This window comes from Phyllobates terribilis, unplaced genomic scaffold (genome assembly GCF_046119375.1).
Source record: "Phyllobates terribilis strain yellow unplaced genomic scaffold, ASM4611937v1 Scaffold_2__4_contigs__length_985480577, whole genome shotgun sequence".
Taxonomy (NCBI): domain Eukaryota; kingdom Metazoa; phylum Chordata; class Amphibia; order Anura; family Dendrobatidae; genus Phyllobates; species Phyllobates terribilis.
In genome coordinates, this window is record NW_027362762.1 from 510,559,918 (window position 1) to 510,704,096 (window position 144,179).

Below are 144,179 nucleotides of genomic sequence, written 5' to 3' on the forward strand. Positions count from 1 at the left end.
GCACTTACTGGGAAGGCCCGCCTAACCACAAACACGTGGACAGGTGAATGTGGCCAGGGACAGTACGGAGCCAGTCCACAGCTTTTTTTGATGAGAGTTGTATTTAACTCAGTGAAAGGACTGGCATAGAGGGAAACCATATCTACTCTGGGTGTCATTTCACCAGGTTCCGCCCATTGTCACACACGACCATGCCTGGCTGTATGTTCAGCGGTGAGAGCCACAGATCAGGCTGCTGTGTTACAGCTTTCAACAACTCTGCAGCGCTGGGCGGTTTGTCAATTAAGCATTAAGCATGTTATCTTCAGTACAGCCTGTTGCCGCTTGGCCAAGGCAGTGCTGCAGTGCTATCAGCATGTGACTGATGTGGTCATTTCGGAGATGGAGGAGGAGGTGCAGGAGCTGAACAATGTGATTACATTGAGGTTAAATTGGTGACACTGCTTTTTATACTAAAGAAAGATCCTATTGTTTTGTTTTTTTTAAGTTATTTTTTAAGATAAATGCATTCACCGGGAAATGTCATTTTAACATTTTAAAACCTTATCTGGCAATGTGGTGTGTGACACATCATCAGACACAACCTGTTTTATTTATGATGGAGGGACTATGAAAGTCATAAAGCCTATTTTTATAGGGCCATCAGATGGCCCTTACTATTCTTAAAAGGCCAGCAGTCAGCCCTCGCTATTGTTAGAGAGCCATCAGCCGGCTATGCTTTGTTGTTCCCGTTATTAACAAGTGGGTCTCCTATACTGTTATTGCGTATCCAGGGCTGCCAAAAATTTGAGTTTTTCCAACAAGATGTGCACTACCACATTATGGGTGTCAGGTCTGAGCATTCCTACATGAACAGTTTCTTGGAAAGTGGATTGGTCATCATGGGCCAGTTGAATGGCCACCAAAGTCTCCCGATCTGACCCTCTTAGACTTTTATCTTTGGGGTCATCTGAAGGCAATTGTCTATGCTGTGAAGATACGAGATGTGCAGCATCTGAAACAACGGAAAAGGAAGCCTGTTCTAGCATTTCTTCTGCGATGTTGCTATCAGTGTGTCAAGAGTGGGAGAAGAGGGTTGCATTGACAATCCAACACAATGGGCAGCACTTTGAACACATTTTATAAGTTGTCATAAACTTGTAAAAAATGCATGAAAGAATAAACTTACGTTAAAACCACGCACACCATTGTTTTTCTTATGAAATTCTCAATAAGTTTGATGTGTCACATGACCCTCTTCCCATTGAAAAAAATAAAGTTGGTTCCAAAATGGCCTACTTCAAAATGGCCGCCATGGTCACCACCCATTTGGAAAAGTTTTCCTCCTCCCATATACTAATGTGCCACAAACAGGAAGTTGATATCACCTACCATTCCAATTTTATTTAGGTGTATCCATATAAATGGCCCACCCTGTACTGTTTAAATGAAGACAAAAATGTGATATGTTCTTAAATTTTCGAAATAAAGTTTTTTTTCATGTTTGCTATAGCATTTAAGGTGCTCTTAATACCATCCTCACAAGTAGCATGATGAAATTGTATATAGAAGCAGACTATATAACATTTCTTAAAACTGTTCTCTTAAACACAAACTTTTTGTTCCTTATCTTTTGAGTGTATTCATGGTGTAGCCTTACTGCTATATATGAATAAAGTGGCCACTTATTTTGTTGCCGCTGTTTTTGCTAAATCTGTACACTGTAGGCATTAATCTGCAGCAGGTAAAGGGCACATATAATTGACGCTACACAAATCAGATTAAATTCTAAAACACCATCTGAAAAAGATTAAGCACAAACAAGAAAACAGTCCAGTCTCATAGGCCTACTACTGCATCATTACTGAAAAATTAAACAAAAAAATGAATGGCTTACAGATCTCAAAGTAAATAAAACTTTGTGGCAATAGCATCATCAAAAAGTGCTCCTCTGTTGAGTGTTGTTCTGATGAGTGGTTGCACCAAACCACTATATAGAATATGATATACAGTGGCATCAAAGCTTCATTATTGTGATTACTTTAAGAGGCACTAATCTACTTTTGGTTAAAACACTGATATCATGCATACTGTATGTAATTGGTTTTAATCCAAACAAGTTGGTGCTATTGCTAAATTTTTTCAAAACTAAACTAAACAGAATATAACACAGAGCAAAAATGGAACCCTCTTCTCAAGATCCTATTCACTCCACTAGAGCCTCGCCCAAAACAATCAATTCACCCTCCATTGAATACTAGATGAATACCACTCTCTGCTCTAGCCATTTTCTTGTGAGTCTTTCTCAAGCAGTCTCAAGTCTCATTCTTCAGAGCTCTGCTTCTCTTTTTTCAGAATCTGCTCTCATGGGTCTTAGTTCTCCCTATCCAGGTTCCGCTCTCAAGAGCAATAGTCACAATACCTTTCTTTAAGATTAGAAGAAACCTAAAGATACAGCCCATCAGTACAGATGTTATTGTTCTGTAATTGAGGGTAACAATCACTTTAAGTCAGCGCCACTTAAACCAAATGACTTCCTGATGTTATGTGCTCACCTGGTGAGGTGATTCATTAAGCCACAAATCAGGGTGAACATCATTGACCAAAGTCAATAGAACAGCAAGCAGGATATGATGGATTTAACATAGAACAGTGAGGGCTAGGACAGCAGGCAGACAAGTGGAGCAGGGAACACCAGAAGACAAAAAGCCAGAAGTGATGTACACAGGACTTGAAGATGTATATGACACGCCCCCTGGGCCGCGCGTGTGTGAGGATACCCGGAACCGGACCCGTTGCGGATGCTGGGGGTTGTAGTCCTCGTGTGGCGGGGACCCGGTCCTGTGGCTCAGGGTGATCAACTCAAATGGCAGTCTATTTATGTGGTTTTGATGACATTAAATGTCCGACTACGCCACCCGTGGATTGCGGTCAGGATGAACCGCCGCTGCAGGGCAGACCGCTGAGGCTGGTGTTGTGGATGCAGCAGAGTGTAATACAACTCCCCACGGGAGGAGTGTAGCCTCAGGGCAGTGTATGCGGAGGATGGGGTTGATGGTGCAGGAGTAGCAGTGACGAAACAGAGTCAGTGATGCAGTCCAGGGTCTTTACTCACAGTTCTTATTATCCAGACCACTTCTGCAGGTAACGGCTGCCCACGTCGTACTGTGCTCACCAGGTGAGGGGCTCGGCCGACTCCCAGGTAACTCCGGAGCGTTTCACAGGACCCCCTTTGTGTGTCCTTTCTCTGGCCTGTCATACCCCGTCAGTGACCTCGCTTCTGTCCAGCTGCCTCGGGCCTTCTCTTGGTAAACTTGGCGCCAGTTTCCCTGACCCTATATGGTGCCTTCCTAGCGGGTATAGCGAGGGGCTGCGCCACGTGAAATGTCACAGCCTCCGGTTTCTAGCTGAGGGTAGCTCCCCGCCTCCACTAGTTTCGGGGACCGGTCTCCCCCTTTGGCCTGACCCTTCTACGCAGGTAGACTCGCCCGTCCACACCCCTGGGGTCCCTTCGTTCCTTGTTCCTGAGGCCTCCTCCGCTCCTCTTCCTTCCTTCTCCTTCCTTCTGCTCCTCCAGGCTCTGGTCTCTCTCTTAGGCCTGCCTGCGGAGCAGAGCCCATGCAGAGGCTCTGCTCCCAGTCTTCTCCTCTTACTCAGAGCTGAACTGAACTGAACTCTCTTGAGCCAAGATGGTTCCCACCTTTTATACCTCCCTCTAGGTGCACCCAGGAACTGCTCTCTCCCTGATCCTGCACTACAGGGTTCCCCCTTCCTCGGTGTTCCCTCCCCCCACTCCAGCCAGGGACAGGGACTGTCGCGCTCTGCTTGGAGCATATCGGTCGCCCTGTCGCCCGGAAATGTGGTGTAATGCATGCAGGAGTCGGGGTCCTGATCCACACTCCATCCTTACCTGGAAGTGAGATATCGCACATCTGGATGAGATGCAATACCTCTGTAGCAACCGAGCCCTCGGGGTGCTACATATACTCTGTTCAGGACTAGCAGCAGTGTTTGAAGTATCAGCAAGTGCAGAGAAGAGTTCATTCTGCTTACAATAGGTGAAGGGTTAATTGTAGCTTTGAACCAGGAAGTAAAAGCAGTTTCTAAAAACAAACTGTAGTTTGTTCAGATGATTGAAAGCTGAGAGAGCTGGTGAGACACTGTACACAAACCCTACTTAATACTTAGACATTATAAATAATAAGGATAAACAGCAAACAGCCTGTGCGGCTTCAGCAGCTGCATGCGTGAAATACCGCAAACTACCTTCTGTCACTGGCAACCTCCATTGCCAATATCTTTCAAGCAGTCACTTGTCAACCTTGCCAGGTTCTCAAATGACAACTAGTAAAACAGCCAAATTGTTCACCTCTACATATTCAGTGATACTCTGTACAGCTCTCCGAAGGTTTTCAATCACGCCATCATCCCTTCCATCCCTTCAGCTTACTGACTATCTCCATGCACCTTCTGGGCATTTTCCATTCTTCATATCCCCACTATAGCTGGTGACCAAGAGCATCAATACTGCCACAGCAACCTATCACGGTGGCACTGCAAAGCATTGCAACTCACAATTAGGACAACCTGCAGTTAAGGACATGTATACAGTCAAATATACCCATATCTATAATTTACCTAACAGGTTGGGGTGTGTGGAACTCCACATAAGGCAGGTGCCAGATGAGTTAAATAGCAAACACTTGCCTCTAAGAGGAAAATGCAGATTACTGCTGTTTAACCCCTTAAATGTTGAGGTCAATCACTGACAGCCAAATTTAAGTCATATAATCTTGTTGGCATTTCAGATGATTGCCGGGTGCTGATGAATTGCCATAGCAGGTCGGTCCTTTAAGGCCTCAGTCACTGCCATCTTTGTACTCCTGTGAAGCCTAGCAACATGCGATACTGAAGTATTTCAGTATACACAACAAGCAATCAAATGGTCCCTTACGAAGACTAAAATCTAAAATGTAATCTAAAAAAATAAAGGTTTTAAAAGTATTAAAAATAAAAACACAAAAATTTGAATCACTCTGCCTCCCCCCAGTTAAACATGAACACATATAAATAAATATATTTGTAAATTTATTATTTAAGAAGACCTAACATTATTTAAGCCATATGGTGCAAAAAAAAATTTTCTCAGCTTCGCAAGATATCATCCGCAGTGCATGCGCACTGAGCTCAGACCCTGGCTACAGAGGAGACATGCACTGTTGACAACACTGCTGTAGTCAAAACACTAGGATTGAACAATGGCAGAGAGCCAATCAGTGGACCTATGGAGGGTGAGTAGTTACTGAGTTTGTCATTTTATGTAGTTTATACAGTTTGGAGCCCACCTACCTGAAAGTGAACAACCCCTTAAAGAAAAGTTGCATGGAAAACTATTGCTTCACAATTCACAGAAATCAAGATCCATTTATTCATTATCTTGAAAATTGCTGGCTTAGTTAACAGAAACATACGCAGTGTGAGAGAAAAAAAGTTTCACTGCCAGCAGCTGTCACAGGTGCGTCATGTGTAATAGACAGTTGCTCTGGATCTGGCTGTGGAAGGTCACTGCGCTTGGCATTACAGACGCCTTCTTAATCTTTCTTCCTTTTGGACCCAGCGGCGACCTCCCTCCTGCTGCTGATTGACACACCCTTGCCTGGGAGTTAAAAGCACTAAGTTTACTCCAGGGAATCGTGGGTGATAATTCTTACTACCTTTGTGCAGGCTTGGAGCACTAGCAGTCGGCTAGGTTCTTCTCTGGTGCCCTTGGAGGACAGTTGGCGTTTCTCTTCTGGGGTCAGAAAAACTCATGACTACAGCTGAGGTAGGCAGCACGAGCAGCTGAGCTTAGTGGTTGACTGCAACAGTGATGTTAGCTGTCAAAGTGATGTCATTGCTGCAGCCGAATCACTGAGACAAGAGCAGTTGTGGAGAGACAGAGCTGGTCCAGTGGATGGTGTGTACTACCTGACTTTGTTATTTTACATGAAAAGCAAGTGAAATCCCATATAATATATAGCTTTTTTTCTAAAAGTATCTAGAAACAATTATTTGTAGAGTTTCATCTAAGTTAAATGAACATTGTGGGTTAGACTAACTGCAGGAACATTCTACAATAGCTCTAGGTTCTGGTGGAATAACTGAGTCAATGAGGTGACAATAAACCAATCTGAAGCTTACTTTGAAGTTTAAGTACAATGTCTGATCCATTTCTTTTCCTAGCTTTTGAACATAGCATGAATATTGGCCGAATACAATGAGCTATAAGAGCTGTCAAGTGGACTTACAGATAATGTAGATGCACAGATAACAATGTGAACTAGAAATCTAATTTCATCTCATCTACAAGTATGTCTGGAGGTTGCTAAATGCCTTTCATATCATTTATTTTCATCAAGAAATTTGACCAAAGCTGGATTTACACTTAAAAAGTATGGCAAATCAAATAGTTCTAAAGATAAAACCAAAGAAATGAGCCAGAACATATATTGGTATAAGTGCAATGTATATGTACACATTCACACTGTGGCCACCAACAGACAAAACCTAGATAGAAACAAAATGAGCAAATATCCTGCAGTAAGTAAATAAATAAATAAATAGTAAATGTAAATAACATAGGGAGATCCATGTCCTTGTTTGTACAAAGTACAAAAAACTAAAACAAAACCAAATTAATGAGTCAGAACATGCATAAATGCAATGTGTAAGGTTTAATATTAGAAATAGGACTGCTCTGATTGGGTACACCTTGTTGCGGTGGGATGTCTTTTACCCTTTTTTGATCAAACCAGTGTTAACTGAGTACCCTATTTTTTACATTTACTGTTACTATCTATATATTTATAGCGCTGTATTTGCTCATTTTGTTTTTATTTTAAGTTTTTTCTGTTAGGTAGCCACAATGTAAACGTGTACTTACATATTGCACTTATACCAACACATGTTCTGGCTCATTTGTTTTGTTTTGTTTTAGTTTTTTGTACTTTGTACAAACAGGTGCATGGCTCCCCCCTTTTTGGACTGGGCATTTTGTCTATATATATACAGTATATATAGCTTTCAACGGGTAGGTGCCTGATCAGTTAGACCTGGATCCTGCTCTGCTCCCATCTACATTGAGGTCTGTTGAGACAGAGTGAGGTTTAATATTAAAGATAGTGACATCCCAAGTGGGTACATCTTGTCGCAGTGGGATGGGTTTTTCACTTTTTTGATCAAAGCAGTGTCATCTAAGCACCCTATGTTATTTACATTTAATATTACTATGTACTTAGTTGTAAACATAAGTAAAATATCAATGCCAAAAATGTAAATCTAAAATGCAACATGCGCAGTTTCCTCTGTTAAGTCCTGGAAGCTCTCCATGGCACAGTTAAGCTGAGGTTGTAACAGTCTCAGAATTTGCTTGAGGGGACAGCACATGCGCGGTTCCATGAATCTCTGAAGGAGCACTCTGCTGTGACTCACAGAAGAATGAGAGAGCACACAGCAATAGAAGACAGATTGCCGAAACAGCGCCTGATTAACCTAAGCCATTGGCACTACAGAAGGATGGTTGTAAATTAGGAGAGTAAATTAAATCTGGGGTGGGGTCATCATTAGGGGCAATTATAACTAAACAATTAGGGGTTTTAAAATTCTTATATTGGAACACTTTAATGAAAATTATTGGAGATTAGTATGAGACCTATTTAAAGGGAATCTGTTAACATGATTTCACAACCCAAACTATTCCAGCAACAGCTTTAAATGGCCAGTCGGTTCCTATGTTACTGACAAATCAGCATTTGAATTGATATGTAAATGTGGCTGTAGATTTGAAGCCTCTTTCACGCCAACTCTATTCCCCTACCAGCACCACCTCCTCCTGCTTGACTGAGAGCCCCTGTACCTGAAGTCACACAGTATAGAGACTGTCAGTCAAGCTGGAGGAGGTGGCATTGGATGGGGAACAGAGCTGGAGTGACAGAGGCGTCAGATCTACAGCCGCATGTGCATATCTATTCAAATGCTCATTTCTCAGTAATGGAGGACCAGACTGTCTAGGTAGAGCTATTGCTGGACTTGTCTTTGAAAGAGCTACATGCATATATAAATAGTTTTGAGGGTGAAATCCTACTGACAGATTCCCTTTAAGATATTGGGAATAACTCTTTAACAATTCAAGCAAAGTATTATAAAATAAAAGGCATTATTAATTACTTGACATGACACTCCAGAACTGACACATTAACAGGACCAAACATGAAAAATGAAGACTAGTGATGAGCGAGTACTAAAATGCTTGGGTGCTCGTTACTCAAATCGAGCACATTGGACAGCTTGGTTGCTCGACTCGAATAACAAGTATAATGGAAGTCAAAAGGAAACTTGGGGTCAGTAAAATTGCTGAAAAGGATGGAAAAAGTAGAATGGGAAGAGCATGGGGAAGATGCCTAGATACATATCTGACTCCAAGGTTGCTGTTGGGAACAATGTTATCAGAGTATTACTCCACTGTTACAAACTGACAATAAAACATACCAAACGAAAGAAAAAACTGATTTTACTGGAAAAATTTTTACCAAACATCCTTTCCTGTATAATGACTTGTATATACAGCAAAATTAAAAAGAGAAAAACCGACTCCTCCCCCCTTAGACTATGTTCACACTTAGCATATTGCTTCGCTTTTGCACTTTCTCATTGCTTTCAATGGTGAAAAAATGCTTTACGCCTTAGAGGTGATGGCCTTCCCTGCTACTAAAGTTTTGTCAGAGACGGTTTTTAGTGCCGCAGGGGCATAATAACTGCTGCAGGGGCACATCCGCCTGTCAACTGAAAATGCTGACAGGCTGACTCTTATCAAAATGAACAAGGCCTGGATTGGTCCAGATTTCTGAATCCCACGAATGAGTGCAGCAGAACATAAAACTAAATCAAATGTTCCTTTTTTTTCTGGTATATTCCCATGTACGCCCTCCCAAACCCAAAATGGTATACTATTCACGGTTCCTTCTTTTTCTTTTCCTCCTCCTCCTCTCATCCAAAACTATCCCTCCTCCAGCACCTCTACACTAAATGCAGCTAACTGCAGTATTAATAGGGAACAGAATAGATTTAACACTGATAAGGACTGATGATTTTAGGTTGCAGTAGCAAGGACTGTAAGGCTATAAACCCTGCCTATATGCCTCTAATGCATAATTATCCCTTCTCAAAAAGCTATACATACTCTAATTGGAGCTAACAGCGGTATTAATAGGGACTAGAATAGAATAGATGGAGCCCTGATAAGGATTTTTTTCAGCAATGCATGTAATGCACTATCCCTTCTCCACCAGCTTTCCCTACACTAAATAGTGCAGCTCACAGTGGTATTGAATACAATAGATGGAGCCCTGATAAGGATTTTTATCTTTAGCAGCATTTGAAATGCACTATCCCTTCTCCACCAGCTTTCCCTAAACTAAATAGTACAGCTCACAGTGGTATTGAATGCAATAGATGGAGCCCTGATAAGGACTGTTGGTTTTAGGTTTCTTCAGCAAGGCCTATAACACTCACTTTCCCTTCTACAGCGCCTGCAGTGACTCTCCCTACTCTGTTTCCGATGTTCAGTGTCGCGAGCATCGCGTCACCGGGTGACGGCATTAGTGATTGGCAATACTGTGATTGGCAGGCAAATCCCCGCATGTTTAATTGCTGAAACCATGCGGGCGGAGAATCGAGCATGGTGCACGAGTACCCGGATACTCGATTGAGTACCTAGTGTCCTAGTGTCTTGAGTACCAGGATGTTCAATCGAGTACCGAGCAGTACTGAGAATGCTCACCCATCACTATTGAAGATATTTGAACACATACGTGGAAAAGTTTTATATGTCTCAGCCATCAATATAGGAAAATATTATTTACATTTAGTGTAGACAAGCTATGACGTGCTTTACCCCAAGAGGTTTCTGATACTGCTGCAGCATTCAATAAGATTCTATGTGCTTCTTGACAAATGCCTTTGTAGGTTACGCATAATGGAAGAATTGCAACCAAAAAGCCACACCTTTGACAAGAAAACAAGGCCAAGGGACTCAACTATGCATAAAAATATAGTAAATGGAGTGCAGAAAAATGCAGCAGGTGTCCTGGAATGATGAGTCAAAATTTGAAAAATGTGAAATATTTGACAGCAACAGAAGGTAGTTTGTTTGCCGAAGGGCTGGAGAGCAGCACAATAATAAGTGTCTGTAGGCAAAAGTGAAGCATTGTGGAGGTTCCTTGCATGTTTGGTTGCATTTCAGCAAATGGAGTTAAGGATTTGGTTAGGATTAATGGTGTCCTCAATGTTGAGAGATACAGGCAGATTCTTATCCATCATTGCAATACCATTAGCTAGGCATCTGATTGCTTTCAAATTTATTCTGCAGCATGTCAACAACCCCAAACATATGGCCAATGTTATGAAGAACTATATTTAGTGCAGAAGATCAGTAGTTAGTTCTCCAAGATGTTTGGAACAACCTCCCAGCTGAGTTCCTTCAAAAACTGGGAGCAAGCGTACATAGAAATGTGATGTTTTGCTGCTGCTTTGAAGGCAAAGGGAAGTAACACCAAATGTTAATTTGATTTACACTTTTGTTAATTCACTTTGCATTTTGTTAACTGATAAAAATAAACTATTAACACTTCTATTTCTGAAAGCATTTTTACTTTACAGCAATATTTCCACACTTGCTTAAAACTATACATATACTGTACTATATTCCTGTAGATTTTTCTATGAGACCAGTTCACCTGCTAGTTTGGGCTATTGCTACTACTCCATCTCAAAGGTAGACTTAGGTTACATTTACATTATATTTATTAATTGACCTCAAGATAAGAATGATTGTCAAATGCGCTTGTAAAACACACAGTGGTTGTATATTTATGTATTCAAACCTTTAAATCTGCTCATGTTCACCTATATATCTGCAGGTGCGAGCAGCCCTGTCTGCATATGATTACATAAGAGTTAATTCACTCATTAGTGAATAGACCCTTGTCTGCTCTGTCTAATCAGTGTCCAGTCTTATGACTGACAAGTACAGACTCACCAGTTCATGTACACACGGGTAATATCCTGATAACACCTTGCTAATTGCATTTTATGCTTGATAAGGTAGAATTAAAGCTTTAACACACATCAGTATTAAGGGAGCAGGTCCCAAGTGGCCACCACATCCTAATCATCGTCAGTGTCTGATGGACTCCACATACAGGTAGCTGAAGCATGAAATTAAACCCTGGCATACATATCAGTTAACTTAACCCCTTTGTAGCAAAAGAGTTGGTGGTAGGTCCAATGGAGACAAATGGCACAGAAGGGCCTTTTCCTTCGTTCAGCTTAGATTTTATCGAATTCTAGTTGTCTAATAAGCAATTTATTGTAACCAATTCATAAATAAGCAATTATTCCCATTGTTTAGTATTTGCAACCAAATATATATACCAAACTCATTGTGCCACTTTCACAAGGAAAAGTCAGTGTGTTGACTTTTTTAAGGTGGCATCTCTCTATTTTTGCTATGGGGAGCCTATATGTCTGCAATCCCTGCAGTGAATAGTGGTATTTCTAGCCCCGGGCCTCTGTCCATTACCCTGATCGTTTCTCTCTACTGTCTTTGCTCTCGGTGCTTCTTTTTTCAGTTGAATCTGATTCCCAACAAGTGCTACTTATTGTTGTGGGATCTCAATGCTCATTAGCAGAAGGGAAAGATGGTTAAAGAAATATTGGTCTCTTACTCATAAGTGAGCAGGCATAGTTTGGGGCCCAAAGGACTACATAACACTTGATGGCAGATACTGTCTGGCTAGAACTCTACATAGGGACATTGTGTTACTAATACCAATGTATCTAGTACTATTTAGTGATAGGTCAGATGTATCAGTAAATCAACAGGAGCAAATTTTAGCAATATAGAGTAATAGAATGTCAGTGGAGAATAATTCCTTTTCGACTAATCTATAAAAAAAAATGTATCCAAAGGTTGCAAGACGTGATAAATATCTTGACAAGTCTGATTGGAGAAGAATTCACTTGGTGACAGGGTTTTATGTGGAGAAAAAAGGGTTAAAAAGTTAGGCCTTAATTCGTCAAGACAGAGGCTTTGGCCAGTTTTTATGAGTAGCCACAGGAGTAAGATGCACCAAACTTATTTTGAGGTGCATGCCTGTGCTCTTCTGTGTGCCAGCATAAGAAATATACTGCAGTCAGGGTCTGAAGAATATTTTTTTTGTCATTCTTCTGGCGCAAATTATGGCGAATTTGGCTGATTTGTCAGACATGCTGTAGAAATGCCAGAAGTAGAAAAATTTACAACATTTCAAACAGTTTTACGACAGAATTCTGTCCAAGACTGATGAATATGGAAATGTTGGAATTATTATCCTTTAGAGGCAATGCATTACATTCGATACTGCATACTTTCTGTAAGAAAACCCATTTATGCGAAATTGAAGGTATATGGAGGGAAATTAGAGTCCTACAGAAGTTGTATAAACTGCAAGTTGTAGGAACCATAATACAACTTATTACCTAAGGCCTTAAACTTTTAATGATACATTTGCAATAGCTTGGACACGGGTTGTTGTTAGATGTATTATGTCAGTAACTCATTCAATCTAAAAATGCATTAGCTTGACTCATAACTTTATCTGACAATCAGATGCGATTTTATTGACTGTTCAGCATACTTGCAAACTCTCCCAGAATATATAGGAGACTTCCAGAAAAGAGAAACCATAGTGTTTTCAACTGTGTTTTCATACTCCAGACTCCATGCTGGCTCCCTGCTACTTTGGTAGGACGCAGGTTATATTAGCCCTGTGGACTACGATAGGTTTGAAGTGTTGAAGGGCATCAGGCAGCAGGATATCACTTTATCGTGTCACCTGCATAGGGACATAGGCTACGGAGAGGAGGATGGGTGAAATTTTTTTATTGACACAAACAGGGCATGGAAGAACTATATGGAGGCACAAATTGGGGCGATAACGATGTGTGGGGGCAGTTTTAATGTATATGGACACAGAAGGCTCTATTACTGTGTGGAGGCACAAAGGGGCCACTGTTTCAACATCGGGGCACTGTCACTATGTAAGGTCCCAGAGAATGCAATATTAATGCATTATTAGTCTATGTGCACAGGGTCAGTAAACGCTGCGGATTGGACACAGCTCACTTGCGCTGCGTGCTAACTGCGGCATTCTACATTACAAGCAAATTGGATGGGATTTCAAGAAATCCCAAGCCCACTATGCGTCTCTGTGCACCCGCGGATCACCCGCGGAGAAGGACATGCGGCGAGTCTTCATAGGTCGCAGCATGTCAGTTTCTCTTGTGGAGTCCCTAGTCTCCTCAAGAGAAATTGGATCAATACTATGTATAGGATGCGGTGAATGGTTCAATGAACACATGCGGATTCACCTGCGTGCAGCGCTTTGGACGCAGCATAAAGTATACGATGTTCAAAGCGCTGACAGCACTTAGGCTTAGTGCCGACGATGCAGAAATGAAGCAGAAATTTTCCTGAGCATTTCTGCATCTCGTTGGCAGAAAACGCATGCGTTTTTTACATGCGTTTTTGACGCGTATTTGACGCATTTTTGCATGCGTATTTGCCATGCGTTTTTCCAATGCATTGTATAGGCAAATATGCATGCAGAAACGCACAAGAATTGGTCATGTCCGTATTTTTTCTGCGAGTAAAATCTGCGCAGAAAAATACGGACCATGTGCACAGAACTTGCAGAATGTCATAGGAAGTCATGGTATAAGGTATGCAATGCGTTTCTGGAGCGTTTACGTGCTGCAAATACGCACCAAAATACGCACCAAAAACGCATCGTGGGCACACAGCCTTAGTGTGCACATAGACTTAATGTGTAAAGGAGACAATATTATCGTGTCATAGCTCCCAACTGTCCTGTAACCAGTGGGATTGTCCCAATTTGTGGGTGCTATCCCGCTGTCCCTAGAGGTCAGGGCTGTGTGACAACTTCCACTTACTCTGTAGTATGCCTTTCTCCAGCGTCTTCATTGCTCCACAAGTCTTCCTCCTTGGGGGGGGGGAGGCAGGGCCGATAGCTCACTTCTCTGTTTGCATTCAATTAAATAAACAATTATTCTCTTTTCTTGAGATCTGATCTCACCAGGGTTCGAACCCCCAACATGCATCATTGTACAGTAGCAAAAGGTATGAGGCCACAGTCTACACTGACAAGTATGGATGGGAGAATCTTCCAAACTGGAATGTGAACTGTTTCCTCTTAAAATATAGGCAGATTGTACTGATACATAGAGATACATCTCTATACACTGTACAAGTACACTATATGTACCATTTAATGCACTTTTTACAAAAAAATAAATTAACATCACAAAACGGCAAATAACAAACATATTTGGTGTCCCTGTAACCCTAACAATCCAATCAACACAGTGATGTGTAAATAGCATAAAAAATGGTGTGATTGATATTTTTCTCCATTCAACCCATATAACAGTAATAAAAATGAAACATTGAGACCATGTTTACATGTAGCATAAATGCTTTGTTCTGCTGCTTTCTATCTGCATGTGTTCTTCTAGAGTCTGCACCACAGTGTCATAGAGGAAAATTAAAAGCCATAAGACATCTCCAAGGAGGGGATATGCACCCCCCCCCACGTTTAGCATATGGAGAAGAAGGAAAATGACCCATAACTGAAGAAGAGCTGACACTCCCACCTCCTTTCGAAGTCGGATTAATTATAGCTAGGGAGAGAGATACTAATTAAAACAACCTTGGAAGCAGAGACCTCCTGCCGTGGCAAGTGATTAAAACAGAATATCTGCTGGGGAAAAGACTTACTCTGAGCTAATAAAAAACAGTATTTGGATCTGTGTCATTTTTCAATCCTTGGAAGACATAGTTTGTAGTGGTCCTGTCCTTTTTCAAAATCAGAGTGCTTCCCTCAGCTAAGCTCTGAGCAATTTCCATGACATCAGGTTTAGTTATTCTCTTTCGTTAATCCTATTTATTTTATGTAATTGTATATATTGTATTGTTTGTTCCCATTTTGTATCATCTTGTATATTTTTTATAAACACTGCCTATCTTTCTAGATTAAATTTATAAAATTTATTAGCTCTGTTCCTCTTGCTCTGTTAACCGCACCCATGAAGCCATACGCTACATGTAACGAGTGTCCAATCGGCCTGTATAAACAATTGCTGGTGGCAGCTAGTAATTCTTTTGTTATTGTGGACCTGGCAGTGACCGTACCTGGAAAATATACATACGGTCAGGGCCGAAAGTGTTGGCACTCTTAAAATTGTTCCAGAAAATGAAGCATTTTTTTCCAAGAAAATTATTGCAATTAAAGAAGTTTTGTTATATACATTTTCCTTTGTGTGTATTGGAACAACACAAAAAAACAGAAAAAAAGGTAAATTGGACATAATTTCACACAAAACCCCAAAAATGGTCTGGACAAAATTGTTGGCACTCTCAACTTACTATTTGGTTGCACAGCCATTGGAATAAATAACTTCATTCAATCGCTTCCTATAACCATCAACAAGCTTCTTACACCTTTCAACTTGAAATTTGGATCACTCTTTTGCAAACTGCTCCAGGTCTCTCATATTTGATGGGTGCCTTCTCCCAACAGCAATTTTAAGATCTCTCCACAGGTATTCAATGGGATTGAGATCCGGACTCATTGCTGGCCACTTCAGAACTCTCCAGCGCTTTGTTTCCATCCATTTCTGGATGCTTCTTGAAGTATATCTCTTATCAAGGAAGAAGGTGACCAAACTCCAAATAACAATAAAAATACATATATTTTATACACGAAAAAGTAAAAAGCCATATATATGGCATAGAGTTTCAAATACAGTAATCAATGAGGTTCACAAGAAAAGCTCAAAGAGCAGAACAACACCAGGTAACTGGGATTAAGTAATCCCCAAAGTATGTACATACATATACTTGTCACATTGGTCATATACAGTGGGGAAATAAAGTATTTAGTCAGCCACCAATTGTGCAAGTTCTCCCATTAAAAAGATGAGAGAGGCCTGTAATTGACATCATAGGTAGACCTCAACTATGAGAGACAAAATGAGAAAACATATCCTGAAAATCACTTATTTGGAAAGAATTTTTTTTTTCATTTTGGTGGAAAATAAGTATTTGGTCAATTACAAAAGTTCATCTCAATACTTTGTTATATATCCTTTGTTGGCAATGATAGAGGTCAAACATTTTCTGTAAGTCTTCACAAGGTTGGCACACACTGTTGCTGGTATGTTGGCCCATTCCTCCATGCAGACCTCCTCTAGAGCAGTGATGTTTTGGGGCTGTCGCTAGGCAACACGGACTTTCAACTCCCTCCAAAGGTTTTCTATAGGGTTTAGATCTGGAGACTAGGCCACTCCAGGACCTTGAGATCCTTCTTACGAAGCCACTCCTTCGTTGCCCTGGGGGTGTGCTTGGGACCCAACCATATTTCATCTTTAATGCCCTTGCTGATGGAAGGATGTTTGCACACAAAATCTCACGATACATGGCCCCATTCATTCTTTCATGTACACGGATCAGTCGTCCTGGTCCCTTGGTAGAGAAAAAGCCCCAAAGCATGATGTTGCCAGCCCCATGCTTCACCTTAGGTATGATGTTCTTTGGATGCAACTCGGCATTCTTTCTCCTCCAAACATGACGAGTTGTGTTTCTACCAAACAGTTCTACTTTGGTTTCATCTGACCATATGACATACTCCCAATACTCTTCTGGATCATCCAAATGCTCTCTAGAAAACTTCAGATGGGCACAGACATGTAATGGCTTAAGCAGGGGGACACGTCTGGCGCTGCAGTATCTGAGTCCATGGCGGCGTAGTGTGTTAAAGATGGTAGCCTGTGTAATGTTGGTCCCAGTTCTCTGCAGGTCATTCACTAGGTCCCCCCCTGTGGTTCTGGAATTTTTGCTCACCATTTTTGAGATCATTTTGACCCCACGGGGTGAGATCTTGTGTGGAGCTCCAGACCGAGTGAGATTATCAGTAATCTTGTATGTCTTCCATTTTCTAATTATTGCTCCCACAGTTGATTTCTTCACACCAAGCTGCTTTCCTATTGCAGATTCAGTCTTCCCAGCCTGGTGCAGGGCTACAATTTTGTTTCTGGTGTCCTTTGACAGCTCTTTGATCTTCACCATAGTGGAGTTTGGAGTGTGACTGTTTGAGGTTGCGCACAGGTGTCTTTTATACTGATAACAAGTTCAAACAGGTGCCAGTACTACAGGTAATGAGTGGAGGACAGAGGAGCCTCTTAAAGAAGTTACAGGTCTGTGAGAGCCAGGAATCTTGCTTTTTTGTAGGTGACCAAATACTTATTTTCCATCAAAATTTGAAAAAACTGTCTTTCCAAATCAGGATTTGTTTTTTCATTTTGTCTCTCATAGTTGAGGTCTACCTATGATGTCAATTACAGGCCTCTCTCATCTTTTTAAGTGGGAGAACTTGCACAATTGGTGGCTGACTAAATAATTTTTTTCCCCACTGTACTATGCATAAAGTATGGTATGTATCAAAATGTCTCCCTATATGTGATGCCGTGTAGATTCTGCACCCATTTATTAATGTAAGTACGTATATTATATATAGTATATAACATTGAGTGGAGTTATAGCACATATCCACATAAATAATGGAGGCAGACAATAAAGTGCAGCGTGCAATCGTGTATCAGGGGATCGGTAAATTAAAAATGGATCTCCCCACAAACTAATGATATAGGTTTGAATGATGCTGCAGCTATGCATGTGACCAAAACAATACTGACCTGATTATTAAGAAACAAATCAGAGTGTTTTGCCCATGTTATCAAGTGTGTTCCAGCATGCCATGGGGTATTTCCATTGATATTTAGAGTTTGGTTGACTTCCTCCTTGATAAAAGATATATGTATTGTGGAGTCCTCTCCATTACTAATTTATTATACTAATGGTCCTGAAATTCTTTAGATTAATACTTCTTGAAGTATGTTTGGGGTCATTGTCTTGCTGGAAGACCCATGACCTAGGACGCAAACCCAACTTTCTGACACTGGGCACTACATTGCGACCCAAAATCCTTTGGTAATCTTTATATTTCATGATGCCTTGCACACAGTCAAGGCACCCAGTGCCAAAGGCTGCAACATAACCCCAAAACATTTATGAACATCATCATATTTGACACTAGGTACTGTGTTCTTGTCATGAGTGTGTCAGATGTAACAGACAGTCGCTCTGCATCTGACTGCAGAAGGTCACTGTGTTTGGCATTGCAGATGCCTTCTTAATCCTTCTGACTTTTGGACCCAGCGGCAACCTCCCTCCTGCTCTGATTGACACACCCTGGTCTGGGTGTTTATAAACTTTCAGTCTTCTTCAGGGTGTCGCCAGTGATATTCTCATTTTCCCTTGAGTCTTGGAGCTATAGCAGTCGGCTAGCTTCCTCTCTGGTGCCTTTGGAGGACGTTTGTTGTTATCTCTCTGGTGTCTGCCCAAGCTACGTTTTCCCCTCTTTGTTTGTCTCCCTTGTTGTCTTTAGTTTATAGTGGGGACTGACCAGTGCTCACCCCCCCTCCCTATCTAGGGCCTAGCTCTAGGGATATACAGGGCTTAGGTTTCCTGCTCAGCGATTGGTGTGTAAGCAATATAGGGACAGTAGGGAAGGCAGGGTGTTATTACACTGTGTGCAGAATTATTAGGCAAATGAGTATTTTGATCACATGATACTTTTTATACATGTTGTCCTACTCCAAGCTGCATAGGCTTGAGAGCCAACTACCAATTAAGCAAATCTGGTGAAGTGCATCTCTGTAAAGAGGAGGGGTGTTGACTAATGACATCAACACCCTATATAAGGTGTGCTTAATTATTAGGCAACTTCCTTTCCTTTGGCAAAATGGGTCAGAAGAGAGATTTGACGGGCTCTGAAAAGTCCAAAATTGTGAGATGTCTTGCAGAGGGATGCAGCAGTCTTGAAATTTCCAAGCTTTTGAAGCGTGATCACCGAACAATAAAGCGTTTCCTGGCAAATAGCCAACAGGGTCGCAAGAAGCGTGTTGGCCAAAAAAGGCGCAAAATAACTGCCCATGAATTGAGGAAAATCAAGCGTGAAGCTGCCAAGATGCCATTCGCCACCAGTTTTGCCATATTTCAGAGCTCCAACGTTACTGGAGTATCAAAAAGCACAAGGTCTGCGATGCTCAGGGACATGGCCAAGGTAAGGAAGGCTGAAAAACGACCACCTTTAAACAAGAAACATAAGATAAAACATCAAGAATGGGCCAAGAAATATCTTAAGACTGATTTTTCAAAGGTTTTATGGACTGATGAAATGAGAGTGACTCTTGATGGGCCAGATGGATGGGCCAGAGGCTGGATCAGTAAAGAAAGCTCCACTCCGACTCAGACGCCAGCAAGGTGGAGGTGGGGTACTGGTATGGGCTGGTACCATCAAAGATGAACTTGTGGGACCTTTTCAGGTTGAGGATCGAGTGAAGCTCAACTCCCAGACCTACTGCCAGTTCCTGAAAGACAACTTCTTCAAGCAGTGGTACAGGAAGAAGTCGGTATCGTTCAAGAAAAACATGATTTTCATGCAGGACAATGCTCCATCACATGCATCCAACTACTCCACAGCATGGCTGGCCAGTAAAGGTCTAAAAGAAGAAATAATAATTACATGGCCCCCTTGTTCACCTGATCTGAACCCAATAGAGAACCTGTGGTCCATCATAAAATGTGAGATCTACAGGGAGGGAAAATAGTACACCTCTCGGAACAGTGTCTGGGAAGCTGTGGTGGCTGCTGCACGCAATGTTGATCGAAAACAGATCAAGCAACTGACAGAATCTATGGATGTAAGGCTGTTGAGTGTCATCATAAAGAAAGTAGCTATATTGATCACTAATTTTTTTGGTTTTGGTTTTTCCATGTCAGAAATGTTTATTTCTAAATTTTGTGCACTGATATTGGTTTACCTGGTGAAAATAAACAAGTGAGATGGGATTATATTTGGTTTTTATTAAGTTGCCTAATAATTCTGCACAGTAATAGTTACCTGCACAAACAGATATCCTCCTAAGATAGCCAAATGTAAAAAAAAACACTCCAACTTCCCAAAATATTAAGCTTGGATATTTATGAGTCTTTTGGGTTGATTGAGAACATAGTTATTGATCAATAATAAAAATAATCCTCTAAAATACAACTTGCCTAATAATTCTCCACACAGTGTAGATCTACCTAGGGGTCTCCACTCCCCCTTTCAATAGTGTCTGGGCTTCCTTCCCCTCATTCCTTCGTGTTGCACTTAGTCTTTCCCATACTGTGTGTGACAGTTCTTTTCTTTGTAGGCCTCATTGCATTTTCAGTAAACAGTAGAAGGATGTTTTTTTCCTAAAAAGCTCTATCTGTTTATAAGATGGTTTCCCAAAATGGTTTTGGCTCTCTCACATGCATGCAGTCTAGCTTTTTTTACTGGATGCCCTAGTTGCATGGACTAATTTGCACTTGTCTTAAACCATGTTTTCCTGGAGAAAATTTTTTAAAGAATTTTCCTAATAAGTAAGAAAGTTTTTTGGTTTTTAATGTTCCTGGAGCTGGATATCCCTCTTTTTTCTGTAGCTTTTTTATGTCTGTGTCAGCAGTGGGTCTCCTGCCATAGCGTTTAATTTCATTCAAATGTCAACTGATATTTTGCACTGACACTGATGTACCCTGAGCCTTCAGGGCAGCTTGAATTTCTTTGGAACATGTCTGGGGTTGCTTATCCACCATCCGCACTGTCCTGTGTTGCAACATTTCAGCAATTTTTCTCTGCCATCCACTTCCACGGAGATTAGGTACAGTGCCATGGATTGTAAACTTCTTGATTATGTTACGCACAGTGAACAAAGGAACATCAAGAACTCTGGAGATGGAATTGTAACCTTGAGATTGTTGATATGTTTCATCAATTGTAGTTCTCAAGTCCTCAGACAGTTCTCTTCTCCTCTTTCTGTTCTCCATACTTAGTGTGACAAACACAGACACACAATGCAAAGAATGAGTCAACTTCTCTCCTTTTTATCTGGTTTCAGGAGTGATTTTCATATTTCTACTACCTGTTACTTGCCACAGGTGAGTATGAATGAGCATCATATGATTGAAACAAAGTTGTTTATCTACAATTTTGAAAAGGTGTCAACAATTTTTGGGGTTTTGTGTGAAATTATAACCAATTTGCATTGTTTTTCTCAGGTTTTTTTTGTGTTATTCCAATACACACAAAGGAAATAAACATGTGTATAACAAAATGTGTAATTGCAATAATTTTCTGGGACAAATACTAAATTTTCTGGAAAATTTCAAGGGTGCCAACACTTTCGGCAATGACTGTATATTCCATGCGTTGGAATTGGGGGTGTATATACCATATGCTCACTGTTAGTTCACCAATAACCAGCCTAGTAGTGGAAGCTGCCACGGCCTCTCCCATCACTCGTCAGGCAATTATGTAATAGTCTTGACAATTGGACGCAGCAGAGGTGCTTTCCCTTGATAACTGGTGGCAGTGTGGGGTGTGTATGATCTCTCCAGTGTCATCTGTGACAAAGTGTTTACAGTGGTGGGATCTGCATGAAACCACCCGGCTGTGTTATGTGTGACAAATCGGTGGCAAGTGGTGGGATATTACAAAGCATTAATGGCTGGATTGAGCAATCATCCCTGTCAATAAAAACTTGCATGGTCCCTGCGAGGATTCTGTGCATAGTTTTGAGGATCAGACTCAGTGTTTTATTGTTTACCTGGGATAATACTGTATGTGTAGCAGTTATACCCCTTCCTCCTCTTGTGTTTTTCTATTCTATCTTTTATTTGGCAAGTGACTGCTAAGATGGCAGCCACTTATAAAAAGCATGAGAAAGTTGTGCTGATCCGTTTGTGTGAGGAGCAAGGTCTTGATGGGTCAAACAAGATAAAAGAGATGCTAATCTCTGCCTTGGTGGAGGATGATGCCAGGCACCAACATGATGTGACACCAGAGCCCGGGACCAGTGGAACACCAGGATGCCCAGTCATGGATCCAGTTCCTGAACTGTCCAATTCAGAGTTAGCCAGCTGCAGCCACAGCTCTCAGCAGCTGGAGTTAGCCTGACTCGATAAGGAGCCATCCACCCTACTGAACAGTGAAGTCCAGTAATGTCAACCCCTTAAAACCTCATCCTGAGCCTTTTCCTGCCATGGACAAGGAAGTAGATATGGACACATTTTTGAGGGGGGGGGGTTGAAAAGGCCTGCAGACAATACCAGTTGCCTGATCAATTGGGTGTGATATTTAACCCTAGAGCTATGAGGCCAAGCTGTGGAGATGTTCACCTCTCTTCCTCGACAACATAATGGAGACTATGAGGCCATCAAAAAGACCCCGATAAGGAAATACCAGCTGACTTCTGAGGTGTACCCCAAAAAGTTTCGGACCCTCCAACGTGGACGTCACAACAGCTATGGTGATGTGGTGAAAGGACTCAGAACCAACTTTGAGCCGACCCCTACCCACCTCCGGCTGTGCTATGCGTAGCACACACTACTTAATAACAATCTTCTCTGATTATTGTGTTCTCGCTTCATTTTTTTATGCCTTTTCTCCTTTATTTCATGTGTTTTGGAGCAGATTTGAAGCAGCATTATTAATGCTTTTTTTAAAGTACAGAAAAGCTTTAATTCTATCCTGATTCCTTAACAATGCAGCATCATTTTTTTTACATGCGTTTTCTTTCAGGCGCCACATAGAAGCTTATAGAGAAAAAATGCACCAAATCCGCACAGTTCAGCAGCATCTTTAAATGCACCATGCACAGTTTTCATGAAATCACATCCACTTTTCATTGACATTATGAGTGTTCACATGTAACATAAATGCTGTGTTTCTTGTGCTGCATTTTTTGTACAGAAATTCTACTGTGTTTAACTGTCCAAGCAACTCAGATGTGATTCCATGAAATGAATTGCAATAAGATCAGTATTAGTATAATGGTTTTTGCTCATTATCCCAGTATGATGGTAATGGTAGCAGTCATAGTGTGATGGTATTACTTGTGTTTTGTTTAGTAAAAGTATTTATTCATACAATCTGTACTCAGAGAAATATATATATGTGTTATCTGTGTTTTTACACAGGATTGCAGGAGCCATCTTAAATTTATGGCCAAAGAGCAGGTATGTAAATGCAAAAAAGGAGTGGTCCACAATGGGATGTGGTTTGCTTACATACACAAACACACACACAAATTTGCTTCACGCGGCATTACTAAATCTCCATGATGGAATTTTTAAAAAGTTGGCAGGTGTGATTTTTTAATTAATTATTCTCACAAACTGAGCACTGTATACAGAAGGCAACCACTACGGCTTTCCAAAGTACTCAACTGGAGGGGTGTTGGGCACCCTACTTCATTATTACTGGTAGGATCCCAGGAACAGACAATCTACGGGTGCTGCTGTAATTATCCTGATCACATAAAGGGAATCTGTCACCAGGTTTTTAGCTATCTCATCTGAGAGTAGCATAATATAGGAAAAGAAACCCTTATTCCGACTATGTATCACTTAGTTTGCTGGCTACAGCAGTTGTGACACAATCAGAGTTTTTAGATTTAGCATGTTGCAAAGCTCAGAAAGCTATCCCCACCCACACCACTGCTGTCTCTGTACATTGTCTATTGAAAGTAAGCTGCTTGTCAGAGGAGGGGGCGTGTTCAGACTAGGGCTCACTGAAGCTGTAGTACAGGCAGTGAAAATCTCCTGGTGATAAAACATTCATTGTATCGAAACAACAGCACACGGCGTAATACATTAAACATCCCTAAAATCGGTATCTTAGTTCCTACTTCATACTGTCCTCAGATTACATAGCATTTTTACTGAAAGAGATTGTATTCTCTACACTTTGGGCACTTAAGGAACACATGGATCACTATAGACTGGTTGGAGATATTTTTATAGATCTGTAGAAACCATTTTTACTTAATTTATTACAATAAACTAGATGATTAAGAATGTAACATCCCTGGCGGCATGCTGGCAGGGCTTACCATCTCCCACAATGCAAGATCACCAACTTACCTACCAGTCCAGGCTGCGCACTATGCTCCTCTACTTGCTGTGTGCATGTCTCTTGTCTGCTGGCTTAGGGCGGCGGCGCTGGAACTTCCTGATTCTTAAAGTTATAGTGTGCACAGTCCTAATGCATCGCCAGCCTATTGCTGTGAGTCCCTGGATACTTAAACCACCTCCACCCAGTTGGAGGTGCCTGAGCAACACTTTCTTACAGTGTGTTCTGTGCAACTGTGAGTTGCCAGGTACTGTTCTGAATCTTGCCTGTTTCTGCCACCCAGGGGGCTGAGTATCCAGGCCCATACCTGTGTTCTGTATTTTTCATGTTCTGCCACCTGGGGGCTGAGTACCCAGGCCCGTTACCTGTATCTGTGACTTCTAGTCTGTTTCTGCCACCCTGAGGACTGAGTACCCAGGCCCGTACCTGTATCTTGTTCCTGTACCTTGTTCCTGTCTGAACTGTGTCCTAGCCAGTGACCTGTTTGTCTCTATGTCTGATACTTCCCTTTTCCTGCAATGTCTGAACCAATACCTAACTCCAATAGAGATGAGCGTTGTTCTACTCGAACTGTTCGCCAATCTCAAATTCGAGCTGTTTTGGGCGGTGTTTGAGCCGTTCGGCGAACACGAACAATTTGAGAAAAATTTGGCTGTTCGAGGTTATGTTCGATAACTGTTCGTGCACCAAAATCATAACTGGATTTTTTCTCAGTAATGATGAAAATTAATGTTAATACGCAGTTTGAGTGTACAGCGGGGTGGGGGGAGGGGCAGGGGATGGATCTCTGCAGGAACAATGAAGATCTCCATTTTTTTTTTCTCTTTCCCGCATTTACAGTGGGGAGGTGCAATCTGTCAGCCTATCAGCAGCGCACACACGGAGCGAAGTGCTTTTTTTCACACAAGCAAGGGCATGTGTCATTGACAGTGTATGTCACATGTCCTTGCCCTATAAGACCAAGCCATTTTCCCTGTCGCCACCATTTTCTCACTGCTGCAGCTGCGTGTCAGACGGCACCGCTGTTGCTGTGTGCGCTATACCTTGTTAATTTCAAGCCAATTTTCGCACAAATCTACAGATAGCTTGGGAGTAGGGAATAGTTGTGATTGCAGTCCTTTTAAGGACTAGGTTACAGCATTTCCTATGACTTTTATCAGGCAGGTCTGTGTTCTTAAATAGATAGGTTGTGGGAGTAAAGACTAATTGTAATTGGAGTCCTTTTCAGGACTAGGTTACATCAGTTCCTATCAGTTTTTGCCAGGCAGGTCTGTGCCAGTGCTGTGCAAGTTTTTTTCACAGCATTTGGCTGAATCTAGCAAAGCTAATCCTTTTTGGCCTATTGCAGAGTGTGTTAGTCAGTGGAGTAGCCTATCTGTGTTGCAAGATATACCACCTGTGTATAGAATACCAATTTTTTTTACTGCACCTAGTGAAGTAAAATCTTTTGGGCATAGCATCATTCTATTAGTCCATCTATACTGACCTCCATCAGGTTGCAAATTGAATATAATTTTTTTCTGCATCTAGCTCTGAAAAAATATTGGGCTTCTAGCTGTGTGTGGGACTTGTTGTATTAGTCCATCTATACTGACCTCCATCAGGTTGCAAACTGAATATATTTTTTTCTGCATCTACCACTGAAAAAATATTGGGCTTCTAGCTGTGTGTGGGACTTGTTCTAATAATCCATCTATACAGACCTCCATCAGTTTGCAAACTGAATATATTTTTTTCTGCATCTACCTCTGAAAAAATATTGGGCTTCTAGCTGTGTGTGGGACTTGTTGTATTAGTCCATCTATACTGACCTCCATCAGGTTGCAAACTGAATATATTTTTGTCTGCATCTAGCTCTGAAAAAATATTGGGCTTCTAGCTGTGTGTGGGACTTGTTCTATTAATCCATCTATACAGACCTCCATCAGGTTGCAAACTGAATATATTTTTTTCTGCATCTACCTCTGAAAAAATATGTGGCCTTCTAGCAGTGTGTGGGACTTTCTCTACTAGTCCATCTATACTGACCTCCATCAGGTTGCAAACTGAATATAATTTTTTTCTGCATCTAGCTCTGAAAAAATATTTGGCCTTCTAGCAGTGTGTGGGACTTTCTCTATTAGTCCATCTATACTGACCTCCATCAGGTTGCAAATTCAAAATAATTTTTTGTCTGCATCTAGCTCTGAAAAAATATTGGGCTTCTAGCTGTGTGTGGGACTTGTTGTATTAGTCCATCTATACTGACCTCCATCAGGTTGCAAATTAAAAATAATTTTTATCTGCATCTACAGTACCTCTGAAAAAATATTTGTGCTTCTAGCTGTGTGTGGGACTTGTTCTATTAGTCCATCTATACTGACCTCCATCAGGTTGCAAATTGAATATAATTTTGATCTGCATCTAGCTCTGAAAAAAATATTTGGCCTTCTAGCAGTGTGTGGGACTTTCTCTATTAGTCCATCTATACTGACCTCCATCAGGTTGCAAATTAAAAAGAATTTTTATCTGCATCTACCTCTGAAAAAATATTTGGGCTTCTAGCTGTGTGTGGGACTTGTTCTATTAATCCATCTATACAGACCTCCATCAGGTTGCAAACTGAATATATTTTATTCTGCATCTACCTCTGAAAAAATATTGGGCTTCTAGCTCTGTGTGGGACTTGTTGTATTAGTCCATCTATACTGACCTCCATCAGGTTGCAAACTGAATATATTTTTTTCTGCATCTACCTCTGAAAAAATATTGGGCTTCTAGCTGTGTGTGGGACTTGTTCTATTAATCCATCTATGCAGACCTCCATCAGGTTGCAAACTGAATATATTTTTTTCTGCATCTACCTCTGAAAAAATATGTGGCCTTCTAGCAGTGTGTGGGACTTTCTCTACTAGTCCATCTATACTGACCTCCATCAGGTTGCAAACTGAATATAATTTTTTTCTGCATCTAGCTCTGAAAAAATATTTGGCCTTCTAGCAGTGTGTGGGACTTTCTCTATTAGTCCATCTATACTGACCTCCATCAGGTTGCAAATTAAAAATAATTTTTTGTCTGCATCTAGCTCTGAAAAAATATTGGGCTTCTAGCTGTGAGTGCGACTTGTTGTATTAGTCCATCTATACTGACCTCCATCAGGTTGCAAATTAAAAATAATTTTTATCTGCATCTCCAGTACCTCTGAAAAAATATTTGGGCTTCTAGCTGTGTGTGGGACTTGTTCTATTAGTCCATCTATACTGACCTCCATCAGGTTGCAAATTGAATATAATATTTATCTGCATCTAGCTCTGAAAAAATATTTGGCCTTCTAGCAGTGTGTGGGACTTTCTCTATTAGTCCATCTATACTGACCTCCATCAGGTTGCAAATTAAAAATAATTTTTATCTGCATCTACCTCTGAAAAAATATTTGGGCTTCTAGCTGTGTGTGGGACTTGTTCTATTAATCCATCTATACAGACCTCCATCAGGTTGCAAACTGAATATATTTTTTTCTGCATCTACCTCTGAAAAAATATTGGGCTTCTAGCTCTGTGTGGGACTTGTTGCATTAGTCCATCTATACTGACCTCCATCAGGTTGCAAACTGAATATATTTTTTTCTGCATCTACCTCTGAAAAAATATGTGGCCTTCTAGCAGTGTGTGGGACTTTCTCTATTAGTCCATCTATACTGACCTCCATCAGGTTGCAAATTCAAAATAATTTTTTGTCTGCATCTAGCTCTGAAAAAATATTGGGCTTCTATCTGTGTGTGGGACTTGTTGTATTAGTCCATCTATACTGACCTCCATCAGGTTGCAAATTAAAAATAATTTTTATCTGCATCTACAGTACCTCTGAAAAAATATTTGGGCTTCAAGCTGTGTGTGGGACTTGTTCTATTAGTCCATCTATACTGACCTCCATCAGGTTGCAAATTGAATATAATTTTGATCTGCATCTAGCTCTGAAAAAATATTTGGCCTTCTAGCAGTGTGTGGGACTTTCTCTATTAGTCCATCTATACTGACCTCCATCAGGTTGCAAATTAAAAATAATTTTTATCTGCATCTACCTCTGAAAAAATATTTGGGCTTCTAGCAGTGTGTGGGACTCATTGTATTAGGCCATCTATACCAAGCTCCACCAGCTTTGAAATTAATAATAATTTTTAGCTGCATCTAGCCCTGAAAATAATTTTTCCCAATAGTGGTAGCAATAGAAATATGGGGCGCGCGCCTGGCTAACAAAAATATACGCTTCATAACACAAAACACCAGCCTAGCGCACTGCATTAATAAGATGGCATCATCCTCTCTCCCAGTGCTAGGCCTACTACGCAGGCTAGTATTCCTGTGCCTAAAACACAATTTATGGGTCCGCGCTAGCCACTATGCTGAGGGGTATAAAGCTGCTTCTAAAGCTTTATAACAATTCAATTGGCAGATTTTCACAGAGCTCTTCCACAGCGCCCACCCATCGGGCAACAGTTGCCCACCCGCCCTATGGGATCTAGTGGCGAATAGTTGATGCCATTAATCAGAGCGTCAGTTGCCCCGTCAACGTGGCAAGCATACAGTAAGGCATGGGAAGAGTGGACACGACTAGTAGCAGGCAGACGGGTTGACCAATGTGAACAAGCCAGATCACAAGTCACCATAGAATTTCTCCACCAGCTAATGATGAGGGGCATATCAGGGGCGTCAGCGCAGCGGTGTCTGACCGGAGTAGCATTTCACTTCCAACTACTGAATTGGGGAGATGTGACAAAGATTCATCATCAGACAATCCATAAAAGGGTGGAAAAGGGGTCAGCCAAGTCAGGAATGTAGACGTCCCGTCCCGTGTCACTAAAACTGATTTCTCACATCTTATCCCTAACACCATTAACATGACACTCACAATTTGAAGCAACACTAATGTCTACTGCATTTGTGATCGCCTTCTTCGGGGCGCTATGTATAAGCGAATTAGTCCCTCAATCAAAAATTACCACCAGTGGACGCTTATTACACCAGGAAGTAGTCATAGCCAATAATGCAATACGTGTACGCATACACCAATCGAAAACGGTTCCAGCGGGCAGGGGTACTTGGGTACTTCTACAACCCACAAACGGTACACTGAGTTGGGTAACAATAGTAAAAACATACCTAACCATCAGATCACAAAGTAATTTCTTCGTATCACACATTGATGGAATGCCATTATCAAGATACCTGTTCCAAGCTATATTTAATAAATGCATAACATCGGCAGGGAACCACCCCAAATATTACGGGACACACTCATTCCGCATAGGTGCGGCCACGGAAGCAGCAAGAGCAGGACTGTCAGAAACGGAAGTTCAGAGGATAGGGAGATGGCGATCCACGTGTTTGGCGAGATACATAAGACCGGACTTGTTATCCTAACGTGGTTTGTTTCTTTTACAGGTGACGCTAAGCCAACAGTGTGAGTGATAGGCCACTCGTATATATATTGGGCACAAAAAAGGGCGAAATTCCGCCCAGGCGGGAGGAAATTAGAGTTTCATAACACATATTTCAACTGGAGAGGTATTAGAGGCCTGCTATGGCCACAGGTACTAATGGAGGTAATCAAGGTAGGGAGAGAGGCAAGAGGTCCGGTCATCTTAGTTATACAGGCCGGGGGAAACAACCTAGGTCATCACAAGAGCGCATAACTAATGGCAATAATGAAACTAGACACTGAGCGCTTCAGAGAATTTTTCACAAAATTAGCTATAGTATGGTCAGAGATTGTGCCGATAGCGGTATGGCAAGGTGCGCGAGACATCACGGCCATCGAATGGACAAGGCGGGTAATAAATATTCGGATGGCAAAATTTAGAAGAGACAGAGGCGGTGTAGTGATACGACACCGACAACTGGAAGGAGATAAAGCAGGCCTCATACGGCCCGACGGTGTTCACTTAATAGATATTGGACTGGACATATTCCTGTCAGGACTCCAGGACGGAGTGGAACAAGCGTTAAGAGTGATGGGTGGGGGTCAGAGTCCTGCACACGAGTACGCTGGATCCTCCGTGGCCTGGAAATAGAAAGGACATGTTGGAGAATTACACTTGTTGGCCAACTTGCCGGAGTGGGGACCCAGGGCATGCTGCAACAAGCTGAATTATTTTAGAAATAAAATGCCTTTCTAATGGAATGAGTATAAAGAGTTAATAAAGCTGTGACCGATCCTCACCCATCCAGTTGTAAGAGTTACATTATTGGGTTGTCCATGAAAGGGGGGCGGTAGGGGGGCTGAGCATCTGGGTTTGGTTGGGGGTCCCCACAGTCTGCCTAGGCTAGATTAATTTAAAAATTCTTATTAGATACACAGGCGGTGCAGCTTGCTTCGCAGCTGGGCTACTACGCCCAAAGTATTGCCTAGGCTAGATGAAGTTAAAAATTCTACGCTGACTAGCAGACACTGAAGATTTGGAGCAGACCTCTGAGTAAACAGCTCTTCAGACTCAACCATCTGTGTTACCCCAAGCCATAGTGTATGTAGTTTCTTACAGTTAAAAGGGGGGGGTGCGACCCAACCCACCTGGAATTGACGATGCCAACGTCACGTAAGACACAGCAAGGGGACTCCCAAAATTGTGGCACAGACACCACTTAACCCTAGAACGCATACCTGTGGCCTTGCAGGCCCGCCCAGTTAATTGTTTTCTGTTTTCTGCAAGATTGCTTTAGTTAGAATTTTGAAACTCTAGGTATTCTTCATGTATATAGTTGTTTGTCATTTGAGTTTGAGTTATTCCATGTTATTTGCACACGGGCCTAAAGGGCCCCAGGTATGTGAAAGTGTAGATTTTTATGGTCATGCGTTCTAGGGTTAAGTGGCATCAATTGCCCCACTGTTGCTTAAAATGGTTGGTGAGGTGATTTTACCAAATCCCCAAGCTTTTAGTCTCCCAAGGATGACACAGGGGTAGAAATGTGCTTGCGAATCCATGATTTGATCATCTTTATGAACGTGAGTCTGTCTACATTCTCAGTGGACAGCCGCGTGCGCTTATCTGTCAGCACACCACCAGCAGCGCTGAACACACGTTCAGAGAGAACGCTGGCTGCATGGCATGACAAGATCTCCAAGGCGTGAGTGGCGAGCTCCGGCGATTTTTCAAGATTGGAATACCAAAATGAGCAAGGGTCCAGTGACACAGTCATGGCTTCGATGTTCACTTGGAGATTCTCCTGTACCATCCTCTCTAGGCATTGACTATGTGTCAGACTTCTTGTCTCCTGTGGCCTTGCAAAGGATGGTCTAAAAAAGTGGTGAAACGATTCCACAAAATTGCTGTTACCAGCAGATACTGTGTTACTGTTACTGTTTGAGTGATGAAGACTCGACAGTCCCACCGTTGGCAAGTTAGAACTGTGAGATTCACTACGTGCACCACTGGTGTTTTGTGGAAAAGCACATGTAAGATTCTGCAACAGATACTCCTGCATTCGTCAATACCTTTTTATGGCAGGAATTATTTCGGCAAACATACTTTTGTACCGGGGATCTAAGAGTGTGGCAACCCAGTAGTCGGGATTACTTCGAATTCTGACAATCCGGGGGTCATGTTGCAGGTAGTGCAGCAAGAAGGCACTCATGTGTCTTGCGCATCCAGAAGGACCAAGTCCTTGTTGTGTTGGTAGCGAGGTAAGAATCATGCTTCCTTCCTCTGCCCTCTCCCTCCAACCTCGCACAACAGAAATGTGATCAAGGTCTCCCTCATCTGATGAGTCTTCCATGCCCATTGCCAGTTCGTCCTCCACTTCTTCCTCGGCTCCTGCACCTTCCTCAACAGTTTGGCTGCTACCATGCGCCCTGGTTAATCCCTCTCCCCCACCCTCCCATGCCTGCCGCCTTGGTGCTGCCAACCGTCTGGACCTTGGAGATGTTATCCCTTCCGCATACGACTCCTCCTCTACTTCCTCCACCTCCTCTTGTCCCACCACCTGACTCCGAATTCTGTTTAACATGTGCTCCAGCATGTAAATCACCGTAATAGTCATGCTGATAATGGCATCGTCAGCACTAAACATCTTCGTCGCCATTTCAAGACTGTGCAGAAGGGTGCATAGGTCCCTGATCTGAGACCACTCCTCCAGCGTGATTTGCCCCAGCTCTGGATCTCGTTGGCCCAGGCTATACGTCAGAACGTATTGCACCAGGGCTTGTCGGTGCTGCCACAGTCGCTGCAACATGTGCAGAGTTGAATTCCACCGTGTCGGCACATCGCATTTCAGCCGGTGAACTGGCAGGCCCAATGACTTCTGTAGAGATGTAAGTCGTTGAACTGCGGGATGCGAACGGCGGAAGTGAGCACACAGCGACCGTGCACTCTGCAGAAGGCCATCTAGTCCGGGATAGTGGGCTAAAAATTGCTGGACAACCAGGTTCAACACGTGAGCCATACAAGGCACGTGTGTGACATTGCCCCGGCGAAGTGCCGCACCCAGGTTTGCAGCATTGTCGCACATGGCCTTCCCTGGTTGCAGTTCCAGTGGAGACAACCTTTCATGAAACTGGGTCTCCAGAGCTGACCAAAACTCCTCAGCTGTGTGACTCACATTTCCCAGACATTTCAAAGTAAACACTGATGCGTTGAGCCCTGCTGCCAGCATAGTAAGGAGGTGTGCAGGATTCCTTCTGCGCAGTTAGAAAGCAGGTGGCATTACCAGACAGGCTTTGGGTGCAGGTGGAGGACCGAGAGGAGGTTGAGGAGGCAGAAGCAGTGGAGGAAGTTCGAGATAAAGAGGATTAACACACTACTCGTGGGGACGGTAAGACTTGGACAGCAGCCCCTTGTCCTGCTGTCACCATAGTTACCCAGTGCCCAGTCAGCGACATGTAACGCCCCTGTCCATGCCTTCTCGTCCAAGTGTCTGTGGTGAAGTGCACCCTGTCACACACAGTGTTTCTCAAAGAAGCGGTGATGTTGTGTGCGACATGCTAGTGGAGTGCAGGCACACCTTTCTTTGAGAAGTAGTGCCGACTGGGCATCTGGTACTGGGGCACTGTGACGGACATAAGGTCTTGAAAATCCTCTGTGTCCTCCAGGTGGAAAGGCAGCATTTCTGTAGCCAACAGCTTGCAGATGGTGAAATTCAACCTCTTAGCTTTCTCATGGCTAGGAGGAAATGGTCTTTTACTTTTCCACATCTGAGGGACCGAGGGCTGGCTGTTGTGCTTAGACGGTGTTGAGTAGGGTGTCCCCGGCAACTGCCGGTCTGTGAGGAAGATGCAGGCGGACATGTTAGGTTGCCTTGATCCAAAGGTGGTGCTCTCGATGTCGGAGAGCGCTCAATACTAGCAGGTGTTTCCACTTCCCAATGAACTGACGACCTGCCAATCACACTGGCTGTTGCGGGTAAAGAGGTGGCAGGTCTGCGTCCAAAAACATGTGTGACTGCTGTCCCCCCAGTCACAGAGGATGAAGAGGCTGCGGATGCACAAGATGGGGCAGACGGTGGTTGGCCCAGCCGGCTAGGCCGCATTGTAGCACAGTGAGCTTCCCACTGCAACTTATGCTTCATATCCATGTGACGGTACATGCATGAAGTACTCAAACTATGTATTTTTTGGCATCTACTTAGCTTTTGCTGACAAATATTACAGATAACACGAGTTGGGTCATCCTTATCGATCTGAATAAATGCCCAGGCTATGCAAGGCTTAGAGCCCATGTGACCTGAAGAGCCACTACGACTTGTGGTCAGAGGCAGAGTTGTGGTTGAGGATGCAGTTGTTGACGTGCTTCCAGTACTCCGTCTCTGTTCAGGAAGGCGCAACCTAACCTCGTCGTCAATAGCATCTGTGATGCCCCGCTGCGCTTGGTATCACAGATCCTACAAGAGTGCATTGATGGAATCCTCCACAAGAGGCCCCCATAAACATTCACACATCTCCACCTTCCACCTCAGACCAGCAGAGGGAGCCCGTTAGGGATATAAATAGGGAAGGTGGAACTAGGCAGTTCAGTTCCTCTGAAGAGTTCCTGCAGTAGAGAAGCCTAAGAGAGGTCAGTCTGCAGTGGAGCTCAGTCTAGTATAGAGAACGCAGTTAATAGTTCAGCAGTGGAGCACGAGGCTCCTGCTTGCTAGATTCAGGGAGCCCAGATAGAGCTTAAGGTGTGCCGGTGCCGTAAGATCAGTGAAGCGCGACAAGCTGCCGTTAGTGTGTATAGCCTAGTGAGGGCCCGAGTAGGCCGAAGGCGAGTGGCGAGTTAGTACATAAGGGGCAGAGGAGCTTAACCAGCTCACCCCGAAGCATTTACCGGACACAGGATCCGAGCTTACCGGTATCTCTATGACCCAGGAAGGCATAACCGGAATCCCTGGAGAACTACAAGTCCCAGGATCGCTAAGGTGCTGATATGTAACAGAGCCAGGAGACGCTTAAGCCCTGCAAACTGGGAGCGTGAACTCCAAGAGAAGGCCCTACCACAAGGTCAGCCAGCGCAGGACAGAGACAAAGTTAGGCCTAGCTCCAGGCAGGTCAGAAACTTACTACGCAGAGGCAAGAAACAGGAGGCCCTACACCCGCTCATTGGGGAGGATCCTGATATGCACCCTTCACCCTACAGTGCTCCGGGATGTGCCTGAATTTTCACCAGTAAAAGGTACTGAAGTGACTACCGTGTCCGTTCCTGTTCTTGCTCTGACCCAGCTGGGTCTCGCCTGTCCTGCATTCCCCCTGCATACGCTGCCCTGAGACCTAGCTCCACCTGTGGGGAGCTATACCATCGAGCTGCCTTATCACCGGCCTCAGTGGACTGCTGCAGCGCTGGTGCTTGTCTCCAGATACCACAGGTGGCGTCATGAACTCTTATAAAATTAACAATTATCCACCCTTTTAAAGAGAGACCCCAGGGTACGGGCCAGGGAGCCGACCACCGCGACATCCCCAAGGCCAGGCAAATACCGAGTCATCCCCATCCCCAGGGCTAGTCACATCCTCCTCCACCTCCTCTGCTGACCTCATCGACTGTCTGACTGTGGGTTGACAGTAAGTGGGATCTCCAACCTCGTCATCATCACCCTGTGTGTTATCACACCCGTCGTCCTCAGAGCCAACCTCTTCCTGCCCTGACCGAAAAGTCAAGTTGTCGCTCCAATCAGGTATTTGAGTCTCATCATCGTCTTCATCATTGTCTCCACCAACAGGAGTTACAGTTTTGGAAAAAGGGTCTACATTATGCTCAGAACCTTCTTCATCTAGTCCTGGATCCAACTTATAAAGATTCTGGGCATCGGATCAGATCATTTCCTCATCTGGATTAACAGAAGCTCTGGAGCAGACCTCCGTTTCCCAGGCTATAGTATGAGTAAACAGCTGGGCAGACTCAGCCATCTGTGTTACCCCATACTCAGACGGGCAGCTGGAGACTTGGGAGCTGTGAGGAAGCAAGTGCGATTGGGGTGACACCTCTGAGGACTGGAGTATTTGTGATGTTGAAATTGAGGTGATGGAGAGCCCACTTGAAGGAGCACTTGATATCCGTTGAAGCACCTGCTGTTTTTGTGCCTCATCTAGAATTTGTAGCGATGGGCGTGTCCGTAAGAATGGGATCGTATCACATTGTCCACGAAAAGAAGTCGACATCTTAGTTTGGCTGGAAGATGGTCTTTCTTCTGCAGATGTTACTCCCCCCCCCCACCGTGGGGGGCCTCGACCCACCGGCGGACAGGCACCAGTATTGGGATAGGGGGGCTGGCCGTCAGGGTCCACCTCGGCTCTGGCACAAACCCGGCGACACAGAGGTGGCACAGGCAGGAACGGACTGGCCGTGTCGGCTTCTCACTTTTTGGATTTTAGAAGGGCATGACATGCCTATATCTGTGTCTCCCCCTCCTTTTACTCCTCCACCTCTTTTCTTTTCGCATGACTATATGTACTTGTCACTTTTCCATGTGTTAGTTGTGTCTTCTGAGCAGTTTGTCAGCTTTTGGACACCTTTGAAGGTGTTTTCTATGTGTTTCTATGTGTTTTTGTTTGCCTGCCATTGGTTTTAACGGTGTTCGAAGGTGTTCGACGAACAGTTCGACGAACAGTTCGGCGAACACACGGGTGTTCGACGAACCGAACCGAACTCGAACACTACGGGGGTGGCTCAACACTAAACTCCAACTCGTTGTCGCTGTAATTCTGTTTGTGAGTTTTGTGTCCACTCGGTACTTCTTAGCAAGTACCTTGTGTGTATCTTGTTCTGCTTGTCCCATTTCCCTGCCTCCATAGCTACCTCCTGTGTTCTAGCTATCTTCCTGTGTTTTCCTGTCCCTGTCTGTTCCATGTGAACAGAGCCCTGTCCTGTCTGTCCACTCCTGCGGCTCTGCTCTGCTTCCCATCCGCATCTGCGGCTCTGCTCTGCTCCACTTCCCGTCCGCACCTGCGGCCCTGCTCCACTTCCCGTCCGCACCTGCGGCCCTCTCCGCTTCCCATCTGCACCTGCTCCGCTTCCCGTCCACACCTGCGGCCTTACTCCGCTTCCCATCAGCACCTGCGGCCCTGCTCCTGTATCCCAGTCTGTACTGGTCCTTATCCAGCCTGTTTACCTACCCGCCAGTACCCGCGTGTCTGTATACCAGCCGTGCCTGCCAGTACTCGCCTGTCTGTATACCAGCCAAACCTGCCCATTCCTGCATTCCCCGGTGTGGGTCAACAGCTGTGTGACCAGGGTCTGACCTGGAGTAGCACCTGAGCCACCTCCCTCATCCCTCCTCAGACCACGGAGTCGATTAAGCCGCCGTGCGTCCGTGGTCGGATCTGGCAAGGCCCCTAGTCACGCCCCTCCAGGCACTCCTCGGTTCGTTGCCCAGTGGGACCACAAACCACGCTCACACTAAACAGTCCAGGTGTGAGCGTAACAAAGAACATTAACTTCTAGGGGTATGTACTATGACAGCCATATTGTAAAAAACTATGGCTCTCATTCATCAAAGTGTTTAGGGAGAAATCTCATATAAAACACTTTGAAAGGTAGCAACATTTTTGCAAAACACATGGTTGCATTTAAATGTTGGAACTTTAGCCAGTTTCAGCCAGCTCTGCCAAATTGAGTGGAGCAGGGACGGGACAGGGGTTGGACACGGCATTGTGACACCAGCCCTTCTAATTCATGACAAAGTTTGACCTACCTTACACCACAAATCTTACTCTAAACCCTAACTGGAGTAAGATCATTGGCGAGGTGCACAGAGGTGCACGCCACTTTTAAGACGTGCTTAATTCATTAAGATATGCCTCCGACTTCACCCTGCCCCCTCATCAAGACCATCATGAACAACATTGATCTTCATGAAAGGGGGTTATGTGTATGTAATGTGGCACAGGGCAGTAGCCATGGGTGAGGTACTCTAGATCTACGCCCCGGCCGCTTCATGAAGATGAGGGTCAAGGTTGGGTGTGCGGACTTCTGCTGTGGGGGCTCTATGCCCTTGCAGGCCTAACCGATGACGTTATTTGGCCAGTACTAGATGTTTGACAGTTCAATGCGGGAGATCACCAGTCAAAAATGAACTTTTTACTCAACGATAACTTGGTGGTGATTATATACAATAGATATCAGGTACATAATTTGATGAACGTTTCCTTTACAATACGAAGCATTTTCCACAGACAGTTTCAGTTCCTTCCTCTTTATCTTCAACGTCCCTCTCGAGGTCATCACAGCTCAGCTCAGTACTACAGTTCCGTTTGCAAAAGTCCTATTCTCAACCCGTGGTTTGGCATTTTCTTTCCCCTCCAGGAAACTATAGTATGGCCGGTACTTATCTTCTCTGTCTCTGATGCTCTTGAACTGCCATCCAAGGCACTCTCTTCATCTTAAGTACTCTGTCCCGTTTAGATCCGTTACCTTTCGGAGTTATAAACTCTGTACCATACTGCTAGCCGTCCTGATCCAGGACCCATCTCTGATCGATCACTCTGTTCTTTTGGTCATTTCTCTCTTGTTCTCTTCGCTAAGATCTTGCTATGTTTTGTCTCTGTCTCCTCTCGTTAGAGACACCCACATCATGCAGCACTGCGCACTTCAGACCTTAGGTCTTCTTTCTACACGCTCCGGGCCCTTTCTCACTTGTCTGCCCCTTCAGCTTAGTCCTTCCCACTCTGGGCTAGTCCCAACTGTTAACAGCAAGTCTCCCTACCATCGGGCGACATAACATCATTAACACACGTCACAGTTCACATTACACAACAAAATACTTTACAACAATGCACATGTTCAAGGGGAACGTGGGCAATATGTCCATCTCCTTACATGTACATGTATAAACTGTGATTGGTTAATTTAGAGTAAATGTAAACTTTATTTAATGAAGTCAATAATTAGTGCTCAGAACCTTTGCAAACCCTTAATGTTATATGACATTAATAAAATATTCATTCAGAGTTTTGCCCATTTCACTACAGCTATTTAAAAAAAACTTCTGAAGCCTCCTGAATTAATCTCTATTTTAGACATGAAGCTATCCTAAACATAAAATTGCTCATGTTTTAAAGCAGATACTAAAATGTGCACACTAGATCTGCCAAATTGTTCTTGCATGCTGTCAAATCCTGTGTTTCTATGTTTGAATAGGCAAGGGGAAAGACATTATTAAATGCCCATTTGCTTCATCTGCAGAGATAAGTTTCGATTACACAAGAGTGCCACCTGCTGTATTAAAGTAAAACTGCTGTAATTTCTAAATGCTGGAAGCCTGCTATCCCATAGGCCTCATTCACATGGCAGCTATAAAGCAAATATTATTATATCTGTATGGAAAGTCATACCTGATTACAATATTGCATTCTTCACCCTGTAAGGAATACTTACCAGTGTTTTACTATTTATTGATCTTTTCAAGTTTGTCAAAAGCATATTAATGTGCTGCTGCCTTTTTTAGTACATTTTGGCAAATGTTCAGCAGAGATACATTGGGATTGTCCAGCCTCAGCTACAGTATATTTAAAAAAAACATAGTAAACTGCACTTTAGAGGGAACCTGTCATGTTGGATAACACTATTAACCTGCAGATATGGGATTAATCTGCAGGTTAATAGAAATGTGCTTGACCACCATACTGACAGTGTGGCTCCTTGGAGAAAATTAACTTTATTCGCACCAGGTGCCACCAAGTTTACATTATATTGTAAATGAGTGGAGGAGCTGGCCACACCCCCTTGAAGATTTTATTGTAATATAGTGCATAATACATGTGTTTTATGATGTTTTATCTGTTCTGTTACTGTAAGCACTTGATTAACCTACAAGATGAAGTTAATTGTTAGGTCTACCCATATTGGGATCAGTCAAGTGGGTACAGGAGCTCAATTAGGCTATGTGCGCACGTTGAGTATTTGATTATAGAAATTTCTGCAACGATTTTGCATCTGTTATGCATTTTTGCATGCTTTTTTAAACGTTTTTGTACAGCAATGAATGCTTTTGGAGCTAAATAAAGATATTTCTCCTGCGTTGCTACTGTGTCAGTGTATAGCACTGAGCTGCCATGAGAGAGGTCACAGGAGTTCATCAGCTGATGAACTTGTGTGACCTCTCTCACAGCAGCTCAGCGCTATAGAGTGCGGGAGCAATTACGCTCCTGTCAGTGTGCAGCCAGCTGCCCGGTAGAACAGTCACATCTGCCGATGTGACTGTTCTACAAATGATCCTATAACCGTGGGACACTTATGGATTACGTAGATTACAGTAGCAGATGAGGGATGTGGTGGTTTATTATTTATGATTTTTTTTTTTTTTATGGGGACAATGGCTTCAGGGATTTGGTGTTAGGTGAGTATAATTTGGTATTTGTTATTTTTATTTAAATATTTATTTATTTCAACTTCCTTTTTTTTCTTTGCTGTGAGCACAGGCGCTGACTGATGAGAGACTACTCCTCTCATCAGTGGCACCTGCTCTTGCTGTCTTCAGCGACAGCAGCCATAGGATGATGGTAGGAGTAGTCTTGCATCAGCCGACGCCTGTGACCTGCGGTCAATTCTTTGCGCATTTTTGCTGCGTATTTGACCCATTGACTTCAATTGAGTCAGTCAAATATGCAGCAAAAATCTGTAGCAAATCCACAAACATTTTTATACCTGAATTGCTGCAGATTTGACTGACTCAATTGAAGTCAATGGATGAAAAACACAGCAAAACTGCACAAAGAATTGACATGCTACAGATTTAAATTCACATCAAATCCTGAAAGTAAAGTTACTAATAATGTGAACAGCACTTCAGGATTCTCATTGAATTAGCTGGCATAAGGATTCCATAGCATTTTGGGGTCGAATAAGCTCAGAAAAAAAGCAGCAAAAACGCACAGAGTGCACACAGCCTTACTGTTTCTTAGTGAGTTCTTGGAGAGTACTGAAAGGAGAGTGTTTTACAGACTTGCATTAATGGGTGCATTGTCTGAAAGAGAGAGGACCATATTCGAGTAGCAAGTTCTGAAGCAATCAAGTATCAAGTATATGTGGTTTGTCCTACTCAGGATTATTTTAAAGGAACCAATAAAGGAAGATACTTATATTTTATTTTATCGCTGGACATTTCCTCTTTTTCACAGACCTGTCTGGTTTGTTAGACCTTTCAACAACTCTATGGTGGTGTGCTGTTTGTCACATAAACAAATTAGTTTCAGCAGAGCCTGTTGCCGCTTCACTGAGGCAGTGCTGCAGTGATTTCAGCTTGTGATCAATATGGACAATAATTTGGAGATGGAAGATGAGGAGGAGGGTGTGCAGGAACTGGTGTAGGAGGTGGGGGAAACCCTGATGGAACTAGGATCCATGATTCTAGGTATTGGTAGCAAATGTGCCGTACCAGGGTCTGACTCGGTCCCGGCCTCCACAAGGTTCACCCAGTGTTCTGTCAGGGAAATGTAGCATCTCTGGCCACAAGCACTTGTCTACATGTCGGTGGTTAAGTGGACTTTCCAAGTAACCGGTCAGGGCACCAGTGATGTTATGGGACACATGCTGGTGTAAGGTGTGGACGGCACATCAGGAGAAATAGTGGTGGCTGGGGACCAAGTACAGAGGGACAGCCACCGCCGTCAGGTTGCGGAAAGCCTCAGTGTCCACAAGCCTAAATGGCAACATTTCCAGGGCAAGCAGTCTGTAAATGTAAAAGGAAAAGAAAAAAAAACAGCTCACCTCCATGAACCAGCTGGGTGTCTCCGGGATCCGTGATCAGCGCTGCTGCTAGCACTCAGTAGACAGGTAATAGGAAGTACGATGATCCAGCTCCATAGACTCCAATAGTAAAAACAATTGTCTTTTATTTAGAATTTTTTACAAATATCCAGATGGCGATAATGTAACTCCAGCTGGTGGAAGAACAATACTAGAAGGGAAACACAGGGGCGCCAAGGAGGGGTGCGCTACCATAAAAGACATTTGTTTTTACTATTGGAGTTTGTGGAGCTGGATCATCGTCCTTCCTATTACCAGTCTGGAAATGTGCCCAGTTAGTCTTTTGGCCTGTGGGTGGGAGGCAACGTATTTCCACTTGTGTTCCAAGGCCTAGGGTAGGGACAGCTGAAAGTTGCGCTTGGACAAGGAAGTAGACAAGGTTGCTGATGTTGAGAATGTGCAACAGGTGCAGGGCGGGAGGCATCCACACTTGCGTAATGGACAGAGGATTGTCAAGCACTTAGCACAGGGGAAGAGGCAGTGGTGTCACCTGCAGACACTGATTGTGGGCCCAGGTGTTTGGCCCACTTAGTCGGGTGCTTGGATGACATGTGCCTGAGCATGCTGCGGTGGTCAGGCTGGTAGTGGTCAGACCCCTGCTAATCTTGGTACAGCACAGGTTCCAAATGGCCATTCGTTTATCGTCTGCACTTTCTTTAAAAAAGCGTCAGACTGGGCAACAACTATCACTTGACCTGGGAACTTCACGTGTTTCGGTGCTATGGGAAACAGTTGTCCGCCTTCTCACTCTGGCCACCCCACTGCCTCTTCATGCCTGTTGCGGTTCTTCAGATCCCTCCCTCTCTGCACTGCTGGCCTCATTGTGCATGGCACTCTCCCAGGTTGGGTCAGTGACTTCATGGTCCACCACCTCACCTTCCACTTCTGCACTCTGGTCCTCCTCCTGACTTGTTGATTTAACAACATCACAAGTTGGCAGCTGTATCTAATCATCATCTATCTCTTGAGTCACTAGTTGCTGTTCCCCACTGTCATCTTCTACTGACCGTGGGTGCTCAAATATTTGCAAAGATTGAGGAGAGCATCAAATAGGGGACGTGGCCATTGTGCTGCTGCTGGTGGTGTAGTTGCTGCAGGGAGAGGACATGGTCGATCTGTGCCTGCTACACGCCCAAATTAAGAACCTTCATCTGGTGCACGCAGGCAACCGGACATTCTGTGTACTTTTGTAGGCCCAAGTACCGCTGAATGAATAATGAGGCTAGAACAAGTAGAGGCAGTTTTAGATTAGATGGCTGAGAGTGCCTCCAATTCTTTCGATTTGTCTTCCACCTGGTCTGCTGCTGAAAGGGCAGAGCTTGCACCTGCAGCCCATGGGCATCTTTCTTCCATCTCACCCCCATGCAAATCTGCCAAGCAGTCTGAGCTCCAAGTCATGCAGCAGTCACTTCTGCTTTTTGATGACACTGCTGGCTGTGGTTCCGAGGACTATCCACCTGGAACTGTCCCAGAAGAGGGAGAGATTGAGTTCACTTGTGCCCAACAAGTTGTTCTGTTTGAGGATAAGTACTTGGGAGGGCTAGTGCAGACGGTCAGTGGACCACCGCAGTACATTTCTGATGATGATGATGATGATGATGATGATGAAATACAGGTGCCAACTGCTGTGGCTTTCTGCAGTGTTCAGACCAGGAAGGATGGCAGGGGTGAGGAGTGGGTGGAAGATGATGTGGCGGATGATGAGGTTCAAGACCCCACATAGAGCCAAGGCCATCCGAGCGACTTGCATAGTTCGAAGGAAGAAGGGGTCGTTCCTGCTACCCCAGCTGCACAGCAAAAGAGGGAGCAGGGTGCAAAAGTACAGTGGCCAGCCCCTAGCCACTACGTTTGCTGCTACTGCCCACTGCGCCAACTAACTGAGCACTTCAAAGCCAGGTCAAAGGAGTTCCCTGGTGTGGTATTTTGTTGGGTAATGTGTTGATGACACATGGGTGGTTTGCACACTGTGCTGTCAGAGCCTGAAGTGAGGCATAAATGTTCTTAACCTGAGCACCACCTGCATGACGAGGCATCTGAATGCAAAGCACAAGCTAAAGTAGAGTACACACCTGAAAAAACAGGAAAGATCTGAGGCTCCTCCTGCTCCCTCTTCTGCTGCAGTCTCTGCCTCTTTCTCCTGCTCCCGAGCATCAGGGCCACCCTGCTCCATGCAAAGAGACAATGTGACAGCACCACCACCAGCAGTGTCACTGAGGATCTCCACACCATTCCATGGAAGCGTTCAGCTGTCCATCCACCAAACATTGGAGAGAAAGAGGAAGTACTCCCCTACCCACCCAAGAGCCCTGGTCCTGAATGGCACATTTCAAATTCCTGGCCTTTGAAATGCTGCCATTCTAGCTGTGGAGACATACACTTTTGAAAAACTTATGGCGGTGGCTGTCCCACAGTATATGGTTCCCAGTCGCAACTACTTTTCCAGGTGGGCCATTGCTGCCCTGCACGAACATGTTGTGTACAAAATCAGGTGTACACTACGCAACGCCATCAGTAGCAAGGTTCACATTACCACCCATAGGTGGACCAGTAAGCAAGGGCGGGGATGTTATATCTCCCTAACTGCCCACTGGGTTAATGTAGTGACGGCTGGGCCTGAGGTGGAAAGCGTTCTGGCACATGTCCTACCACCACTTAGGATTGCTGAATGTTTCTCTGTACATGTTACCTCCTACTCTGCTTTCTCCACCGCCTCCTCATTCGGTCGGTGAAACACTTGCACAACCAACTTCAGCACAGCCAGGGGGAAATGACAACAAGCTGTTCTGAAACTCTTCTTTTTAGGGAAAAATTCAACACCACGCAGGAGCTGTGGACGAAGATCAAACAACACACCAGTGGTTTGTGCCGCTGAACCTCAAGCCCGGCCTGGTTGTGTGTGATAACGGGTGAAATGTCGTGGCAGCTCTGGGCCTAGACGGTTTGACACACATCCCTTGCCTGGTGCACGTGCTGAATTTGGTGGTCAATAAAACAAGTTCGGGACTGAACAGGTAATACTGTATATGCCAAATATGAAGCAAAAATATATATGAAAGATGCAATACAAATAAATATATTGACAAACAGTACAGACCAAAAATTTGGACACACCTTCTCATTTAAAGATTTTTCTGTATTTTCATGACTATGAAAATTGTACATTCACACTGAAGGTATCAAAACTATGAATTAACACATGTGGAATTATATACTTAACAAAAAAGTGTGAAACAACTGAAAATATGTCTTGTATTCTAGGTTCTTCAAAGTAGCCACCTTTTGCTTTGATGACTGCTTTGCACACTCTTGGCATTCTCTTGATGAGCTTCAAGAGGTAGTCACCGGAAATGGTTTTCACTTCACAGGTATGCCCTGTCAGGTTTAATAAGTGAGATTTCTTGCCTTATAAATGGGGTTGGGACCATCAGTTGTGTTGTGCAGAAGTCAGATGGATACACAGCTGATAGTCCTACTGAATAGACTGTTAGAATTTGTATTATGGCAAGAAAAAAGCAGCTAAGTAAAGAAAAACGAGTGGCCATCATTACTTTAAGAAATGAAGGTCAGTCAGTCCGAAAAATTGGGCAAACTGTGCAAGTGTCCCCAAGTGCAGTTGCAAAAACCATCAAGCGCTACTAAGAAACTGGCTCACATGAGGACCGCCCCAGGAAAGGAAGACCAAGAGTCACCTCTGCTTCTGAGGATAAGTTTATCCGAGTCACCAGCCTTAGAAATCGCAGGTTAACAGCAGCTCAGATTAGAGACCAGGTCAATGCCACACAGAGTTCTAGCAGCAGACACATCTCTACAACAACTGTTAAGAGGAGACTTTGTGCAGCAGGCCTTCATGGTAAAATAGCTGCTAGGAAACCACTGCTAAGGACAGGCAACAAGCAGAAGAGACAAGTTTGGTCTAAAGAACACAAGGAATTGACATTAGACCAGTGGAAATCTGTGCTTTGGTCTGATGAGTGCAAATTTGAGATCTTTGGTTCCAACCACCGTGTCTTTGTGCGACGCAGAAAAGGTGAATGGATGGACTCTACATGCCTGGTTCCCACCGTGAAGCATGGAGGAGGAGGTGTGATGGTGTGGGGGTGCTTTGCTGGTGACACTGTTGGGGATTTATTCAAAATTGAAGGCATACTGAACCAGCATGGCTACCACAGCATCTTGCAGCGGCATGCTATTCCATCCGGTTTGCGTTTAGTTGGACCATCATTTATTTTTCAACAGGACAATGACCCCAAACACACCTTCAGGCTATGTAAGGGCTATTTGACCAAGAAGGAGAGTGATGGGGTGCTATGCCAGATGACCGGGCTTCCACAGTCACCAGACCTGAACCCAATCGAGATGGTTTGGGGTGAGCTGGACCGCAGAGTGAAGGCAAAAGGGCCAACAAGTGCTAAGCATCTCTGGGAACTTCTTCAAGATTGTTGGAAGACCATTTCCGGTGACTACCTCTTGAAGCTCATCAAGAGAATGCCAAGAGTGTGCAAAGCAGTAATCAAAGCAGTAGGTGGCTACTTTGAAGAACCTAGAATATAAGACATATTTTCAGTTGTTTCACACTTTTTTGTTAAGTATATAATTCCATATGTGTTAGTTCATAGTTTTGATGCCTTCAGTGTGAATGTACAATTTTCATAGTCATGAAAATACAGAAAAATCTTTAAATGAGAAGGTGTGTCCAAACTTTTGGTCTGTACTGTATATCTGCTGGAGAGTGAATGGTAGACCATACGGAAGAAATATGTACCCAAAGAAGAACACCGAACCTGTGGTCATAAAGAAAGTCAGAACAAGGATCTCAAAAGTAAAAAACCTTTATTAGCGAACACTGGTTATATGGTGGCACTGTAGAAGACGGGTGCCCACACAACAATAAAAAGTGACAAATATGGGTATACACATGTAAATACAAAGGTATGTAAATGAATAAAAACACCCAAACCACACAGGAAACAGGTATATGCCAAAAACGGAGGGAAGGAAAAAAGGCAGAGTACACAAGTAATGGCCATGAACATATACAGATAGTACTAGGTTAATGATTATCCAAAATACATATCCAAAATAGTTATGACTACAGTGGGTACTGAAAGTATTCAGACCCCTTTAAATTTTTCACTCTTTGTTTCATTGTAGCCATTTGGTAATTTCTAAAAAGTTAATTTTTTTCTCATTAATGTACACCCCATCTTGACTGAAAAAACAGAAAGGTAGTATTTTTGCAAATTTATTAAAAGAGAAAAACTGAAATATCACATGGTCATAAGTATTCAGACCTTTTGCTCAGTATTGAGCAGAAGCACCCTTTTGAGCTAGTACAGCCATGAGTCTTCTTAGGAATGATGCAACAAGTTTTTCACACCTGGATTTGGGGATCCTCTGCCATTCTTCCTTGCAGATCCTCTCCAGTTCCATCAGGTTGGATGTTGAACGTTGGTGGACAGCCATTTTCAAGTCTCTCCAGAGATGTTCAATGGGGTTTAGGTCAGGGCTCTGGCTGGGCCAGTCAAGAATGGTCACAGAGTTATTGTGACCATTCCAGGTGACTATACAATAGAGTCAAAAGTAAAAAAGCTTTTAAAAAATATGAAAAATATAAAAAAAAACACAAAAGTTCAAATCACCCATTAAATCCCCCTTTAAAAATAAAACAATTAAAAAAATGAAAATGTACACATATTTGGTATCACTGTATTTGTAAAAGTTCGATCTATCTAAAATATAAAATAAATTATTCCAATCGGTAAAAGGCGTAATGAGTAAAAAAATCAAAATGCCATAATTATGTTTTTTGTCCGCCATTGCAACAAAATACAAGAGGCGATCAAAACATCATATCAACCTCAAAATAGTATCAGTAAAAAAGTCAGCTCAGGGCACAAAAATTAGGGCATCTCACACCACCAGAACCCTAAAAATAAAAGCGTTACGGGAGTCATAAAATGGCGCCAAAAGCGAAAAAAAATATTTCTACAAATTTGCACATTTTTTTTCACCACTTTAGAAACAAACCTATACATGTTTGGCATCTGCATACTCATACTGACCTGGAGAATCGTGCTGAGTCAGTTTTACCATGTATGAACATGATAAATAAAAAAATAAAAAACAATTGTGCAATTACACTTATTTTGCAATTTCAATGCACTTGGAATTTTTTCACATTTTCCAGTACAATATATGGTAAGATGAATGGTGCCAATTAAAAAGTACAACTCATCTCGCAAAAAGCAAGACCTCATATGGCTATATGGTCAGAAAATTAAAACAGTTATGGCTATTGGAAGAAGGGAAGGAAAAAACAAACAAAAAAAAAAAGCGGAAAATCCCCTGGTGATGAGGAGTTAAAGTGGATGTCTCTGTTCAGTAAAGTGATTCCCAAAGTGTGAAAAGTACATAATATACAGGTGCATCTCACTAAATAAGAATATAATCAAAAAGTTAATTTATTTCAGTTCTTCAATACAAAAAGTGAAACTCATATATTAATTAGTGTCATTACAAACAGAGTGATCTATTTCAAGTGTTTATTTCTGTTAATGTTGATGATTATTGTATGGCTTACAGCCAATGAAAACATAAAAGTCATTATCTCAGTAACTTACAATAATTAACAAAAAACACCTGCAAAGGCTTCCTAAGCGTTTTAAAAGGTCCCTTAGTCTATTTTAGTAGGCTCTACAATCATGGGAAAGACTGCTGACTTGACAGATGTACAGAAGGCACTCATGGACACACTCCACAAGGTCCCAGAGTTCCAATTTCCAATTGGAAATCAAGGTCCCAGAGTCTGGAGGAAGAGTGGAGAGGCACACAATCCAAGCTGCTTGAGGTCTAGTGTGAAGTTTCCACAATCAGTGATGGTTTGGGGAGCCATGTCATCTGCTGGTGTAGGTCCACTGTGTTTTATCAAGACCAAAGTCAGCACAGCCATCTACCAGGAAATTTTAGAGCACTTCATGCTTCCCTCGCAATTTTCGCAAAAAATATCGCAATTTTCAAACTTTCAATCTTTATAACCTTAGACCAGTTAGTCATGCTGTACAACACAACTAATAAATAACATTTCCCATATGTCTACTTTACATCAGCATTATTTTTCAAACGTCATTTTATTTTGTTAGGATGTTAGAGAGGTTAAAAGATTTGCAGTCATTTCTCATTTTTTCAACAAATTTACAAAACCTGTTTCTTTAGGGACCTATTTAGATTTCAATTGACTTTGAGGGGCCTAAATATTGGAAACTCCCCAAAAGTGATATCATTTTAAAAACCGCAGCCCTCAAATACTTCAATACTTCAGGTGCTACACAGGAATTAGTGCAAAATGTAATGAAGAAAAAAATGAATACATTTTACCTCCAAAATGTTGCTCTAGCCCCAAATTTTTCACTTTTGCAAGAGTTAACACCAAAAGTGGACTCCACATTTTGTTAACCAGTTATACCCCACATGTACTCAAAAAATTCTGTTTGGACAAACAGCAGGGCTCGGAACAGAAGGAGCAATATTTGAAATTTTTGACACAAATTTGGCTGAAATAGATTGCGGGCACCATGTCACATTTGCAGGGCCCATAAGGTGCTCAAACAGCAGAAATTCCCACATGCGACCCCATTTTGGAAACCACAACTCCGTTAGGATTTCATCCAGGGGTATAGGGAGCATTTTGAACCCAGAGGTACTACACAGAATTTGATAATATTAGGTTGTCATATTGAATATGTTGTCATATCGTCATCATTTTTAAAAAAAAAAAACCCTAAGCCTAACCCTAATGGCAAAGAATGAAAGAAACAAAAAGTATAAAATAAAAAAAATTAAAAAATGTAATCTGACTAAGGAGATGACACGGAGGCATGAACAAGGGGGTAAACAGTGAGGTACAGCCCAAGTGCTATCATATTTACCGTATATACTCGAGTATAAGCCGACTTTTTCAGCACATTTATTATGCTGAAAAATCCCCCGTCGGCTTATACTCAGGTATATACTTATATATACTTCTATATAGAGTATATATAACGGTGGGGTGGGGGGGGTTGCGGTGGCGTAGGAGCGGGCACAGGCAATAGCCAGCTGCTGCAGTTACCACATGCTCCTGCTGCTAAAGAAAATGAGTATTCACCCCTCTCCACGCCCATGGGAGTTTAGAGAGGTGAATGTTTGCTCTCCTTAATAGCGCAGTGTGAGTCGCAGCTGCCGCTTCCTGCAGCGGCTTAGTGATCCTCTGTGTCCGCTATTAGAGAGAATGAATATTCATTATTCTCCACGCCCATGGGCATGCAGACGAGTGAATATTCATACTTTTTAGTAGCGGGCACGTCATCGCAGAGTCGCAGCAGGAAGCAACAGCTGCGACTCACACTGCGCTATTAAGGAGAATGACTTGAGTGAATATACCAGCACCTCACCTCGGCAGTGATGTCATGCGCTGCTCAGATGCTGAGGTGAGATGCTAGCAGACAGGACGCAGCGCTGGAGCAGAGGGGAAGAAGGTGAGTAGGGGTGTTTATGTTTTTTCATGTGTGCAGTGATGGGGGGCCATGTATACCAGGATAGTGGGGCCATGAATACCAGAATTGGGCATGATGGGGCCATGCATACCAGGATTGGGGTTGAGGAGTGCCATGCATAACAGGATAGGGATGAGGGTTGACACGCATACCATGATTGGGTTAAGGGGTGCCATGCATACCAGGATTGGGATGAGGGGTGCCATGCATACCACGATTGGGATGAGGGGTGCCATGCATGCCAGGATTGGGATGAGGGGTGCCATGCATACCAGGATTGGGATGAGGGGTGCCATGCATACCAGGATTGGGATGAGGGGGTGCCATGTTTACCAGGATTAGGATGAGGGGTGCCATGCATACCAGGATTGGGATGAGGGGTGCCATGCATACCAGGATTGGGATGAGGGGTGCCATGCATACCAGGATAGGGATGAGGGATGCCATGCATACCAGGATTGGGATGAGGGGTGCCATGCATACCAGGATTGGGATGAGGGGTGCCATGCATACCAGGATTTGGGATGAGGGGTGCATACCAGGATTGGGGATCAGGCGTGTCATACCAGGATTTGGGATGAGGGATGCCATGCATACCAGGATAGGGGATGAGGGGGCCATGCATACCAGGATTAAGGATAAGGGAGCCATGCATACCAGGATTGGGATGAGGGGGCCATGCATAACAGGGTTGGGGATGAGGGGGCCATGCATATAATGATTGCTGGTGAGGGGGCCATGCATACCAGGTTTGGGATGAGAAGGCCATGCATACCAGGATTGGGTATGAGGAGGCCATGCATGCCAGGATTGAGGATGAGGAGGTCATGCATACCAAGATTGAGGATGAGGGGGCCATGCACTCCAGGATTGGGGATGAGGGGGCATGCATACCAGGATTGGGGATGAGGGGGCCATGCATACCAGGATTGGGGATGAGTTGGCAAAGCTTATCAGGATGGAGAAATTTACCAGTAGCTGCAGCATTTCCCACCCTAGGCGTATACTCGAGTCAATAAGTTTTCCCAGTTTTTGTGGAAAAATTTGGGGCCTCGGCTTATATTCGGGTCGGCTTATACTTGAGTATATAAGGTACTAATTATTTGGCTTTTGATCACTGTGATAGGGTCTATCACAGTGATCAAAAGTCAGGAGCCAATGAAAAAAATCCCTGTGGTTGCCAGATGCCGGATGGCAGATCTCAGCTGGCGCACATGTTATATCATGTCAGAGGAGAGAAAAATAATTTTTACACCTGATCTCATTTTTTTTTACATCATCATGTGAAAAAATGGCTCTGGGGGGACTATTACCTTATTCCCGAACGGCATTTTAAAATGGCAATGAGGGAATAAGGCCCCTTAGCGTCTAAAGTTTTTATGCGTATCGGCAGTCGTTAAGGGGTTAAGAATAGTAGAACTAAGAATTAGTGATCTGACGTGGGATATTAATATCTGTATGTCACTACTTTGTGAAAAATTTTAGAATTATATGTGTATCAGATGCAGAGGTATAATTGATGTAGGGCAGTATCAGTGAGGCAGAATTCAGACATCCATGTATCACACTCCAAGTACAGACTGCGAAGCATAGACAGGCAATAGGTCTCCTGACCCAAACTTAACAGAATCATATAAGAACTATACCTTCCAACCATCCCTGATCCAGCGGGACTGTCTTGAATTTGGGGAGCTGTCTCATCGGAAGTACGGGCTATGTGCCAACTTCAGCTTTATCTGTTATCTCAGGATAAAGATACTGCTGAATATAAAGGTGGACCAGGGAAGCATTACATTCTCCTACAATATTTAATTTATGCAGAGACTGGAGATCCTGCCAGGAGTCTTTGGTGCTTTGAGCCCAATATGAGAAAAGTGAAATACGAATGTTTTGTTTGTTGTTGTCACATGACCTTTAGGTCCTGGCAGGAGATTTAGTCTCTGCATATGCAGCGGCCGTGAGGGCCTAGGGTACTCAGTAGCCGCGCCGGCAGTCTTCCAGGGAGGTCACGGTGGCAGTCCGTGGCTCTGGCCGAGCAGATGAAGGGAGTATTTACAGGGGATTCGTAGTCTTTATGTGACGCCATCTGTGGTGCCTGGTCAGGGATGACCAGCACTGCTGTGTGGGCCCTGGGGGATAGATGGTATAGCAGCTGAGATTAAACACTTCTCACAGGTGAAGCGGACCCCCAGGGACTGAGAAAGCTGATATGAAGGATGGTGGCAGGGGAAACAGGGTGCAGAGAGCAGGGTGGCAGCAGTGATGATAGTCGTGGTGGTAGCACAGCTGTGGGGAGGCGCAGAAGAAGAAGACAGTCACGAGGAATGCAGTCCGGTTACCTTTACTGCAGAGAAAGCTGTGGCGTCGGGGGCACTGGTCACTAGGTCCAGGAGGGTCCGGTCAGCCTGGAAGCAGTCAGATTCCGCCCCGTCAGGTGGCTTTGGAGGCCTGCCTGCTGTGCTTCTCTGTTGTGGGCCCCGCTGCATGTGAGCTACTCTGCGGTCCCTCTTCTTCACTCCTGCTCTAAGCTACGTACTAGCTGGCGGTGCAAACCTATAATGGATACTGCTGTCTTGGGTGCATCTCCAGGCTTTAGTTATGCCACTGTGCTGCCGGGCTTCTGCTTGTGGCCAGAAAACTTGCAGTCTCCTGTCCACCAGATTCGGTTGCAAGGACCTGCAATCCCTGTACAACCCAGGACTCTGGTGTCCTCTGCTCCGCTGCCTGGGGTGAGCTCTTCACGTGCTCTGCTCCCCAGAATATTCTCCTTCTCTCCCTCTGCTGCTTTCTCCCCCTCTCCCTTCCCTCTCACACTCTCTGACTAACTCCCCCCCCCAACCAGAAAAGGCAGCTCCCCGAAAAAGGGTGTAGAGCTCCCTCTTCAGGTAAGGGATCAGAACTTGTGTGTGCATGTTGGGCTTACCTGATGTGGGGAGCTCCTCCTTCTTGCAAGCGTAATATCACCTCCGGTGAAGGAGGCAGCACTGCTGTGGCAATCGGTCCATGGGGCGCCACATTCCCCCCTAGTGAAGCACAGTACGTCCCGGACTGTAAAGACATAAGGTACAAGTTAACATGAACAGTTTATTCCCTTTTGGGGAGGCACATTTCTTAAACGATACATTATTATCAAAAGAATGCAAAAAGTACAAAAACATCAGAAGAAATGCAAAATATAAACCATTCAACAAGGTGCCTGTGATAACGCCTATCCGCAGCGTCACCTCATAGGTTTGTAGTGTTGCATGGTGGGAACCGCCCCAAACCACCTCAAACTTCGTCCCTGGGCGTGGCTACATGGCACACAGACCATGGTTTGACCTGGTTCTTCGGCCACGCCGACGTTTTTTTTGAGGTCAGAGTTGGATGCGAACCACCCTCTTGTTTTTTTTTTTTTCATTGTCCTGGCCACTAGAGATGAGCGGTGTTCAAATCGAACTGTTCGCCAATCTCAAATGCGAGCTGTTTTTCGCGGTGTTCGAGCCGTTCGACGAACCCGAACGATTTGAGAAAAATCCCGCTATTCGAGGTTATGTTCGATAACTGTTCGTACACCAAAATCGTAACTGGATTTTTTCACAGTAATGCTGATAATCAATGTTAATACACAGTTTGAGTGTACAGCGGGGCAGGGGGAGGGGCATGGGATGGATCTCTGCAGAAATAATGAAGATCTCCATTTTTTTTTCTCTTTACCGCATTTACAGTGGGGAGGTGCAGTCTGTCAGCCTATCAGCAGCACACACATGTAGCGAAGTGCATTTTTTCACACAAGCAAGGGCATGTGTCATTGGCTGTGTATGTCACATGACCCAGCCATTTTCCCCGTCGCCACCATTTTCTTACTGCTGCAACTGAGTGTTTGACGGCACCGCTGCTGCTGTGCGCACTATACAGTATAACTGTGTGAATTGCAAGCGAATTTTATCTGAAATAGACAGATAGCTTGGGAGTAGGGACTAGTTGCAATTGCAGCCCTTTTGAGGGCTAGGTTACATCAGTTCCTTTCACTTTTTGCCAGACAGGTCTGTTTTAGTGCTGTGCAAGTGTTTTTCACAGCATTTGGCTAAATCTAGCTAAGCAAATCCTTTTGGGCCTCTTGCAGTGTGTGTTAGTCAGTGGAGTAGCCTATCTGTGTTGCCAGCTACACCACCTGTGTATGTAATACAAATTTTTAACTGCACCTAGCCAAGTAAAACCTTTTGGGCATATTAGCAGTGTGTGTTAGTCAGTGGAGTAGCCTATCTGCATTGCAAGCTACACTACCTGTGTATGCAATACAAATTTTTTACTGCACCTAGCCAAGTAAAACCTTTTGGGCATATTAGCAGTGTGTGGTACTCATTCTATTAGGCCATCAATACTAAGCTCCACCAGCTTTCAAATTAATAATAATATTTAGCTGCATCTTGCCTGTAAAATAATTTTGGGCATATTAGCAGTGTGTGGTACTCATTCTATTAGGCCATCTATACTAAGCTCCACCAGCATTCAAATTACTAATAATTTTTAGCTGCATCTTGCCTGTAAAATAATTTTGGGCATAGTAGCAGTGTGTGGTGCTCATTCTATTAGGCCATCTATACTAAGCTCCACCAGTTTTCAAATTACTAATAATTTTTAGCTGCATCTTGCCTGGAAAATAATTTTGGGCCTGTAGCAGTGTGTGGTACTCATTCTATTAGGCCATCTATACTAAGCTCCACCAGCTTTCAAATTACTAATAATTTTTAGCTGCACATGTTAAACAGAATTCGGAGTCAGGTGGTGGGACAAGAGTAGGTGGAGGAAGTAGAGGAGGAGGAGTTGTATGCAGAAGGGCTAACATCTGCAAGGTCCACACGGTCGGCAGCACCAAGGCAGCAGGCATGGGAGGGTGGGGGAGAGGGATTAACCAGGGCGCATGGTAGCAGCCAAACTAGTGAGGAAGGTGCAGGAGCCGAGGAAGAAGTGGAGGACGAACTGGCGATGGGCATGGAAGACTCATCAGATGAGGGAGACCTTGATCACATTTCTGTTGTGCGAGGTTGGGGGGAGAGGGCAGAGGAAGGAAGCATGATTCTTACCTCGCCACCAACACAACAGGGACTTGGTGCTCCTGGATGCGCAAGACACATGAGTGCCTTCTTGCTGCACTACCTGCAACATGACCCTCGAATTGTCAGAATTCGAAATAATCGTGACTACTGGGTTGCCACACTCTTAGATCCCCGGTACAAAAGTAAATTTGCCGAAATAATTCCTGCCATAGAAAGGGATTCACGCATGCAGGAGTATCAGCAGAGACTGTTGTAGAATCTTACATGTGCTTTTCCACAAAACACCAGTGGTGCACGTAGTGAATCTCACAGTTATAACTTGCCAACCATAGGACTGTCGAGTCTTCAGCACTCAAACCGTAACAGAAACACAGTATCTGCTGGTAACAGCAATTTTGCGGAATCCTTTCACCACTTTTTTAGCCCATCCTTTGCAAGGCCACAGGAGACAAGTAGTCTGACACATAGTCAACACCTAGAGACGACGGTACAGGAGTATCTCCAAGTGAACATCGAAGCCATGACTGTGTCACTGGACCCTTGCTCTTTTTGGGCTTCCAATCTGGATAAATGGCCGGAGCTCGCCACTCACGCCTTGGAGATCTTGTCATGCCCCGCAGCCAGCGTTCTCTCTGAATGTGTGTTCAGCGCTGCAGGTGGTGTGCTGACAGATAAGTGCACGCGGCTGTCCACTGACAATGTAGACAGACTCACGTTCATAAAGATGAACAAATCATGGTTACGCATGGACTTTTCTACCCCTGTGTCATCCTGGGGAGAGTAAAAGCTTGAGGATTTGTTAAAATCACCTCACCAACCGTTTTTAAGCTTTCAAATTAATAATAATTTTAGCTGCATCTAGCCCAGAAAATAATTTTGGGCCTGTAGCAGTGTGTGGTACTCATTCTATTAGGCCATATATACTAAGCTCCACCAGCTTTCAAATTACTAATAATTTTTAGCTGCATCTTGTCTGGAAATAATTTTGGCCATAGTAGCAGTGTGTGGAACTCATTCTATTAGGCCATCTCTACTAAGCTCCACCAGCTTTCAAATTAATAATAATTTTTGTTCTCTCTGAACGTGTGTTCAGCGCTGCTGGTGGTGTGCTGACAGATAAGCGCACGCGGCTGTCCACTGACAATGTATACAGACTCACGTTCATAAAGATGAACAAATCATGGATCCGCAAGGACTTTTCTTCCCCTGTGTCTTCCTGGGGAGAGTAAAAGCTTGAGGATTTGTTAAAATCACCTCACCAACCGTTTTAAGCAACTCTGGGGCAATTGATGCCACTTAAGTGGTGTCTGTGCCACAAATTTTTGGAAAAAATGGAGACTCTTTTAGGAGTCCCCTTATTGTGTTTTACGTGATGTTGGCATCGTCAATTACAGGTGGGTTGGGTCTCCCCCCCCCTTTTAACCGTAAGAAACTACATACACTATGGCTTGGGGTAACACAGATGGTTGAGTCTGAAGAGCTGTTTACTCAGAGGTCTGCTCCAAAGCTTCAGTGTCTGCTAGTCAGCGTAGTAACGCAGCTGCGAAGCAAACTGCACCGCCTGTGTATCTAATAATGATTTTTAACTGCATCTAGCCTAGGCAGACTGTGGTGACCCCCAACCAAACCCAGACGCTCAGCTCCCTACCGCCCCCCTTTCATTGACAATACAATCATGTAACTCTTAGAACTGGATGGGTGAGGATCGGTCACAGCTTTATTAACTGTTTATACTCATTACATTAGAAAGGCATTTTATTTCTAAAATAATTCAACTTGTTGCAGCATGCCCTGTGTCTCCAGTCTCCACAACGGCAAGTTGGCCAACAAGTGTAACTCTCCAACATGTCCTTTCTATTTCCAGGCCACGGAGGATCCTGCGTACTCGTATGCAGGACTCTGACCCCCATCCATCACTCTTAACGCTTGTCCCACTCTCTCCTGGAGTTCTGACAGGAATATGTCCAGTCCAATATCCATTAAGTGAACACAGTCGGGCCGTATGAGGCCTGCTTTATCTCCTTCCAGTTGTCGGCCTCTGTCTCTTATAAATTTTGGCATCCAAATATTTATTAGCCGCCTTGTCCGTTCGATGACCGTGATGTCTTGGGCACCTTGCCATACCGCGCTCGGCACAATCTCTGACTATTTTTTGTGAAAAATTCTCTGAAGCGCTCAGTGTCTAGTTTCATTATTGCCATTAATTATGCGCTCTTGTGATAACCTAGGTCATTTCCCCCAGCCTGTATAACTAAGATGACCGGACCTCTTGCCTCTCTCCCTACCTTGATAACCTCCATTAGTACCTGTGGCCATTGCAGGCCTCTAATACCTCTCCAGTTCAAAAATGTGTTATGAAACTCTAATTTCCTCCCGCCTGGGCGGACTTTCGCCCTTTATTCTGCCCAATATATATACGAGTGGCCTATCACCCACACTGTTTGCTTAGCGTCACCTGCAAAAGAAACAAACCACGTTAGGATAACAAGTCCGGTCTTATGTATCTCGCCAATCACGTGGATCGGCATCTCCCTATCCTCTGAACTTCCGTTTGTGACAGTCCTGCTCTTGCTGCTTCCGTGGCCGCGCCTATGCGGAATGAGTGTGTCCCATAATCTTTGGGGTGGTTCCCTGCCGATGTTATGCATTTATTAAATATAGCTTGGAACTGGTATCTTGATAATGGCGTTCCATCAATGTGTGATAGGAAGAAATTACTTTGTGATCTGATGGTTATATATGTTTTTACTATTGTTACCCCACTCAGCATACCATTTGTGGGCTGTAGAAGTACCCAAGTGCCCCTGCCCGCTGGAACCGTTTTCCATTTGCGTATGCGTAGACGTATTGCATTATTGGCTATGACTACGTCCTGGTGTAATAAGCCTCCACTGGTGGTAATTTTGGATTGAGGGACTAATTCGCTTATGCATAACGCCCCGAAGAAGGCGATTGCAAATACAGTAGACAGTAGTGTTGCTTCGAATTGTGAGTATCATGTTAATGGTGTTTGGGATATGATGTGAGAAATCAGTTTTAGTGACACGGGACGGGACGTCTACACTCCTGACTTGGCTGACCCCTTTTCCACCCTTTTATGGATTGTCTGATGATGAATCTCTTTGTCACATGTCCCCAATTCAGTAGTTGGAAGTGAAATGCTACTCTGGTCAGCCACAGCTGCGCTGATGCCCTTGATATGCCCCTCATCATTAGCTGGTGAGGAATTCTATGGTGACTTGTAATCTGGCTTGTTCACATTGGTCAACCCGTCTGCCTGCTACTAGTCGTGGCCACTGTTCCCATGCCCTACCGTATGCTTGCCACATCGACGGGGTAACTGACGCTCTGATTAATGGCATCAACTATTCTCCACTAGATCCCATAGGGAGGCTGGGCAACTGTTGCCCGATGGGTGGGCGTTGGGGAGGAGCTCTGTGAAAATCTGCCAATTTAATTGTGATAAAGCGTTAGCAGCAGCGTTAGAGCCCTCAGCATCGTGGCTAGCGCGGACCCATACATTGTGTTTTAGGCACAGGAATGCTAGCCGGCATAGTAGGCCTAGCACTTGGAGAGACGATGATGCCATATTATTAATGAAGTGCGCTAGGCTGGTGTTTTTTGTTATGAAGAGTACATTTTTGTTAGCCATGCGAGCGCCCCATATTTCTATTGCTACCACTATTGGAAACAGTTCCAGGACTGTCTGTTTATTGTCAGCACTTGTTCTGCCCAATACGGAGGCCATAAGCTTGTGCACCATTGGTTATTTAGTATCTGTTAAGATCTGCTACAGGGACTAAGGAAAGACATAGATGTGAGGGAGGGATCCCTACAAGAACTAGGAACTGGGATAAGTTGGACACCTCCTAGCAGAAATAGTAGCAGTCAAAGACAAACACACAACAAAAAGCATAGAGATCAGAAAACCTAGCAAAACTAACAGAGAACAGCAACAGAGCACCAAGCTAGCTCAAGAGTAGTAAATACAATGAAGTCCAGCAAGACCAGGAGGGCGGAGCCGGATTAAATAGGCAAAAATGGTCATGTGACCAGCAAACTAAAAAAAAACTAACAGGAGAGTTCTAACAGTACCCCCTCTTCTAAGAGGATCCTCCGGATCCCCTAGGCCCAGGCTTACCAGGAAACCTCCTGTGAAACGCTCTGACAAGTCTGGAAGCAGAAACATCATCCGCCCTCACCCATGAGTTATCCTCAGGTCCGAAACCCTTCCAAGCGACGAGATACTGCAAACTCCCTCTATACCGTCTAGAATTTAGGATGCGGGAAATTTCATATTCCCCGTCCTCCACCACCGGAGGAACAGTGGCAGAGGCGTCACAATCAGACACATCAGCTTTTTTCAACAGAGAAACATGAAACACCGGGTTAATCTTCCAGGACGTAGGAACCTCCAACCTAACAGCAGATTGGTTAACTATCTGAAGCACCTTAAAGGGCCCTACGAACTTGGGACCCAATTTTTTAGAAGGAATCCTCAATCGCAGATTCTTAGAGGACAACCAAACCATGTCACCAACAGCAAACAAAACCTCTTGCCGTTTCCTATCAAAGTACCTCTTAGATTTTTTGTTAGCCTCCTGAAGATTACCAAGCACATCCGTCCAAACTCTCTCCAATTCACCGGAAAAACTCTCCTCCTCAGGCACAGCCGAAACCAATTTGGAGAATGACCCAAAAGACGGATGTCTCCCAGAACAACAAAAAAAAGGCGAACACCCAGCAGAAGAGGATGTATGGTTGTTAAGAGCAAATTCAGCAAGTGGAAGAAACTCAGACCACCCTTCTTGATTGTCTGCCACAAAACAACGCAAGAACTGCTCAACATCCTGGTTCTTGCTTTCTGTCTGGCCATTAGACTCAGGATGATATCCAGATGAAAACGACAAATGAACTCCCAACCTGTCACAAAAGGCACGCCAAAAACGAGCCACGAACTGAGGTCCCCTATCAGAAACAATGTCAGTAGGAACACAATGTAGTCTGACAATTTCCTTGACAAAGGCCTTAGCGAGTGTCTTAGCGCAAGGCAGTTTGATGAAGGGATCCAAGTGACACATCTTGCTAAAACGGTCCACGACCACCCAGATGACCGTGAAACCTTCAGAGGGGGGAAGGTCAGTAATAAAGTCCATAGCCAGATGTGTCCAAGGTGCACTAGGAACCTCCAGAGGGCAAAGCAACCCCGCAGCAGGAGCATGCGAAGACTTGGATCTAGCACACACAGTACATTGGCGCACCCACTTAATGACTTCCTTCTGCCATCCAGGCCACCAAAAACTGCGACCCACAAGTCTCTTGGTCTCAGAAATTACTGGATGACCTGGCAACCGAGACTCATGACACTCAACAAACAAATCTCTCCTAAAGGTCCTAGGCACAAACAACCTCCCATGGGGAGTGTTAGATGGGGCATTCTCCTGAGCTTTAAGAATCTCATCCTCCAAAACGGAGTCCAAAGCAGCAATCACAACACCTTCTTGTAAAATGCTCTCCTCTTCCTCCTCAACACTGACCATGGGAGAAAAGCTGCGAGACAAAGCATCCGCTTTAACATTCTTGGTACCCGGGATGTAAGTAACGGAAAAATTAAACCGCGAGAAAAAAAGTGCCCACCTAGCCTGACGGGCATTCAAGCGCTTGGCAGCATCAAGATAGATCAGATTTTTATGATCAGTGAAAACCTGAATGGGAAATTCAGCACCTTCCAAGAGGTGACGCCAGTGTTCAAATGCGAGTTTAATCGCCAGCAATTCCCGATTACCAATATCGTAATTAAATTCAGTCTCAGAAAATTTTTTTGAAAAAGAGGCACAGGGATGTACTCCATCCTTGTTTTCCTGAGACAACACCGCACCGACCCCCACCGAAGAAGCATCAACCTCAACCAAAAACGGCTTAGTCACATCAGGCTGCATAAGGATGGGAGCAGAGGTGAACCTCTCCTTTAGAAACACAAAAGCTTCAATGGCCTCAGAAGTCCACTGAACCGCATTAGCACCTTTCCTGGTGAGATCGGTCAGCGGTTTGACAATAATAGAAAAATTTTTTATGAATTTTCTGTAATAATTGGCGAAACCCAAAAACCTCTGTATCGATTTCAAACCAATAGGCCTAGGCCATTCCTGCACAGCTTGAACTTTAACCGGGTCCATCTCAAAACCTTCACTTGAGATAATGTAGCCCAAAAAACTAATTCTCTGTACAGCGAACTCACATTTCTCCAGCTTAGCAAAAAGCGAATTGTCCATTAATAACTGTAATACCTCACGTACGCTCCGCCAATGAGACTCCAGATCAAGCGAATAAATCAGAATGTCATCCAAATACACAACCACATTTTTGCCGATTAAAGGTCTAAGGATGTCATTAATAAGATTCTGAAAAAATGCTGGAGCATTGGTAAGACCAAAAGGCATAACCAGATTCTCAAAATGACCCACAGGAGTGTAAAAAGCAGTCTTCCATTCATCACCCTCCTTCATGCGCAACAAATTGTATGCCCCCCAGAGATCAATTTTAGTGAACCACTTGGCCCCCACTAACTGGTTAAATAAATCAGGAATCAATGGCCGTGGGTAAGGATTGCGTACAGTAATTTTATTAATCTCACGAAAGTCCAGACAAGGACGTAAACCGCCATCTTTTATTTTTACAAAAAAAAATCCAACAGCCACAGGAGACTTGGAAGGCCTAATGTGACCGGCGGCCAAGCTTTTCTGTATGTATTCCTCCAAAGCCTTTCTCTCAGGAATAGTAAGATTAAATAAACGACTTTTAGGAAGAGTCGCTCCAGGGACAAATTCAATGGTACAATCATAGTCTCTATGGGGAGGCAAAATTTGTGACTCCTGCTCAGAAAAAACTCTCCAAAAATCCTGAATAGGTACAGGCAATTCCCCTTTATCCACAGCAGCAATACGTCCGTTACAACACTTGTCATAACACTTAGGGCTCCAGGACTTAATTTCATTGGTAGACCAATCCAGTACAGGATTGTGCAATTTTAACCAGGGTAACCCCAATATTACTGGAGAAGGCAAATTATCCAATACCACCAAATCCAAATTTTCTTGGTGAATACCATTAATAGTGAGGGGAAATTCACAGACCTTATGAGTAACACTCTTCAAGGGAGAGCCATCAACAGAAACCACAGCAATAGGGGATGACAAAGTTTTAGGTTCTAATCTAAGTTTTTCCAAGAATCCCCCATCAATCACATTCAGAGTAGAACCACAATCCACAAATACCCGAAATTCAATTAATTCATCCTGAGCAGCAGTAGTAGCAGATAGGAATACTCCCTTAGAATTTAAACAGGCAATACGGGCATAACTGACCATTTTTTTTTCTTTCTTCATACGAAGCACACAGTTTTTAATAAAATGACCAGAATTTCCGCAATAGAAGCACAAGCCTTCAGAAAGCGTGCAATCTTTTTCCTGAGAGCGGGGTGCCATCGCCCCAATCTCCATCGGCTCTCCATTGTCAGCACAGACCCTCTCAAGTCTCGGCGCTGACATAGCAGAGGATTTGCTCTCATTAACCCTTGCACGCAGTCTCCTGTCCACCCGTAAAGCTAATTGCATTGCCTCCTGCAAGTTTCCAGGTGTGGGATAAGCAATCAGTAAATCCTTAACCCTTTCACCTAGCCCTGCAAGAAACAAGCTTTTCAAAGCTGAATCGTTCCACCCCACCTGGGCAGACCACCGACGGAAGTGAGAACAATATTTTTCCACATTACCTGATCCCTGCCTCAAACGTCTCAATTCAGACTCAGAAGATGAGACACGATCAGGATCATCATACAACAAACCCAAAGCAGAAAAAAAACTATCCACTGATCTAAAGCACGGATCACTAGGTTGGAGAGAGAAGGCCCATCCCTGAGGATCTTTGCGCAAAAGTGACATTATGAACCCTATGCGCTGTGATTCATCACCAGAGGATCCGGGTCTTAAACGAAAATACAATAAACAAGCATTTTAAAAAGAAAAAAAATCTTGTTGTTCGCCAAAAAATAAATCAGGCAGACGTACCTTAGGTTCCACAAAATGTGCTCCAGAACAGCTACTCACGTGTTGTTGGAGCTTAGCCACCTCCAGAGAGAGTCCCTGCAAGCGTTGAGCCAAATCTTGAACCGAGACCATGATGGAAAACTGGAGGTCTTTCCTTAGAGAAATTTTTTTTTTTTTTTTTTTTCTTTTAGGGCTGGACTTACTGTTAAGATCTGCTACAGGGACTAAGGAAAGACAGGAGAACTGTCCCTACAATAGAACTAAACTAGATCCCTACGATGTAACGGGGAACCTGATCCTGCGATCAGACCCGCTAAAGTCCTCGGCTAGTCTGAACGAAGACCTATAGATGTGAGGGAGGGATCCCTACAAGAACTAGGGACTGGGATAAGTTGGACACCTCCTAGCAGAAATAGTAGCAGTCAAAGACAAACACACAACAAAAAGCATAGAGGTCAGAAGACCTAGCAAAACTAACAGAGAACGGCAACAGAGCACCAAGCTAGCTCAAGAGTAGTAAATACAATGAAGTCCAGCAAGACCAGGAGGGCGGAGCCGGATTAAATAGGCAAAAATGGTCATGTGACCAGCAAACTAAAAAAAACCTAACAGGAGAGTTCTAACAGTATCGTTGCATATCCGCCTGATTCTGCCGCCCCGGTGAATAATCTTAGTTGAATGTTGGACTGTTCTGCTGACATAAATAACGTGTGACCGTTGAATGATTATAAGAAGGTTTTCCACACCTCTAATTCTGCCCATAGCTGCCTGCTGATTCTGATTGTATGACTCGGTTTAGATGCCCCTTTTGTTGCGGGCGATAAATGAACAGAAAAAACTCTTCCGACTGGCATCACCCGGCTCCAAACACGAGGAGACCTAGTAATACTTGCATCTGCTGTAGTGTAAGTTTCCATACTGCGCAAAAAACCTAGATCAGGTGTAATGTTTTGGTATTTTTTCCCATGGGAGGTGGAACAACCTTGCTGTAGTGTCGATTTCGATGCCTAAGGCTAAGTGCCCACGTTACGGAACTGAAGCATATTTTTTACGCTTCTCCCTGGCGGGAAAATCGCATGCGGATTTTACATGCGGTTTTCCCGCCAGGTAGAAGCGTTTGTGAGACGTCTTTGCAGCGTCTTTGCATGCATTTCCGCATGCGGGTTATCAAACACTTCTCCAAGTGATTTAAGCATCACTTGGAAAAGTGCTTGACAACTTGTTCACACTATATAAATCCATGCAACCGGCATGGATTTATATAGTGTGACCAAGTAATAGTTAAAAAAAAAGAATCAGAATGGTAAAAAATAAAAAAATAAAGTTTATACTCACCTTCCGATGCATTCTCTGCCCCGTCCGGAGTCTTGAGCGGCTCACGCTGTTGTGTGCAGGACCTGCGGTGAAGTCATTGAGTCATGTGATGGGTCACATGACTCAATGACGTGGCAGATCCTTCACACAACAGCGCGACGGAGGGAAAACATCAGAAGATAAGTATAAACTTTATTTTATTCTTTTTTTTACAGGTTCTTTGGTACCCAGGTCTGGATGAGAGTCTCCTCTCATCCAGACTTGGGTACCATCCGCACATTGATTCCGCTGCGCTTCTGCAAAATTAATGAACATGCTGCAGATTTTTGACTGCAGCATATACGCTGTGGAAAAATCCGCAGCATGAGCATTGGCATTGCGGAATGCCATTGGGGACCATGGGGTGCGGATATACATGCGTTTTACAAGCGTTTACGCTGCGGAAATTCCGCAGCATATACGCTTGTAATACGCAACGTGGGCACGCAGCCTCAGAATGATTTTTTTTTAGTTGTGGGGCCTATGTTTTTGGTTGGGCATAATGGGACTTGAAACCGATGGGAGATGTTTGTGAATTCGTTGAGTAAGGGGCAGCGAAAGTGGATGACCAATCGCCACATGGCAGAAAAAGAAAGGAAAAAATCAGCTCACCCACCTAGAAGATCAACAGCACGGAGCCAGGAGTGCTACCAGACAAACATGAGGAACCAGGAAGATCCAGCTGAACAAATCTTCTAAAATAAACTTTTTATTGGGTCATACAAAAAATATTTTAAAAGTCCACCATGGAGAAGAACAGCAGTTTCGAACCAAAGGTTCTTAATCATTGCATAGCAAAAAAACAGCAAGGAAGTGGTATTTATATGTCATGTCCTGCTATGCACCTGTTCAAGGCAGAGTTAATCAGAAATTTAAACACACATACCATGTTAAAATTGTATAGCATAGAAACAATGCATATAAATGTAAATAATCCAAAAGAAAAAGAAAAGAAGAAAAAAGGAACATATATAAAATAATAATCTATAAATGATCATTCATAATGATACATCAAATCATGTCTGATGTTTAAACCCGCTGGTACACGTGTATTTAAAGTATAAATCCACCAACTTTCTCTATTAAGGAGCTTTCTCCTATAATCATCCACCAAATCTCCACCAATCACCACGGCCCACGGAGGGGCCACCACAGTCAGTGAATCCTTCTATATTTAGTATAGAGTCTACCAATACTTAGGGCGTATTAGCCCATCTGCGAAGCAAGCTGCACCGCCTGTGTACCTAATAATAATTTTTAACTGCATCTAGCCTAGGCAGACTGTGGGAACCCCCCAAAAAAACCAGACGCTCTGCATCTAATCCAGCCAATCATTTGATACTATTGCTAGTAGCAGAGTCGCATGGGCTCTAAACCTTGCATAGCCTGTGCATTTTTTCAGATCGATAAGGATGACCCAATTCGTGTTATCTGTAACATTTGTCACCAAAAGCTAAGTAGAGGCCAAAAAATCCATAGTTTGAGTACTTCATGCATGAACCGTCACATGGATATGAAGCATAAATTGCATTGTGAAGCTCACTGTGCTACAATGTGGCCTAGCGGGCCAGGACAACCACCATCTGCCCCACCTGTGTCATTCTGGGGAGACTAAAAGCTTGAGGATTTTGGAAAATCACCTCACCAACCATTTTAAGCAACTCTGGGACAATTGATGCCAATTAAGTGGTGTCTGGGCCACAATTTTGGGAAAAAATGGAGACTCTTTTTGGAGTCCCCTTGCTGTGTTTTACATGACGTTGCCATCGTCAATTCCAGGTGGGTCGGGTCTCTCCCCCCCCTTTTAACCGTAAGAAACTACATACACTATGGCTTGGGGTAACACAGATGGTTGAGTCTGAAGAGCTGTTTACTCATACTATAGCCTGGGAATCAGAGGTCTGCTCCAAAGCTTCAGTGTCTGCTAGTCAGCGGAGTAGCCACCGCCTGTAGATCTAATTACAATTTTTTTTTTCAAATTCAAGTTTTTTTTTTTGTGCTGAAAAAGTACAAGAAAATACAATATACATAGTAAAAGGGGTAGTATAACTATAAATCTATGCATAACGACAGTACATTGGGGGGTACAGGGAGGGTTTTCCATCAATATCCAGATCAAGCATGCATTTTTCCATATGAAAGATAGAGAGAGAGGGAGCGGACCACGGCAGACCACCAATCAATAGAGTGCGATTATGATCATTGTTGTGCCGACATCACGGATAACTTTAGTTGGGGGCTAGATGGTAGGCATCAGAGTTTTGCAAATCAATCCAATCCCTCTAAATCACACAGTATCTATCAACATCAGCCGGTGAGATGGCAATCAGATGCTCCATCCTATTGAGGAGGGAGATCTCCGCAAACCATTCCTCCACAGTGGGTGGGTCTCTGCTTTTCCAGTGTCGTGGAATGACATTCTTAGCCGCCTGTATTAGGTAGCCTATTGATGACCTTTTATAACTATGTTTACTTATTGGTAACATTGATAAAAGGAGGGCTTCTGGTGTATTAGGGATAGTCAAACCAGTTATTTTCTCAATCATGGGAACCACCTTTGCCAAAAATGCATTTATTATAGGGCATGCCCACCATATGTGTGACATTGTCCCTTCCCCCTCCCCACATCTCCAACATCTATCTGAGACCACTGGATACCATCTATGAAGGACTGCTGGTACCCGGTACCATCTAGAGATAATTTTGAAGGAGGTTTCCTGAGCTTTGGACCCTATTGAGGTTTTATGTGTTAGGAAGAAACATTTATCCCATTGTGAGTCAGAGAAAGACTTCCCCAGTTCCCTTTCCCATGCACCGCAGAATCCTGGCCTATTGTCAGTTACCTGGGCAATGAGGAGATTATTAGTGTTGAGCCACCCCCGTAGTGTTCGAGTTCGGTTCGGTTCGTCGAACACCCGTGTGTTCGCCGAACTGTTCGTCGAACTGTTCGTCGAACACCTTCGAACACCGTTAAAACCAATGGCAGGCAAACAAAAACACATAGAAACACATAGAAAACACCTTCAAAGGTGTCAAAAAGCTGACAAACTGCTCAGAAGACACAACTAACACATGGAAAAGTGACAAGTACATATAGTCATGAGAAAAGAAAAGAGGTGGAGGAGTAAAAGGAGGGGGAGACACAGATATAGGCATGTCATGCCCTTCTAAAATCCAAAAAGTGAGAAGCCGACACGTTCAGTCCGCTCCTGCCCGTGCCACCTCCGTGTCGCCGGGTTTGTGCCAGAGCCGCGGTGAACCCTGACGGCCAGCCCCCCTCTCCCAATACTGGTGCCTGTCCGCTGGTGGGTCGAGCGAGCCCCCTGTGGTGGAGGCAGCTCTAAGCTTTTTAATTTAAATTGTCTCTCTAATTTGAATGAATACACTTTAAATCCATTTACAAGGATCTATTGGAGGGCAAGTCTCATGCCAGCAGCCGCGTATTTCCAGCTCCAGTAGCGTCCACTAAAGCTGCTGCAGTTAAAAAGCTTTTATAAGGATCGAGCTCGGCTGTCCACCGCAAGGCATCCTACTGCCAGTCCCAGCCCCTATGCCTTGGGGTGCCTCCTGATGCTCTTCACTGAGTATCCCATGGTCCCGAAGCATTTCCTTTGAAAAAATTAAGTGTCCAAACTACAGGTGGTGTAGCTTGCTTAACAGCTGGGATAATTCGCTGACTAGCAGACACTGCTACTAGGCACAAAATATTTCCTGGGCTAGATGCAGTTAAAAATTTGTAATTAGATACTCTCGTTGGATGCTGAGAAAGCATTCCATAGAGTCTCCTGGCACGCCATATATGATTCTCCTAAAAAGCTTGGGGTAGGGGTCTAGGGGACCCTTTTATAGCCAAAATACGTCACCTAGGCTGAAGATAAATGGAACTGTAGCACCCTGAGGGCTCGGTTGCTACAGAGGTATTGCACCTCACTCAGAGGTGTGATATCTCACTCTCAGGTAAGGATGGAGTGTGGATCAGGACCCGACACCTGCATGCATTACACCACATTGCCGTGGGGCAGGGCGACCAATATGCCCCTGAGATGGGCACGAAAGTCCCTGTCCCTGGCTGGAGTTGGGGGAGGGAACACTGAGGAAGGGGAACCCTGTAGTGCAGGAGCAGGGAGGAAGCAGTTCCTGGGTGCATTGAGAAGGGAGTATAAAAGGTGGGCACCATCTTAGTTCAGTGCAGAGAAGTCTGAGCAGAAGTGGCAGGGAGCAGGGGCTCTGCATGAGCTCTGCTCCGGAGGCGGGCATAGTAACAGAGGCCCAGGCCTGGAAGAGGGAGAAGGAAGGAAGAGGAGCGGAGAAGGCTCCAGGAACAAGGAACGAAGGGATCCCAGGGGTGCGGACGGGCGAGTCGCCACCGCACGCCCGAATCCACCTGCATGGAGGGGTCAGGCCAAAGGGGGAGACCGGTCCCCGAAACTAGTGGAGGCAGGAAACGACCCTCAGCTAGAAACCAGAGGCTGTGACATTTTATGTGGCGCAGCCCCTCGCTACACCCGCTAGGAGGGCAGCACATAGGGTGAGGGAAACTGGCGCCGAGTTTACCAAGAGGAGGCCCGAGGCAGCCGGACAGAAGGGTTGGTAAGAAAGGCCAGACAAAGGACACACAAAGGGGGTCCTGTGAAGTGCTCCAAAGTTATCTGGGAGTTGTCTGAGCCCCTCACCTGGTGAGCACAGTACGAAGTGTGCAGCCGTTACCTGCAGACGTGGTCTGTATAAAAATAACTGTGAGTAAAGGCCCTGGACTGCATCACTGACTCCGTGCCGTTACTGCTGCTGCCCTGCACCATCACCCCCATCCTCCGCATACACTGCCCTGAGGCTATACTCCTCCCGTGGGGAGTTATGCTATGCTCTGCTGCACCCACAACACCAGCCTCAGTGGTCTGCCCTGCAGCAGCGGTTCACTCTGACCGCACTCCACGGGTGGCGTAGTCGGACATTTAAACATCAAAACCACATAAATAGTTCCGCCACTGGTTTGACCACCCTGAGCCACGGAACCGGGTCGCCGCCACGAAGACTACAACCACCAGCATCCACCAAAAAGGGTCCGGCTCCGGGTGTCCCAAGGCCCAGGGGGTGCATCAGAACATTTTCATCACCTTTCACAATCACCAATGGGACAAGGCAGGGATGTCCTCTGTCCCCTCTCTTATACATCCTAGTGACGGAGCACCTGCTCTCATCAATTCGCCATAACCCCAATATTAGGTGGATTGAGGTGGGAGGCACCGAGTACAAGTGCTCTCTATTTGCTGATGATGTCCTAGTATATATCACTCAATCACATATATCCATCCATGCTGTTATGGCTGAAATAGATCACTTTGTTACATGGTCAAATTTTAAAATCAATGCAGCGAAGTCTGAGGCCCTCGATGTCTCCCTCCCCAAATCCATATAGGATTCCATCCAGTCCAACTTTCCCTTTGCCTGGCCCTCACAGGGTATCAAATACTTAGGAATTCCTATTCATAGAGACCTCTCCCATCTATGTTATCTTAATTTTGGGCCCTTTATTGAACAACTCCATACAGACCACGGTTGGCAAGTTAGAACTGTAAGATTCACTACGTGAACCACTGGTGTTTTGTGGAAAAGCACATGTACACTGTGTTCCAAATTATTATGCAAAAAGAGTTTAGGAGTGATAAGGGAAGAATTTGTTTGTTTGTCAGTTAAACTCATTGATGGTGATGTGTGTCAGGGCTCTTTATATCACTGTAAGCAATTGCAGACACCTGTGCTAATTAGTTTGGCAGGTGTGTCCAATGAAAGGCAAGACTACTTAAGAAGGCTGTCTCACATTATTAAGCAGCCTACATTTTCTGCCAAAATGGGAAAGAAAAAGGATGTGTCGGCTGCTGAGAAGCAACAAATTGTGGAGTGTTTAGGTCAAGGCATGACTACAATCAACATTGTGCGATGATCAGGATGAAGTGTCTTGGCAATCAAGAAGTATGTAGCTGATTCACAGTACACACGTGTCCGTGCTGATAAGGGCAAATTGAGGACTCTTTCCTAAAGGCAATTACGTCAGGTTAAAAGAGCAGCGGCAAAAAAGCCTTGTCATAGCAGCAGACAAGTTTTTGAAGCTGCTGGTGCCTCCAACGTCCCCCGAACAACAAGATGCAGGGTCCTTCAGAGGTTTGCAGCTGTGCATATGCCATCCTGTCGACCTCCTCTATCCACTTCACACAAGCAGAAACGGCTCTAGTGGGCCAAACATTACATGAAGACTGATTTCAAAACTGTTTTGTTCATGGATGAGTGCTGTGCAGCGCTCGATGGTCCAGAAGGATGGAGTGCAGGATGGCTGGTTGATGGACACCCCACGCAAACACGGCTACAGCGCCAACAAGGAGGAGGTGGAGTAATGTTTTGGGCTGGAATCATGGGGAGAGAGATTGTCGGCCCCTTTAGGATCCCTAAAGGCGCTAAAGATGAACTCCATAATGTATGTGGATTTTCTCAAACAGCACTTCCTGCCATGGTTCAAGAAGAAGAACCATGTATTTCACAGCAAGATCATTTTTTTGCATGACAATGCACCATCTCATGCTGCACATAAAACATCTGCATCTCTGGCTGATATGGGCATAAAAGGGGACAAACTTATGGTGTGACCCCCATGCTCCCCTGACCTCTACCCCATTCAGAACCTCTGGAGCATCATCAAAAGGAGTGTCTATGATGGCGGGAGGCAATTCACATCTAAGCAACAGCTCTGGGAGGGTATTCTGTCCTCATGCAAAACAATTGAAGCAGAAACCATCCAAAACCTGACAAATTCAATGGACGAGAGAGTTCAGAAGCTCCTTTCGAACAAGGGGTCCTATGTGAAAATGTAACATCACCTAGAATAAAGTTTTGAGTTGAAAACTGTTTGATTTCAGTTTCTAATAACCTGCTAATGCTTATAATTTCAAAAATGACTATTTTTTTGGTCTTTATTAAAATGAAAAGGTTGATCGAAAAGTTTGGGGGATCTAAGAGTGTGGCAACCTAGTAGTCATGATTACTTCGAATTCTGACAATATGAGGGTCATGTTGAAGGTAGTGCAGCAAGAAGGCACTTATGTGTCTTGCGCATCTCGGAGCCCCAAAATTATTTTCCGGGCTAGATGCAGCTAAAAATTATTATTAATTTTAAATCTGGTGGAGCTTAGTATAGATGGGCTAATAGGATCAGTGCTGCACACTGCTACAAAGCCCAAATTATTTTCCAGTCAAGATACAGATAAACATGATTAGTAATTTGAAAGCTTAAAACGGTTGGTAGGGTGATTTTAACCAATCATCAAGCTTTTACTCTCCCCAGGATGACACAGGGGTAGAAAAGTCGTTTCGGATCCATGATTTGTTCATCTTTATGAACGTGAGTCTGTCTACATTATCAGTGGAGAGCCGCGTGCGCTTATCTGTCAGCACACCACCAGCAGCGCTGAACACACGTTCAGACAGAACGCTGGCTGCGGGGCATGACAAGATCTCCAAGGCGTAAGTGGCTAGCTCCGGCCATTTATCCAGATTGGAAGCCCAAAAAGAGCAAGGGTCCAGTGACACAGTCATGGCTTCAATGTTTACTTGGAGATACTCCTGTACCATCGTCTCTAGGCGTTGACTATGTGTCAGACTTCTTGTCTCCTGTGGCCTTGCAAAGGATGGGCTAAAAAAGTGGTGAAATTATTCCGCAAAATTGATGTTACCAGCAGATACTGTGGTTCTGTTACGGTTTGAGTGCTGAACACTTGACGGTCCCACGGTTGGCAAGTTGGAACTGTGAGATTCACTACGTGCACCACTGGTGTTTTGTGGAAAGGCACATGTAAAATTCTGCAACAGTCTCTGCTGAAACTCCTGCATGCGTGCATCCCTTTCTATGGCAGGAATAATTTCTGCAAATTTACTTTTGTACCGGGGATCTAACAGTGTGGCAACCCAGTAGTCAGGATTATTTCTAATTCTCACAATTCGAGGGTCATGTTGCAGGTAGTGCAGCAAGAAGGCACTCATGTGTGTTGCGCATCCAGGAGCACCAAGTCCCTGTTGTGTTGGTGGCGAGGTAACAATCATGCTTCCTTCCTCTGTCCTCTCCCCCCAACCTCGCACAACAGAAATGTGATCAAGGTCTCCCTCATCTGATGAGTCTTCCATCAGTTCGTCCTCCACTTCTTCCTGGGCTCCTGCACCTTCCTCACTAGTTTGGCTGCTACCATGCACCCTTCGTAAAACCATCTCCCCCACCCTCACATGCCTGCCGCCTTGGTGCTGCCGACCGTCTGGACCTTGCAGATGTTAGCCCTTCCGCATACAACTCCTCCTCCTCTACTTCCTCCACCTCCTCTTGTGCCACCACCTGACTCCGAATTCTGTTTAACATGTGCTCCAGCATGTAAATCACCGGAATAGTCATGCTGATAATGGCATCGTCAGCACTAAACATCTTCGTCGCCATTTCAAAACTGTGCAGAAGGGTGCATAGGTCCCTGATCTGAGACCACTCCTCCAGCGTGATTTTCCCCACCTCCGGATCTCGTTGGCCCAGGCAATATGTCAGAACGTATTGCACCAGGGCTTGTCGGTGCTGCCACAGTCGCTGCAACATGTGCAGAGTTGAATTCCACCATGTAGGCACATCGCATTTTAGCCGGTGAAGTGGCAGGCCCAACGACTTCTGTAGAGATGTAAGTCGCTGAGCTGCGGGATGCGAACGGCGGAAGTGAGCACACAGCGACCGTGCCCTCTGCAGAAGGCCATCTAGTCTGGGATAGTGGGCTAAAAATTGCTGGACAACCAGGTTCAACACGTGAGCCATACAAGGCACGTGTGTGACATTGCCCCGGCGAAGGGCCGCACCCAGGTTTGCAGCATTGTCGCACATGGCCTTCCCTGGTTTCAGGTCCAGTGGAGACAACCATTCATGAAATTGGTTCTCCAGAGCTGACCACAACTCCTCAGCTGTGTGACTCACATTTCCCAGACATTTCAAAGTAAAAACCGCCTGATGACGTTGAGCCCTACTGCCAGCATAGTAAGGAGGTGTGCAGGATCCCTTCTGCGCAGTTAGAAAGCTTGTGGCATGACCAGACAGGCTTTGGGTGCAGGTGGAAGACCGAGAGGAGGTTGAGGAGGCAGAAGCAGTGGAGGAACTTTGACATAAAGAGGATTGACGCACAACTCGTGGGGACGGCAAGACTTGGACAGCAGCCCCTTGTCCTGCTGTCACCATAGTTACCCAGTGCCCAGTCAGCGACATGTAACGCCCCTGTCCATGCCTACTCGTCCAAGTGTCTGTGGTGAAATGCACCCTGTCACACACAGAGTTTCTCAAAGAAGCGGTGATGTTGTGCGCGACATGCTGGTGGAGCGCAGGCACACCTTTCTTTGAGAAGTAGTGCCGACTGGGCATCTGGTACTGGGGCACTGCGACGGACATAAGGTCTCGAAAATCCTCTGTGTCCACCAGGCGGAAAGGCAGCATTTCTGTAGCCAAGAGCTTGCAGATGGTGAAATTCAACCTCTTAGCTTTCTCATGGCTAGGAGGAAATGGTCTTTTACTTGTCCACATCTGAGGGACCGAGGGCTGGCTATTGTGCTTAGACGGGGTTGATAAGGGTGTCCCCGGCAAACTGCCGGTCTGTGAGGAAGATGCAGGCGGACATGTTAGGTTGCCTTGATCCAAAGGTGGTGCTATCGATGTCGGACAGCGCTCAACACCAGCTGGTGTTACCACCTCCAAAGAAAATGATGACCTGCCAATCACGCTGGCTGTTGCGGGTAAAGAGGTGGCAGGTCTGCGCCCCAAAACAGGTGTGACTGCTGTCCCCCCAGTCACAGAGGATGAAGAGGCCGCGGATGCACAAGATATGGCAGACGGTGGTTGGCCCGGCCGGCTAGGCCGCATTGTAGCATACTGAGCTTCCCACTGCAACTTATGCTTCATGTCCATGTGCCGGTTCATGCATGAAGTACTCAAACTATGTATTTTTTGGCCTCTACTTAGCTTTTGCTGACAAATGTTACAGATAACACGAGTTGGGTCATCTTTATCGATCTGAAAAAATGCCCAGGCTATGCAAGGCTTAGCACCCATGCGACCTGAAGAGCCACCACGACTTGTGGTGAGAGGCAGAGTTGTGTTTGAGGATGCAGTTGTTGATGTGCTTCCAGTACTACGTCTCTGTCCAGGAAGGCGCAACCTGACCTCACTAGCATCTTCCTCCACCTCCTCTGCTGACCTCATCTCTTGACTGACTGTGGGTTGACAGTAAGTGGGATGTCCAACCTCATCATCATCACCCTGTGCGTTATCACACCCGTCGTCCTCAGAGCCAACCTGTTCCTGCCCTGACAAAAAACTAAAGTTGTCGCTCCAATCAGGTATTTGAGTTTCATCATCGTCTTCCTCATTGTCTCCACCAACAGGAGTTACAGTTTGGGAATGAGGGTCTACATTATGGTCAGAACCTTCTGCGTCTGGTCCTGGATCCGATTCATAAAGATTCTGGGCATCAGTGCAGATCATTTCCTCGTCTGGATTCACAGAAGCGCTGGAGTCGACCTCTGATTCCCAGGCTATAGTATGAGTAAACAGCTATGCAGACTCAACCATCTGTTCTACCTCATACTCAGACGGGCAGCTGGAGATTTGGGAGCTGTGAGGAAGCAAGTGCGATTGGGGTGACACCTTTGAGGACTGGAGTATTTGTGATGTTGAAGTTGATGTGGAGGAGAGCCCACTTAAAGGAGCACTTGATATCCGTTGAAGCACCTGCTGTTTTTGTGCCTCATCTGGAATTTGTAGCGATTGGCGTGGCCGTAAGAAAGGGATCTTATCACATTGTCCGCTAAAAGAAGTAGACATTTTAGTTTGGCTGGAAGATGGTCTTTATTCTGCAGATGTTACTGTTGCTTTAACACCTACCCCACGGACACAACCTTTTTTCCCCTTCCCAACACGCCTATTCCCCTTTCCACCAGCAGCAGGCCTTTTTCCACTCATTTTGGTGGTTAACTAATTCACAACTCTGTAGTTGTTTGCACAAAAAAACAATGGATGGGAACTGAGCAGAGCTGGGTGGCCAAACTGTGGTATTAGGCCAAAACTATTGGCTGGGTTAGATGCAGAAAAAAATTATATTCAATTTGCAACCTGATGGAGGTCAGTATAGATGGACTAATAGAGAAAGTCCCACACACTGCTAGAAGGCCAAATATTTTTTCAGAGCTAGATGCAGACAAAAAATTATTTTTAATTTGCAACCTGATGGAGGTCAGTATAGATGTACTAATAGAGAAAGTCCCACACACTGCTAGAAGGCCAAATATTTTTTCAGAGCTGGATGCAGATAAAAATTATTTTCAATTTGCAACCTGATGGAGGTCAGTATAGATGTACTAATAGAGAAAGTCCCACACACTGCTAGAAGGCCAAATATTTTTTCAGAGCTAGATGCAGAAAAAAATTATATTCAGTTTGCAACCTGATGGAAGTCAGTATAGATGGACTAATAGAACAAGTCCCACACACAGCTAGAAGCCCAAATATTTTTTTCAGAGGTAGATGCAGAAAAAAATTATATTCAGTTTGGAACCTGATGGAGGTCTGTATAGATGGATTAATAGAACAAGTCCCACACACAGCTAGAAGCCCAATATTTTTTCAGAGGTAGATGCAGAAAAAAAATATATTCAGTTTGCAACCTGATGGAGGTCAGTATAGATGGACTAATAGAGAAAGTCCCACACACTGCTAGAAGGCCAAATATTTTTTCAGAGCTAGATGAAGACAAAAAATTATTTTTAATTTGCAACCTGTTGGAGGTCTGTATAGATGGACTAATAGAGAAAGTCCCACACACTGCTAGAAGGCCAAATATTTTTTCAGAGCTAGATGCAGATAAAAAAATATTTTTAATTTGCAACCTGATGGAGGTCAGTATAGATGGACTAATAGAGAAAGTCCCACACACTGCTAGAAGGCCAAATATTTTTTCAGAGCTGGATGCAGATAAAAATTATTTTTAATTTGCAACCTGATGGAGGTCAGTATAGATGGACTAATAGAGAAAGTCCCACACACTGCTAGAAGGCCAAATATTTTTTCAGAGCTGGATGCAGATAAAAATTATTTTTAATTTGCAACCTGATGGAGGTCAGTATAGATGGACTAATAGAGAAAGTCCCACACACTGCTAGAAGGCCAAATATTTTTTCAGAGCTAGATGCAGACAAAAAATTATTTTCAGTTTGCAACCTCATGGAGGTCAGTATAGATGGACTAATAGAAAAAGTCCCACACACAGCTAGAAGCCCAAATATTTTTTCCCAGGTAGATGCAGAAAAAAATTATATTCAGTTTGCAACCTGATGGAGGTCTGTATAGATGGATTAATAGAACAAGTCCCACACACAGCTAGAAGCCCAATATTTTTTCAGAGGTAGGTGCAGAAAAAAAATATATTCAGTTTGCAACCTGATGGAGGTCAGTATAGATGGACTAATAGAGAAAGTCCCACACACTGCTAGAAGGCCAAATATTTTTTCAGAGCTAGATGCAGACAAAAAATTATTTTTAATTTGCAACCTGATGGAGGTCAGTATAGATGGACTAATAGAGAAAGTCCCACACACTGCTAGAAGGCAAAAAAAATTTTCAGAGCTGGATGCAGATAAAAATTATTTTTAATTTGCAACCTGATGGAGGTCAGTATAGATGGACTAATAGAGAAAGTCCCACACACTGCTAGAAGGCCAAATATTTTTTTCAGAGCTGGATGCAGATAAAAATTATTTTTAATTTGCAACCTGATGGAGGTCAGTATAGATGGACTAATAGAGAAAGTCCCACACACTGCTAGAAGGCCAAATATTTTTTCAGAGCTAGATGCAGAAAAAAATTATATTCAGTTTGCAACCTGATGGAGGTCAGTATAGATGGACTAATAGAACAAGTCCCACACACTGCTAGAAGCCCAAATATTTTTTCAGAGGTAGATGCAGATAAAAATTATTTTTAATTTGCAACCTGATGGAGGTCAGTATAGATGGACTAATAGAGAAACTCCCACACACTGCTAGAAGGCCAAATATTTTTTCAGAGCTAGATGCAGACAAAAAATTATTTTCAGTTTGCAACCTGATGGAGGTCAGTATAGATGGACTAATAGAACAAGTCCCACACACAGCTAGAAGCCCAAATATTTTTTCAGACGTAGATGCAGAAAAAAATTATATTCAGTTTGCAACCTGATGGAGATCAGTATAGAAGGATTAATAGAACAAGTCCCACACACAGCTAGAAGCCCAATATTTTTTCTGAGGTAGATGCAGAAAAAAAATATATTCAGTTTGCAACCTGATGGAGGTCAGTATAGATGGACTAATAGAACAAGTCCCACACACTGCTAGAAGCCCAAATGTTTTTTCAGAGGTAGATGCAGAAAAAAATTATATTCAGTTTGCAACCTGATGGAGGTCTGTATAGATGGATTAATAGAACAAGTCCCACACACAGCTAGAAGCCCAATATTTTTTCAGAGGTAGATGCAGAAAAAAAATATATTCAGTTTGCAACCTGATGGAGGTCAGTATAGATGGACTAATAGAGAAAGCCCCACACACTGCTAGAAGGCCAAATATTTTTTCAGAGCTAGATGCAGAAAAAAATTATATTCAGTTTGCAACCTGATGGAGGTCAGTATAGATGGACTAATAGAACAAGTCCCACACACTGCTAGAAGCCCAAATATTTTTTCAGAGCTAGATGCAGAAAAAAATTATATTCAATTTGCAACCTGATGGAGGTCAGTATAGATGGACTAATAGAATGATGCTATGCCCAAAAGATTTTACTTCACTAGGTGCAGTAAAAAAATTGGTATTCTATACACAGGTGCTATATCTTGCAACACAGATAGGCTACTCCACTGACTAACACACTCTGCAATATGCCAAAAAGGATTAGCTTTGCTAGATTCAGCCAAATGCTGTGAAAAAAACTTGCACAGCACTGGCACAGACCTGCCTGGCAAAAACTGATAGGAACTGATGTAACCTAGTCCTGAAAAGGACTGCAATTACAATTAGTCTTTACTCCCACAATCTATCTATTTAAGAGCACAGACCTGCCTGATAAAAGTCGTAGGAAATGCTGTAACCTAGTCCTTAAAAGGACTGTAATCACAACTATTCCCTACTCCCAAGCTATCTGTAGATTTGTGCGAAAATTGGCTTGAAATTAACAAGGTATAGCGCACACAGCAACAGCGGTGCCGTCTAACACGCAGCTGCAGCAGTGAGAAAATGGTGGCGACGGGGAAAATGGCTTGGTCTTATAGGGCAAGGACATGTGACATACACTGCCAATGACACATGCCCTTGCTTGTGTGAAAAAAGCACTTCGCTCCGTGTGTGCGCTGCTGATAGGCTGACAGATTGCACCTCCCCACTGTAAATGCGGGAAAGAGAAAAAAAAATGGAGATCTTCATTATTCCTGCAGAGATCCATCCCCTGCCCCTCCCCCCACCCCGCTGTACACTCAAACTGCGTATTAACATTAATTTTCATCATTACTGAGAAAAAATCCAGTTATGAATTTGGTGCACGAACAGTTATCGAACATAACCTCGAACAGCCGAATTTTTCTCAAATCGTTCGTGTTCGACGAACGGCTCGAACACCGCCCAAAACAGCTCGAATTTGAGATTGGCGAACAGTTCGAGTAGAACAACGCTCATCTCTAGAGATTATACAGTAGGGAGATGGAGTGTGTAGGGGGTGACAATGATAGGCTCAATTTTTCAAAGTTTGTGAGATCTCTATGAAGATGTGTGCGCATCACAGTTGAATAGAAGTGTTGTAACTGGCTATATTCAAAATTAGCCTTTGGGGAAGTGGCTCTTCCCTGTAACAAGTCATTGAGGGGGAGCAGCGAAGTATTGGAGATGACATGAGAAAATAATATCGGATGGGATTTATTTGAACCGAGAAATCTATTTGCAGATAGTCCTGGTGGGAAATCAGGATTATCTGAAATCGGGAGCAAGGGGCCCTGGGGGTCGATTGAGGATAAGCTTTTTTTTGGGGATCTCAAAGCCAAAGCAGTGGCATAAGTAAAATATGACATGAGGCCAAGAGAGGGGACAATTAAATGGGCGCACCATGGGAGAGTGGTAAGAGCTTTAGGACAAATGGATTGAGCTATTTTGACCCACAATTTCCCCTCCGAATGATGGAAGAAGTCCAGGATTCTAGCGTGTACTGCTGCCATGTAATACCTTCTATAATCCGGAAGGCTAAGGCCCCTTTTTGTTTGTGTCCGATCAGAACGTCCCCCCAAATGCGTGGAAGCCCACTTGCCCAGATAAATCTGCAAAAGCTACTGCGTAGTCTTTTCCATAAATTTGAGTGAATTACCACGGGAATGGTTTGGAAGAGGTATAAGAGTTTAGGTAGGACGTTTATTTTTAGTATATTTATTCTGCCGAACCAGGAAAAATCCTTCACCGTCCAAGAAGTAAGATCTCTATGGAGTTGTTCAATAAAGGGCCCAAAATTAAGATAAAATAGACGGGAGAGGTCTCTATGAATACGAATTCATAAGTATTTGATACCCTGTGAGGGCCAGGCAAAGGGAAAGTTGGACTGGATGGAATCCTGTATGAATTTGGGGAGGGAGACATCGAGGGCCTCAAACTTCGCTGCATTGATTTTAAAATTTGACCATGTACCAAAGTGATCTATTTCAGCCATCACAGCAGTGATGGATATATGTGGTTGAGTGATATATACAAGGACATCATCAGCAAATGCAGAACACTTGTACTCGGTGCCTCCCACCTCAATCCCCCTAATATTGGGGTTATCGTGAATTGATGAGAGCAGGTGCTCCATCACTAGGATGTATAAGAGAGGGGACAGAGGACATCCCTGCCTTGTCCCATTGGTGATTATGAAAGGTGATTATAATGTTCCATTTATCTTCAGCCTAGCTGACGGATTGCGATACAGGGCCATGATTTTGGCTATAAAAGGGTCCCCTACCCCAAGCTTTTTAAGAGAATAATATATGGCGTGCCAGGAGACTCTATGGAATGCTTTCTCAGCATCCAACAAAAGTATCTAATTACAAATTTTTAACTGCATCTAGCCCAAGCAATACTTTGGGCCTAGTAGCAGTGTCTGCTAGTCAGCGGATTAACCCAGCTGTTAAGCAAGCTACACCACCTGTAGTTTGGACACTTAATTTTTTCATAGGAAATGGTTCGGGCCCCCAGGACACTCAGTGAACAGCATCGGGGAGGCACCCCAAGGCACAGGGGCTGGGACTGGCGGCAGGACGCCTTCCGGAGGACCGCCAAGCTCGATCCTTATAAAAGCTTTTTAACTGCAGCAGCTTTAGTGGACGCTACTGGAGCTGGAATTACCGCGGCTGCTGTCATGAGACTTGCCCTCCAATAGATCCTTGTAAGAGGATTTATAGTGTACTCATTCAAATTAGAGAGACAATTTAAATTAAAAAGATTAGACCTGCCTCCACCGCAGGGGGGCTCACTCGACCCACCAGCAGACAGGCACCAGTATTGGGAGAGGGGGGCTGGCCGTCAGGGTCCACTGCAGCTCTGGCACAAACCCGGCGACACAGAGGTCACACGGGCAGGAACCGACTGGCTGTGTCGGCTTCGCACTTTTTTGGTTTTAGAAGGGCATGACATGCCTATATCTGTGTCTCCCCCTCCTTTTACTCCTCCACCTCTTTTCTTTTCGCATGACTATATGTACTTGTCACTATTCCATGTGTTAGTTGTGTCTTCTGAGCAGTTTGTCAGCTTTTGGACACCTTTGAAGTGTTTTCTATGTGTTTCTATGTGTTTTTGTTCACCTGCCATTGGTTTTAACGGTGTTCGAAGGTGTTCGACGAACCGAACCGAACTCGAACACTACGTGGGTGGCTCAACACTACTAGCCACACCTAGTCCTATGGCCCAATTGTCCATTAACAGGTTAGTATGTACACTGCATTATCATGCATGAAAATGATCTTGCTGCGGAATGCACGGTTCTTCTTCTTGAACCATGGAAGGAAGTGCTGTTTGAGAAGCTCAACATACATTATGGAGTTCATCTTTAAACCTTCAGGGATCCTAAAAGGGCCGACAATCTCTCTCCCCATGATTCCAGCCCAAAACATTACTCCCCCTCCTCCTTGTTAGCGCCTAAGCCGTGTTTGCATGGGGTGTCCATCAACCAGCCATCCTCCACTCCATCCATCTGGACCATCGAGATCATTTCATGCATGATAATGCCCCGTCTCATGCTGCACATAACACATCTGCATCTCTGGCTGCTATGGGCATAAAAGGGGACAAACTTATGGTGTGGCACCCATGGTCCCTTGACCTCAACCCCATTGAGAACCTCTGGAGCATCATCAAAAGGAGTGTCTATGATGGCAGGAGGCAGTTCACATCTAAGCAACAGCTCTGGGAGGGTATTCTGTCCTCATGAAAAACAATTAAAGCAGAAACCATCCAAAACCTGACAAATTCAATGGACGAGAGAGTTCAGAAGCTCCTTTCGAACAAGGGGTCCTATGTGCAAATGTAACATCACCTAGAATAACGTTTTGAGTTGAAAACTGTTTGATTTCAGTTTGTAATAACCTGCTAATGCTTATAATTTAAAAAATGACCATTTTTTTGTTCTTTATTAAAATGAAAAGGTTGAAAACTCTGCTGTGCATAATAATTTGGAACATGCATTTTGAGTGCAGTTTGAGTTTTTGATTTTTTTTAAAATATACTGTTATCATAGGCAGTTTGTACAAAAACCTTTCAATTGTACTCTAATAGTGACTGCATTTTCATATAGGCAATTTGGGAAAATCTGAGAAAATATTATTTGCATAATAATTTGGAACACAGTGTACACTTATTCAATTTAGCTTAGAAGTTCATACAGTAGTCTCTGTAGGTAGTTTACTCGTAGTGATTGCTGAGTCTTAGACTACTTAGTCCGGTTGGGCACAAGGTTTTTCAACATTTTAAATTAATATGTACATCTGCTAACTCTTATAATACTCTATAAACCAGGCTTGTAACGAACTGGGGTCTGACCTAGTGTACTACGCTGCGATCTATGTAACTCTGGTGGTTCTGTTGACCTTTCTTGATCTGTGATGTCTACTGCTGGTGTGGTAGGCTCACTTTGGGCTACACTATGGTTAGTATGACGTAGCACAGGTAGGTTTGGTAGTCTTCTATGACCTCTTTGACTCACCATGGGCATGACAGATTCGCCGCTAGCAGGGGTAGATTCTCCTGATCCGCTGCTGATGAGGCCTCTGTTTCTGAAGCCGACTGGTCTTCACGAGGACCCAAGGTGTCTGTTGTTTCTCATGTAGTCATAGGAGGAAATGTCAAGACTGGTACTACCACTGCCTGGTTTACCTGAGTCCAAGACTGAGGAAATTCTCCTAATACAGTGCGGACCTTCCCTTCAACCTCTTCCATCTGTTGAGGAGTGTCTTGACATTTACCTCTGTCACACAGTTGATCCGGGCACACCTTCAGGTGGTCTCTAGATACAGCCGCAGAAGTTCTCCCTCCATCTTTAGTAATGAGGCAAACCTTACTGTTATCAAAGTGCGAGGGCAAGATGGTATACGGCTCAGCCTCCCACTGGTCATCCAGCTTATGAGTTCTCCGCTTTCTTTTTAGCACCTGTCCTCCTGGTGACAAGGGAGCGGCAGGGGCTTGCTGATTGTAATCTTTCTCTTGTTTCTGTCTGGCTCGTAATAGACTCTCTTCCACACACTGTTCGACTTTACTATACTGTAGCTGTCTTTCAGTGTCCCAGTCTGTGTCTGGCTGTACTGCTGCTGGTATTAGGACATCCATGTTCAGGTCGATGGGAAGTTTACCCGGTCTTGCCTGCATCAGGTAGGCTGGGGTACAGTTGGTCGAATTCATCGGATTGTGATTGTACAGGTCCACCCAGTCTGGTAACTTCTCGGGCTACTGGTTGCACTCTTCCAGAGGTACGGTTTTCAACAAGTCAAATCACCACCTGGTTCATCTTTTCGCACAGACTGTTGGTTTGCGGGTGATAAGGTGTTGTCCGAATTTTCTTACAGTTGTACAGGCTGCAGAATTCTTGAAATATCTCCGCTTCAAAAGCTGGGTCTTGGTCTGTTAGGACTTGCTCAGGATAGCCATGAGGTCGACAGAAGTGCTCTTGAAAGGATTTAGCAGCTGTCCTCGTCGTCTGTTCCTTGACTGGCACAACCACTAGGAAACGGGAGTAGTGTTCCACAATCGTTAAGGCGTAGGTGTATCGCGACCGACTCAGAGACAGCTTCACATGGTCCAGGGCCACGATTTCAAGTGGTTGCCTTGTGATGATGGGTTGTAAAGGGGCTCTCTGGCTACCACAATCTCTTCATCTTAGATTGCATGGGCCACACTCTCAACACCACCTCTCGATGGAACTTCTCATGCCCATCCAGAAGAAACGCTCACGGATCAGGACCTCCAACTTCTTCCACCCGAAGTGTCCTGCCCCGTTGTGGTAAGCTTCCAGGACCATTGGCGCATCCTTTTTTGGAACCACTATCTGCCATACCAGCTCGTGCGTGCGGGAATTGATGGTTCTTCTGCACAATTTACCTTCATAAAAGAAAATCGTGGCTCTCTCCTTCCACAGCTGCAAGGCTTCTGGTGGTGCATCCGGGCCTGGGAACAAATTGGCTTGACTCAGCAGTTCTTTCACCATGCGGACGGCTGGGTCACTGTCCTGCGCTTCTGCCTATCCATGGGGCAGTCTTTGTGGCACACAGGACCCGGTTAACGGGGTCCGTAGATCCTGTTCGTGACGCCAGTTGCAACGGCCTTGAGGGCCTAGGGTACTCGGTAGCCGGGCCGGCAGTCTTCCAGGGAGGTCACGGTGGTAGTGGCCCAGCTCCGTGGCCCTGGCCGAGCAGATGAAGGGAGTATTTACAGGGGATTTGTAGTCTTTATGTGACGCCACCTCTGGTGCCTGGTCAGGGATGACCAGCGTTGCTGTGTGGGCCCTGGGGGATAGATGGTATAGCAGCTGAGATGAAACACTTCCCACAGACGAAGCGGGCCCCCAGGGACTGAGAAAGCTAATATGAAGGATGGCAGCAAGGGAAACAGGGTGCAGAGAGCAGGGTGGCAGCAGTGATGATAGTCACGGTGGTAGCACAGCTGTGGGGAGGTGCAGAAGAAGAAGACAGACATGAGGAATGCAGTCCGGTTACCTTTACTGCAGAGAAAGCTGTGGAGTCCGGGGCACTGGTCACTCAGTCCAGGAGGGTCAGGCCAGCCTGGAAGCAGTCGGAGTCCGCCCCATCAGTTGGGTTTGGAGGCCTGCCTGCTGTGCTTCTCCGTTGCCTGTGAGCTACTCTGCAGTCCCTCTTCTTCACTCCTGCTCTAAGCTCCATACTAGCAGGCGGTGCGAACCTATAATGGGTACTGCCGTCTTAGGTGCAGCTCCAGGCTTTAGTTATGCCACTGTGCTGCCGAGCTTCTGCTTGTGGCCAGAAAACTTGCAGTTTCCTGTCCACCAGATTCTGTTGCTGGGACGTGCAATCCCTGTACAACCCAGGACTCTGGCGTCCTCTGCTCCGCTGCCTGGGGTGAGCTCTTCACATGCTCTGCTCCCCAGAACTTTCTCCTTCTCTCTCTCTGCTGCTTTCTCCCCCTCTCCCTTCCCTCTAACACTCTCTGACTAACTCCTCCCCCCAACCAGAAAAGGCAGCTCCTCAAGAAAGGGTGTAGAGCTCCCTCTTCAGATAAGGGATCAGAACTTGTGTGTGCATGTGGGGTTTACCTGACGTGGGGAGCTCCTCCTGCTTGCAAGTGTAATATCACCTCCGGTGAAGGAGGCAGCACTACTGTGGCAACCGGCCCATGGGGCGCCACACATAAGCCAGGGATGTCAAACTTAAACACACAGAGGGCCAAAATGAAAAACTTGGACAAAGTCGCGGGCTAACCAGAATACAGTATAACGGGCCCTACATAGTCCTCCATACAGAATAATGGGCCCCACATAGTCCTCCATACAGTATAATGGCCCCACATAGTCCTCCATATAGAATAATGGCCTCACATAGGGCTGGTGGTTCTGGTGTCTCGGGTTAAATATAACCACCCAGCGGGCCAGATTTGGCCTACAGGCTGAAGTTTGACATGTATGGCATAAACTGAACAGTGGAGGAGAGATCCAATAGCTAGGCAGTGGAAACTGGGCACAGGAAACATCAAAGTGTGTGTATGTTTTTATTTAACACAGCTTGTGTGTACACTATTGGGAGATCATACTGTGTTTGGAGAGGCCTTGGATTGTGTGGTGGGCATCATACTGTATGGGATAAACTGTAGGGCCCTAGAAAAGGGTACCATACTGTGTGAGAACACTATAGGGCTTCACTAGGAGCAATATTTCTGTGTGAGTGCATATAAAGGATGTTGAGGTGGAGGTTAGGTTACTGACCTGGCATAAAATAAACATTGCCTCATTGCAGTGTGTGTCCCTCTTTCTTATCTTTCATAGTTGGAAGGTATGTATATCCCTATCAGACTGTCTAATTCTGGAGACCCATGGTTAGACCACGGCCCCACTATCAGTATTTGGTCAGTATTTTTTCTAAGTAGTGGGAGCCATTGTAAGGTGCCCATGCGAGGTAGTAGTGGGCGAGCTGTAGCCCCTGCTTGCTTTGGCACCCTACAGACAAAGTGTGTCCTCGCTGTGGTGTACTGCTGTGTATGTGGTGTTTCCCACTTACTTCAGGCCAGCCGGACTCTTCTGGCTCCAGGAATTCCTCTTCTGGAACCAGGGCAACAATCAATTCAGAGGACACAGAGTTCATAAAAACAACCATAACTTTACTTGGTAACTGGAAGTATTTACAGGCAGGTATAAAGGATAAGGCCCACCAGGTTAACATCTTTCCCACAGGTACCGGACACAACTTCAGCCCTGGTTCCCGATCTAGGTGAAACATCTCTGTCGCTTTCTTCTCTATCCCTAGAGATTCGACCTCACCAATGACAGTATATCTGGATCTCATTTTACTCCGCCTCTAAGAGCTTGAGTCCTGACTTTTTCTGCATCCTCCCAGACAGAATATGCCCCCAGGCCCCCAACGACTTTCTCGAGATTCCCAGGCCGGCTAACGGGACTCTTGCCGAGGGATTCCCTGGTGATCCACTGTCCAGGATACTAGGCCCACGTCTACCCTTGCAGCCCCTACAGAGCCTGCTGGTTTCTGCTGTACTGCACAACTACTGACTGAACTCTACTTCCTATTCCTCATACTAACCAGAGATTCTTAAAGTGCTCACCCATTATGGGCTGTCCTCACACTTAATTAACTTTCACACTGTCTCTATGCAGGCTGTGTTACAAGGCAAACTTCACATTTCACCTATATTCTAGACAGTAACATCTTGTGACCATTAGTTTATACTACAGCCCACAAGGAACCATGTCAGGAGCAAAACATTATTCACATTCTATACCATAGCAGCATTGATGTCTTCAGGGGGAACATGGCAGCTGATCATCTCTTTATACCAAAACCAGGTAAGGACCAATCAGAGAAAGATATTACAGAAACAAGTGCACCAATTCTGTATTTATCACCCACTCCTGGTTTTGTCTGCCACTACTGAGAAAAAATAATGACCGAATCATGAGAAAATACTGATAGTGGGGCCGTGGCCTTATTCTGTGCATCACAATCCATGCTCAAACTGTAAAACACAGATGGCTAAATTCGGCAAAAAGCCTCAGACATCTATATATCACAGTCTTAAACCTCCATTTAAGGACTAACTGTGGGTTTTCTATCTGGAACTTTATAGTCTTTTACTTTGAGCTGTGCAAAAAATCACAGAATGCAGTAGTCTGGTCCAATCTACAGGCAAACTAATGCAAGCAAATAGCAGATGGTTTCTGTGCCCATCCACTATATGGACAATAAGACTGCATACAGAGCAAGTCAATTTCTAAATTTGCAGACATGACTATTGTTACACGCACGCCGCTAGGTTCAGATAGGGTGAGACGGGTTTCATGAATTCGTTGTAATCCTGGGGGAACCATTACTCAGGGCGACCATAGGCTGCAGTTTCTCTCAGGCACACGATAGATTCAATTGCTGACTAGACACATCTGACAAGAGTCTTCATAAACAGTTGAACAGTGGAGTTTAATCAAGTACGGCCAGTACCATTTAACTCTTTGAAGCAACAGGCTTCACCACAGTACAGTCTGTTAAAGCAGGCACAGTAACATCAGTCTCTTCAGTAGCATAATTCAGCACAGATTAGATCTCTTAGCAGCACACTTATATGCATACACAACCACAGTTTTTTTCTTCACAAGGACACAATAGTGCACAGCATTCTTTATCCTGCATGGAGATGTAGGGGGGAGGGTTTGATGAGGGAGATGATCCTTGTGACACATTCCTTCCAGTCTTTATCTTTCTGCCTGATAATCCTCTGCACTGTTAGTTCAGGGAGTCTATCTTACCCGTGTTTAGCTTCCCTCTTGACTTGAATTCTGTTCACTTACCTTCTGTGAGATACAGATCACACACTACCTTTCTCTTAGGCTCCAGCCAGACTAATAAACAAGTTCCCCACAATCCCCCTGGGGCTCTGCTAAACACTCCCTGTCTCCTGTGACTGTGTTAACCCTTCCAGTTGCTGGATGCTTCTGAAGCACAACACTTCCTATCTCTTGTGACTATGTTAACTCTTATAGTTGCTGGATGCTCTTGAAGCAACAGCACTACTTCTGCATGTCACACTAGCCCAAGTTTTCCAACAGCCGTCTGAATGTAGCATAGGTAAGCGTAGTAGATAAACTTGACCATTGACCCACATTAACCTGGAAATCTCAGAATAACTCTCTAATAGAGATGAGCGTTGTTCGACTCGAACTGTTCGCCAATCTCAAATTCGAGCTGTTTTGGGCGGTGTTCGAGCCGTTCGGCGAACACGAGCGATTTGAGAAAAATTCGGCTGTTCGAGGTTATGTTCGATAACTGTTCGTGCACCAAAATCATAACTGGATTTTTTCTCAGTAATGATGAAAATTAATGTTAATACGCAGTTTGAGTGTACAGCGGGGTGGGGGGAGGGGCAGGGGATGGATCTCTGCAGGAATAATGAAGATCTCCATTTTTTTTTCTCTTTCCCGCATTTACAGTGGGGAGGTGCAATCTGTCAGCCTATCAGCAGCGCACACACGGAGCGAAGTGCTTTTTTTCGCACAAGCAAGGGCATGTGTCATTGGCAGTGTATGTGACTCGCCCCCTGGGCCGTGGGGCACGCGGATCCGGGCGATAGGGGAATGACGGGGGTAGTAGTAGTGGCAGCCCGGTCCCGCGGCTCAGGGTGGTCAGACCATTGGTAGTCTGCTACGTACTTGAGATAATGTCCGACTATGCCACCCGTGGATTGCGGTTATTAAAAACCGCCGCTGCATGCAGACTGCTGGGGCTGATGAAGTGTGCAGCTAGGGTAGTGTGACTCCCCACGGGAAGAGTGCGGCCCCAGGGCAGTGTAGTGGCTGGTGGAAGTGATGGTGGTGAGAGTCCCAGTACCGGTAGTGCCGGAGGAGCGAAGGAGCACACGGACAACAAGTTACAGTCCAGGGTCTTTACTCACAGTTCGTTTGTTCCGGGTCACTTCCGTCGGCAGTGACCGCCCGAGCCGTGCTGGGTCCACCAGGTGAGGGGCTCGGTCAACTCCCAGGCAGTTCAGGAGCATGGCACAGGACCCCCTTTAATCCTTTCTCTGGCCTGCCTCACCAGTGACCCACTTTTGTCCGGCTGCCGCGGACTTGTGCGGTTAAACGTGGGCCCCGTCCTTCGCTGTCCTATATTGTGCCTTCCTAGCAGGTTTGATGAGGTGTCGCACCAATAGATGATCACGACGACCGGTCATTGGCTGAGGGTTGTTTCTCCTCCACCAACTTGGGATCAGGTACCCTTAATCTGCCTGACCCTGCACCCTGGATTCTCGTGGGTTCTTAGGGTCCCTTCCACCTTCTTGTTCCTGAGCCCTTCTGTTTCTCTGTCTCTTCTTCTCTTTCTTTCCTGTTCTGTTCCTTTCTGTTCCTTTCTCTTGGAGCTGAGATGAGCCAGAATCTCAGCTCCCCTTCACCTCCTCCTCGGCCTCTCACTAGGCCCTCCTGGAGTAGAGCTCCTACAGAGCCTCTACTCCCTGTCTTCTCCTCTGGCTGAACGAACGAACGAACCTAGATCTAAGATGGTGCCCACCTCTTATACCTCCCTCTGACCATGAGCCCAGGTGACCAGCAACCAATGGGCTCCTACCTACGCTCAGGAACCGCCCCCTATCTGCCCCTACAGCACTGGGTGTTCCACCCCTCCCTCCACACTCCAGCAGGGACATGGTCGGTCGTGCCTGCACTTATGTCAAGTGGGAGCACCGTTGAGCTGTCCCTCGGAAATGGGGTGTGTGTGCTGTATGCAGCTAACTGAGCCCTGGTCCATACTCCATCCTTACCCGGGAGTGGAATATCACACCTCTGGACTGAGGTGCAATACCCCTGTAGCGGCCGAACCCTCGGGGCGCTACATATGTCACATGTCCTTGCTCTATAAGACCAAGCCATTTTCCCCATCGCCACCATTTTCTCACTGCTGCAGCTGCGTGTTAGACGGCACCGCTGTTGCTGTGTGCGCTATACCTTGTAAATTTCAAGCCAATTTTCGCACAAATCTACAGATAGCTTGGGAGTAGGGAATAGTTGTGATTACAGTCCTTTTAAGGACTAGGTTACAGCATTTCCTACGACTTTTATCAGGCAGGTCTGTGCTCTTAAATAGATAGATTGTGGGAGTAAAGACTAATTGTAATTGCAGTCCTTTTCAGGACTAGGTTACATCAGTTCCTATCAGTTTTTGCCAGGCAGGTCTGTGCCAGTGCTGTGCAAGTTTTTTTCACAGCATTTGGCTGAATCTAGCAAAGCTAATCCTTTTTGGCCTATTGCAGAGTGTGTTAGTCAGTGGAGTAGCCTATCTGTGTTGCAAGATATACCACCTGTGTATAGAATACCAATTTTTTTACTGCACCTAGTGAAGTAAAATCTTTTGGGCATAGCATCATTCTATTAGTCCATCTATACTGACCTCCATCAGGTTGCAAATTGAATATAATTTTTTTCTGCATCTAGCTCTGAAAAAATATTTGGGCTTCTAGCAGTGTGTGGGACTTGTTCTATTAGTCCATCTATACTGACCTCCATCAGGTTGCAAACTGAATATAATTTTTTTCTGCATCTAGCTCTGAAAAAATATTTGGCCTTCTAGCAGTGTGTGGGACTTTCTCTATTAGTCCATCTATACTGACCTCCATCAGGTTGCAAATTAAAAATAATTTTTATCTGCATCTAGCTCTGAAAAAATATTTGGCCTTCTAGCAGTGTGTGGGACTTTCTCTATTAGTCCATCTATACTGAACTCCATCAGGTTGCAAATTAAAAATAATTTTTTGTCTGCATCTAGCTCTGAAAAAATATTTGGCCTTCTAGCAGTGTGTGGGACTTTCTCTATTAGTCCATCTATACTGACACTCATCAGGTTGCAAACTGAATATATTTTTTTTCTGCATCTACCTCTGAAAAAATATTGGGCTTCTAGCTGTGTGTGGGACTTGTTCTATTAATCCATCTATACAGACCTCCATCAGGTTGCAAACTGAATATAATTTTTTTCTGCATCTACCTCTGAAAAAATATTTGGGCTCCTAGCTGTGTGTGGGACTTGTTCTATTAATCCATCTATACAGACCTCCATCAGGTTGCAAACTGAATATAATTTTTTTCGGCATCTACCTCTGAAAAAATATTTGGGCTTCTAGCTGTGTGTGGGACTTGATCTATTAGTACATCTATACTGACCTCCATCAGGTTGCAAACTGAATATAATTTTTTTCTGCATCTAGCTCTGAAAAAATATTTGGCCTTCTAGCAGTGTGTGGGACTTTCTCTATTAGTCCATCTATACTGACCTCCATCAGGTTGCAAATAAAAAATAATTTTTATCTGCATCTAGCTCTAAAAAAATATTTGGCCTTCTAGCAGTGTGTGGGACTTTCTCTATTAGTCCATCTATACTGACATCCATCACGCTGCAAATTCCAAATAATTTTTTGTCTGCATCTAGCTCTGAAAAAATATTTGGCCTTCTAGCAGTGTGTGGGACTTTCTCTATTAGTCCATCTATACTGACCTCCATCAAGTTGCAAATTAAAAATAATTTTTATCTGCATCTACCTCTGAAAAAATATTTGGGCTTCTAGCTGTGTGTGGGACTTGTTCTATTAGTCCATCTATACTGACCTCCATCAGGTTGCAAACTGAATATAATTTTTTTCTGCATCTAGCTCTGAAAAAAATATTTGGCCTTCTAGCAGTGTGTGGGACTTTCTCTATTAGTTCATCTATACTGACCTCCATCAGGTTGCAAATTCAAAATAATTTTTTGTCTGCATCTAGCTCTGAAAAAATATTTGGCCTTCTAGCAGTGTGTGGGACTTTCTCTATTAGTCCATCTATACTGACCTCCATCAGGCTGCAAATTAAAAATAATTTTTATCTGCATCTACCTCTGAAAAAATATTTGGCCTTCTAGCTGTGTGTGGGACTTGTTCTATTAGTCCATCTATACTGACCTCCATCAGGTTGCAAACTGAATATAATTTTTTTCTGCATCTAGCTCTGAAAAAATATTTGGCCTTCTAGCAGTGTGTGGGACTTTCTCTATTAGTCCATCTATACTGACCTCCATCAGGTTGCAAAATCAAAATAATTTTTTGTCTGCATCTAGCTCTGAAAAAATATTTGGCCTTCTAGCAGTGTGTGGGACTTTCTCTATTAGTCCATCTATACTGACCTCCATCAGGCTGCAAATTAAAAATAATTTTTTTCTGCATCTAGCTCTGAAAAAATATTTGGCCTTCTAGCAGTGTGTGGGACTTTCTCTATTAGTCCATCTATACTGACCTCCATCAGGTTGCAAATTAAAAATAATTTATATCTGCATCTAGCTCTGAAAAAATATTTGGCCTTCTAGCAGTGTGTGGGACTTTCTCTATTAGTCCATCTATACTGACCTCCATCAGGTTGCAAACTGAATATATTTTTTTTCTGCATCTACCTCTGAAAAAATATTGGGCTTCTAGCTGTGTGTGGGACTTGTTCTATTAATCCATCTATACAGACCTCCATCAGGTTGCAAACTGAATATGATTTTTTTCTGCATCTACCTCTGAAAAAATATTTGGGCTTCTAGCTGTGTGTGGGACTTGTTCTATTAATCCATCTATACAGACCTCCATCAGGTTGCAAACTGAATATATTTTTTTTCTGCATCTACCTGTGAAAAAATATCTGGGCTTCTAGCTGCGTGTGGGACTTGTTCTATTAGTCCATCTATACTGACCTCCATCAGGTTGCAAACTGAATATAATTTTTTTCTGCATCTAGCTCTGAAAAAATATTTGGCCTTCTAGCAGTGTGTGGGACTTTCTCTATTAGTCCATCTATACTGACCTCCATCAGGTTGCAAATTAAAAATAATTTTTATCTGCATCTAGCTCTGAAAAAACATTTGGCCTTCTAGCAGTGTGTGGGACTTTCTCTATAAGTCCATCTATACTGACCTCCATCAGGTTGCAAATTCAAAATAATTTTTTGTCTGCATCTAGCTCTGAAAAAATATTTGGCCTTCTAGCAGTGTGTGGGACTTTCTCTATTAGTCCATCTATACTGACCTCCATCAGGCTGCAAATTAAAAATAATTTTTATCTGCATCTACCTCTGAAAAAATATTTGGCCTTCTAGCTGTGTGTGGGACTTGTTCTATTAGTCCATCTATACTGACCTCCATCAGGTTGCAAACTGAGTATAATTTTTTTCTGCATCTAGCTCTGAAAAAATATTTGGCCTTCTAGCAGTGTGTGAGACTTTCTCTATTAGTCCATCTATACTGACCTCCATCAGGTTGCAAATTAAAAATAATTTTTTGTCTGCATCTACCTCTGAAAAAATATTTGGGCTTCTAGCAGTGTGTGGGACTTTCTCTATTAGTCCATCTATACTGACCTCCATCAGTTTGCAAACTGAATATATTTTTTTTCTGCATCTACCTCTGAAAAAATATTTGGGCTTCTAGCTGTGTGTAGGACTTGTTCTATTAGTCCATCTATACTGACCTCCATCAGGTTGCAAACTGAATACAATTTTTTTCTGCATCTACCTCTGAAAAAATATTTGGGCTTCTAGCTGTGTGTGGGATTTGTTCTATTAGTCCATCTATACTGACCTCCATCAGGTTGCAAATTGAATATAATTTTTTTCTGCATCTAACTCAGCCAATAGTTTTGGCCTAATACCACAGTTTGGCCACTCAGCTCTGCTCGGTTCCCATCCACTGTTTTTTTGTGCAAACAACTCCAGAGTTGTGAATTAGTTAACCACCAAAATGAGTGGAAAAAGGCCTGCTGCTGGTGGAAAGGGGAATAGGCGTGTTGGGAAGGGGAAAAAAGGTTGTGTCCGTGGGGTAGGTGTTAAAGCAACAGTAACATCTTCAGAAGAAAGACCATCTTCCAGCCAAACTAAAATGTCTACTTCTTTTAGCGGACAATGTGATAAGATCCCTTTCTTACGGCCACGCCAATCGCTACAAATTCCAGATGAGGCACAAAAACAGCAGGTGCTTCAACGGATATCAAGTGCTCCTTTAAGTGGGCTCTCCTCCACATCAACTTCAACATCACAAATACTCCAGTCCTCAAAGGTGTCACCCCAATCGCACTTGCTTCCTCACAGCTCCCAAATCTCCAGCTGCCCGTCTGAGTATGAGGTAGAACAGATGGTTGAGTCTGCAGAGCTGTTTACTCATACTATAGCCTGGGAATCATAGGTCGACTCCAGCGCTTCTGTGAATCCAGACGAGGAAATGATCTGCACTGATGCCCAGAATCTTTATGAGTCGGATCCAGGACCAGACGCAGAAGGTTCTGACCATAATGTAGACCCTCATTCCCAAACTGTAACTCCTGTTGGTGGAGACAATAAGGAAGACGATGATGAGACTCAAATACCTGATTGGAGCGACAACTTTAGTTTTTTGTCAGGGCAGGAACAGGTTGGCTCTGAGGACGACGGGTGTGATAACGCACAGGGTGATGATGATGAGGTTGGAGATCCCACTTACTGTCAACCCACAGTCAGCCAAGAGATGAGGTCAGCAGAGGAGGTGGAGGAAGATGCTAGTGACGACGAGGTCAGGTTGCGCCTTCCTGGACAGAGACGTAGTACTGGAAGCACGTCAACAACTGCATCCTCAAACACAACTCTGCCTCTCACCACAAGTCGTGGTGGCTCTTCAGGTCGCATGGGTGCTAAGCCTTGCATAGCCTGGGCATTTTTTCAGATCGATAAAGATGACCCAACTCGTGTTATCTGTAACATTTGTCAGCAAAAGCTAAGTAGAGGCCAAAAAATACATAGTTTGAGTAATTCATGCATGAACCGGCACATGGACATGAAGCATAAGTTGCAGTGGGAAGCTCAGTGTGCTACAATGCGGCCTAGCCGGCCGGGCCAACCACCGTCTGCCATATCTTGTGCATCCGCGGCCTCTTCATCCTCTGTGACTGGGGGGACAGCAGTCACACCTGTTTTGGGGCGCAGACCTGCCACCTCTTTACCCGCAACAGCCAGCGTGATTGGCAGGTCATCATTTTCTTTGGAGGTGGTAACACCAGCTGGTGTTGAGCGCTGTCCGACATCGATAGCACCACCTTTGGATCAAGGCAACCTAACATGTCCGCCTGCATCTTCCTCAAAGACCGGCAGTTTGCCGGGGACACCCTTATCAACCCCGTCTAAGCACAATAGCCAGCCCTCGGTCCCTCAGATGTGGACAAGTAAAAGACCATTTCCTCCTAGCCATGAGAAAGCTAAGAGGTTGAATTTCACCATCTGCAAGCTCTTGGCTACAGAAATGCTGCCTTTCCGCCTGGTGGACACAGAGGATTTTCGAGACCTTATGTCCGTCGCAGTGCCCCAGTACCAGATGCCCAGTCGGCACTACTTCTCAAAGAAAGGTGTGCCTGCGCTCCACCAGCATGTCGCACACAACATCACCGCTTCTTTGAGAAACTCTGTGTGTGACAGGGTGCATTTCACCACAGACACTTGGACGAGTAGGCATGGACAGGGGCGTTACATGTCGCTGACTGGGCACTGGGTAACTATGGTGACAGCAGGACAAGGGGCTGCTGTCCAAGTCTTGCCGTCCCCACGAGTTGTGCGTCAATCCTCTTTATGTCAAAGTTCCTCCACTGCTTCTGCCTCCTCAACCTCCTCTCGGTCTTCCACCTGCACCCAAAGCCTGTCTGGTCATGCCACAAGCTTTCTAACTGCGCAGAAGGGATCCTGCACACCTCCTTACTATGCTGGCAGTAGGGCTCAACGTCATCAGGCGGTTTTTACTTTGAAATGTCTGGGAAATGTGAGTCACACAGCTGAGGAGTTGTGGTCAGCTCTGGAGAACCAATTTCATGAATGGTTGTCTCCACTGGACCTGAAACCAGGGAAGGCCGTGTGCGACAATGCTGCAAACCTGGGTGCGGCCCTTCGCCGGGGCAATGTCACACACGTGCCTTGTATGGCTCACGTGTTGAACCTGGTTGTCCAGCAATTTTTAGCCCACTATCCCAGACTAGATGGCCTTCTGCAGAGGGCACGGTAGCTGTGTGCTCACTTCCGCCGTTCGCATCCCGCAGCTCAGCGACTTACATCTCTACAGAAGTCGTTGGGCCTGCCACTTCACCGGCTAAAATGCGATGTGCCTACCCAGTGGAATTCAACTCTGCACATGTTGCAGCGACTGTGGCAGCACCGACAAGCCCTGGTGCAATACGTTCTGACGTATAGCCTGGGCCAATGAGATCCAGAGGTGGGGCAAATCACGCTGGAGGAGTGTTCTCAGATCAGGGACCTATGCACCCTTCTGCACAGTTTTGAAATGGCGACGAAGATGTTTAGTGCTGACGATGCCATTATCAGCATGACTATTCCGGTGATTTACATGCTGGAGCACATGTTAAACAGAATTCGGAGTCAGGTGGTGGCACAAGAGGAGGTGGAGGAAGTAGAGGAGGAGGAGTTGTATGCGGAAGGGCTAACATCTGCAAGGTCCAGACGGTCGGCAGCACCAAGGCGGCAGGCATGTGAGGGTGGGGGAGATGGTTTTACCAGGGCGCATGGTAGCAGCCAAACTAGTGAGGAAGGTGCAGGAGCCCAGGAAGAAGTGGAGGACAAACTGATGGAAGACTCATCAGATGAGGGAGACCTTGATCACATTTCTGTTGTGCGAGGTTGGGGGGAGAGGACAGAGGAAGGAAGCATGATTGTTATCTCGCCACCAACACAACAGGGACTTGGTGCTCCTGGATGCGCAACACACATGAGTGCCTTCTTGCTGCACTACCTGCAACATGACCCTCGAATTGTGAGAATTAGAAATAATCCTGACTACTGGGTTGCCACACTGTTAGATCCCCGGTACAAAAGTAAATTTGCAGAAATTATTCCTGCCATAGAAAGGGATGCACGCATGCAGGAGTATCAGCAGAGACTGTTGCAGAATCTTACATGTGCTTTTCCACAAAACACCAGTGGTGCACGTAGTGAATCTCACAGTTCCAACTTGCCAACCGTGGGACCGTCAAGTGTTCAGCACTCAAACCGTAACAGAACCACAGTATCTGCTGGTAACATCAATTTTGCGGAATCATTTCACCATTTTTTTAGCCCATCCTTTGCAAGGCCACAGGAGACAAGAAGTCTGACACATAGTCAACGCCTAGAGACGATGGTACAGGAGTATCTCCAAGTAAACATTGAAGCCATGACTGTGTCACTGGACCCTTGCTCTTTTTGGGCTTCCAATCTGGATAAATGGCCGGAGCTAGCCACTTACGCCTTGGAGATCTTGTCATGCCCCGCAGCCAGCGTTCTGTCTGAACGTGTGTTCAGCGCTGCTGGTGGTGTGCTGACAGATAAGCGCACGCGGCTCTCCACTGATAATGTAGACAGACTCACGTTCATAAAGATGAACAAATCATGGATCCGAAACGACTTTTCTACCCCTGTGTCATCCTGGGGAGAGTAAAAGCTTGATGATTGGTTAAAATCACCCTACCAACCGTTTTAAGCTTTCAAATTACTAATCATGTTTATCTGTATCTTGGCTGGAAAATAATTTGGGCTTTGTAGCAGTGTGCAGCACTGATTCTATTAGGCCATCTATAATAAGCTCCACCAGATTTAAAATTACTAATCATGTTTATCTGTATCTTGACTGGAAAATAATTTGGGCTTTGTAGCAGTGTGCAGCACTGATCCTATTAGGCCATCTATACTAAGCTCCACCAGATTTAAAATTAATAATAATTTTTAGCTGCATCTAGCCCGGAAAATAATTTTGGGGCTCCGAGATGCGCAAGACACATAAGTGCCTTCTTGCTGCACTACCTGCAACATGACCCTCATATTGTCAGAATTCGAAGTAATCATGACTACTGGGTTGCCACACTATTAGATCCCCCAAACTTTTCGATCAACCTTTTCATTTTAATAAAGACCAAAAAAATGGTCATTTTTGAAATTATAAGCATTAGCAGGTTATTAGAAACTGAAATCAAACAGTTTTCAACTCAAAACTTTATTCTAGGTGATGTTACATTTTCACATAGGACCCCTTGTTCGAAAGGAGCTTCTGAACTCTCTCGTCCATTGAATTTGTCAGGTTTTGGATGGTTTCTGCTTCAATTGTTTTGCATGAGGACAGAATACCCTCCCAGAGCTGTTGCTTAGATGTGAACTGCCTCCTGCCATCATAGACACTCCTTTTGATGATGCTCCAGAGGTCCTGAATGGGGTAGAGGTCAGGGGAGCATGGGGGTCACACCATAAGTTTGTCCCCTTTTATGCCCATATCAGCCAGAGATGCAGATGTTTTATGTGCAGCATGAGATGGTGCATTATCATGCAAAAAAATTATCTTGCTGTGAAATACACGGTTCTTCTTCTTGAACCATGGCAGGAAGTGCTGTTTGAGAAAATTCACATACATTATGGAGTTCATCTTTAGCGCCTTCAGGGATCCTAAAGGGGCCGACAATCTCTCTCCCCATGATTCCAGCCCAAAACATTACTCCACCTCCTCCTTGTTGGCGCTGTAGCCGTGTTTGCGTGGGGTGTCCATCAACCAGCCATCCTCCACTCCATCCATCTGGACCATCGAGCGCTGCACGGCACTCATGCGTGAACAAAACAGTTTTGAAATCAGTCTTCATGTAATGTTTGGCCCACTGGAGCCGTTTCTGCTTGTGTGAAGTGGATAGAGGAGGTCGACAGGATGGCGTATGCACAGCTGCAAACCTCTGAAGGACCCTGCATCTTGTTGTTCGGGGGACGTTGGAGGCATCAGCAGCTTCAAAAACTTGCCTGCTGCTATGACACGGCTTTTTTGCCGCTGCTCTTTTAACCTGACGTAATTGCCTGTAGGAAAGAGTCCTCAATTTGCCCTTATCAGCACGCACACGTGTGTACTGTGAATCAGCTACATACTTCTTGATTGCCAAGACACTTCATCCTGATCATCGCACAATGTTGATTGTAGTCATGCCTTGACCTAAACACTCCACAATTTGTTGCTTCTCAGCAGCCGACACATCCTTTTTCTTTCCCATTTATGCAGAAAATGTAGGCTGCTTAATAATGTGAGACAGCCTTCTTAAGTAGTCTTGCCTTTCATTGGACACACCTGCCAAACTAATTAGCACAGGTGTCTGCAATTGCTTACAGTGATATAAAGAGCCCTGACACACATCACCATCAATGAGTTTAACTGACAAACAAACAAATTCTTCCCTTATCACTCCTAAACACTTTTTGCATAATAATTTGGAACACAGTGTACATGTGCTTTTCCACAAAACACCAGTGGTTCACGTAGTGAATCTTACAGTTCTAACTTGCCAACCGTGGTCTGTATGGAGTTGTTCAATAAAGGGCCCAAAATTAAGATAACATAGATGGGAGAGGTCTCTATGAATAGGAATTCCTAAGTATTTGATACCCTGTGAGGGCCAGGCAAAGGGAAAGTTGGACTGGATGGAATCCTATATGGATTTGGGGAGGGAGACATCGAGGGCCTCAGACTTCGCTGCATTGATTTTAAAATTTGACCATGTAACAAAGTGATCTATTTCAGCCATAACAGCATGGATGGATATATGTGATTGAGTGATATATACTAGGACATCATCAGCAAATAGAGAGCACTTGTACTCGGTGCCTCCCACCTCAATCCACCTAATATTGGGGTTATGGCGAGTTGATGAGAGCAGGTGCTCCGTCACTAGGATGTATAAGAGAGGGGACAGAGGACATCCCTGCCTTGTCCCATTGGTGATTGTGAAAGGTGATGAAAATGTTCTGATGCACCCCCTGGGCCTTGGGACACCCGGAGCCGGACCCTTTTTGGTGGATGCTGGTGGTTGTAGTCTTCGTGGCGGCGACCCGGTTCCGTGGCTCAGGGTGGTCAAACCAGTGGCGGAACTATTTATGTGGTTTTGATGTCTAAATGTCCGACTACGCCACCCGTGGATTGCGGTCAGAGTGAACCGCCGCTGCAGGGCAGACCGCTGAGGCTGGTGTTGTGGGTGCAGCAGAGCGTAGCATAACTCCCCACAGGAGGAGTATAGCCTCAGGGCAGTGTATGCGGAGGATGGGGGTGATGGTGCAGGGCAGCAGCAGTAATGACACGGAGTCAGTGATGCAGTCCAGGGCCTTTACTCACAGTTCTTATTATCCAGACCACGTCTGCAGGTAACGGCTGCCCACGTCGTACTGTGCTCACCAGGTGAGGGGCTCAGACAACTCCCAGATAACTTTGGAGCGCTTCACAGGACCCCCTTTGTGTGTCCTTTGTCTGGCCTTTCTTACCAACCCTTCTGTCCGGCTGCCTCGGGCCTCCTCTTGGTAAACTTGGCGCCAGTTTCCCTATGTGGTGCCTTCCTAGCGGGTGTAGCGAGGGGCTGCACCACAAAAAATGTCACAGCCTCCGGTTTCTAGCTGAGGGTCGTTTCCTGCCTCCACTAGTTTCGGGGACCGGTCTCCCCCTTTGGCCTGATCCCTCCACGCAGGTGGATTCGGGCGTGCGGTGGCGACTCGCCCGTCCGCACCCCTGGGATCCCTTCATTCCTCGTTCCTGGAGCCTTCTCCTCTCCTCTTCCTTCCTTCTCCCTCTTCCAGGCCTGGGCCTCTGTTACTAGGCCCGCCTCCGGAGCAGAGCTCATGCAGAGCCCCTGCTCCCTGCCACTTCTGCTCAGACTTCTCTGCACTGAACTAAGATGGTGCCCACCTTTTATACTCCCTTCTCAATGCACCCAGGAACTGCTTCCTCCCTGCTCCTGCACTACAGGGTTCCCCTTCCTCAGTGTTCCCTCCCCCCACTCCAGCCAGGGACAGGGACTGTCGTGCCCATCTCAGAGGCATATTGGTCGCCCTGCCCCACGGCAATGTGGTGTAATGCATGCAGGTGTCGGGTCCTGATCCACACTCCATCCTTACCTGAGAGTGAGATATCACACCTCTGGGTGAGGTGCAATACCTCTGTAGCAACCGAGCCCTCAGGGTGCTACAGTTCCATTTATCTTCAGCCTAGGTGACGTATTGTGATACAGGGCCGTGATTTTGGCTATAAAAGGGTCCCCTAGACCCCTACCCCAAGCTTTTTAAGAGAATCATATATGGCGTGCCAGGAGACTGTATGGAATTCTTTCTCAGCATCCAACGGGAGTATCTAATTACAAATTTTTAACTGCATCTAGCCCAGGAAATACTTTGTGCCTAGTAGCAGTGTCTGCTAGTCAGCGGATTATCCCGGCTGTTAAGCAAGCTACACCACCTGTAGTTTGGACACTTAATTTTTTCAAAGGAAATGCTTCGGGACCACGGGATACTCAGTGAAGAGCATCAGGAGGCACCCCAAGGCATAGGGGCTGGGACTGGCAGTAGGATGCCTTGCGGTGGACAGCCGAGCTCGATCCTTATAAAAGCTTTTTAACTGCAGCAGCTTTAGTGGACGCTACTGGAGCTGGAATTACACGGCTGCTGGCATGAGACTTGCCCTCCAATAGATCCTTGTAAATGGATTTAAAGTGTATTCATTCAAATTAGAGAGACAATTTAAATTAAAAAGCTTAGAGCTGCCTCCACCACAGGGGGGCTCGCTCGACCCACCAGCGGACAGGCACCAGTATTGGGAGAGGGGGGCTGGCCGTCAGGGTTCACCGCGGCTCTGGCACAAACCCGGCGACACGGAGGTGGCACGGGCAGGAGCGGACTGGCCGTCTCGGCTTCTCACTTTTTGGATTTTAGAAGGGCATGACATGCCTATATCTGTGTCTCCCCCTCCTTTTACTCCTCCACCTCTTTTCTTTTCGCATGACTATATGTACTTGTCACTTTTCCATGTGTTAGTTGTGTCTTCTGAGCAGTTTGTCAGCTTTTGGACACCTTTGAAGGTGTTTTCTATGTGTTTCTATGTGTTTTTGTTTGCCTTACATTGGTTTTAACGGTGTTCGAAGGTGTTCGACGAACAGTTCGACGAACAGTTCGACGAACACACGGGTGTTCGACGAACCGAACCGAACTCGAACACTACGGGGGTGGCTCAACACTACTCTCTAACGACTGGTGATTACCCTTTAATCATACCTCCCAACTTCTGAAGAACAGAAAGAGGGACACATGCTTAGTGCGCCACGGCAAATTTTGGCCACACTCCAATCCACGCCCATTTACCATTATCTTTCTCCTCCAGTAGGAGGAGTTGTCAGAGGGGCACTGGTTATGAGGGACATTCAGAAGACGCTCGAGACTGCAGGGTGTAGACCCAAATTCGGGACTGTCCACTGTATCTGGGACAGTTGGAACTAGAGATGAGCGGATGGATTCACAGGTCTCTGGTCTAGTGTCCCGATCAGTGCGGCTGGATAGGAGGCCATGAATCATTTACCTTCCTGTGTCCCTGAAGGCTTTTGATCACCCAGAGCAGCGCGACATGATCTGTGCATCCTGCTCATCTCTAATTGGGACCTGTGGATTTTTTTTTTTGTTCTTTCATTCACAGTTGGAGCTGCCAGAACATTCTCATCTTTATGTGTCGACACTATATGACATCTGGCTTTTTTGTGTTTGTAAGGCTGTGTTCACACATTGCATAAATACTGTGTTTTTTGTTTTCAGCAGATGTCAGCACCAAACCACACAATAACAATCTTCTTCCCTTATTTGATGAGTTTTTGGTGCAGATGTGAAGCTGTATTTTTAATGTGCTTTTTTATAGCACAGAATAGCTTTGATTCTGCAGGTAATAAAGTATTTGCATTTTTTAGGCTCTACATAGATGTATCTAGAGAAATAAAAAGCACCAAAACCGCACAGTTCAGCAGCGTCCTTGGGAGCACAGTGGTCACCTTTTTTGTTAAAGTCGTTTTTATTAAGGATTTTTTACCTAAATGGGGTAAAGATAAAGTGGGGAGACATATTATAAATACACAGTAGTATAGAAGCAAAATAAAAGCATAAAAGCAAAATTTAAAGGAATGATAGATATAGGCAAAATAAAGAGTGGAAAGGGTTAAGGATGAGAAGGGGGAAGGAAAAATATGGTTTATTAAGGAAAATGGGAAAAAAGGAAAAAGAAAAAATTAGAGGGATGGAAGGAAAATAAAAAAGATTGGTATGTACAGGATAGGCGAGGGAAAGGGGTTACGATACTCATACAGGTGCATCTCACAAAATTAGAATATCATCAAAAAGTTAATTTATTTCAGTTCTTCAAAACAAAAAGTGAAACTCATATATTACCGTGTGTTTCGGACTATAAGATGCACCGAACCATAAGACACACCTAGGTTTTAGAGGAGGAAAATAGAAAAAAAATGTATGCAAAAAATGTGGTCATGATGCACTGTTATGGGGGAGGGGGTCTGCTGCTGACACTGGTATTGGGGTAATGTCCCTCAATTCTGTTAATATCCTCCATCCTGGTATGTATGGCCCCTCCTTCCTGGTATACGTGGCCCTCATCCCCATCCTGGTTTATGTGGCCCTCATCCCCATCCTGGTATACATGTCCCTCATTCCCATCCTGGTATACATGGCCCTCATCCCCATCCTCGTATACGTGGCCCTCATCCCCATCCTGGTATGTATGGCACCCCAATTCCCCATCCTGGCATGCATGGCACCCTTTGATCCCCCATCCTGGCATGCATGGCACCCCTTGATCCCCCATCCTGGCATGAATGGCACCCCTCGATCCCCCATCCTGGTATGCATAGCACCCCTTGATCCCCCATCCTGGTATGCATGGCACCCCTTGATTCTGGTATGCATGGTACCCCTTGATCCTGGTATGCATGGCACCCCTTGATCCTGGTATGCATGGCACCCCTTGATCCCACATCCTGGTATGCATGGCACCCATTGATCCCCCATCCTAGTATGCATGGCACCCTTGATCGTGGTATGCATGGCACCCCTTGATCCTGGTATGCATGGCACCCCTTGATCCTGGTATGCATGTCACCCCTTGATCCTGGTATGAAGGGCACCCCTTGATCCCCCATCCTCTTATGCATGGCACCCCTTGATCCCCCATTCTGGTATGCATGGCACCACTTGATCCCCCATCCTGGTATGCATGGCACCCCTTGATTCTGGTGTGCATGGCACCCCTTGTTCCTGGTATGCTTGGCAACCCTTGATCCTGGTATGCATGGCACCCCTTGATCCTGGTATGCATGGCACCCCTTGATCCCACATCCTGGCATGCATGGCACACATTGATCCCCCATACTAGTATGCATGGCACCCCTTGATCCCCCATCCTGGTATGCATGGTACCCCTTGATCCTGGTATGCATGGCACCCCTTGATCCTGGTATGCATGTCACCCCTTGATCCTGGTATGCATGGCACCCCTTGATTCCCCCATGCTGGTATGCATGGCACCCCTTGATCCTCCATACTGATATGCATGGCACCCCTTGATCCTGGTATGCATGGCACCCCTTGATCCCACATCCTGGTATGCATGGCACCCCTTGATCCCCCATCCTGTTATGCATGGCATCTCTTGATTCTGGTATACATGACACCCCTTGATCCTGGTATGCATGGCACCCCTTGATCCTGGTATGCATGTCACCCATTGATCCTGGTATGAAGGGCACCCCTTGATGCCCCATCCTCTTATGCATAGCACCCCTTGATCCCCCATCCTGGTATGCATGGCACCACTTGATCCCCCATCCTGGTATACATGGCACCCCTTGATTCTGGTATGCATGGCACCCCTTGATCCTGGTATGCTTGACACCCCTTGATCCTGGTATGCTTGACACCCCTTGATCCTGGTATGCATGGCACCCCTTGATCCTGGTATGCATGGCACCCCTTGATCCCACATCCTGGTATGCATGGCACCCATTGATCCCCCATCCTGGTATGCAGGGCACCTCTTGATCCCCCATCCTGGTATGCATGGCACACATTGATCCCCGATACTAGTATGCATGGCACCCCTTGATCCCCCATCCTGGTATGCATGGTACCCCTTGATCCTGGTATGCATGGCACCCCTTGATCCTGGTATGCATGGCACCCCTTGATCCCACATCCTGGTATGTATGGCACCCATTGATCCCCCCTCCTAGTATGCATGGCACCCTTGACCCCCCATCCTGTTATGCATGGCACCTCTTGATCCCCCATCCTGGTATGCATGGCACCTCTTGATCCCCCATCCTGGTATGCATGGCATCCATTGATTCTGGTATACATGACACCCCTTGATCCAGGTATGCATGGCACCACTTGATCCTGGTATGCATGGCAGCCCTTGATCCTGGTTTGAAAGGCACCCCTTCATCCCCCATCCTCTTATGCATGGCACCCCTTGATCCCCCATCCTGGTATGCATGGCACCACTTGATCCCCCATCCTGGTATACATGGCACCCCTTGATTCTGGTATGCATGGCACCCCTTGATCCTGGTATGCTTGGCACCCCTTGATCCTGGTATGCATGGCACCCCTTGATCCTGGTATGCATGGCACCCCTTGATCCCCCATCCTGGCATGAATGGCACCCCTCGATCCCCCATCCTGGTATGCATAGCACCCCTTGATCCCCCATCCTGGTATGCATGGCACCCCTTGATTCTGGTATGCATGGTACCCCTTGATCCTGGTATGCATGGCACCCCTTGATCCTGGTATGCATGGCACCCCTTGATCCCACATCCTGGTATGCATGGCACCCATTGATCCCCCATCCTAGTATGCATGGCACCCTTGATCACTCATCCTGGTATGCATGGCACCTCTTTATCTCCCATCCTGGTATGCATGGCACCCCTTGATTCCCCCATCCTGGTATGCATGGCACCCATTGATCGTGGTATGCATGGCACCCCTTGATCCTGGTATGCATGGCACTCCTTGATCCTGGTATGCATGTCACCCCTTGATCCTGGTATGAAGGGCACCCCTTGATCCCCCATCCTCTTATGCATGGCACCCCTTGATTCCCCATTCTGGTATGCATGGCACCACTTGATCCCCCATCCTGGTATGCATGGCACCCCTTGATTCTGATGTGCATGGCACCCCTTGATCCTGGTATGCTTGGCAACCCTTGATCCTGGTATGCATGGCACCCCTTGATCCTGGTATGCATGGCACCCCTTGATCCCACATCCTGGCATGCATGGCACACATTGATCCCCCATACTAGTATGCATGGCACCCCTTGATCCCCCATCCTGGTATGCATGGTACCCCTTGATCCTGGTATGCATGGCACCCCTTGATCCTGGTATGCATGTCACCCCTTGATCCTGGTATGCATGGCACCCCTTGATTCCCCCATGCTGGTATGCATGGCACCCCTTGATCCTCCATACTGATATGCATGGCACCCCTTGATCCTGGTATGCATGGCACCCCTTGATCCCACATCCTGGTATGCATGGCACCCCTTGATCCCCCATCCTGTTATGCATGGCATCTCTTGATTCTGGTATACATGACACCCCTTGATCCTGGTATGCATGGCACCCCTTGATCCTGGTATGCATGTCACCCATTGATCCTGGTATGAAGGGCACCCCTTGATGCCCCATCCTCTTATGCATAGCACCCCTTGATCCCCCATCCTGGTATGCATGGCACCACTTGATCCCCCATCCTGGTATACATGGCACCCCTTGATTCTGGTATGCATGGCACCCCTGGATCCTGGTATGCTTGACACCCCTTGATCCTGGTATGCTTGACACCCCTTGATCCTGGTATGCATGGCACCCCTTGATCCTGGTATGCATGGCACCCCTTGATCCCACATCCTGGTATGCATGGCACCCATTGATCCCCCATCCTGGTATGCAGGGCACCTCTTGATCCCCAATCCTGGTATGCATGGCACCCCTTGATCCCACATCCTGGTATGCATGGCACACATTGATCCCCGATACTAGTATGCATGGCACCCCTTGATCCCCCATCCTGGTATGCATGGTACCCCTTGATCCTGGTATGCATGGCACCCCTTGATCCTGGTATGCATGGCACCCCTTGATCCCACATCCTGGTATGCATGGCACCCATTGATCCTCCCTCCTAGTATGCATGGCACCCTTGACCCCCCATCCTGTTATGCATGGCACCTCTTGATCCCCCATCCTGGTATGCATGGCACCTCTTGATCCCCCATCCTGGTATGCATGGCATCCATTGATTCTGGTATACATGACACCCCTTGATCCAGGTATGCATGGCACCACTTGATCCTGGTATGCATGGCACCCCTTGATCCTGGTTTGAAAGGCACCGCTTGATCCCCCATCCTCTTATGCATGGCACCCCTTGATCCCCCATCCTTGTATGCATGGCACCACTTGATCCCCCATCCTGGTATACATGGCACCCCTTGATTCTGGTATGCATGGCACCCCTTGATCCTGGTATGCTTGGCACCCCTTGATCCTGGTATGCATGGCACCCCTTGATCCTGGTATGCATGGCACCCCTTGATCCCACATCCTGGTATGCATGGCACCCATTGATCCCCCATCCTGGTATGCAGGGCACCTCTTGATCCCCCATCCTGGTATGCATGGCACCCCTTGATCCCTCATCCTGATATGCATTGCACCCCTTGATCCTGGTATGCATGGCACCCCTTGATCCTGGTATGCATGGCACCCCTTGATCCTGGTATGCATGGCACCTCTTGATCCCCCATCCTCTTATGCATTGCACCCCTTGATTCCCCCATCCCAAAACATATGGCGTGGAGACTCGAGCATGTCACTCGAGTACCCGCTGTACTCGGTGCTTATCCGAGCACCCGATGCAAACTAAAGTAGCGAGCACTTCTGCTCAACACTAGTCACCATATCGTCATCATTTTTTTCTTTACTTCTGAAAAAATCCCAACCCCAATACAACCCTAGCCCCAACCCTAATACAAGACCAACCCTAATACAATCCCAACCCCAACCGTAACTCTAGCCCAACCCTAGCCCAACCCTAACCTTAACCCTAGCACAACCCTAACCCTAGCACAACCCTAACCCTAACCCTGGAGTTTATTTTTTACGCTGTTCCTCATGTGGTATAAGTAATTAGACAACTTTATTCTTCGGTTCGGTGCGATACCAGATTCATATCGGGTTTTGTGATTGACAGCTGTCACATTCTAAAAACCCCATTTTTTGCGGACTAGTTTTTGCATCGCCATATTTTGAGTGCTATACTGTTTCCATATTTCAGCTGACAGAGTCATGTGATGGCTTGTTTTTTGCTGGACAAGTTGACGTTTTTTATTGGTACCATTTTCGGGCATGTGACATTTTTTGATCGCTTTCTATTCCGATTTTTGGGAGGCAGAATAAACAAAAAACAATAATTCAGGAATTGTTTTTTTGGGGGTTTTTTTATGCCGTTCTGCGTGTGGGAAAAATGGATAAGGCAGCTTTATTCTTCGGGTCCGAACGTTTACACCGGTACCACCTTTATATTGTTTTTTTTATGTTTTGGCGCTTTTACACAATAAAAACTATTTTATAGAAAAAAGAATTGTTTTTGCTTTAAAAAGAATTGCTTTATTTGGAGAGCTACAACTTTTTTATTTTTCGGCCGTTGGAGCTGTATGTCGGCTTGTTTTTTGCATGACAAGATGACGTTTTCAGCGGTACCACTTCTATTTACGCTTTTTGATTGCGTTTTATTCAATTTTTTGTTTGGCGATATGATGATAAAGAGACGTTTTTTGCTTCTTTTTTTTTACCCTGTTCACTAAAGGGTTTAACTAGTGGGACAGTTTTATAGGTCAGGTCGTTCCGGACGCGGCAATGCCAAATATGTGTACTTTTAATGGTTTATTTTTTTTTCATAAGATTATTTATTTATGGGTACAATATTGAAATTGCCAAGGCGTACTATTACGTATCAGGCTCTTAAGTCCAGGGCTCAGATACGTATTAGTACGGCGTGGGCTAGAAATGGGTTAAAGGGAATCTGTCACTCAATTCGTGCAGCACAAACCACATGTAGCATGAATCAAAGCTTGGCTCCGTGATTGAGCCAAGTATATTTTTCTCTAAAAATCTTCGGCGTTTCAGAGAAAGCATAGTTTACAATGAATTTTTCATTAAATCAATTGACTCGACCCCAGGGGTTCTCGGCAGCCGGGCCTTATGGCTGCTTTTGGGGGAGATCACAGTGGCTTGCCCGGACCGTGACCCAGGGCGGTCAGTGCAAAAAGGGGATATTTATAGGGGATTTGTCGTGACGCCACCTGTGGTGTCTGGTGAGGATCACCAGCGCTGCGACAGTCCTCTGAGGCAGGTGTTAGGGCAGCTTGAGATGGAACGGCTCCCCACAGGTGGAGCAGGCCTCAGGGCAGTGAAAACGATGCAGGTTGCGCTGGGCGTTGTGGTGCAGGGGGAGCGATGGCGCAGCAGAAGTAATGGACAGAGACAGGGGATTACCATCATTACCTTTACTGGTGCTGTTGTTAGGTACGGTCCAGGGTACTCCAGGTGAAGGGCGCACTTTTGGACTTCACCCCAGTGAGCGGGTATAGGGCCTCCTGATCCGTGTCTGTCTCTGTGTATGTTCCTGGCCAGCCTGCAACTGAGCCTCGACTATGTGTCCTGCTTTTACTTCACCTGTTGCTCTGAAGTAGGACCTCTGGTTGGTAACCACTTTCCCTGGACGTCGGGGCCTTCGTGGTTCCTGGTCCTGTAGGTGTCAAGCTTCAGGTTTGCCTGGGACTTGTAGTCCTCCTGGGATTCCGTTTATCCCTACTGGGTGTAAGGGGTCCCTGTAGGCTTAGACACGGTGTCCGGTTTGTATAACGGGGTGAGCTTACTATGCTCCTCTGCCCCCTTAGCTCCACTCTCCTTTTCTCCTCTCTGTCGACCACACTCGAGTCCCTCACTACACGGCAGCTGGCGTGCTGTGTCTTCACCGCTCTCTGAGCTTCGGCACGCTCTCTGCTCAACTCTGAGCTCTAGACTGGAACTGAACTTCTCACAGACTCTAAACTAAACGCTAAACTAAACTCTAAACTGAGTTGCCTGCCCCCACCCTTCCTACAAATATCCCCAATGGGCTCCCTCTGCTGGTCTGAGGTGGTTGGGTGGAGATGTGTGAATGTGTGAGGGCCTCTTGTGGAGAAGTCCATCCATGCACCCTTCTGGGTTCTGTGGCACCAATGCGCAGCAGTGCGCCACACAATCATAAAACCCGGGGCAAATTCTGCATGAACTGTTGTTGATTTGCCTTTGTTGGTGCTGACTTCACCCTATTCATTCTCATTCACATGAAAAATTCATAGCATAAATTCACCTGCTGGAAATTTATAATCTGTATGGACTGTGAACAGATTTTTTTTAAAATCTCTTCCAATTTGCTGGTAATTGGCCAAAACAGATATTACTTGTTTTTTTTTATCCACTCCTGGTTTTGGCTTTAAAAATTTTTCTTAAGTTGTTTCTTCAGTAGCGCACTGCTACTCTACCTTACGGCTTCCTGGCTGCCAGAGGCAGTACGCTCTTGAAGATTGACAGTTCAAACCAGCAACACAGTTGAGTCACTGGTCCAAACTGAGCACTCTCCTATGCTGCTAGCTAACGTAGCTTTGCCTCTGCAGCATGGGATTAACGTAAGGGTACTGAGGCTGGTTGCATCCTCATTTCTGGCGAGCTTCAGAGCAGTGCGAGAAGGCTGAAAAGAAGCTAGCCACTCTGAGACAGCAGGGTGGCTGGAAATCTAGGCAGCATGCGGTTAGTACAAAGGACTGTCACATAACCTATTCCTTCCAAAGACCTTACAAAGAACTAGGGGGCATTCATTATGAGTGTGTTAGGGTGAACACTTTGGTATGTTCACTAGTTGCCTGCTCCTGGCCTAATGGATATGATCAAGTGCATGCAAGAAATAATAACATCAGACACACACACAGTCGGATGTAATCTCTCCTTGATCAGCTATGGCACAGCTCCAAGTGTCTTTATTCAACCCGAACATAGACTTATATAAACACTGTATGTGGGCTCGGTTATCCCAGAATGTGAGTAACCAGCTGTATTGATTGGTTAGTCCAGGGTGCGTGGTCCATGAGGTCATCAGGGGGACGTGATCCATGAGGTCATCAGGGGGACGTGATCCATGAGGTCATCAGGGGCGTAGTCCATGAGGTCATCAGGGGGGCGTAGTCGATAAGGTCATCAGGGGGGCGTAGTCCATGAGGTCATCAGGGGGGCGTAGTCCATGCGATGTGTCTCTCTGTGATTGGTTAGTCCTTCTATAGAATGCAGCTTCCTCCCAGAGCCGAACATGGTGTGATGAAACAGGAAATGGCAGCCATCTTTTGATCTAAACAACCTTATGTAAGGTGAAATAATACACTTTGTGGGTCTTTCCTCTCAATCTCCTATGTCTGGAGGTTAATTAAGTATTTGAGCCTACAGCTCTCCTCAAGAAGTGGAGACAAGGAATAGTAAGGGTTCTTTACAGGTAGAGCAGTCAGACTGTGAAATACCATACCGCAAGAGATCGTAATGGCAATACTATAATAACATTTATAGAAGGGCTGTACGCTTTCCTCAAAGCATATGGTATTGTGGGTTATACATATTCTAGACATAGACAATGTTTAACTGGTGGAGGAAGGTTGAATTTGATGCACCTATGTATGTTTTCAATATTCAGTACATAACTATGTAACTATATATAGAATAAAAATCCCTCTGTTCTTGAGATTTAATAAGAGGTAAATAGCACAAGCTCTTTGCAGTTTTAACTATTTAAGAACTTAAGGCAACTCCTTTAAAAACTGCATTAAAACAAAACTAAACAAAATCTGAAACACATACAAGCAGCCTTGTGGTTCAATTTTTATACACATTTCATGCATTATTCAGTTATCCAATCATATTATTTCCGTTAATGTAGCATTTTTCTGTTAATTTTTTTGAGTACTTATTTTTAAAATGACACTTAAGCAATATTTCAATACATGTCTATCAGCAGCACCTAGCATGTTCAGCTTGTTTATAAATCTGCAATGCCAAAAACCTCTACAATTCATGGCTTCTCACATGAGCGGCTAGGGAAAAAATCAAATCCAAATATTATACATCAAGTTGTCACCTGCAAGTTATCGTGACCACTGAAGCAGTCTGAAAAGCGTATCAATCTCTCTGCAAATGTTCTGTCATATGAATAGTGTCCCACAGTGACTGACTGAAAGGTGTGACTTGTAAAATCCATAGGGATAATAAGAGTAACACAAATTAGGTCAGATGTAAAATAAAGATTATTTTGTTCAGGAATCCAAGGAAATACATGATTCTTCTTCTTCTTCTTCTTCTTCTTCTTCTTCTTCTTCTTCTTCTTCTTATTATTATTATTATTTAAGGACTAGTACTATGACCTATTATGGGAATATAGGGCTCACAATCCTCCTGTCAGCTAGCAGTTAGCATACCTCCCTATTTTGAAAGTCAAAAAAGAGGGATACATACTGAGACGCTCAACAACATTTTTTTTTTCTTTACGCTAAGCCATTTCCTAATCTCACAACCTCACCCAGTCTTTCAAATGTACCCACCCAAAAATATTGTTCCTAGTGAAGCCTAATAGTGTTCCCACACAGTACAATATCCCTTTCATGGCCAAAGTGCTAAAACACACAGTACGATTCCCCCACAGTGTCCATCACACACAGTATAATGCCCTCACTGTACCCACTACGCACAATATAATAACAACAGGCCCCCCCCCACACATTATGCTCCTATATTTCCCCAACAGACAGTATAATGCGCCCACAGTTGCCACAACACACAGTATGATGCCCCTAGTGCCCCCGCACAACATGTTAGCACATATTTCTCCCACAACGCTCAGTATAGTTTCCCATACAGTATGGTGCCCCATGTTGTCCTCACAATGCACAATATGATGCTCCTACATTCTAACCACACAATATAATACTTCCCCCACACAGTATAATGACCCCACAATTACCCATATACAGTCATCACCAAAAGTATTGAGAATGAGACAAATAGTAATTTTTCCAAAGTTTACTGCTTCATTTTTTGTAATGGCAATTTGCATATACTCCTGAATGTCAAAGAGTGATCAGCTTAACAGCAATTACTGTACTTGCAAAGTCAATATTTGCCCAGAAAATGAACTTTAACCCCCAAAACACATTTCAACATCATTGCAGTCCTGCCTTAAAAGGAGCAGCTAACATCGTTTTAGTGATTGATCCATTAACACAGGTGTGGGTGTTGATGAGGACAGGGCTGGCAATCAATCAGTCATGATTAAGTAAGAATGACATCACTGGACACTTTAAAAGGAGGCTGGTTCTTGGTATCATTGTTTCTCTTCAGTTAACCATGGTTATCTCTAAAGAAACACGTGCAGCCATCATTGCACTGCACAAAAATGGCCTAACAGGGAAAAGTATCGCAGCTACAAAGATTGCACCTCAGTCAACAATCTATCGCATCATCAAGAACTTCAAGGAGAGAGCTTCCATTGTTGTCAAAAAGGCTCCAGGGTGCCCAAGAAAGACCAGCAAGCGCCAGGACCGTATCTTAAAACTGTTTCAGCTGCGGGAATCGGACTACCAGCAGTTTCGAGCTTGCTCAGGAATGGCAGCAGGCTGGTGTGAGTCCTTCTGCACGCACTGTGAGGCGGAGACTCTTTGAGCAAGGGCTGATTTCAAGGAGGGCAGCAAAGAAGCCACTTCTCTCCAGAAAAAACATCAGGGACCGACTGATATTCTGCAAAAGGTACAGGGAGTGGACTGCTGAGGACTGGGGCAAAGTCATTTTCTCTGATGAATCCCCTTTTCGATTGTTTGGGACATCTGGAAAACAGCTTATTCGGAGAAGAAGAGGTGAGCGCTACCACTAGTCTTGTCTCATGCCAACTGTAAAGCATCCTGAAACCATTCATGTGTGGGGTTGCTTCTCAGCCAAGGGAATCGGCTCACTCACAGTCTTGCCTAAAAACACAGCCATGAATAAAGAATGTTACCAGAATTTCCTCCAAGAGCAACTTCTCCCAACCGTCAAAGAGCAGTTTGGCGCCCAACAATGCCTTTTCCAGCATGATGGAGCACCTTGCCATAAAGCAAAGGTGATAACTAAATGGCTCATGGAACAAAACATAGAGATTTTGGGTCCATGGCCGTGAAACTCCCCAGATCTTAATCCCATTGAGAACTTGTGGTCAATCATCAAGAGACGGGTGGACAAACAAAAACCAACAAATTCTGGCAAAATGCAAGCATTGATTATGCAAGAATGGACTGCTATCAGTCAGGATTTGGTCCAAAAGTTGATTGAGAGCATGCCAGGGAGAATTACAGAGGTCTTGAAGAAGAAGGGGCAACACTGCAAATATTGACTTGCTGCATTAACTCATTCTAACTGTCAATATAACCTATTAGTACTAATAAGATTGCAATTATATTTCTGTATGTGATATAAACATCAGACAAACACTAATAAAAACCAGAGGCCAGCAGATCATGTGAAAATATAATTTTGGTGCCATTCTCAAAACTTTTGGCCATGTCTGTACACAGCATTATGCCCCAAAAGTCAGACCATACAATATTATACCCCCACATTGCTCTCAGCAAACAATATGATGTCCCTAGTCACCCAAAACAGTAACATGCCCCCAAAAACACACAATACGATGCCCCCACAAAATATTTATATATAGCCCCAGGGTATGAATTCCCCAATGGCCCCCACAAGATATCATACTGAATCCAGAATGGTTAGGAGGTATATATTAGCACAGAGTAGGGCTGAGGGGAGAAGCAGCAGTCATAAATGAAGAAGTGGCTCATGTACATATGGTCCATTATACCCCAATTGATAACACAACTCATTTTCAATAGATGGTAGTGATGAGCATTAAAATGCTCAGGTGCTCGTTGCTTGAGTAGAGCAAATTGTTATGCTCAGGTGCTTGACCCGAGCAACGAGCCCAATGTAAGTCTATGGGAAACTTGAGCATTTTTCCAGTGGCCTCCCCCTAGAGGTCTGCAGGGGGCCTAAAATTTGCCCTAATCGATGGGAACAGGGCTCAAATGACAGCAAGGGGAAGACCCCTGGAAGCATCTCTGACTCCCAGGTCACTGCTGTGAACAATGTTGTCAGTAGGTGAGGGTAGAGCTGGTCATGCAGCGATATGGTGGAGCGATGGTTACTGCAGGTTGTACGCTTGTCGGAAGAAGAGGGTCTTCAGGTTCCTTTTGAAAGTTTCAACAGTAGGCGAGAGTCTGATATGTTGGGATGAAGAGTTCCAGAGTAGGGGGGAGCATGGGAGAAATCTTACATGCGATTGTGAGAAGAGGAGATAAGTGGGGAGTAGAGAAGGAGATCTTGTGAGAATCAGAGGTTGCGTGCAGGTAAGTACCAGGAGACTAGGTCACAGATGTATGGAGGAGACAGGTTGTGGATAGATTTGCATGCCAAGATTAGGGTTTTGAACTAGAGTCTCTGGGCAATGGGAATCCAGTGAAGGTATTGACAGAGAGGAGTGGCCAGGTAATAGCTGGAGGACAGGTGGAATAGTCGGGCAGCAGAGTTTTGGATAGATTGGAGGGGTGCGAGAGTGTTATAATGGAGACCACAGAGCAGGAGGTTGCAGTAGTCAAGGCGGGAGATGAGGAGGAAATGCACTAGTGTATTTGCAGATTCTTGTTTGAGGAAGGTGTGGATCCGGGAGATTTTTTTTATTTCGTGTCGGCATATTCCTCACCCTGATCCTCCTTCCTTCCACCATGCCGAGTGCCCGGAGACAACTCATCCCACACTTGGACACGAAGAGCTGTTCTGTTCATCTTTCCATTTATAGATTCTGGCCCCTGGCTCGGTCCGCTTCAAGCGGGGCAACAGGAGATCGCATGAAGCGATGCCCAAATATTTCTGCAGCCATGGTCACATGAAGGTGATGGTGGGAAAGTGCAATTACTGTCGTAAAAGGGGATGGTGATGAGAAACAATGGACAGAAAGTCAGGAGGAGGACAAGGGTCCGGAAGTATAAGATGAGGTGGTGGATGATGAAGTCACTGATCCAACCTGGCAAGGTGACATGCATAACTAGGACAGCAGCGCAGAGGGGGACGGAGGCATAACACCACATCAGGCAGGAACAAACAGTGGGGTGGCCACAGACACAAGGTGGGCAACTGTTCCCCATAACACCAATACCAGGGAAGTTGCCAGTCCAACCGTTAGGTCTTCAAGAGTCTGGCTCTTTTTTAAAGGCTGTCCAGTTAGCCCCAAAAAATCCATTTGCAACATCTTCCATGCCAGCATCAACAGGAGATCAGGCACATGACAGCAAAGCACCCAACTAGTTTGGCTGAACGCCAGGGTCCAGAAACAGTGTCTTCAGGTAACACCACTGCCTATTTCCCTGTTGTACGTACACCCGAAGCCTCCATCCATGATGCAAGCAAAGATGCCTCCCACCCTGCACTTGTCATTGCACACTTGCAACCATCACCATCAGCAACCATGTCCACGTCCTTGTCCCAGCGCAGCTTTCAGTTGTCCCTATCTCAGTCCTTGGAACGCAAGTGCAAATATGCAGCCAACCATTTACCCACCGACAGATCACAATGCTAAACTGCCACATTTCTCGACTGCTTGAACTAGAAATTTAGCCTTTAAGGCTCGTGGAGGCAGAAGCTTTATGCAACCTCATGGCATCCTCGGTCCCCAGCAGTCACTATTTCTCCCGGTGTGGCATCCCCACCACACAAGCACGTATCCCAGAACATTTCCCGTGCCCTCATCATCGCTGTTACTGGGAAGGACTGCATAACCAGAATACGTGGACAAGTGCTTGCTGCCTGGGACAGTACATTTCACTGATGGCACACTGGGTTAATATTGTAGAAGCTGGGAACCAGTCAGAACCTGGATGGAACACATCCTCCAGACGCAGAGGAATGCGGGTCCTTGGTCAATCAGGGTTGCCTCCACATTCTACAGCTCCTGCACCTCCTTCTCCTCTTCAGCCTCCATCTCCATCACTTGATTAATTTTTTTCAGGAGTTATTCCAGATTATGTACTTAAACTTCATGGGTGCCAATAACAATGAGCAGGACTGTATGCTTAGGTGACAAACCACACACCGCTGCAGAGTTGATGAAAGCTGTAACAAAGAAGGCAGATCTGTGGCTCTCACCCCTCAACCTACAGCCAGGCATGGCCGTGTAGGACAATGGCCGGAACCTGGTGGCGGCTCTGAAGCTAGGCAAGCTTGCACACGTACCATGCCTGGCCCATGTGTTCAACTTAGTGGTTCAGCGGTTTCTCAAAGCCTACCCGGGTCTGCCAGAGCGGCTTGTGAAAGTACGCTGCGTGTGTGCCCATTTCAGAAAGTCAGCTATAACTTCCACCACCCTGGCAGGGCTTCAGCAGTGTTTGCAGCTTCCAGCTCACTGACTGGTGTGCGATGTGACCATGCTTTGAAAATCAACGTTTCAGATGTTTGGAATTTGTGAGCAGCAGAGGGCAGTTGTTGAGCACCAGCTTCAACATGCCTGTTGGCATTCAGGTCAGCTTCCGCACAAAAGAGCTGATAAGTGGGCATGGATGTCTGACATCCGTGCCGTCCTCCAAAACTTTGAGGATTCTGCCAAGATGGTAAGCGGCGCTGATGCCATAATTAGCATCACCATCCCGCTTCTCTGTTTACTGGAATGCTCTCTGCTCACAATTAAAGAGGAGGCATTGCAGATGGAGCAAGAAACGATAGTGGGGGAACAGGTGGATTAGTCTGGCAGTAAAGTTTAAGATAGATTGGAGGGGTGCATGAGTGTTAGAAGGGAGGCCACAGAGCAGGAGGTTGCAGTAGTCAAGGCGGGAGATGATGAGGGCATGCACTAGTGTTTTTGCAGATTCTTGTTTGAGGAATGTGCAGATCTGGGAGGTTTTTTTACTTGGAGTCAGCATACTCCTCATCCTGATCCTCCTTCTTCCCACCATGCCGAGTGCCGGAGACAACTTATCCCACACTTGGATACTGCGAAGAGCTATTCTGCTCATCTTTCCATTTATAGAGTCTGGCCTCTGGCTCGGTCCACTTGAAGCGGGGCAACAGAAGATTGCATGTAGCGATGGCCAAATATTCAGCGGCCATGGTCACCCGAAGGTGATGGTGGGAAAAAGCAATTACTGTCGCAAAAGGTGGATGATGTTTAGACACAATGGACAGAAAGTCAGGAGGACCAGGGTGCAGAAGTGTAAGATGAGATGGTGGACAATGAAGTCAATGGGCCGAACGCCAGGGTCCAGAAACCCTCTGCGGGTGACACCACTGCCTCCTCCCCTGTTGTATGTGCACGCCAAGACTCCGTCCATGATATAAGTGAAGATTCCTCCCTCCCTGCAGCTGTCGTTGCACACTTGCAACCATCACCGTCAGCAACCACGTTGTAACATCCCTGGCGGCGGGCTTGCATAGTGCACCACCTCCCACTATGCAAGACCACAATTTTACCTGTCAGTCCAGCCTGTAAACCATGCTCCAGTTCATGCTGTGTGCATGTCTCTTGACTGACTCTTAGGGCGGCGGCCTGGTTACTTCCTGATTCTTATAGCTGCTGTGGGCACACCCTTAATGTGTCTCCAGCCTATTGCTGTGAGTCACTGGACATTTAAACCCCCTCCACCCAGTAGGAGGTGCCTGGGCAGCACTAACATTCAGTGTGCTCCTTGACTCTGAAGTTGCCAGGTCCAGTTCTGCTTCTGTCTGTTTCTGTCATCTCTGGGGGCTTCATACCCAGGCCTGTTATCTCTGACTTCTAGTCAGTCCGCCATTCTGGGAGCTGTATACCCAGGCTTGTTCTTGTATCTCATTGCAGTAGCAGTTCCTGTCTGAACTGTACCCTAGCCTGTTACCTGTTTTGTCTCTATGTCCATACCCTCCCATTTCCTGCATTGTCTGAACCTGCACCTAGCTCCAACTCGTTGTCTCTGTACTTCTCTTTGTGAGTTTTGTGTCCACTCACTACTTCATTATAAGTACCTTGTGTGTATCTGGTTCTGCTTGTCTCTTTTCCCTTCCTCCGTATCTACCTTCTGTGTTCTAGCCATTTTTCTGTATTTTCCTATCTGTTCCATGTGAACAGAGCCCTGTCCTTTCTGCTTGCACTTTCAGCCCTGTTCGGCTCTATCTTGTCCACCTCGCCTGCGGTTTTGCTCCGCTCTGTTTGTTCACCGCACTTGCAGTTTTGCTCCGCTCTGCTTGTTCTCCACACCTGCGGTTTTGCTTCGCTCTGCTTGTTCACCGCGATTGCGGTTTTGCTCCGCTCTGCTTGTTCTCCACACCTGCGGTTTTGCTCCGCTCTGCTTATTCTCCACACCTGCGATTTTGCTCCACTCTGCTTGTTCTCCGCACCTGCGGTTTTGCTCTGCTCTGCTTGTCTACCGCGTCTGCGGGTTTTGCTCTGCCCAGCTTGTCTACCGCATCTGCGGGTTTTGCTCTGCTCAGCTTGTCTATCGCATCTGCGGGTTTTGCTCTGCTAGCTTGTCTACCGCATCTGCGGGTTTTGCTCTGCTCAAGCTTGTCCACCGCATCTGCGGGTTTTGCTCTGCTTAGCTTGTCTACTGCATCTGTGGGTTTTGCTCTGCTCTGCTTGTCTACCACATCTGCGGCTCTGTTTCTTTCTCCTAGTCTGTACTGGACCCTATCCAGCCTGCACTCCAACCTGCTAGTATCTCCCTGTCTGCATACCAGCCGTGTTTGCCAGTACCCACCTGTCTGCACTCCAGCCGTGCTCACCAGTACCCACCTGTCTGCATACCAGCCATGCTTATCAATACCCACCTGTTTTCATACCAGCCGTGCCTGCCAACACCCACTTGTCTGCATGCCAGTCTAACCTCCCTGTTCCTGCATTCTCTGGTATGGGTCAACAGCTGTGACCGGGGTCTGACCTGGAGTGGCACCTGGTCCCTCTGCTCGGTTCCTCCTTGGTTCACGGAGTCGTTAGCCGCCGTGCGACCTTGGTCGGATCGGGTAGATACCTAGTTACGGTTCATGGTACAGTGGGATCACTAATCACTCTCATGCCAGTCAGTCCGGGCATGTGCGTAACACACATCCACGTCCTTGTCCCAGCACAGCATTCAGTTGTCCCTACTCCAGTCCTTGGAACACAAGCGCAAATACACAGCCACCCACCCACAGGCCACAATACTAAATTACCACATTTCTCGTCTGCTTGCACTAGAAAATTTGCCTTTTAGGTTCGTTCAGGCGTAGAAACTTTGGTTTTCCGGTGTACACCACGGAATGCAATGTACATCTAATTCTACTGGCTGCTGTAGTTGGTTGCCTATATATTGGCTGTATTTTTTTTGTGCTGGACTGGGCAGTGCCTGGGTCTGTGGGACGACTAAGAGAGTTATGCATTATAGTGTATATTCATATATTCTTATATAGCAGTGCAGAAAAATGTTGTGTCAATTCAATTTAGGGCCCTTGTGGCCGTGGTTTGTTGGGGTACACTTTTTATTTGCCAGGCAATTTAAAACTAATGTTTTACAGTGATCAAGCATGATAAATATGGTATACATACAAGGGAACAATATTTTTGCACTATCCATGGACCCTTAAGGGTTATTCATATTGAATTTTGACCTTTAATTCCCAAACAGTAAAGCAAATGACTGCTTTGAAAGTGACTTAAAATAGGAGAGTAAGCCTTATGTCAGCAGAGTCTCACCCCCAGAGCCGGGATGAAGAGCAGAAAAGGTAGGCTCCCCCCCTAGGGCACTACCTCCCGCCTCTCTGAGGGGGTGCATACTTTGGGGGAAAAAGAATGACATTGCACTTGAGGATATGCGTGGGTCTGGCCATTGGGACATACATGGGGCTGGCTGACGGGACATAATAGGGGCTGGCTGACGGGACATATGAGGGGCTGGTTGATGGGACATACAAGAGGCTGGCTGTAGGGACATATGGGGTCTGGCAGTGGGGTCATCGTAGTGTTGGCTGTGGGGACATATGTGGGGCTGGCTGTAGGGACATATGGGTGCTGGCAGTGGGGACATACTTAGGGCTGGCTGTGGGTCTGTCTGAGGGGACATGTGGGGTTGGCTGTGGGGACATAACATAGGCTGGCTTTGCTGATAAGAGGGGTGTACTGTGGGGCCATACATGGGTCTGGCTGTAAAGACATCATAAGAGGGGTTATCTGTGGAGACATAGCAAGACGGGCTGTGGGGGACATCATATTATATGGGAGACTGTGTGGAACATAATACTAGGAGCTGCGGGGGGACATCATATTACTTGGGAAACTGTGGGGAGCATTATACTGGGAGCTGCATGGGGGCTGTGGTGTACTTCATAGTGTATATTGGGGAGATGTTGTGGATATCATACTGCTTGGGCTGCTGTGGTGACCATCATAAAATGTAGGGAAACAGTGTGAGGAGGGAGTTAGAGTTTGGAGAGGACAACATGTGGGGCAGTATGAGGGCATATTGTAAAAAGGGATCACAGAATGGATAAGGAGAGGTGGCAGCTTGAAATAGGGGTACAGTATGGAGAGAGGTTATCATCCCGGGGAGACAGTATGGAGATCTAGAAAGTGTAAGGGAAAACAGTATGGAGAGAGGAAAGACATGGTATAAGCTATAGTTCATAAGGACAGATGGTGTGGTGGTTATGACGCGCCCCCTGGGCCGTGTGTGCACGTGTGTGGGTTACCCGGAGCTGGGTCTCTGGGGGGTTGTAGTCTCCGTGGCGGCGACCCGGTCCCATGGCTTAGGGTGGTCAAACCAGTGGCAGTCTTTTATATGTTTTAGGTTAATGTCCGACTACGCCACCCGTGGATTGCGGTCAGGGTGTACCGCCGCTGCGAGGCAGACCGCTGAGGCTGGTGTTGTGTGCGCAGCAGAGGATGGGACAACTCCCCTCGGGAGGAGTATAGCCTCAGGGCAGTGAGTGTGGATGATGGGAGTGATGGTGCACGGGTGTAGCAGGAATGACTCAGAGTCTTTGCAGTGCAGTTCAGGGTCTTTACTGATGATGATAAGGCAGACCCTCCCGGTAGTACTGGCTAGCATAAGAGGCCTGGTCAGTCTGTGAACAAACAGGAGTTCCCCTGGCCAGGTGGAGTTGTAGGCCTCCCCGTCTGTCTGCACTCTTCCTGGCTACCTTGCTGTAAGCGAGTAGAAGTAGCCCACGTCCCTGAGTGTACCGTGTGGTGCTCACCCGTATGGCTGGTGACTTGGGGCCTTCTGTTAGCCTCCGCTCCTCGATGGCGGTGCTGGTCCCTTGCTCGTGACTGAGCCTCCGGGCTTCTATGGCCAGAGGACCTGGAATCCCCTGCCGGCTGGTTTCTGCTGCTGGACGTAGAGATCCTCACAGCCTCGGACTCCGTTGTCCGGTCGTAGTGTCTTCAGCCAGGACGAGCCATATCTGCTTCCAGTCCCTGGCACTCAGCTCCTGCTCCTACAGAGCTCCTAGCTGTTGCTTTCCCTGTGTCTGGAACTTCACTCTCAACTAGACTCAGCTCTGTCTCAGCCTCCAGTCTCTGGTCTCTCTGGAACTTCACTCCCTAACCCCACCCCAGATCCAGTTTATATAGGGCAGGTTCCTCCCCTATCTGGTCTGGGACAGGAGGTGTTGCATGTTCAAGGGCTCCAGACCAGGAAACTCCCACTTGCTCCCAGACGTGATATTTCTATCACCGTGGCAACCAGACCCCTGGGGTGCCACAGTTATATTTGATAATGGTAGACATTGGGGTGGTTATAGATGATAACGGCTAACAGTGGGGTAGTTATAGATCATTAAGGCAGACAGCGTGGAGGCCATATACCATAGATGATGATTCTATATCTAACTTTGAAAAAGCACTCTCTGTTGAGCCTCACCCCTAAAGTACATCACTTTTTTTACTTTTGATGAAATTATCTAGTGAAAAAGGTAAGAATTTTAGTTGAAGTGGTTGTCAGAGCTCGTTACCTGACCCATCGGAAGGGGAAGGGGGTGCGTTAGGGCACCGTTTACTTTAGTCTCCAACCCATTCCTTTACTTAGGGGTTGAGGGTTCATCGGGGGAACGGGGCCGCCATTGGTTTTATTTGCCTATGCCACCAAAATACCTTGTCCCGGCCCTGCTGAGCTCTCGCTCTATTATCAAAGAATTGGCCTGAATATTTATTTAAATGATGACAGAAAATGTCCAATAATGGTATATCTATATTATCAGCATCCAATTTACATGTCATCAGTTTAAACAAAAAGATTCCTGATCAGCCAAGAAAAACAGATTACTCAATGTTTACGTGATCTAGAGAATAATCGTTTGATTTATTATGAAGGTAATACATGAAAACGCTCCATTGCTTTGGCCACTTTGCAGTGATCTCAGGTCTAACACACTTCAATGATGCAGCAGGATTCCTATCATGAATGCAGACCACTGTTAGGAGGCACTGAATAGCTTGCAGAGTCGCAGCCAGGCAGAGAGAAGATAGATGTAGTTCTGAAGCCAACTACATAAATCAGCCACTAACAGACAATGGATATAAATGGTTCAGGGGAGACTGGCTGCAGCTCACATGACATTACATAGCAACACAATTTAGTACAGCTCTGGGATTAGTCTTTTGTCTGAAATATCAAGCAGGATTAATTAGGCTCATTGTTAATGCTTCTTAGACGGTTCTGTAAAGTCTGTCTGATACTATATATACCATACATACTGCATAGTCTGTGCAATCGTGTATAGGTAAATACAACTCACAGATCATGTACATGCAGGTGTAACTATTAGAGTTAAAGAGAACCTGTCACCAAATCTGTTATTTTATTTCCCCTGCTTCCCTGAGTATTCTGATTTATGTTTTACTAAAATCTGCCATACGGTTCCAGAGATATATGGCTTTTTATTAAGTTGTTGTTTTTATGGTCTTTAATAAGAGGGCGTGACTCACAGAATTCTCTGGGAGTATGTCTTTATGCTGCTCTGTATTAATATCCTGTGAGCCATGCCCCCTTGGTAAAGATCATAAAAATTAGTGCCAAATAAAAAGGCCCATATCTCTGGACCTTGAAAGCTGTTTGACAAAAAAAAACTAGAACATTTAGGGAAGCAGCTGGGATAAAAAGAAGACCAAAAATTGTCCTCTTTTGACATAGCGACAAGTCCTCTTTAAATGGGTTAAACCTTGGACAAACATTTTCTCTGCAAGGCACCATTGCAAATAAAAAATAATAACCATTTAATGTAATGTTAGTTGCACCTGTGGTGCCCTGCTGCGCATTGGTGCCACAGAACCCAGAAGAGTGTATGGATTGACTTCTCCACAAGAGGCCCTCACATATTCACACACCTCCACCCTACCACCTCAGACCAGCAGAGGGAGCCCTGATAGGGATATATATAGGGAGGGTGGAGCCAGGCAGCTCAGTTAGAGTTTAGTGTCAGTCAGAGAGAACAGCGAAGAGACAGCAAGCTGGCTGCTGAGCTTAGGCAAGCCAAGGCCTAAAGCACGTGTGAAGGCCTAGTGAGGGCACTGAGTGGGCCAAAGGCGAGAGGAGAAGGAAAAAGTAGCAAGGGGGCAGAGGAGCAAACCTGGCTCACCCCGAGATATATACCGGACACCGGGTCCGCGCCTACAGGGACCCTTTATACCCAGTAGGGACCACCGGAACCCCGGGAGGACTACAGGTCCCAGGTTCACCAAACGCTGATTACAGTACCAGGGCTAGGAGTCACGGAGGCCCCAGCAACCAGGGAGAGTGATCTCCAAGAAAAGGCCTTACCACCAGATCAGCAGGTGCAAAGAGAGACAGTAACCAAGCTAGGTCTAGATCCAAGCAGGCCAGAAGCTTAACGAGTAAAGCCACGGATCAGGAGGCCCTATACCCGCTCACTGTGGAGAGTCCAAAAGTGCGCCCTTCGTCTGGAGTACCCTGGACCGTGCCTGCATCATCACCATTAAAGGTACTGAAGCTTACCCCCGTGTGAGTGTCCGTCTTTCCTCTGGGACCGTTCTTCTGTCTCTCCCCTGCACCACCATCCATTACACCCCACGCTGCCCTGGAGCTAGCTCTACCTGTGGAGAGCCACACCATCCCTGCTGCCGTAACACCAGCTCCAGAGGACTGCTCCGCAGCGGCGGCACCCCTTAGCCGGATTCCACAGATGGCGTCACAAACTTTCCAAATCCCCTATAAATTCCCCTTTTTACTGACCGCCCTGGGTCACGGACAGGGCCAGCCACCGTGATATCCCCCATACCAGCATCAACAGAGGCCCGGCTGCTGAGTACCCCACGGCCCAGGGGGCGTGTCACACCAGTCTCACTCTTTTTCTCTGCTCTAGATAAGAAAGGGAAAACTTCCTTCTTTACTATAAACTTGACTATGAACATGGATTGTCCTGATATGGAAACTGATAACAGCAGTTATTCCTACAGTATACTAAGGAACTACTTTAAAATCCCTGATATTTTTGTGCACTATTCATACACAGAGGGTATATTTTAGATAAAAAGACTTTGTTCACTGCTGTGAATTCTGTTTATTATGAGCACCAACAGTGACCAGCAGACTCCATTGCCTTATAACAGACTTCATAGTGGTTTCCGATACTTTGATGGACAAAATATCACCATATGCAATGTTATTGTTTCCATCAGATCTGTCTAGACTTCTAATTTAGGCTATGACCACAGTCTCTACTTATCAAGGGTTTTTCTCCAATTTTCTGGCATAAGCACCTTGCAATGTCTCAAAATGTTTGGCCCTCTCCGAGGCTAGAAACAGGAGCCCTCAGCTGGCCCAGAAATGATGCATCCATAGGATGCGCCAATTCTGGCACTTAGCCTCGCTCTACCCACTGCCCTGTAGCAGTGGCAGTGGGGTTGATATCAGCTTATAATGCCAGCTGACATCAAGCCCAGGTTAGTAATGGAAAGGCGTCTATAAGACGCCCCCATTACTAACCCCATAGTGTAAGTAAAAATGTAAAATAAAAACATCCACACCGTGCATAAAATATTTTATTTGAAATAAAGACAGGATTCCTTTAATATCCTAAATTAAACCATACTTACCGTCACGCCCATTTCAGCTGAAGCCAACATCCCCTGTAATAAAAATAAAATAATAAACGAACCTCATCCTTACCTTTCCACAGTCCAAATAACGAATGTCCCACGAAGATCCCATGAACAGAGCAGCCACATTACATGTGACTGCTCTGTTCATTTGCCGGCTATACACTGAGTGTATTGCCGGCAAAACAGGTCACCGCATGCGCAGTGAGTATTTTCCCACGCATGCAATGAGTTGAACTGAGTGCAATTACCGCTGATCAGAGGCTGTGTTTCCTGATTTGTCACGCAAGTGACAGTGTGAGTTACACGCACGCCGCTAGGTTCAGATAGGGCAAAACGGGTTTCATGAATTTGTTGGAATCCTGGGGGAACCGTCACTCAGGGTGACCATAGGCTGCAGCTTCTCTCAGGCACACGATAGATTCAGTTGCTGACAAGAGTCTTTTTTAACAGTTTAACAGTGGAATTTAATCTGAAGCACGGCCAGTGCAATTCAGGGATATTACAGCCACAATCTTCATTACAGTACAGGTTAATAAAGCAGGCACAGTAACGTCAGTCTCTATAGTAGCATAATTCAGCACAGATAAGATCTCTTAGCAGCACACTTCTATGCATATACAACCACAGTTTTTTCTTACACAAGCACTCAAGAGTACACAGCATTTTTTATCCTGCGTGGAGATGGAGGGGAGGAGGGTTTGATGAAGGAGATGATCCCTGTAACACAATTCATTCCAGTCCTTATCTTCCTGCCCGATAATACTCTGCACTGTTAATTTATCTGACCTGTGTTTAGTTTCTCTTCTGATCTGAATCCTGCTCCCCCTGGGGCTCTGCTAAAACGCTGCCTGTCTCCTGTGACTGTGTTAACCCCTCTAGTTGCTGGATGCTTCTGGAGCACAACACTTCCTGTCTCCTGTGCTTGTGTTACTTATAATAGTTGCTGGATGCTTTTGAAGCAACAGCACTACTTCTGCATGTCACATGTGGGAAACCAGATCACTGTTACAGCTGTGGCATCATGCTTACACCTGTCAGTATAATGACACAGTGCTCTGATCAGAGGCTGTGTTTCCTGCGCTGTCACACAAGTGACAGCGCAGGAAACACCCGAACCCGAACAGTAATATGGACTTCCAGAGAAAGTCTGTGTTCAGGCCCGGGACCGAACAGTAGATGTTCGATACGGACGCCGAACTTTACTATTCGGGTTCGCCCAACACTAACAATGAGCTATACTCTCTGACATATACCTATATGCTATTTAGGAGGTATATTAAGAAGAAGATCCTTAATGACAACTATACTGAGACATGATGCCTTTCTGTCAAGTAAAACTTAATCGAAATGAATCTATATTTCTTGAACATACTTACATAATAAAAATAAATTATTTTAAAAACATATTGCCTTTGTGAATCATTATTCCATAGCTACTACTTTAGAAAAGAGCAGATCTGCTATGATTATGGTTGGTTTATGAGTTTATTCCAAATGATGTTAGTGGTACTGTAAGATGAAAGTTTATTAAGATCCCTTGATATGCACAGTAACAATATGAGCAAATTGATTAGAGTCCAATGATATACAGTACAGACCAAAAGTTTGGACACACCTTCTCATTTAAAGATTTTTCTGTATTTTCATAACTATGAAAATTGTACATTCCACTGAAGGCATCAAAACTATGAATTAACACATGTGGAATTATATACTTAACAAAAAAGTGTGAAACAACTGAAAATATGTCTTATTTTCTAGATTCTTCAAAGTAGCCACCTTTTGCTTTGATGACTGCTTTGCACACTCTTGGCATTCTCTTGATGAGCTTCAAGAGGTAGTCACCGGAAATGGTCTTCCAACAATCTTGAAGGAGTTCCCAGAGATGCTTAGCACTTGTTGGCCCTTTTGCCTTCACTCTGCGGTCCAGCTCACCCCAAACCATCTCGATTGGGTTCAGGTCTGGTGACTGTGGAGGCCAGGTCATCTGGCGTAGCACCCCATCATTCTCCTTCTTGGTCAAATAGCTCTTACACAGCCTGGAGGTGTGTTTGGGGTCATAGTCCTGTTGAAAAATAAATGATGGTCCAACTAAACACAAACCGGATGGAATAGCATGCCGCTGCAAGATGCTGTGGTAACCATGCTGGTTCAGTATGCCTTCAATTTTGAATAAATCCCCAACAGTGTCACCAGCAAAGCACCCCCACACCATCACACCTCCTCCTCCATGCTTCATGGTGGGAACCAGGCATTTAGAGTCCATCCGTTCACCTTTCCTGCGTCGCACAAAGACACGGTGGTTGGAACCAAAGATCTCAAATTTGGACTCATCAGATGAAAGCACAGATTTCCACTGGTCTAATGTCCATTCCTTGTGTTCTTTAGCCCAAACAAGTCTCTTCTGTTTGTTGCCTGTCCTTAGCAGTGGTTTCCTAGCAGCTATTTTACCATGAAGGCCTGCTGCACAAAGTCTCCTCCTAACAGTTGTTGAAGAGATGTGTCTGCTGCTAGAACTCTGTGTGGCATTGACCTGGTCTCTAATCTGATCTGCTGTTAACCTCCGATTTTTGAGGCTGGTGACTCGGATAAACTTATCCTCAGAAGCAGAGGTGACTCTTGGTCTTCCTTTCCTGGGGCGGTCCTCATGTGAGACAGTTTCTTTGTAGCGCTTGTTGGTTTTTGTAATTGCACTTGGGGACACTTTCAAAGTTTTCCCAATTTTTCGCACTGACTGACCTTCATTTGTTAAAGTAATGATGGCCACTCGTTTTTCTTTACTTAGCTGCTTTTTTCTTGCCATAATACAAATTGTAACAGTCTATTCAGTAGGACTATCAGCTGTGTATCCACCAGACTTCTGCACAACACAACTGATGGTCCCAACCCCATTTATAAGGCAAGAAATCCCACTTATTAAACTGACAGGGCACACCTGTGAAGTGAAAACCATTTCCAGTGACTACCACTTGAAGCTCATCAAGAGAATGCGAAGAGTGTGCAAAGCAGTTATCAAAGCAAAAGGTGGCTATTTTGAAGAACCTAGGATATAAGACATATTTTCAGTTGTTTCACACTTTTTTGTTAAGTATATAATTGCACATGTGTTAATTCATAGTTTTGATGCCTTCAGTGTGAATGTACAATTTTCATAGTCATGAAAATACAGAAAAATCTTTAAATGAGAAGGTGTGTCCAAACTTTTGGTCTGTACTGTATGCAATATGACTTTTCAATAGGACCTGCACAGTAATTATACAATAGGACTGAATGTGGTCTCTGTTTTACAGGACCTTAGCATGTGACTGTGACATCATCGCAATTATAGTTTGGCTATTGACCTGTGATCACCGTTTGATCGGGTGACACATAAATGGCCATAGCCAATTACGGATATCCTTTTTTGTTAGAGGATTTATTATTGGTTGTCAGCATGACATATCATTAATGACAGCTTTATTTCTAATTGGACACAATATGTGGGAATACCTGATTGGTTTGTTAATTTGATGATGTCACAACAGAAGCCTTAAAAGACTTTTCACTCTGTCTTTCAAATCAGTCTAGCCTCAGTTCCCTAGTGAAGCCAGTCATGGCGAATCATGTCGGGGAGGGTATGAGGGAGTTTTAATCTGCTCTAGTGGTCTTGCAACTGACATGTATAATTGTCCTTAGAAAAGACATCCTAGCTAGTGGACTGCAGCCATTTATATAGGTAGGAGATATATTAGCTTTAGGAGATTGATATCCCATGGAAGAGTCCCAAAGAAATGCTACATAGTAATACCGTAAACATTGTTTTTAAAGTATAAACTACATACTTTGGAGTGAAATGCAATCAATAAAATATAATTTCTAAAGTTATGCTAATTCGTAATACTAAAATATCAATAAAATATTGATCGTTCCGATTTTTATTATTTGCCAAGTTTGTGTTTTTAAGTCCATGTGTACACCTTGAGTATTTGGTGAGCTTTTTACCTTAGTATTTGTAAGCCAAAATCAGGAGTGGGTGATAAATACAGAAGTGGTGAAGTATTTCTACTGTACTTTTCCTCTGATTTTTCTACTCCTGGTTTTGGCTTACAAATACTGATGTAAAATACTGACCGAATACTCAACTTGTTCATGTGGCCCAAAGGGCCAATTCATCAGCACTTTTACGCCAGAAAACCGGTGTTTTATATGGCATCCCCTTACCTTCTCATAAATTATTTATTGTGGTTACCAGACACCATAAAATCCATATAATAGGCATCAGTGCACATAGCAATTGTGACTCGCCACCAGTGCCGTGGAGTACTCGGCAGCCGGGCCTTATGGCTGATTTTGGGGGAGATAACGGTGGCTGGCCCGGTCCGTGACCCAGGGCGCTCAGTGCAAAAAGGGAATATTTATAGGGGATTTGTCGTGACGCCACCTGTGGTGTCTGGTGAGGATCACTAGCGCTGAGACAGTCCTCTGAGGCAGGTGTTTAGGGCAGCTTGAAATGGAACGGCTCCCCACAGGTGGAGTAGGCCTCAGGGCAGTGAAAACGATGCAGGTTGCGCTGGGCGTTGTGGTGCAGGGGAAGCGATGGCGCAGCAGAAGTAACGGACAGAGACAGGGGCTTTGCTTCATTACCTTTACTGGTGCTGTTGCTAGGTACGATCCAGGGTACTCCAGGTGAAGGGCGCACTTTTGGACTCTTCCCAGTGAGAGGGTATAGGGCCTCCTGATCCATTGTTGTCTCTGTGTATGTTCCTGGCCAGCCTGCAACTGAGCCTAGACTATGTGTCCTGCTTTTACTTCACCTGTTGCTCAGAAGTAGGACCTCTGGTTGGTAACCACTTTCCCTGGACGTCGGGGCCTTCGTGGTTCCTGGTCCTGTAGGTGTCTAGCTTCAGGTTTGCCAGGGACTTGTAGTCCTCCTGGGATTCCGGTTATCCCTACTTGGTGTAAAGGGTCCCTGTAGGCTCGGACCCGGTGTCCGGTTTGTATAACGGGGTGAACTTACTAGGCTCCTCTGCCCCCTTAGCTCCACTCACTCTTTCTCCTCGCCATCGACTACACTCGGGGCCCTCACTACTTGGCAGCTGGCGCGCTGCGTCTTCACCGCTCTCTGAGCATCGGCACGCTCTGTGCTCACAGACTCACTTCTGTCTGAGCTGACAACTAACTTCTCACTGAAAACTGAACTCTAACTGAGCTGCCTGCCTCCACCCTCCCTATATATATCCCTAACGGGCTCCCTCTGCTGGTCTGAGGTGGTAGGGTGGAGGTGTGTGAATGTGTGAGGGCCTCTTGTGGAGAAGTCCATCCATGCACCCTTCTGGGTTCTGTGGCACGAATGCGCAGCAGGGCGCCACAATTGCTTCACTAATCCCACCCAAAAAACAAAATAATGTTCACCTTGTGACTTATAGATGATGTGAGTGTAGTCCTAATCACAGAACATGTGCTCCGTCAGTGAAAATTGAAACATAATCCATGATACATTGTGGAACATCATGAAAATCATGTGTCCTTTGTTTTTCCTATAGGTTTCTGGCAACTGGCACTTCCTTTGCTGCTTTGCATCTTGAGCTTCAGTTTTTGGAAGTCCACCATCTCCCTCATTATGCACTACACCTGTCAACACATCTGGGACAAACTCCACCATGTCATGATACCGGAGCCTACCCCTCAACACTGGGATCATATTGCAAGGGGTTTTGAAAAAAACTGCAAGTTCCCCAATTGTATTGGTGCCTTGGATCGGAAACACATCCATGTGAAGAAGCCGCCACACTCAGGGTTCCAATACTACAATTAAGATGTTTTTGGTCATTTGTAAAAAAGTATGTGGCAGGGGTACCTTTTTTTTTCACCAAGGCTGAAAACATTGGGATACATTTGTTGAGACACAACTCTAAATAATGTCATGCTGGTGACTCGCTCTGTTTATAAGTGCCGTCCTACTCACTGTGTGCACTGCGCTGCTCCTCCCAGTGTCGGGCCATCTCACTGAGCTGCTTTGTGCAATACTTCCAGCACTGCTACATCCTCCTGTTGCTGTTGAGTCTCCTCCCGGCAATAGGGAGACATGGCCAGACTCTGCAGGAATATAAAGCCACTGTGTCCTGCAGAGTTTTGCTACCCTGGCCTATCACCTGCCAGCGGTGGTTATATTAGGCAGCTCCTCCCTCCACACCATACCTGAGCTTAGGTCCTAGTTGCAGTTTAGTTCTAGTTCTCTGTCAAGGTGTATTATTGTTATGACTCTCCAGTTACCATCCCAGTTTGTTTACTCATTTTGTCTGATCTCTCTGCTCCTAGCCCCGGCTTCATATTTTGAACCTGTGCTGCCAGCCCTGACCTCGGACTTTCTGACCACATTTCTGTCTTCTCACTGCCTTGTATTATGCTTTTGACCTGTTGGTAAACTGCTTCAGGTCCGGGGGCTGCCTTGGAGTGGCACTTGGTGACTACCCTAATAGCCCAAGTCTATCCTCACCATCAGAGGCTCTAGTGAACACCAGGTAGTCATTTAGTTACTCCCCTCCAGGGTAAGCCTGGCCAGTGGCGCAGTGTGTCAACACTCGCCATTGTCACAAACAGCCTGGACTCTAGACTGATGCACTGTACTAAACTACTAGAGAGATTTGTGTAGCAGCTGATGATGCATTAAGCCCCATGGTCTATTGTTGTTCTGGAGAAATGAAGTGAAATAAGAGTTGTACCTAAGAATTTTACCACAACTGGACTCAGAGGTGGCAGCCATGTGTTCTGAATGGAGTGGAGCAGAGTGTGCATATGCAGAACCTACCACTAAGTGTGTTGTAGAATGAGAAGGTAAAGGAAACCAAACAAGAATACAGCTCATGGGGAAAGGGAAACCTGCAAGTCTATTGTTAATTCACTTGGTTAAACCAAAGAGCAGGGACTGTGATCTGAAGCTGCTGCATGAAGGGGTATGGGTTTTTGAAAGTGTATGGCACCTGTGATGACGTGTGTTCAGTAAAATGGGGCAAATGTGTCTGCCAGTGCAGCATGTGTGAACAGGAGAGGCTAATTTAGCATGATGCTTAGAATTTGTTTCAGCTAGATGGGGAGACCTAACGAACCTGGATCCCTGGTGCCCTTGTTAGATACTGTGTTCTGAATCTCTATTGCTCAGCCATATGTCACACACATCCAACATGTGTCACAACCATACCATGCAGTAACTGGTGTGTAATGTATTGTGTTATTGTCCTATTGCATACAATATTACTGTTCCTTATGTGATTTAATAACATAATAGCTTGTAAACTTATGATCAGTAGACAGGTATAGACTACATACATAAAAAGTAACCAATAAGAAATACAGTTGTTAGAGACTAAATGTTGAACCTTTCAATTAAGGAGCTGTGTTGGACACCAAAGACATGAAGATCTTATTAAAGCACCACTCCAGCATTATTTTTTCAGCACTGGAGTGGTGCTTTTACTCTAAGGTCCCTGCCCCCGGTCTTATACTCACCCTCCGACGTCTTCACCTTTTTTCGGCGCCGCTCTGGTCCCTTGGCGCCATCTTATGACGCACCTTCTGACTGGCCGGAAGTCAGAAGTTACATCACAAGCTCTCAAGTCTATGCGAGCCAGAATGAGTCTCTCATAGACTTGTATTGAGTTGTGACCTCCGACTCGCCCTATGAAACACTGGAGCGATTCAGCAGACCACAAACTGAGACGGAAGCGGTGATGATAGTAAGGGAAGATGGCAAAGGGTGAGTATAAAAATAGGATAAGGGACCTTATATTTAAAGTGACGCGCCCCCTGGGCCGTGTGGGTGTGGGGATACCCGGAACCGGACCTTTTGTGGATGCTGGGAGTTGTAGTCTCCGTGGCGGCGACCCGGTCCGTGCCCAGGGCGGTCAAACCAAATGGCAGTCTATATGCTGAATGTCCGACTACGCCACCCGTGGATTGCGGTCAGAGTGAACCGCCGCTGCAGGGCAGACCGCTGAGGCTGGTGTTGTGGGTGGAGCAGAGGGTAGTATAACTCCCCACGGGAGGAGTATAGCCTCAGGGCAGCAAGTGTGGACGTTGAGGGTCATGGCGCGCTGGAGCAGCAGTAACGACACAGAGTCCTGTAATGCAGTCCAGGGTATTTACTCACAGTTCTTTATCCACGTTACTACAGCTGTTCATAACGTCCCACGTCGCACTGTGTTCACCAGGTGAGGTGCTCGGCCTACTTCCAGATAACTTTGGAGCGTTTCACAGGACCCCCTTTGTGTGTCCTTTCTCTGGCCTGTCATACCCCGCCAGTGACCTCACTTCTGTCCGGCTGCCTCGGGCCTTCTCTGGTAAAACTTGGTGCCGTTTCCCTGACCCTATGTGGTGCCTTCCTAGCGGGTGTAGCGAGGGGCTGCGCCACATAAAATGTCACAGCCTCCGGTTTCTAGCTGAAGGTAGTTCCCTGCCTCCACTAGTTTCGGGGACGGGTCTCCCCCTTTGGCCTGACCACCCTACGCAGGTAGATTCGGGCGTGTGGTGGCGACTTGCCGGTCCACACCCCTGGGGTCCCTTCGCTCCTTGTTCCTGGAGCCTCTCCGGCTCCTCTTCCTTCCTTCTCCTTCATCCAGGCTCCGGCCGCTCTCTCTGGCCTGCCTGCAGAGCAGAGCTCGGCCTGAGCCTCTGCTCCCTGTCTCCTCCTCTGACTCCACTCTCCTATCTCACTCCCTTGAGATGGTGCCCACCTTTTATACCTCCCTCTAGGTGCACCCAGGAACTGCCCTCTCCCTCCAATGCACTACAGGGTGCCCCCTTCCACGGTGTTCCCTTCCCCCACTCCAGCCAGGGACAGGGACTGTCGTGCTCTACTTGGAGCATATTGGTCGCCCTGCCCCCCTGGAAATGTGGTGTAATGCATGCAGGTGTCGGGGTCCTGATCCACACTCCATCCTCACCTGGAAGTGAGATATTGCACATCTGGTTGAGATGCAATACCTCTGTAGCGGCCGAACCCTCGGGGCACTACATTTCCCCCTGGTAAATCACAGCATGTCCGCGGGCTGGAACAGAGCAAAAGACAATGCAAATTAGGACATGCAAAAAAATTTTTTTTTTTTTTTTTTTTTTAACTTTTCACACCATAAAACTGCCAACTGCATTTCACTTCCCTCTATGGGAAACATTTTCTCTTTTCACCAATATATAAAACATTCTTTTTTAGTAGAAAACATATAAAACATCATCAGCAGCATATCAACGGCGAAGTCTCTCTTCAACAGGTCACAGTTCTCTCCGCGACCATGTGTTCATTCTTCTTAAGGTGCAAACTTGGCAAAACTTTTGAGCATGAGGGACCCGTTTGCAAACCCTCAACGTAGGCCCTGGGCGTGGCTGCAGGGCATAGGTGATCCCGCCGTTGGACCACGTCTTCTGCCACGCCAAACGGGTTTTTGTTCTGAGGTCTGTTTTTGCAACTTTTATAAAACCAATAGAGGGCACTCTAGGAAGTGCAACTATTTACATGAATTGGCTGCTCCCAGTCCTCAGCCGGATAGTTCACAGAGGGTTGGCTGCTCCCAGTCCTCAGCCGGATATTACTGACCCGTCTCCGGGTAACTTTAATTAAACAAATGAACTGACAACAATCCCGATCCGGGCGAACTTTTCATACTCCGCAAACGGCATGACATCAAACTCTTCACCCTGGCGGGCAACTATTTACAGTTAGGCTGTAGCTCATCAGCAGCAATGTCCTCCTTGTGGACTCTCCTCCTCCTCGCCGTACTCTTCAGACTCGTCCGGGTCCTCTGGGTAGTAAGGTTCAGGGTAGTGTTCTTCCTCTACCCGCTGGACATTAAGGGCGTACCACCCTTGCAGTCCTCGATGCCGGGTATATGTTACCCGATCTCCCAGGAACAGCTCCCGTTTCGGGAGACCCGCTTGCAGGTGACCCTCCACATCCCTCCTGTCAACATAGGTCTGTGGCTGTGGTAGAGTCCCGGATGAACCCCCACCCCTTCTCTTGTTGGAACTTAACCACGGTTCCGGTAATTTTGGGACCGCGTGCAGCTTGGGGGTTTCGGCGGGTCCGCATCTTCTCCTCCGCGCTCCGGGCCTGCAGCTGCTCCCTCTTCTGGCGCCGCGTCTGCTCCTCCTTCTCCAGCTGCCTGATTTCCCGCTGGCAGAACTCCCGCCTGCGAGCTGCGGCCGCCCGCGTCTCCTGTGAAAACCCCATTAGGTCGTCCCCGGTCTGGTCCCACTCTATCTGGACCTCTTCCTCCGGGAGCTGGGGGATGGTGACTGGCTGTGGAGCGGGCGGGAGCGGAACAAGCGGGGCCTCAGCCCCTGCGGACAGGTCCCTCCGGAGACAAGGGTGAACCAATCCGCTTTGAAGGGGGACCGGCTCTCCATTGGGTCCGGCAAGCTGGCTGTATAAGTCGGTCCCTAGGGGTGGCAGTGTTGGGACCGGGGGCGCACGCTGCTGGAAGGCACCTGGGGAGATCAGGCCTTGCAACCGGGCCTGGAGCGGGCCGCTTCCGACCGCACCCGGGGTCACGGGGCATGGCCTGGGGCGTGATCCGTCAACTGTGCTCGCGGCTTGGGGGCTGTGTGCCGGCGGCGGGAGCGGGGAATGCGCAGTAACTCCCGGGACATCGGGCTCCGCAACGGGGTCCAGAGGCAGGTTCGTAGCATCAGGGCTGGTGGCAGGGGTGTCCTCCTTACCTGCTTCCAGGGCTGCACTGCTCTCGGCTTCCTGCCTCCGCTCCTCGTCCTCAGGGGCTGGCTCGCTAGCCGGTGCTGGCGGCACCACTCGCTGCTGGGCCGCGACCCGCCGGGCCATCTCCCCTCTCCATCCCGCTACGTCCTCCCACTGCGCCTGGACCATCCTCCGGTCCAGATCCTCCAGCGCAGTACGAAGGAACTCCGGGTCTTCTCCAGGGAGCTGAGCCATCAGCTCCATGAGGCTGTACGGGACCGCCTCGGTCTGCAGCAGGCCACCCATCAGGGTGCTGGAGTCGGTGCTGCTCGCCATCTCCGGGTGTGGTCTGTCGAGACTGATCCAAACCACACCCTTCCCCCCAGTTTTCTTCTCCTTCCGCCCCTGTTGGGGGTGGTCCCGGGGCAACCTGCTGACAATCACTCTCAGGGACAGCCCCCCACGTTGATGGACATCTATACAGCCGCACTCAAGGCTGTTGGGGGTGGGCTCCATCTTTGGCGCCATTCTGGGACCTGGCCCACGATGGGATGTGGCTTCTTGTTGGCTTTTGGCGCGCACATAATGGCGTCCGTTCTGCTGGGGCGGGCGCCACGTTCAATACAATAGAACAGTCTTTTTTCAGGCATGCAGTACCCGGTGGTTGCGGGCACGAAATCCTGCCGACTACGCCAAAGTGGACGCACCCCCTGGGCCGTGTGTGTGTGGGGATACCCGGAACGTGACCTTTTGTGGATGCTGGGGGTTGTATGCTCCGTGGCGGCGACCCGGTCCGTGCCCAGGGCGGTCAAACCAAATGGCAGTCTATTTGCTGAATGTCCGACTACGCCACCCGTGGATTGTGGTCAGAGTGAACCGCCGCTGCAGGGCAGACCGCTGAGGCTGGTGTTGTGGGTGCAGTAGAGGGTAGTATAACTCCCCATGGGAGGAGTATAGCCTCAGGGCAGCAAGTGTGGACGTTGGGGGTGATGGTGCGTGGGAGCAGCAGTAACGACACAGAGTCCTGTAATGCAGTCCAGGGTATTTACTCACAGTTCTTTATCCACGTTACTACAGCTGGTCATAACGTCCCACGTCGCACTGTGTTCACCAGGTGAGGGGCTCGGCCTACTTCCAGATAACTTTGGAGCGTTTCACAGGACCCCCTTTGTGTGTTGTTTCTCTGGCCTGTCATACCCCGCCAGTGACCTCGCTTCTGTCCGGCTGCCTCGGCCTTCTATGGTAAAACTTGGTGCCGTTTCCCTGACCCTATGTGGTGCCTTCCTAGCGGGTGTAGCGAGGGGCTGCGCCACATAAAATGTCACAGCCTCCGGTTTCTTGCTGAGGGTAGTTCCCCTCCTCCACTAGTTTCGGGGACTGGTCTCCCCCTTTGGCCTGACCCCCCTACGCAGGTAGATTCGGGTGTGTGGTGGCGACCCGCCGGTCCACACCCCTGGGGTCCCTTCGTTCCTTGTTCCTGGAGCCTCCCCCGCTCCTCTTCCTTCCTTCTCCTTCCTCCAGGCTCCGGACGCTCTCTCCGGCCTGCCTGCGGAGCAGAGCTCGGCCTGAGTCTCTGCTCCCGGTCTCCTCCTCTGACTACACTCTCCTCTCTCACTCCCTTAAGATGGTGCCCACCTTTTATACCTCCCTCTAGGTGCACCCAGGAACTGCCCTCTCCCTCCTATGCACTACAGGGTCCCCCCTTCCTCGGTGTTCCCTCCCCCCACTCCAGCCAGGGACAGGGACTGTCATGCTCTACTTGGAGCATATCGGTCGCCCTGCCCCCCCGGAAATGTGGTGTAATGCATGCAGGTGTCGGGGTCCTGATCCACACTCCATCCTTACCTGGAAGTGAGATATCGCACATCTGGTTGAGATGCAATACCTCTGTAGCGGCCGAACCCTCAGGGCGCTAAAAAAGCACTACTTCAGCGATAAATTAAAAAAAAATGGAGTAAGAAGCTAAGGTATCAGAAAAAAATATTAAAGGGCTTTCAGGAATTCATTTGTATTGGTACATAGGCTTGCAGGTGATGAAAATAACAACTCTAGCAATGTTCACCCTCCCCAGGTCCAGGGATGCCTCTCCACTGCTGCTCCCATCTTTGTTGCCTGATTGCATGTGACGCGCCCCCTGAGCCGTGGGGTACTCGGTAGCCGGGCCGGTCGGTGCTGGGTGATGTCACAGTGGCAGTGACCCGGTCCGTGACCCAGGGCGGTCAATTAAAGGGGGAAAGTAAAAGGGGAATAAAGTTTTTAGAGTTAATGTTCATGACGCCACCTGTGGTATGCGGCTATATGGAGCCGCCGCTGCGGTGCAGGTCCTCTGGAGCTGATGGTGACGCAGCAGAGTTGATTCAGCTCTCCACAGGCAGAGCTAAGCTCCAGGACAGTATATGTAGAATGGTATGAGGTAGATGTTACTAGTGCTGTGTAGTGCATGGCAGGTGATGGCGCAGCAATAATTCCAGGACACAGTGGGGTGCAGTCTTCAGGTTTTACTCACGGTTGTTCAAGACTCCAGGTTACCAGGGCCAGTGTGTAACCTCCCACGTTGTCCTGTGTCCTCCAGGGAAGGGGTTCAGCAAATTCTCAAGTCTCTCAGGAGTACTTAAACGGGACCCAGCTCTATGTGCCTCTCCCTTCTTCCCTTCGCTGGTTCTCGCCCTCCTGCCCTGCGTCTCACAATCAGTGTCCCAAGCCAGTAGCCTCGGGCCTTGTCGGGTGACGTGCAGTCCCATGGACCCTATGCGGCCACCTTTTCGGCGATGTAATTGTGAATGTTGGCTGCAGCACCTTGAAAATGCAGCAGCCTCCGGTTGTCTAGCTGAGTCTGGTTGTTGTCCACTAGTTAGGAGTCGGTCCCCTCTCTGCGGCCTGATCCCTCCACATCCGTGTAGATTCAGGTGCACGGGTGGCTTCCTGCACTCACTGTGCCCCTGGGATCCCCTCTGTCTCTGGAGCCTTCAATCTGCTCCGGTCGTCTCTCACTCTCTCTCCTGGGCCTCTCAGACTAGGCCCTTTCTCTTTCCACTCAACTCGTCCTCCAAACACTGGAGCGAGGAGCCTGGACCCACCTACACTGCTCTCCTGAGCAGGACTCAACCCTTCTAGATGGTTCCCCTCCTTCTTATACTCTTCCTGACTGTGCTCCCCTGATTTACTTCCTCCACCCACACCCACTACATGGTTCCACCCTCCAGCTAGGGACCAGGGACTGTGCTTAGGAGCAATCTCGCCCTTCCCCACTGAAGTGGAGTGTGTTGGATGCGAGTGTGTGGGTCCCGGGTAGTACTCCCTCCTTACCTGAGAGTGGGGTACCACACTTCTGGGTGAGATGCAGTACCTCTGTGGCGACTGAACCCGCAGGGGCACCACACATGTCATGACTACAGTGTCAATGACAGAATCACTAGACTGAGCCGTTCCTGCTCTCTATATTAGCATCACCACAGGTGTCCTTGCACTGTAGCTACAACGTTAAAATCCTCATGACTGTACACCAATACAAATTAATCCAGAACAACCCCTTTAATGATTTTAATGCCGGCTACCATACATTGCTATATACTAGAATAGTTTTCATTCACACATCATATGATTATTCATTAAAAGGAAATCTGTCATCAGGTTTTTGTCATCTAATCTAAGAACCGCGTGATGTGGAGACAGAGACCCTGATTCCAGTGATGTGTTACTTATTGGTCTGCTTGCTGTAGTTTTGATAAAATCACTGTTTGATTGGTAGGAGACTATCACTAGACGACTAGCAAACCTGCTGCCATATATTCCAACTACGTTGCCACCACCACTGATTGGCACCTTTCTGTCTATGTACAGTATACACAGAAAGCTGCCAATCATTGATGTTCATGGAGTTATACAGAACTCAACCTTTACAGAACTGGTAGATCTGCAGCAGAAAAAACAGTGATAATATTAAAACTACAGTATAAAACCCAGTAAGTGACTTCTCACTTGAATCTGTTCGACTGTTCCTATTTCTCAGATGGGATCGCAAATCCCTGGTGAAAGATTCACATCAAAGAGAAACTGTCAGCGCGTATGTACATAAGGATGTAATGGTATGGTTATTTAGGTACTTGTTCCCTAAGATATTGATAACTCATTATGAAGTCATTTCTTTGCCATTCACAAAAAATCTTGCATAGAACCCAAATGCAAATCAGGCTGGAAGTGCACTGGGGGCATGTAAAGGCACTTGTACTACTTCTTCCAATTTTCTGATAAGCCCTCATTGCATTTCCAGACTGATCTGCATCATATTAATTACATAAATTACAAGAGATTCTGGCAAGCCCAACAGCAGAACACCTTGTGACAAACCGTGCACAGGACCGTTCCACAGCGTAAAAATGATTGTTCAAAGCAAAAAAAACTTTTAACTCAAATGATAGGCAAATAATACTTATCACCTAGTTCACCAAATGTAAAAAAAATGTTAAAGGTGGATGATGTGAGATATAATAGGGATCCTATCTTAAACATTTGTTCGCAGCCCAAATATATTTTATGGCAGCTTTGTGTACACTACTTCAAACTCTAGTATTCATTAATTTATAATGGCCATTTTTAGCTACCACTGGTTGAACACTTCAACACTATTAATGCCTTACTCATATGTCAGTATAAAGTTACTCTCTCGGGATAGGTTTTCTTTAAATTGTTCTGTATACAGTATATCCATACAGTCAGATTTGCCTAACTTAGCTGGCAGAGTTCATGCAAAGACACTTTGCTGTTTCCAATATTTTTTGACTGTGATAAATGTAATACCAAAGCTCTAATAAGACTACAAATTAATCTTGGCATCCTGACGTTGTGTAGAAATAGCTTCTCATGATTGCAAAATTTCAAGAAGCCAGAGTCTCTCTTCCAGCAATAATTGTGATTTAGTCTTGTACGTGGCCAGATTTGCAGGTATAACTATAAATGGCAATCACTAAATACGAAGATAATTACTGCCAATTTATTATAAATTTTTTAACAATTTATGCTATAGTTTTCAAATCTCCATACAGATTATGTTGGATTAGGTAGGAAATATAACTTCAACACTATTGGGAAATTTCTCTGAGTATCACTTTATTTTCCATCAGTATTCTTCATGAAAAGTTTTATAACATTTTCCACTGGTCATGTTCAGCAAAGCATCAGAAGTAATTCTATAGCTATCGTTCACTGTCATTTATCTTTGCTGCATGTGTCATTCCGATGTCTGGGAGACAGAGTTTTCCCAAAGGAGAAACTTACAAAGAAATGTTATTAAATTTCTTGCAAATTCACTTAGGCTCTGTTCATATATGCTTTATAAATGGAAACCGCAATGTAGCACTGGATCCATTACACAGTGGACATCAGCATCACCCTATAGACCCCACTGACCACAAGTTGTCAGTCATTTTGATGGGATCTGTAATGGAGGCACCAGATGAAAACATAGCCTTAGCTGCGATAAAATCTGTTAGTCTGGCCTGAGTCTCTTCAAGCTATGAGATGTCATAAGAGTAGAATGGACTAAAATGGGTCCATTAGAACGACTTTCTGTGAATTTAATAAAAAGTTTATAAAACAAATCTCTATTCCTCAATAAAAATATATTGTACTGGATGTGCATGTAGCATTTACTCAGCTATAATTATGCATTCACTGTACTAAGTCTTGCAGGGCAAGCGTTGGTGGAGGATCTAAGTTGGCAATTTCCCAGAGCCCAATTTCCCAAAATGGCACCTAGCCGTAGCGTAGCTACTGATGTGACAGTCGCCTTGGGCCCACTTATACCATGGGATCCACCTGGAGCGACCACCACTTATAACTGTATTGATATGCATAGTATGTCAATACAGTTAAAGTCTACAGTAGAGAAGGGAGGCTTGGTCTCCCTGCCCTACTGCTCTCCATTCTGTAGGCAGCAGGTATCTTTAGACCTGTGGCCTACTGAATGACCAGAGCATGCGCAGGACATCAGCCTCCTGGAACAGGTGGTGTTGCTCTGATCATTCTGGGATGCTGACTATGGCAGGCAGAAAACACTCCAGGATCCAGGGTTAGGTGACTACGTAGTGGGGGGTTTTTAGTCAGTACCTGTAGGGGGCATTATACTGTGAAGTGGGGGTCTACTGTGGGAGTCATTATACTTTGAGGAGGCCACCATACTATATGAGGAGCTATGGGGGCATCATACTATCTGTGGGGGCCATCATACTGTGTGAGGTGCTTTGGGGAATCATAATGTGTGGGAATGAGCTGTGGGGGAGCAGTTGGCAATAATACTGTGTGGAGAGAGCTGCTGGAGCCATCATACTTTATGGGGGCCATCATACTGTGTGGTGGCAATCATTCTATGTAGGTGGCTTTGGCATCCATCATACTGTGTGGGGAGAGGCCATCATACTGTGTGGGCCATCAAACTGTGTTGGAAAGCTGTGTGGGCTATTATATTGTGTGAGAGAGCAAAATTACTGTGGAGGCCATTATGCTGTGTGGGGCAGATGTGGGCACCATTATATTGTGGGAGGGCATTGGGGGGGGGTCATTATATCATGTGAGGGCCATACTATGTGGGGGACTGTGGGGCCCATTATACTGTGTGGCAGGGGACATCATACTGTGTGGGGGAGACTGTTGGGACCATCCTATTGTGTGGGGGCTATCTTGCTGTGGGGGCCATCATACTTTGGGGGGCTGTGGAGTTCATCATACTGTGTAGTGGGGGGCCAAAATACTGTTTGTGCAGGTCTAGAGGGGCCATTATATTGTGTGCAGGCCATAGGGGACCTGTGGAAGATAACATACTGTGTGGGGTCCATCACACTATGTGGGGTCCATCATACTGTGTGAGGAAACTATGGTGCCATCATACTGTTTAGAGACTGTGGCGCTGTCTTACCATGTGGGGGAACCTGTGGGGGCCATCATATTATGTGGGAGGTCATCATACTATGTGGGGTCATTAAACTGCATGGGGAAACTGTGGGGCCATGGTACTGTGTGGTGCCATCATAGTATGTGGTGGGCTCTTGGGCCTTCATACTGTGGAGGTCTGTGAGGGCCATCATATTGTGTAAGGGCCATTATACTATGTGAGGTTCTGCTGGGTCCATGATACTATGTAGGGGGTTGTGTATGCCATAATACTGTGTGGAGAAGACCATCATACTACACTAGGGGAGCTCTAGGGGCCATCATGCTCTCGAGCCATCAGACTGTGTGAGGGGGCTGTGGGGGCATCATACTTTGTGTGAGTGACTGTGAGGACATCATACTGTGTGTGGGTCTATCATATTGTGTCGGGAGCTGTGGGGGTCAGAAATG